This window comes from Serinus canaria, chromosome 1A (assembly GCF_022539315.1).
Source record: "Serinus canaria isolate serCan28SL12 chromosome 1A, serCan2020, whole genome shotgun sequence".
NCBI lineage: Eukaryota > Metazoa > Chordata > Aves > Passeriformes > Fringillidae > Serinus > Serinus canaria.
The window spans coordinates 23,200,043-23,344,221 of NC_066314.1; the positions used below are offsets into that span (position 1 = coordinate 23,200,043).

General features: G+C 39.5%; 2 protein-coding genes and 1 long non-coding RNA gene across 5 annotated transcripts; 1 reads left to right on the forward strand and 2 right to left on the reverse strand.

Annotated features, from left to right (window-relative positions):
* Positions 1-38,062: 38,062 nt before the first annotated feature.
* On the reverse strand, positions 38,063-39,170 carry LOC108961573 (uncharacterized). The gene is made up of 2 exons (XR_001989919.3): positions 39,032-39,170; positions 38,063-38,292 (listed from the first exon to the last, which is right to left on the reverse strand). It is a non-coding gene; the product is annotated as an uncharacterized LOC108961573 (long non-coding RNA).
* Positions 39,171-40,050: 880 nt separating this feature from the next.
* LOC103813686 (ankyrin repeat domain-containing protein 26-like) lies at positions 40,051-87,212 on the forward strand. 2 transcript variants are annotated; one of them, XM_018910184.3, is made up of 37 exons: positions 40,051-40,451; positions 42,191-42,305; positions 42,541-42,714; positions 42,834-42,940; positions 43,475-43,612; positions 44,384-44,535; positions 50,266-50,299; positions 50,378-50,450; positions 51,679-51,739; positions 52,090-53,105; positions 53,644-53,773; positions 55,325-55,386; positions 56,468-56,579; positions 58,096-58,124; positions 58,225-58,291; positions 58,376-58,420; positions 60,246-60,328; positions 63,788-63,996; positions 64,547-64,696; positions 65,660-65,693; positions 65,847-65,985; positions 66,378-66,591; positions 66,882-67,065; positions 67,446-67,592; positions 68,742-69,695; positions 71,254-71,406; positions 72,345-72,520; positions 72,720-72,813; positions 74,022-74,096; positions 75,239-75,373; positions 76,279-76,391; positions 76,809-76,950; positions 77,540-77,821; positions 78,516-78,751; positions 79,490-79,736; positions 84,676-84,721; positions 85,718-87,212. In XM_018910184.3, the coding sequence occupies exons 1-37, from the start codon at positions 40,249-40,251 to the stop codon at positions 85,837-85,839; spliced, it is 6,453 nt and encodes a 2,150-aa protein (XP_018765729.1). In that variant the 5' UTR covers positions 40,051-40,248; the 3' UTR covers positions 85,840-87,212. The 2 variants fall into 2 exon arrangements, with proteins under 2 accessions (XP_018765729.1, XP_030094439.1); XM_030238579.2 differs by having other exon boundaries at positions 50,381-50,450.
* Positions 87,213-93,844: 6,632 nt separating this feature from the next.
* LSM8 (LSM8 homolog, U6 small nuclear RNA associated) lies at positions 93,845-98,191 on the reverse strand. 2 transcript variants are annotated; one of them, XM_050986857.1, is made up of 4 exons: positions 98,079-98,191; positions 97,223-97,263; positions 95,695-95,822; positions 93,845-94,103 (listed from the first exon to the last, which is right to left on the reverse strand). In XM_050986857.1, the coding sequence occupies exons 1-4, from the start codon at positions 98,107-98,109 to the stop codon at positions 94,013-94,015; spliced, it is 291 nt and encodes a 96-aa protein (XP_050842814.1). In that variant the 5' UTR covers positions 98,110-98,191; the 3' UTR covers positions 93,845-94,012. The 2 variants fall into 2 exon arrangements, with proteins under 2 accessions (XP_050842814.1, XP_018765725.2); XM_018910180.3 differs by having other exon boundaries at positions 97,223-97,296; positions 97,992-98,136.
* Positions 98,192-144,179: the final 45,988 nt, after the last annotated feature.

A 144,179-nucleotide genomic window follows, 5' to 3' on the forward strand; every position in this document is an offset into this window, starting at 1 on the left:
ATAGCAGTTATAAAATTTACCCTAGGAAGAAAGTTTTAAAAATTAATACACAGGCTGCTAACTTGGTCGCTGCAAATAAAAAGAATATTCATTTATGCAGGCAAGTTGGACCCTGATGAGGTTGAACACTGTGGCTGAGCAATCAAGGTGCCTTGTGCTTCCAAAAAGGAGTAATTTTCACACCATACTCAGTACAGCTACTCACAGCATTATTTTTAGCTTTGTTTGCAATAATGCATTGGAATACCTGCCCTGAGCTATGTTTGTGACATCGTACAAGGGAGTCTTGGGCAGAATCATTACAAGGCCCAGCTGTGACCTAACAACTTTCTGTCCTCATGTCGCAGGCAAAGCTTAATAAAAATTGCTAACAAATGTTGTTGGAAAACTGCATAAGACCAGATGTAACATGAAGGCACATAAGTTTTCCTTTTGCATTCTTTTCATAGACACACTAAGATAGCCAGGGTATTTCTTTCTGGTTTACAATTTTTTTAATTGCAACACTGGGTGTGCCCAGTCTTGCAATTAAAATTGTGTGAGATTAAAATTTATTTCCCCCAAATGTCTGTGCTAAAATTTCCCCCTCAACACCTCCCTTGACTATGCAGAAGTGTTGCACTGACCTGAAGACCTGTATGGAAAATCGCAAAAGCATCATTGTAGGAAAGAAATGTTGGAAAAGGTAATAAATGGATAATCTTTTTCTCATGAACATTATCTGGTTCCTGTTAACAGCAGAGTTGCATACTGCAAAATATGTTTTGGGGTTTTTTAGACTGAAACAGCCCATTACTAGCAGTTCATTCATTCATTAAGCACTGTGGAAACCATAACTCTACTTGTATGAATTGTCCCCTTATGTATGCTAAATATGGACAACAGCTGCATTTAGCAGATTTCATTGATTGCTCAGTGCTCCTGAAATGTAGGGAAGTGCTGTGTACATTTAGGCCTAAAATATTTTACAGGCCTCTTTTTCGTTATCAGCCAAGGGCAGTTAACCCCCAGAGGAGAGGAGGTAAAATGTTTTTTTAGTTTGCTGTTCTCAGTATCAAACTTGATTGTCTTTAATTCTCCTCTATTCCTTCCTAAAACAAACAACTGGTTGTCTGCTTCCTATTCCCCTGCGGCTCTGCTATTTCAGGCTGCTTGTCTGAATTTCCTTGAAGAATCCACTTTCTTCCAGTCAGACTTCAAAAGAGAATTATCAAGTGGGCATGGCTGTGTAACTAAGGATTACTTTTTCACTTAGCATCCTCCTCATGTTTTTCCACGCACTATTTTTTTTTTCCAAAATCTCAGCTTCCTCTGTGCTTTGAACAAAATCTTAATCTTCTTTCTCTGTCCTATATTTGTCTCCAGTTGTATGGAGACAGAAGTTTGATAGGAGCACACAGCTGTGATGACTACTGAGGGACTGTCTGAGAAAGGAAGAAGTTGGAGATGATGGTTCTTAGCACAAAGACTGTTGTTGGCAGAAGTCTGAGATGAGGTCTTGAGGGAAGCACTTCTGCTAGGAGGAGTGCTTTGGGGAAGAGGACGAGATAATTTAAGGTGGAACTGTAAGAAATGTTAAAAAATGAGAAAGATTAGGAGAGAAGGAGAATATAGTGGTGAAATCACAGCAGGATGAGAAAGAAATGGTAAGTACAATTCAGTTCCTGAAAGAGAGGCATTTAGTGCTATTTGAGGTACTCCATAGTACTTTAGATATCTCTATGGGACTGGCAGCTAAAATACAGAACACAAGTGAGTGTTCCTGGACTTGCAGGGGAACATTTCCAAGGACATTTCAAAAGAAAATAGATCCCTATGAGTATTAGATTGAACTATTACTGGTACATGTAGCAAGACATAGAAATTAGGGAAAAACAAGGACCACTCTATAAAGAAAGCACAAAAAAGTAATCACAGAAAATGGTAAAAGCGAAGTAGAAAAAGGAAAATTTGACAGGTCATATTAAAGAGAGAAAACATGCTGAAGAGTAGAAAGCACAGAAGCAAGGGATCTCTGGGGTAACAGTAAACAAGCAGAAAACTGCAGTGCTGCTTAAAAGCTTCACTAGTGAGCTATTGGCAGACACTCCCTACACAAGTCAGGTTAAACTTCGAAAATATCCACATCCCACAAGGCCTCAAGTTCAACACAGCTCCTATTCTGCAATGTCAGGACCTCATCCATGGGTATATTGCATTAACATGTAGAGTTCCAATGTTACATTTTACTTCAAGGTAATAATTTATTATTTTCTAAATCAAAAGCTAAAACTAAGGACATAAGTAGGTCAGCCATTGAAGCACATACTTTGCTTATGTTTCAATACATCTTTCTTACCAGTTGGTAAGAGTGAGCAAATAAAGGATCATAAAGTTCTTTATCCAGTAGAAGGAGAGGGGAAGGAAGAGGGTGGAAAGGAAGCAGCTTCATCCTCTTGCCTTAGATCAACTGGGCATGATTTCAGGCAGTGTGCTGTTTTTCCAAGCTGGAAGCAAGAATTTAATTGATATGTTCAGATCCAGCTTCAAACTGAACATTTTCCCCCGTAACTTGCATTTGCATATTCAATTTGGATCCTGATTTACTTTGATTAAGAACTTGAAAAAGATGCTATTTAATAACAACTCTGCCTGGATAGACTAGAAAATAAAGAAATATGGCAAATAATTCATCATATTAGTTTTTTTTTTATTGCCAAACATATTTATAGATTTCATTGATTCTTCTATGGGACAAGGAATGTATTCAAGATGGGAGATAAGGGCTTACATTCAGTGGCCCAAAATTGCCCATCTTAGGGTTTTAAGTCTGTACAAAATGTTAACGTACCGGAAGGAAAAAACAGAATTTATTGTAACCCCTAATGTCTCACCAAAATTTTGTAAACATAAATTGTTCTGTATAAGGCTCTTTAGCAGGCAATATACTGCATTAAGAATCAAACTAGCTCTGGCAATGGCTTGACATGCAAACTTGACTTCCTGTGTTCTTGTGTACCTTTATCCATTTTTCTTTCACTGCTAATGAGCCGCAGCACGTAGAAGTGTTTTGTAGTACTCTGACCAAAGGAGAGTCCTAGTTCCTATGAGATTTGTGAATGCACAAATAAAATTATTAAGAAAGGGTATCCAGAGCATCCAACTGTATGATTCTAATTTAGCCTTGGAGCCCACTCTGTTAGTAAACCACAGTTCCTTGGAAGTGCCTATAGCTCTTTACTGCGAGGCAAATGTTACACCTGTTTAGTGAAGTCTGGTGCCTATTGCTCAGCAAGATAACATCCTCTCAATGGAAATGTACCACATGTTTGGAAAGGCCTCATGGGCCTAAAATGAAGCAAAACAAAAGTAAAACACGAAAACTTCAGTTCAGCTGTTGATTCCCTATTGTACTTCTCATAGAAGAGGGAGAGTAAGAAGAAAGATAAAATGTAGTTTCTATTTCAGAACAACTGAGAACCACCCACAGATCACTGCAGCATACAGTCATTTCATACATGTGAATAGAACCATCAGTGCCCAGCCTGGGAACACAGTTCATGTTTTCCCTAAGAAATTAAAGTAACATTAATCCTTGATGAATTGAAGTATCTTCTAAATACCAACCTTTGTAATTTCTTTTAAAAGCACTTTTTACCACCAGACTATAAATGGGACAATATGCCTGTAAGCATGTCACTCTGTAGAGAACAGAAGCTGAATATCTATGACAAAGAACTGTCTAATTAGTCTACATTTTTTTAAACATTTTTGCTGTAACCATTTAAACCATCTTTCTGGAACCACATTTCCCAGTGAAGCAATTGAAATGACAGGATGTGGATCCCTGAATGTAAACCTTCTTCAAAGAAGAATATAAACCTTCCCCAAAATCGGTCCTATTTCTGTTGAGTTATAGAAAAGCATCTTTTCGGTGCCATTTTATATTTGAAGTGCTAGGCATAAAATTACAGAAAGATATATTTAAAGGTTTTTCAGGGCTCCAGAAACAATACTTTTCAACTAATGTACAATAGCTTATTTCAAATAACAAGGCAAATGATTTATTTTATGGTATATGGTAAGTGTCCCTAAACTTAAACAGTTTAAAGCATTGCTGTTGGTTTTTCAGAGGACATAAAGCCCATGCATTAACAGTGGCATGAACAGATTACTGTGAGGTTGAAGAAAAAGGGGTTGAATATTAAAGCTGTCACTCCAGGGGAAGATGGAGGATATTTCTGGATCTTCCTTTTAAATTGTGCTTAGAGCAATAACGCATTCATTATCAGACTCCATGGGTACTTCTACAAGGTAAAACTTTTTCTGTATGTAATGGTACAGAGATTAGGTACTTTCTAAGATACTTTTACATAACTTAGAAAACATAAAGCATATTTCAATAAATATTAGTATCTTTAGCAAAGCTCAGATGAGCTATTTTCCAATACCTCATTATGTATCATGCCTTCTTATTCTAACAGCAATTAGACACCAGGGAGGAAACAGATCTAATACAAGGAAAAACAACTAAATTAGAGATGGAATAGACTTGTTTTGTTCTAGTTATATCCCTGAATATGAATCGGATATTATGTAATCAAGAAACTGTTAAGAACATAGGTGAAAACTCTGCCTAATTATTTATTGGACATTGGTGTTTATAGATTCGCATAACTCAGCTCTTCATGCAGTGCAATTTGTATGCTGTGATTTACAAATCACATCTAGTTAGTTACTGGCTTTTCCAAGGCCAGGGTTCTACAACTTGAAAGTTTAAAAATTAGGAAATTTAGAAACTGGGGAAGTTTTTTTTTTAGAAACTGTGGTAAGTTCACACTAACCACAACTTTCAGCAATGCATCTCTCCACAAAATACTTATTTTCATTCTTAAGACCCAAAGCACTATGATATTTAAAAAGGGGCTACTAATGTATGCTTGCAAAAAGTCTTTATTTAATTTTTTACCTTAGAGAAAGATTAATTGTGATGTTTGGCTTCCCAATATAAAAAGCAGAAATAAAAATCCCTGCTAATTTTAATATGCCTCTGAAGCACAAAACTATTGACTACTCTGAAGTTCACACACTAGAAATAAAAAACCCCAAACCTCTCTTTTACCATCTGAATTGGCAGACACCAGATGTAGCAGGTTTTGTGTTTACTTGCCATTCATTCTTGGAAATCTCTTAACATCAGCCTTCAGGAGTATTTTTGTCACTCTGTGAAGGAAGAATACTGATTTTCTTTTCATATTTAATATACAATAAATAACAGAGATGGTATTACAAATAGAAAAAAAATTCCCTGGGCTTCCTTAAGTTAGTGATTAATTATTTGACTACATGACCTAACATGTACATTTTCCAAAATACTACGTTAATTCTTTCAAAATGCTACGTTAATTCTTTTTGCTACAAAAACCACCCCAACAAATCAATGCCTTTAGATATATTGCTTCTAGGTACCTATATACCTATATCTAAGTTTCATTTTAGCTAGCTTCAAAAATTTCCAAAGATACCCCTTCACTTATACTGCAAGGATTCAGGATAGCCTTAGAATTTTTTTTTTTTTTTGAAAACTACTTATATGAAAGGATTTTTAGTTGTGTGTATATATATATCTTATTACCTATGTGTGTTCTGAAAAATAGAAAAATGAGTGGATTTGGAACTTTAACTATACTTTTCCATGTTACATGGATCATCACATTTCCATAATGAACACACCAGTGACATCACTGAGATCTTACTTTTGTACATGAAAACAGAATCCAGACAAGACTGGACAAATACATCAAACTATAACAGGCCATATTGCTTATTGCATATTGCTTAGGTGTGTGTTTGCCTTTGATTACACTTTGTATGTACTATATGCATCATTTTCAGGCATCTCTGCTATAAAGAACTAGAGTGGTAGACTCTGTGAAGAAACAAATGGACTCTGTAAGACAATATTCTTGGCTATATCAACATCAAAAATTAAGAACCTAACTGGGAAAAAACTTGGCATACTACATCAAATGTTACAAGCAATGTATTAATCAAATATACTAGTCACAAGTTTACTGTGGTGAGCTATGGAAACAGGTCACATTGTACTTTCATGTAATTTTTAGAAGGAAGTCTGAGCATGCCTCCCACTCTCCCTCATTTGTTCTGTCAGCAACACTTGTCCCTTTGGTGTCTAATTGCAAATTTTCTGTATAATGCAATTCTGCTGGTACCCACCCAAGCTCTATTTTATCAAACCAAATTGGTTATTACTGGTCTGAAGTTAAAATTCCTGATTTGGTTCTCAACAGAGATGTTATAAATCCTCAGATAACACTGACTCTTGTAGGTCAAACATGGCCGTTCTGAAAAAACAGTTCATAAACTTGCAGTCCCTGTCAGAGTCTAGTTACTACAAAAAACTCAGAGGAGGAGGCAGCAATAAAAACTGTCATCCCCTCCAAAAGATGGCAAATGGCACAGGGGTGTCAGTATGGGGAAAAGCACAAGCAACATTGCAATCATCTATGTCAATTTGAAGAGAAAATAGTTTACAATTCAATGTTATGTATACAATAAGATAACAATGAAAAAGAAAAATACGACAGAAGAAAAGGTTTTTTCAGTAAATATGAGGATAAAGGTCACAATGAATATAAGAATTGGTAAAGCCATCACTGCAATGCAGTTACAGAAGAGGAAATCAAATAAGAGAAGAAATTGCCTTTTAGAAATGTTTCTATGCTTTTATTACAGAATCAGCACCAACTGAGATTTAAATCTCAGGGGCTTCCTCACATTTATTGCTATGTAAATTGCTAATGTTTCAACTGGAAAAACTCCAGCCCTTAGTGCTGGTGAAGGGGGAGAAAGGCACAACATTTTTTAAAATAGGAACATCTCTATTGTACCAAGCCCTGGAACAAAATCTCACCACTGGGGCCCATGTTAAACTCTTACAGCTACCAACATAATTGAAAAGGTTTATCTTCCTACAAAGAAGACAACTTTCACTGAACTACTGTGAAGCACATGTTTTACCATTTCCTCCAAGTTCCTCTTGGCTGCCATCCAGTAGATCATATATTGCTGCTGTACTGCAATATCCAGTGGGCTTTAAAGCCTTTTCTGCAGGGACTAGTGGCATGTACACTTTTACCATTGCATCATGTCATTAAAAGCGGAATAAATTTTGGTGCACATTGCACTGGCATGTATCTTAGACGGGGAAAACATGTTATTGTAGAATTATTTATGTGATCCATTCAGTTCCTCAGAGATACACCCGGTATTGGCCTCACATAATTACTACAATCTCTAATTTTGCTTCTGGAATACAGGTTGTATTCATGGTTGTAATACACCATGCTAAACATTATGTGGTAGAGGTCTGCAGTAGGAAATACACTTTTGTTCATAAGATGCTCTCGAGATTTGAGGAATCAGTATGGATACAGAGAATTCCTGTTAGCTTCACAAATTTTTGTGGTTCCCTTTTGGTTTTCTGACTCACACTAGACAATAATGAGAAACTGTCTCCACTTACAGTCAAAGAGAAATATGCTTTACAATCACAGAAAGTGATAACATTCAGATTTGAATGTGAAGCCAGTTTAAGCTCAATAACCAAATTTAAAAGAAGACTCTGAAAATTTTAACATGGCTCCGATGATATTAAAATAACAGTGTGTAAGCTCCAAAATAGCTGAAGTCTACTGCATTTATCTACATTCATATCTGACCAAATGTAAGAAAGAAAAAAATTTCTTCCTATGAGGGTGGTGAAACATTGGCATGGGTTTCCCTGAGTAGTGGTAGATATCCCATCCCTGGAAACATTCAAGGTCACGTTGGACAGGGCTTTAAGCAACTGATCTAGTTGAAGATGCCCCTGCTTATTGCAGGGGTGGTGGGACTAGATGACCTTTAAAGGTCCAAGGATGCATCTACTTAAGCATCACTGTAATCAAAATAAAATGAACTCATCAGATGTGTGGGTTTCAGCTGGGATAGAATTACTTTTCTTCTCAGTATCGGGTAAAGTGCTGTGTTTTATATTCAGTATGAGAATAATGTTGATAATACACAGATGTGGGATATTCTACACCACAAAACATCATGCCCAGTCTATAAGCTGGAGGAAGTTGGCTCAGACTTCTCCTTGGGGACAGGCTGGGCATCCATCAGCAGATGGAACAATTGTATTGTTCATCACTTTTTCTAACTTTCTATCTTTTTGTTGTCTCCCTTTTCATTACATCATCATCATTATTGGGGTTTTTGTTAATATTAATATAAATCTTATTTCAATTATTAAACTGTTCTTATCTCAAACCACAGGCTTTACTTTTTTTCCTATTCTCCACCCCATCCCACTGGGGCAGAGGGGATGTGCAGTGGGCTAAGCTAATTGCTGCATGGTACTTAGTTGCTGGCTTGGTTTAAACCATGATGTCAGTTAACTCAGCACTTTTCTCTTGAGGCTGGGAAAGTCAGATTGATCATTGCCATTACTACTTTTAAATCCTTGGGAGGCCCTCCAGTGACAGAAGTACACAAAGTCTGAGGCAGGTAAATGGATTTTCCAACTGAAATCCAAAATATTATTATCAGGTTTTCCAGAAGATGTGATGTTAATCCCAAGGGCAATACAGCGATGGGGACACACTGCTTGATGTTATAAATCCCATATAGTTTTTTATATCTATCCCTTTCATCTCCCTTGTAACATTACCCATCTACATGCAGGGAACTGAATGGAAGGGACTTTTCACCGAGAAGATTTGTGCCTGGAAGGGATTAAAAGTACTTTCTTTGTAATCTCTGTAAACAATGAATGATCTTTCCTGCAACAGCAACTAACTAGGCACTACTGAATCCAGACATTAAGTCATGAACATTTCACAATATTTTCAGAAATGGGCAAGCAGTTGTAGGGGCCAGAAACTTTGCAAGTAAATGACATCACATTGCAGCTTCCATCTCAATTAGTTATCAGATGAATGTACAGAAACACATGCACAATTTTTTCTTTTAAACCATGAGTTATATAAAAAAGGAATAAAGTACTTTTTTCGAAATAAGAATCTGGTCTTTTTTGTACATTTAATTCTCCACTACTTCTCTGAAAAATATTTTTAGTATTGCGCGAAGATATTAGTGTGAAGCTTTATAATGGAAATTGTTGTTTAGTCTGTATCCAACACGGTGGGATACAGACTAAACTGTTGTTTACTGTGTATCCAACACTGTATTACTTTTCACCTTGTAGGGAAATGTTATCTTCAAGCAAAATCATCACTTGGAGTGTGAAATACAAGTACAATAACTGATTCTGCTGTTGTTATTGTGGTTTTAGTAAATTATTATTTCAACTCATAATTTCATTTATTGTCCCTTTCTTACAAATAAGGGGCAGAGGGAAAGGCTTAGTCAGTTAGAGTTTAATTTCCCTGCCGGTGGTAAAACCAGCACACTGAGCTACAAGCTGGCCACAAAATACACTGACAATTTAAAATAAACCTTTGGTAAAATCATGGCTTTAAGAAGAATTCACACTTAATCATAACACTGTAGAGATGACACTATATTTCATTACCTGGAGTTGAGTTCAGGATCTATCTCTCTGTGTTATAATTCACTGGTTTATAGTATTGAACTGAATGTATTTGAAGTACAGACTATGACAGGCAATAATGGAGTGTGTTTAACTACAAACTGTGACAGGCAATAACCACTCTCTGGTTATCAGGGAAGTATTATACTCCTAGAATTTTGAAACACTAGTAAGAGAGATTAACACGAGTCTATAAATCTAGTGAAGACATCTGCATTAGTCTTTCCTCAAATCATAGTGACAAGACAAATTTCAAGCTGTAGCTATCATGAATTTAACTACTGACAACTTTCTTGTTAGAGTGCAGCAAATATTAAATAGTTGGTTACAGGTCGCTTTGGGCACCAGTGAGAGATAGCAGAGAAAATACTCAGGAAAAAGAAATAATGGTAAGAAAAACCCATAAAGCGTCTTAAAATAGCTCTAAGTGTATGAACACCTAATATAATGAAGTCCTTTGTATAGACTTCCACTCAATAATTCAGAATATCATGCACCTTAAAAAACATGAGGAAAAAATAAAGCAGCATTGAAATGCATGAACAGCAACTTTTCTGTATGCCTTTATTAATGAACATGTAATGTTTTAATCTAACAGCAACTTTAGCTTTATAATTGGAAACTTAGTAATTTTGTAGTATTTAAGCTTAAATGCTTTAGAAAGAAACTGCAAAAAGTAATCTAGTTATTCTTTCCATGCTGAGAAATGACTGTGCTGGGATGGGGCTAAAACCAGCCCCAGTGTTTCTTCCTCTTTTGGAAGCAGTCCAAGTAACTTTGAAAAGATCATTTGAATATTTAAATAGCTACTTACCACACCAAGCCTTAAATCTAACCAACAAATGCTAACAAAAATATAAATGCAATAACATTATAAAATACTAAATTTAAAAACTAAATTGACATGAATAAACTCATTTAGATAAGAACTCAGTTTTGCATCTATCATGCTGAAAGAAGCATGCTTTTTTTTTCTTTTTTTTTTTTTGTTCAGTCTAATGCTCTCCCAACTGAGCTATTGAAACATCCAGATCTTGACCTCACTTGCAATGGGACAATGAGCTATTCCAGCAAGATGGTTTTTTTAATCTTTGGAAAATGTAATAAAACATAAAAGGTGTTTGCAGTCCTTTGTGACAGAAAGCATTAGAACAAGGAATGCATGTTACCAAGCACTTCTCAAGTATTACATGCTTCCTTTTTCCAGCTGCCCAGTATTTTGACTAAACTATAAAACAAGTACCAGAAAAAAATAAAATAGAAAATTATACAGGGCTTTATTAAAACTAAGGAAATCCAAGAATTCCTATTTCCTTCTTTTGTCTTGGAATCATGGCTAGGTGATCTAAGTGGTTTTCATGCACATCTTAGTTTTTCTTTACCTTATTAAAGGGTAAGTAACTGATTACATTTATAAAGTCTTTTTAATACATTCTTGTCACTGAGATTGCTTGTTATGACTCATTCAGGTACATTTACTGCATTCTTCCATTTATTGCTACCTGAAATTTTATATGCAAGAAACTCTGCCATGACTGCATTTGCAGTCTTAAGAATTTTTCTTTTCCTTTCATTTACTTTTCTTTCCTTTCTATATTCTTCTCCATCACCTAGTGTCACCCCATTGAGGTTTTATTGCTAGTTGAAAGAACATTTACTTACCTGAAGCAAGCAGCCCTTTTCACAAATACATGTGAAATAATGGCACAGCTATAGAAAACAAGATATATGCATCCAAGTTATACTGTTCCTTGCAAATGCAGTTTGATAACATTAAATTCACAGGAGAAATGTACCCCTCAGGTCAGCATTATTCAGATCAGTACGGATGATTGGATAATTTGGCTTATTCAAAAAGCATTCCTTTATGTGATTTATATCTCACCCATTGAGAAGAAGTAGGTCTTTGGACTGTCTCCTGTAGGGAAGGAAGATGATATTTATGACAGAAAATGGTGAGCTGCCAGTACAGGTCTTGGGTCCACCAGCACATTTTTAGTCCAATCTCTTCAGTGTCTATTTACTATACTTATTGGCTCCTACTGATATACCTTCTAATCTGAGGAACATGTATTCTTAAAATCTTGAAGTCTGAGAAATAGCACTGTTCCTATTCTCACAGGTGGGTGGAATGAGGCACAAGTATTTTAAATCATTTATCAGGATCAAAGAATAAATTCCTGCTCCTCTACAGTTTAAGTCTGAGCTACAAATGCTCTAGTCAACTTAATGACTTCTGAACTCTCAAACTCACTAATGAACAAGCAAAGCAGGGCAGTGCCTGGGTAGCATCAGTCTGATGTGGGCCACATGCATTCCTAATGAGTTCACAAACCACAAACTATGTTACAGCAGAAAAAAATCTTCTCCTCCACAGGTCCCTGGCACATCCATCAGGGCTTCACTGGTGGACAGAAGTTCTAGGGCTGAGACAGGATAAAACCCATTTAAGTACTGAAATCAATGTTGCTGCACAACAATAAAATGGGGTAAGACTACAAAGACTCTGATGCAGAGTGCACATGTCCTGAAACTACACAGGCACCTTCCCCAAAGTCTGGGAAGACACAGGTTCAGCACAAGCTTTTTCTACCTCTTTCATCCTGCTGCAGCTGGTGCAGCAAGCACACAGCTTAGAGCCATTACAGGAAAAAGAAACAAACTGCAGCATGGAAGACAGGGCTGCTGAAGCACAGCTGTGCTTTGGTTACATGGTGCTAGTCCTGATGCCTTTGGGAGGGAAGAAAGGCCTCTTGTGGCCCTGAAAGCCCTCCTGAGACTACTTTTGGGGAAAATAGCCATCATTAGTATAGATAGTAACAAGGACCTCAGACTGAAAAGATGCTTTGTCAGCGACACAAAGTCTCATTATGGCATCTGCTATTGGCTCTGGGAAAAGAAGCCACAGAGCTGTGTACTTAAATCCTCTGAGTCCTCTGTGTTGGAAAAAGGACTTCTACTGCCCTGAATACATAAATCCATCCTCTTTTAACATTGCAAATACATGCTTTCTGGCTCTTTGAGATCCAGACTGTCTCTAATAAAAAGGCTGAGGAATTTAACACTCTTCCTTTTGGCTGTTGAAAGCGCTTGCCCACCACTATCATATATGTCACTTAGAACCTCCTTTAGTAAACTTCCTCAGTGCAGCTTAAATCTAAAACTGATCTAAGGCCACTGGGCTAAATCTGAGCAGAAGTTTTCAGAGGTAGATCAGGGAGCCTTTCCCAGGTGTGAGGTGATCAAGGTTAGCTGAGCCTTCCTGCAATCCCTGGCTCCCAGGAAGAGCAGAGTGTCAAGTGAAGATTCATGGTTAATGTCAATAATTTAGGAGCAAGGGTTTTCAGAAAAGAAGACCTGTGTTGATTGTTCCGTGTGAACAAATGTTCTGGATTTTTTTTTCCTCTTCTCTCACTTAAGCTTCAAAGTAGCCAGTAGCTTTGCTATACATGTCTGTGATGTTTCAGATGTACGAACATTCTGTAATTACAGTATGAAAATCTGTGAAAGGATATTGTTGTCACTTCCTAGCCCCAAAGCTGTTACAAGGGACCAAAATTGCTTGTTTTGTAACTAAAAGACAGTGTTTAATATTAAAATTAGTTTATTCTAAATCTGTTAGCTTCAAAACAGTCCTATTTGTACATAACTTGGTGATCCAAATTCATTCAGGTGCCTGTTTCGGTGTATTACTCTGTATGATTCAGCTGTAGGAATCAGCAAAGCTAAAATCACTGGTGAATTGATCTGCTTCAAGCTCATGCAAATCACCAACATCAAATTTCTCAGTGGCCTAATTTGTGAATCAGCAAGAGTTTTACTGAACCTAGCAACAGCCACTGATGTCTGATTGCATATTAAAGTACTTGCTTTCCTAATTTTTATCACTTTTGATAGATAATAGCTTTGAAATAGCTTTAAAATTTTCCCATCCCTACCATTATCATTTCTTCATTAACAGCAGCCTACCACCTTAAATATATTGTATATAATTGTACAGTATTTAATATTCCCTGACTACTTTCAATTTACAGTATCTCCTTTCCTCCCCCCTCTCACAGAAGAATATTATATTTTGACCCCTTTCTCCCATTTATATCTCCTAAACTGCAGTAGCTGTTGCCTTTTCCCTGCTGTTTAAAACGTCTTCCAAGCCATCCATCAATTTATGTCAGAGTGGCGCAGTGAGGGAAATGCAGCAGGGTTCTGCACCTGCACCAAATCCAGAGTTATGCTGGGCTAGTGAATAAAAGCAGCAAACAAGCTGCAGCATAACAAAAACAATCCAGCAGATTGATTACAGCAATGGATAGTACTAATGTCTTATATTAAATATGTCTGACAGTATCCTCATCTATTTCTCACACACGATGCCAGGATGTACTTAACTTCAGCACAGGCCATGGCAGCCTGCAGCATTATAACAGGGAAAGAAAGTGTCTGATCCAAACAGGGGGGAAGGTAGGGGAGGGGGCAGCCACGCAGCTGTACAGCACAGACAACAATGGAAAAATCTGTTTTGAGTCAGCTGATCCTAATGGAAAGAATAAAGCCTCATCCCTGCCGCTATACCTATGTCTGGTTATTACTTGGATTTCCACAAAAATATCAACATTCCACAAAAATATCAATTTTCCACAAATATCAACCACAGGGCAATGAATTCGTCTGCCCTGTAGTTCATGTACATCTCATGCAATTAACCTGTCATGGCTAAGACAGGTTAATTGCATGAGATATTTACCCATCTTGCAATATTTACCCATCTTCCAAAAGTTGGTACAATGTAATGTATTTGAAGTCATGACATAAGACAACTGAAATGAGAATTGCATTTCTGAAATGTACAGGCTTTTTGCAATGCTTATTTGTATTTACTTAACCTCCAAGCTATTTTGCTCTAATATGATCTATACATTTGAATGCAGGTGAACCCAAGACACTGCCCCAAGCAAAAGAGTGGTGGCAGTACAGGGCCAAGCCATGCAGAGCACAAGCCCCAGTGGGTGACACCAGTGCTGGAGGCATCCACTCAGAAGGGTCTGAAGCTGCAGCATGGCACAGCGCAGACAATCTAGTTTCTGAGGGGGTGTGCTTGCCCTAGATCTCCATTGCTTTGTGAGACAGGGCAGTAGGAGCATTAAGCCATGGAAGCTCTCACTATCCATATTGCTCCTGTCTTCCCAAATACCACATGGCCCTTGTTGCCATCTGGGAAACCACACAGGACACTACCTTAGGGAAGTGCTCTTGTTTGCTTGGTGGTGAACATCCTTTTGTGGGTAAAACACTCTGTCTGTTTTGTAAACTTTTTCTTACTAATATTGTTGTGGTTATTGCAATTTTCAGTAAATTTTTATTCCAATTCATAATGTGTCCTAGTGTTCCTCCATTATCAGAAGGAGAAGGGGAAAGAAAGAAGCTTGAGTGTGTTTAATTTTCCAGCTAGATTTTAAACCACATGATCCTTCTTTAATAAAGCGAATCAATCCTGCAATCCTCCCCAAGTACCCATCTCCTGCACTGCACATGGTCCCTTCCCCACTTTCACTGGAATGCAGGAATAGAAGCAGACCCAGCAAAAGAGGGCCATGTCATTCACCTATGCATATCAACGTAAGAGAAGCTAAAGAAAAGGCTCACCCTGAGGGGCAGCAAAGGTTGGGTCAGCTGTCAGCACTGCAAAGGAAAATCAGAAAAGGAGGACCAAGTGCTAGTAAGAGAGCTAAAATTCTTTCTGCACCACAGTGAAGCACATCTAGACCATATTCTCTTTAAGACTGCCTGGCTTCAGTGAGTTCCTTCATAATCCCATGAAATACAGAAGATGATGCAACATAAGACTTTAATAGAGAAGCACTATCCAAATATAATCCTAATCTCAACAATACAGCACACAAACTGCACACATTTGGAAGGAGTGATACCAGACTTTATCTTGATTAATATTGTTTCCAGGCTGCAACTGAGTAATAATTAAATGCAAAAAATCTGCCTTTGTATACTGCTAGTGTTAATAGTTTACATATAGCAGGAGTAAAGAAGGAATAGATTTATATTATTTGCCTGCCAAATCAGACAAAATTGATCTGTGCAGAAGATTTTATATGTAAAGAAAAACACGTTGCTCACTAGAAGGTAACAACAGACATGTCATTAGAGTATTACAAATAATCTAAGTTGTATCACAGATCAAGTCACTACAGAATTTTGAAGGGTTCATAATATAGACTTGTTCTCCATCTTAGGAAGTTGTCCTGTGGGCACATGTTCCATTTTATGCCATTGTGCTTGAAATAAAAGAGATAGCTAATACTGAGTAGGGTTATTTAACAAGAATCAAAACATTTAACTGCATCAATGTAAGAAGCAGTCTGAATAAAAAAAAATTATTGGAAAATCAACTACTCCTAATATTAGCAAATCCTAAAATGTGTCCATTCTCAAGTAAATTACTCTGTCACCTTAAAAAATCACTTTCTGGAGGGAAACTTCTTAAAATCTCAGATACTGGTCTTGCCTGGCCCCAACTATCTTCCCATGTGCATTTTCCTGACCTCTGTTAAAGCCTTCCTTGAGTCCTCTATCCATCAATTTTTGTGTAAGACATTAAAACACTCTTGGGAGTCATTTGCAAGTTATTGAAGTTGAACAGGTAATCTGAGAACTTCCACTCATATGCCTTCTAAAAAAAGGACTGAAAATCTGAAGAACTCAATTCTGATTAGAATCCTCCTACATTAGCAAAGAACTTGGCATTGCCTTTACTATGCAACCAAATTGCTTACAGCATCAGAAATATTAACATCAAGGTCTTTGTTTTTATCTTACCTGCTTTTCATCACCTGAAAAAATGAAAACCCAACTGAAAAAATAAAATGGAGCACACCAAGAGGAAGACAAAGAAAGCATAAAGTTTTGCTTATTATAGATAAGTAGCTGATATCCAACTGCCCAAAAGAGAGATGGAGAAAGATGTTATGCTTATGTTTTTCTTCTCTTTCTCAAAACCCACCTATCACCTGTGATAAAGTTATAAAACTGCTCTTCTTAATGACTTAAAAGCCAGAAAAAATTCCACTCCCATACACATCATCTGTGATAAAAAGCCTGTATGACTTGTGTCATTTTGTTTTGGCATAAAAAGAAATCATTATGATGAATCATTATGATGAATGTTGGCTTCTGGGTATTTTTGATGATATGATTCTATAAAAGTAGAGTTTCAGTATTGCTGAACATATCCTGTACTAGTTCACCAATTATAAATATTTTAAATCTCTCACTGACATTCTGGAAAAGCCCCACCTCATTAATTAACACTAATGATTATGAGGATCAAATTAGTGACTAATAGATGAATACATAACAAAGCAAGGCAATGTAGCAACAAAAGTCTGTTAATATGTTTGTTCAGAACAGTGTCATTCCTTTTTAATGCAATGATTTATGATGAGAGTAATTAGAACTCTTTCTTTTTTATGGTTATTTTTATTTATTTGAAAAAATACTTTCCCTGTGGCAAATGCCATTTTATTCAACCTGAGACATCATGTAGTAACATCTGAATGCAAGAAAAAAATTTACAGAGAAAAGGTGTAAACCTCCCTATCTCTCTGGCATCCTACCAGAGGTTACACTGCTTTGTTTAAACTAGTGTCAGGCAGAAACACTGAGTCTATCTCCAGATAAACTGGTGCTCCCACAGAGCAGAGGTCAGTGTTACCCAGATTTTTGCTTGGGTCCCATATGCAGTACCCAGCCCATATTTACACAAACCTCTGCTCATGCACATTAGCCTAAAAAATGCTGAGTGCCTTACTTTTAGAGTGTCAGGTTTCCAACCTGGCTGGTTCAAAAAAGCCTTGTGCCATCCATTCTCATGCCAAGAGACAATCAGCAGCCTGGCAACTCTTAATCAAGTCACCAGCAGAGATTAGGGAAGGCCTGCAAGCATCTCCTGCATCCTCTTACTGTAAGTATGTATGTATAGTGATGGCAGGATTTCCTCATATCTATCTTGACCCCATGTACTGTCCATAGGGCTGATCAGGACTCTTTTATACACTCTAAAATTAACAGAGGAGCTAATTTCTCTAAACTGAAAAATTCTAATCTAATTCTTTTTCCATAGAAATTGTTTTAAATCCACTCCTTTTTTTTGTTTAATTCTTTACATGATAGAATTTCAGGAATTCCAGTGCATGATGTGTTACAATAATAATGGTACACCTAAGCCCTAAAGTTCAAACTAAAAGTTAAAATTGTAGAAAACCTGAATTTTCTTAATGTAGCTGTGTTCTACATTTCTCCCTTAGGAGTACCCCTAACATTACCAGCTGGATAGTGAAGGATATATTGGAGCAGGCAACAGCTCCCATCTGACATGAGGTATCTGTTACCTTTCAGATAGTGTATTTATTGGAAATATACCTTCCAGAGGGATTTGAATATGAAGAAAATCTAGAAGAAAGCTCATTTGTATGTAAAAAATGCAAAATGTTAATAAAATGCAAGTTTGTAAAATTTTGCTTTAACACTTCTTTCCAAAATATGATTGATAATCTGCTATGACAGCAAAAAGGCAGAAAAGAGACTATACATAATAAATAGGAAGCCAAAAGCTGCTAATTAAATAAGAATGTTGAGCTCCAGTGATCATTCCATAACTCCCTGTAAAGGAAATGCACCACCTCTAGCAGCTATATTTTATAGAAGCACTCCAAAAAAAAGGAAATTCTGAGTGGAAGCCAAGCCCATGGAGGTCAGGTAGGGGATGTCTACACAGATGGACTTGTTTTGAGCTTCTCTGCCCTATGCCTTATCAATGAGCCATGAACATGTTCATCCCAGGAACCACACAACCATATTTGTTAAATGTAGACCTGTGGGCAGTGGGAACAAACATGGCTGTGTCACTCTACACAGGAATGATGCCCCAGGCTGGCTTGGCTGACATCTTCTGCTAGGGATTTCTCTGCTGGGTGACAGCACTGTGTTAGCAAACGTTGCAGTGCTTTGCCCAGGCTCACAGGTTACCAGTGGTGCTCCCCAGCCTGAGAAAAGAGCTCCTATGGACAGCAAGGCTGTCCACTGTTCACACTGAGATGAAGCAGTGCCCCTGAGCCTAATCCCTCTCTCTTCATTCCAGAGCATTTGCATGGAGTGTAAATAAACTAATTCACCAGGGAAATTATTTTCTGTGTCACTTAATTTTCTTCAGCCTATCCTTCCAGAGGCCTGAAATGGCTGGTATTGAGCAAACAGGCAAAACTAATTAACCTCTCTCACCTTCCAATTGATCAGCTGTGGCCATCCTCCCTTTTATCTGGCTACAAGGAAGAGGTTTGTGGAACAACTTTTCTATAGTTTACCACTGGTCGCTGCATGAGACATTATGAGATCTACTGATGCAGAAAAAACTTATAATTAACTATCTGAGATCATCAAAAAACTGAGCTAAAGGGTCAGAGATGAGATCTCAGCCCTTATCACATGTTTGGGGAAAATTACCAGCTGAGTGACAGAGCCCAGCCTCCTGCTAGCAACAGTCTACTCTAGAAGGATTTAACTTTTGGTCATTATTTTTCACATGGAAATTCTGTTTCCATGCTGCTCCAATGAAACACCTTGAATGAATGTGCAGGTTTGCCTTTCTAGTAACCCAGTTGCAGAGATTTTTAAATATTCACGGGTAATGGGTGATGCAGATCTCAGAATAGCTGTCTGCCTCCAAGCACCTTTTAACATTACCCAATAAAGCAGCTGTAAAAATGGTTCCAAACTTGTGTTACAAATAGTCTTCTCAAGATAAGACAGTTCTCTCCATGAAAAACGCATGGGTCTTTTTGTTCTGGACAAAACCTTCCCCAGATTTTGACCAATGACTTGTGAAAATGGTCAGAAAGTGTCTTACAATAACTATTTTGTTAGAAAGTCAGTGTTCTTCCATGGACTGTTCTGTGTTATGAACAAGACCCCTTTTTGCAATGCTGACATAGGAGTTCTTGTAACTCTTCTGCCCTGTTTTTAGACAGAGAAAAGGCAGAAGAGATTGGAGATCACATCGACTGCTGTGTTTTGAGTGGTGTTTTGTTCAGTGATGTCATACATCTTACAGTCAGTGACAGCCCTGAAGGGATTTTGAGAAAAGGGAAGTGGAGCCTAACAGGGCTTCATGGGTGGCACTGCTTTCTGGAAGCAAAAAGTATGACCACAGCAAGTGAGAAGCTTAGTCATCAGCAGGTGACCAAGGAGATTTTCTTCCCGTGGTTGTATCAGAGGTACTGTCTGCAGATTTTAGGCAGGCCATCTTGGAGAAAGAGAGGATGCTGGTGCTGACTTGGAGGATTTAATATTTAGGCATGTCAACCAATGCCAGTATATAGAGACCTGTTACCCCAATTATCCCAATGAAAACTGGATGGGTAGCTTGTCTCTTAGATCTCGGGGACCAGAGCAATGGCACTGGTTATCCCTGCTGTCTAAATGAATTTTTAGTCTGCTATTGACTGACCCAGACATTTAAGGTCCCTGAGTCCACTGAGTCAAGAACTTTTGAAGCCTACATTCAGCCTGCATCCAATTGCTGTGTGTCTGAGGTGCCTGAGGTTTTAATTCAACAGCAGTCAACCTTGAAGAAGTTTGGCTGCTGTTCCCTTAAAATTCAGAAGAGGTCTGCTCTGTGTGGAAACACAGACACAATGTTCCCCATCTTTACAGTTAAGACTGATCTAAATTATGAACATTTTTCAGGCTGTATGTAGTGGTTTCTTTTAAATATTTTTCTCTTGAGTAGTCCCATATGTAATTTCCTCTCTTACAGTCTTTCTTTACCCTGTTTTTGTCTGCACTCTTCATATCAGTGCACCTGCTAATTTATTTGTGTTGCCACTAAACTGAACATACGAGGAATGAGAGGCCGGTATTGTTAATGTTAAATAATCTGCTGTACAGCTTGTTATCTTGCCATAAACCATTACTCCCAAGATATTCGACAGACACAGAACAGCTAGTAGTTCAGCAGTAGATCACAGACCCTGGGGACCTGTGCAAAAAAAAGGAATCAGGAAGAAATAATTAAATTTGTATACTCTACTGAGCCTATGTGTTGTACTTCTGTAAGAAAGATGTGGCCAGCCAAGTAAAACCCAGGAAACAGAAAGATGCATTAAGAAAATGGTAAATAATATGGAAATCCAGTGGTTCTTCATTAAACATTCTTGTTCATCCACACCTGGAGCTCACCAAGACTTCCAAAAACAATAGAATGCACAATATACAAATAAAAATCTCCAGTGGGGACTGAAGGAATTCAGCTACCTAGCTAGCATTCTGATTGCTAGGGTGGGACACAAAAAAGCCAAAGCCTCTTGCAGACAAAGTGCTAAACAAACAGGTAAGCTGTCCCTAGAGGACAGTGACAGTAATAATGACACTCCTTTTTCTTTTTTCATTGTGGTCAAGCCTAGAGATATATTACTGATTAAGTAGAATCAAAATCTCCGTAACATCTTTCCCTGAGAACAAACCAAAGCAGTCTGGTAAAGAGGTCAGCAATAGCCATCAGGTATCTCTGGGAACAGCACGAGTATTCACTACTGACCCACTCCCTCTATGTTGCACATAGTTGCTAGGTGCAGAGGAGAGCCTTCTGACATGTGATATTACACATATGACAAATGAGGAGCTTCAAATATATCTCTTTGGCTTTTATATAAGAAAATGGAGTTCTTTCTATCCTTCTTTATCCCCTCCTGGAACAAGGAGAAAAATATTCTTTTCTGAATTTGATTCCCTAACTGGAATTAATTACCACAACACTGAATTTCATTTTTGTTCAGTTTTTTAATGTTTGCTTGTATCCTGTATAAACAAAACAAATGAGATTTTTCCTAAGTAGCCTAACACCACAATTCCTCTGAAAATAACAAGGTTTGTATTCCAAAGTTATCTACAATTTTTAAGCAGACTATCAATTGTATTTTGTATACATACTTACTCAACTACATATGTACATATTTATTATGTATATAAAGAAACAAATAGTACAAGGTGTATACAATACACCACTGTAATTTGAAGGTCTCTAATTTCAGGATGTGAAAAGACACATACTTTAATAGCTTCATATCAGGTGCTAGAACAAGACATCAATAAAGACAAACCTAGTTCCAGTTCATACCCTGTTTCAAAAGGGGATGGAAGCTCAGGAAAATGGCCACATACAATCCCTACAAATGTGCACAACTGTACTTCAGTGAAGCAAATTCCTCTAAAGCAACTTGGCATCACTGTTGTGGAGCTGTTTTAATTACCTGCATGTCCAATACAACTGCTACATTTCAGAGACACAGCATCCCTAATGATTATGGAAGGGATTCATGAAACACACATTCCCATCAAAATACAGCTTTTCATTTTAGAGGCTCTATAATCACAGAATTGCAGATTGTTTAGGTTGAAAAAGACCCTTAAGGTTGTCAAGTCCAATTGTTAAGCCAGCACTGCCAAGCCCACCACTGAACAATGTCCCTGAGTGCCACTTCTACACATCTTTTAAATGGTTCCAGGGATGGTGACTCAGCCACTTCCCTAGGCAGCCCCTTCCAATGCTTGACAAATCCTTCTGTGAAGAATTGGTTTTTATTTTTATTATCCAGTATAAACCACCCCTGGTACAACTTGAGGCATTTCCTTTTGTCCTATGACTTGTTACCTGGAATAAGAGACTGACCCCCACCTGGCTACAATTTTCTTTTCAGATTATCATGGAGAGTGATAAGGTGCCCCTGCTGTTTCCTTTTCTCTAGGCTAAACAACCCCAGTTCCCTCAGTCATTCTGTGTAAGACTTTTTACTTCCAGGACACATCCCTAAATCAGCAACCAGGCCTCCATACGATCACATAATGAGCATTTGGTTAATTAACTCACAACTCCATTAAGCTTCAGAAAAGGACTAATTTTGAGCACTCCTGTGGTTTTACTTGATACTGGATACTTCACCCAACCTGACCATTCCATCGAGTCTCCTGACCCTTCACCACAGCAGTACAGTCAGTAGCATGGATGGAGAGTTGCACCTTGCTGCTTGATGGAGGAGTCGTACAACAAACAGTTTTGTATCTTGCCTAAAAAGTAAAATTGCGAAGTAAACAGTACACGAAGACATACGGGCTGCCACTAGATGGCATAAAGTACCCGTGAAAAGCAATAAGGCGTTTCTGAGAGCACAATTAATGGTCTCTTCACTTAGAGGAGCTTACTCCGTCATAGGAAAACAGACGTAGGAAGGCAACAGGGCAGTACAAAAGCCCTGCCTGAGTATATAACTGCTCCTTTCGAAAAGCTGTATTGTATCCCAACACTAATTCTCCACCTCCCATTGCATCAAGCTGTGTTTTAACGCTAGCTAACGACAACAACAACAACAAATACAACAAAAAATACAAATAACAAAGTTTCAGCTGAAGTCCCAAAGGCTGTTCAGGAAGCTTTAAAGACAGTGCACAACAGAGTTCAGAACTCTGGGTGCAAGAGACTATGAAGTTGTGAGGATAGTGAAAGAGGAGGGAACAAGGAAATTCCTGAGCCATTTGAAAGGATTTACTTCAGAAGTCTTGTTGTTGACTTGTGGAGTGATTATGGGACACGCCACATTATATGAACAGAGACTTACATAACACAAAACGACCTCATCTACACTAGGCCTGGGGACAGGCAACACTGAGGGAGTCACTTGAGAAAACACTGGCACCTAACATTAATTACCACAATGATAGTGGTGTAAGTTTTCTTTTCCAAACCTACCGGGAACCAGATCTCCAAACATACTTCCCTCATCTTTACAGCATCATCTCCTTTTAACACTAGACTGGGAAGTGACTCTTACTCTGTGAACACAAACTGAGATGTCCCCGAGGGCTGAATGACTGCAAAGGTCACAGGTTAATAGGGCAGCAAAGATTTGTGCTATACATCCTAACAGGTCTGCTACAAAGGACCATATTACTGGCAAGTTTCATTTATTCTGGCACAGTGCTACAGACAGAGTCCATTCATCCCCTTTTTGCATCTACTAACCTTCTTCACATCAAAATCTCCAGCACTTCTTCAGTTTAAAAGACTTCACAATACCTTGCAAAGCACAATGACTCAAGAAAGAGCAAACTGAAGGTGCCCAGAAAGCAAGTGCAGAACCTCTGGGCCTTCACACTCTCTTGTGACTGGGGCCAACAGGGATGTGTTTTCAAGCATCTTTGCAGCGGGCCGCGTGCTGTCCCTTGGCTGGTGGAGCGGTGGAACAAAAATTCAGCGTTGGCAGCCGGCATAGCAGCAAGTGCCAGAGTTACCATGGTGTAGGGGAATAAAGGGTCTGTTTGGTCTTCAGCAGGGACAAGACAGAGGAGTTGGGGAATTGTTCTGGAACTCTGGCATTGCAGCCTCGGAGCCATCACCTCTCAGATGACTGAGACCTCCGGTGGCCTCCTCCCTCGGACTGGGATCCCACCCCACCCTGAGCTTCATTTAGGGGACGTGAGCTCAGCGGCACCCTGGCCATGCGCTGAGGGAAGAGCCGAGAGCGGATGAGGCGATATTTGCTCGAGTACGTGCCGCAGCCTCCGGCCCGGCCGGAGCAGCCGCGGCCGTGCCCCGGGGCAGCCCGAGGCGAGCCTCACAAGCCGCGGGCCGCCTCCTTCCCGGGCGCCCCTCGAGGCCGCACGCACGGCCCCGCCGTCACCCTCCCGGCGCCTCCTCCGCCCGCGCCGCGGCCTCTGTGACGCCCCCGGTGAATCCCGCGCGTGCCGCCGGCCGTTGTGGCGCCGCAGGTTCCGTAGGTGCCCGGAGCCGGGCTCAGAGCTGCCCAACCCGCTCCGGGAGCCGCAGCGCGACCCTGCCGCCCTCTCGGAGGATCCCGACCGCCGCCACTGCGCGGGGCGACCTTGTGTGCCTTGCACCGAGCGCCTGTTCTGGTTCTTTTCGCTTCCCTCCTTCATCGTCGCCCTGTCCCTCAACCTCGTCCTGTCCTTCATCCCCCATCCACGCCCGGGGCAAGCAGCCCGCCGGGTGCTTCCTGCTGCTGATCGCCCCCAGCGGGGCCATGTCGTCACACGCCCAGCAGAAGAGAGTCGGGCGGCTGTTCGGCAGTAGGCGACAGCAGTGGCCATCCAGCAGCCCGTCTGGGCAGCCCCTCGCCGCCGCTGCCGGTGCCTCCGACCTCAGTGACGAGGTCCAGGGCAGGCTGCACCGCCCGGCTGCCCGCCGCGACCTGGCATGGCTGAGGCCCTGGCGCTGGCGTTTCAAGAGAGTCGGCATCGACCCGCGAGACCAGCTGAGGCGGTCAGTTCTGTGGGCCACGGATGGGACGCCTTGGCGACTTCTGGCAGGCGCTGCCGCGGCATTTTCTGAGCCAAGCTCCACTAGTCCTCAGCAGGCATCTCTTCAGGAAAAGGCAGAACGAGAGTATCAGCATGGTGCGACCAGACCCTCCCCAGCAACTTTAGATGCCACATGGAAGCCCTCGCCCTTAAGGCCGTGTGTGGCATCGCGTTCAAGCTAATGGCTTGAAATGCGAGATTTGTCCCGTCAGCTGGGAGAGTGAACTCTAGAGTATTTTGTGGCTTGGAGCGGCCTGGTTGGCTCAAGTACTGTTGGAAGTGCATGCTGCCGGCCTGCTGCTCTGCCGTTGTCTCTCTGCAGGCTGTTTCACCATTCTCTTCTGCCCTGTAGCTCTTCCAGCATGACTGGTAAATGCAGGTCTGCCCTTGGCTGCTTTCAGAGCTTCAGTACTCTTGTATTTTGTCTGCTGAGGACTGCCAGAACGTGTTGTCTGTGGTGCACTCTCCTCACACCTACCCAGACTCACTGGGAAACTTGCCATTAGAACAGCAGCAAGGTTGCTCTGCAGGAGAGGAGGTTTTAAGAAAAGGACCTTAGTGCTATGAATGGCAGCACTGAGAGAAAGAGAAGAAACTTGTCCAAGGGGACTTCATGGATTCCAGCCACACTTGTTGGATTCCAACCACACATGAAGAGAAAACATCTTGCCATGTAGATGGTCAGGCAGTTGAACAGTTTGCCCCAGGAGTTCATGCATCTGCATCCAGAGGGATTTTGAAGAGTAGTTGAAGGAGCACTAAACACCCATAGTCAAGGCTGCACTGCAGAGGCGGTGGGACTGGAGACATCCTGATGTTCCTTCTAAGCTGCATTGTCCAAGCTTCTATGTACTTGGCTGTCCTTTCACTGTTCTTGTAGGAAAGGGGGAAAGAGTAGACTTGGGAGCAAGAAGGGAAAAAATTATGCCGAATTGAAAGTTTCCTATCAAATTTTGGATGATTTAGGACTGCTCTTGGGGTTACTACAAGCCATGAGGCTGATGTGGATGAAGACAATCTGCACTTGCAGGAGAAGTTGGAGTGGGTTGAAGCGGAGGTATGGAAAGCCTGTTCCTACAGGAATAAACCATGGGATGCTTGATGCTTTCCTGTTCATCATGAAAAAAGACAAAAGAGTATGCTGTGGGCCAGAAGAAGAGAGATCTAAGGAAGTGCTAATTACATTGGGCTTTGATCTTCCTTTGTCCCTCCTGCCTTTGTGCCCCATCATGCTGAGGTAGAGCTACCTCTCTTCAGGGTTTCACCCCTTCCCGGTCAGGGGTATGGAATTCCTCTCTCTGCTCTACATTTGAGGTCTTCCTGGTTTAAGAACACTCCCCAAACAACCCAGTGTAATTCCCAACTCCAGAGCAGGTCTGATGGCATAGTTCACCTGGAGCCTTTGCTGAAACGGTGCTCACCAGGATATAACTGCTGCCATCCCTCCTGGCCCCACCACGATGAGGCAGAGCTGCCATTCCTTGGAAATCCACTGCTTCCTGCTCAGCGGCAGCTGGGCACCTCTCTCAGTGCTGCATTTGAGGTCTCTGCTACATCAGAGAACTCCCCATGCTCCCCTGGCACAATACTGTGCTCCAGAGCAGGTCCACTGGAGCAGTTTTCATCTGACACTTCCAAGACTCTTTCATTCTTTAGGACTAAAAGCGTTTCAGTTCATGCTTTCCTGCAGTAGCAAATAAAGTGAATACAAAGAGCATCACCACAGGTCCCCAGAATAGTCAGAGCATCAGTGTCAGTACTTAGAACCATGCTCTAGGAAATCTGTGGAGGGATGGAAGAGGCCACTGCAGAAGATTAGGAAGTAACACAGCTTGTGTTCCTTTGCTAGTAGAAGCAAAGCTTTGAAGGTACTTGAGATGATTACAGTTCTTTGGGCAGTGGTTATGGGCAGATATCTGCAGCACATGAATCCCTGGACAGCAGCTGAATCCTCTGTATAAAAGCTCACCTGAAGACTGTAGATCCTTTCTGTCATTTTACAGCTGCAGGAGGTGAAAGAAAACTATCTTAGGTCTAAGCATTTTACTCATGAATTGAAGATTGCATTGGATTATAAGGATAGAGAAGAGCTAGCTGCTGTCCAGGAACTGCAGGAGCAGTTGTTGGCATATTTGGAGAACCAGACTACTGTGAAAGGACTGGAAGAACACGTGCAATGGTAAGGGAACAATACAGTGGGATGAGGTTATTGTTGCTTGCAGGGGCTGGGAGGAAACCACAGGACACATACCCTGATTTTGAAGGGCACTATTGCTTTTGATTCTGTTACTTCATACTGTACATTTGGAATTGGAGCTCTCCTTGTAGAATTTTCTTCAATAAGACCTCTATTACTCTTAAAGCCTTGAAATTCAAAATACCAAATTGGAAGCCACCGTCCAGCAACAAAGTGACAGGATTGAAGCCCTGCAGAGAGACCTGCAAGCCACTGCATCAGTAAGCTGCTCATAAATTTCTCTCTTGGAGACTCCTGAGCCTCATTACCTATTTCTGTGGGCTTTCTATTGTGGACTTCTCCTGAAGACCTGAGGGGAGCTCAATGTCTGCATTCTCCTGAATACAAGCTTCCATGAAGCAGCTGAGGACCTGATATTCATAGCAAGGGGCCTTTGAGTGGCCTTTCTAGTCTCGAGTAGAAGCAGTGAAGTTTTCCCTATTTCCCTCTGCAGCATTGGGCTGCTTGGTTAGAAAAGGAGAAGAGAGAGTTCATTTGTTTTTTGGCTACCTGCTGGTGGCCAGCAGCATTTCTTAGTTTGAATTCACTCTGAAGACAGGCATAATTCTGCAACTGAAGAAGTAAAAGCACCCATAATATGCTCAGCGAAAACTTCATGCTTGTGGAACACCATTTTCCTAGGACTCAGTGCCACACCTGCAGCAGAAGTTTGCCAATGCAACCAAGACTCTTTCATTCTTTAGGACTAAAAGCATTTCAGTTCATGCTTTCCTGCAGTAGCAAATAAAGTGAATACAAAGAGCATCACCACAGAGCCCCAGAAGGGTCAGAGCAGCAGTGTCAGTGCTTAGAACCATGCTCTAGGAAATCTGTGGAGGGATGGAAGAGGCCACTGTAGAAGATTAGGAAGTAACACAGCTTGTGTTCATTTGCTAGTAGAAGATTTGAAGGTACTTGAGATGATTACAGTTCTTTGGGCAGTGGTTATGGGCAGATATCTGCAGCATGTGAATCCTTGGGCAGCAGCTGACTGCCCTGTATAAAAGCTCACCTGACAGCTTTCGACTCTTTCTGTCATTTTACAGCTGCGGGAGGTGGAAGACCGAAATTCCAAGTGTTGTGTTCAGAACCTGATGGCTACCTCGGATGAGAAGGAAAGAGAAACAACAGTTTCTGTGGAGGAACTGCAGGACCAGCTTTTGGCATATTTGGAGACTGTAAAACAACTTGAAGAACGCGTGCAACGGTAAGAGAACAACAGTGGGACAAAGTGTCTGGTGCTTGCAGAAGCTGTGTGGAAACCACAGTAGAGCTCTTGTTGCATCAGAGCAAATCATTATGGTTTTGAATGATGCTCTTGATTTTCAATATTTTACTCTGTTTTTTTGGAATTGGTGCTCTGGCAGATTTTTATAGTAAGACCTAGATTTCTTTTTAAGCCTTGAATTTGAAAATACCACTTTGGAAGCCACTGTCCAGCAACAAAGTAACAAAATTGAAGCCCTGCAGAGAGACCTGCAAGCTACTACCTCTGTAAGCTGTTCATACATTTCCCTACTGATGAATCCTGAGGCTAGTTACTTATTTCTATAAGGAAATTTTGTAGTGTGGCTTTCCCAGATAGCCAAGGGGAGCTCAGTTCCTGCATTCCGCTGAATAGAGGCTCCTCAGAAAGCAGCTGAGGACCTACCTGGCTTTCATAGCAAGTGGCCTTTGAGTGTTCTCTATGCTCTGTCCTACAGAGATCGTGCCCTTTCATTAGTAGATTTGAATAGCAGTACTAATTTGGGCTTTGTCCTGAGTGAAAAGACTTATGGTAGTAGCTCCAGGGTTCTGCCTTAACTGCTGATGGTAGTGAGAAGACACAGCTGCCTCTGTGAGCCAGGCTGGGCCCTTGAACTTGGATAAAACTGACAGGTGGGGAGAGTTCTCTTTTTCTTTGTGGTGGTTGAAGGTGCACTCTTTCTTTCAGGCACAGGCAGCCACTCAGGAGTTCATAAAACAAAGCAGAGCCAGTCATCATGACTCACTGACTAGCCAGCTAAAATACAGAATTAGAGATCTTGAATGTGAATTAGACAGGATAAAAGAAACTGAACAGAAGAGTACTTTTCAAAAACAATGTGTACAGGCAGAAGTGGAAAAGTACAAGGAGCTGTATATGAAGGAAGTGAATATTAGCAAATGGCAAGCAAAGGAACTGGAAAGGCAAGTCCATATTTTTTAGAGTGGTATTAAAAGTGACTCTTGTTTCCTCATGCATCTTCCTTCCAAATCACTCTTCTCCACCTGCTTAGCATCACGTGTGGAAGCATGAAATGGCATAATTCTGGTGAAAGACCGTCCCCTTCATCAGCCTTCTCTTCATTTCTCTTTAGAGTTCCAACAGCAACACCACAGTAGCAACACTATGCATGAACAGGATACTTTTCACGTTGATGATGTTGTTTTAACTGGCAGCTTTGTTTGCCAGCCTCTATAATCTCTTCATCCTGTGGACCACACAAAAGATTAATTTCATGTCCATTACTCTTTGAGTATGAATAGGCCCCTCAGAGAACAGATTTCTATTCTGTGAAGGAAATATAGAAATTATCTTTTTTGGCTTCTGTTTAAGCAGTGGCTCTGAGCTTTGAGCTTTCCTTGAGAAGGGAATCCAGCCCAGAGTTGTTACAGAGGCGATGTACATTCCAGAAGAAGCTCTGTAAACACATGGCTTTCACAGAAGGCTTTGAAGGGCTCATGCTGAGCACTCCTAAGTGTTGGTGACTCTGCTCCTTATACCTAGTGTGACGTCCTTGAAAAAGGCCCTCCAAACAAGCTCTGGTCAAATGATGTACTACTTTTGGAGGCTCTTCATCTCAGAAGTCAAATAATAATAGTCAAGGACCTGGAGAGTAACTTTGGGACAATGTTGCTGCCAAAGGTAACTGTTTGTGTGCTTCCAAACATTTCAGAGCTAATGAGAGACTTGAAGAAGCCAATACGAAACTCCTCCGGGAGCACCATAAAAGCAAATCATTAATCACCAGCAGCATCGTCAGCGGAGGTCTGGCTGCAAGTCCAGTTCTGTATTCAACTGCACTGGGACATCTTGGCAACAGTTTAGGACTGGACAGAAGTCTTAGTCTAGGAGGAAGCTTCCTAAGCCAATGTGAGATGATCTTATCATCAAGAAAGAGGTTTGTGGCCTCTGTGGCCAAGGTAAGCATTATGAAATAACATTCTTGACTCCTGATGAAGAGTAGCCATATGAAAGGTTCTCCCTTTTAGCCTGACGTTAGAATCAATTTCTTGTTCCATGCCACATGTCTAATAGGCCAAAGCAACTGCTAATCCTCAGAACACTGCACAGCTGTACATTCTTAGGCTGAAGATTTTTGGTCATCAGGGTTGTAAAAATTTTAAACTCTTAAAACCTCTCTGAGTCTTAACTAGGCAGTACTGTTAGTGGTCTGTGTACCAGAATTTGGAAATGTAGTGCATAGCCCAAGGCAGAGAATGTCTGTTTACTTGCTGCAAGTATTGCAAGATTTTGGGACACAAGGCCACTTGTTATACTTTCAAACTGTCAAGCTTCCATCCTAACAGCTGTGCCAAAGGCTGCTGCAAATGAATGTGGGTGTCTTGATGTAGAAAAGAATAGGGAACTCTGCTAGCTGCCACCAGTGTGAATTGGTGGATTTATGAAACCAGTTTCCCTACATATTGTGAGAAAGGGAATATCAGCTCCCTATGCTCTCTCTCAACTTCTGTTCCTTTTCTGGCTTCATTTTCCAACTGCCTTCTTATATTTTAGTGGTCTTTCTATTGTGAGCTTTTTTCCTTGCCTCATGTACATGTAGGCCATGTTCTTGTCTCACTGAAGACCTTTGAACTTAAGGCTGTTTTTCTTTCTTCAGATCCTTAATCAAAAAATCTTCTCTCTCTTCTCTGCAGCCAAATATATGACAAGGTTTGTAGTCCGTACTGCTTAACCTTGGGTGCTATTGCAAATGTTCTGTCTATTTATGCTGCTAGGTTTGATTCAAACTTACTGATGCATTCACATTGGCCTAAAGCTGGAGACACTTTGAAGTTGCTGGTTTCTCTTGAGTAAAAGAGTGACTTGCTGCCAAGTAGTTCTGTGCTTTATGTCTTTGTGAAGTTATGGCTTCTGTGGTAGTTCAGCTTCTGTAAGATGGCACCATATGTATGGATTTCACCTCTTCTGATGGAACTTGGTTAAACTAGAGGACAAGGCTCTTTACTGCCCTTGCCTATTATGACAGTCAAGAAGTTCTGGGTAGCAACAGCAGTTGTGTGTGCAGTAGCAGTACTGCTCTGGAGTTGAGTTCCTAGACCCTGAGTATCATCTCATGGAGTCTTGGAGGATCCAACTTACTCTGTGCTCAAGAAGCCCCATGGGTAAGTAGTAAGTCAACATCACCTGCTGAAACAGAATTACTGAGATGGTGACTGCTGCAAGTGACCCAGTATGTTGCTGCCTAAGAGCTAAGCAGTGAGAGTTACCTACTCAGGTACCTGCTCAGACCTGTGATGCCTTCTCCAGAGGGCTTGGGGACCAGGAGAATAGTGGAGACACTGTCAGAGTCCTCAAAGATGTATTTTCATTCTTATTCCTTTTCAGAGAAATCCTTGTGTTAGCTTTATTTCTATCTATCTATTTCTATTCCCTCAGGAAGGGATGAGAATAACAACAAGGTTACTAAAATAAATAAGAGGCAAACAAGACCTTTTTTTTCTGTTGATTCATCCGCATGTGTAGCAGAGGGTCCTGTGGACCTTCTGGTCATTGTGAAGGCTTCATAAATTGGGGAAAGTGCTTTCTTCCAATAGCTCAACTACTGTGGCTTTGCTTATTTTAGTCCTGCTTTAGGTCATGTTTTGGTCTAGGCCTGAGATTTCCTGCTTCCTTCCTCTACCCATGTCTTATTTCATGTTCTGGAGGGATCTCTCTTCCCCAGGATTTTACTGTCCACATTTGAAAAAAACTTGCAGCTTGGGGGCAGTTGGTTTTTTGGCACCACTGAGAAGAGTTTGGCTCCATCTCTGTTACTCCACTCCCTGGTAGTTAATACACACAGACAAGGTCGCCTGAGCTTTGTCTACTCCAGGAAAGAAACAGTCACAGCTCTCTCAGCCTTTCCACATAGCTCATGTGGTCCAGAGCCTTCAGCATCTTCTTGGCCATCACAGCCCATCACCTCCATTTGGGATGATATTTTTAGGTTTTATCACATTGTCCGTGGGGTGTAAGAATGTTTCAGGAGTTTTAGCAGTTATATTTGAGTCATATTATGTATATTATGTCTTAACTGTATATTTAATGCATAATTGTAGGCACAACAGGAACTGGATGAAAAAATCACTAAGGAACTGAAAGAAGGTAATGTGTCATTACATTTGTGTTATTAAGGGAAAAGGTGTCTAAGTCTTGACATCTTTCAAGCCATTATTTTAAACTTCCTCTGCTATGCTCAGAGATTTTTTTTCTGCAAGCTCTCCAGTTTAGACTTGAATGTGAAAAATTCCTGCTTCCCAAAATAATGCACAGAATGTTATGCACTTGCCTAGAAAAAAACAAACAAAAAGAAAATTCATCCACTGCTCCACTCAGAAACACTCAGCTTAGAATGAAGCTGCTATTCACTAGAGTTAATCTCCAGCAAAAACATCAGAGAAGTCCCCAGATTTTTAGAGATCTTTCTAGACTTCAGCCATCCCTTTCTTCCCTGTACATGTATTGCATTCAGTACTAAACCATACCATACATATTCTCTGCTCTTAGATCTTGATTTTTCTTGCTATGATTCATGGCTTGTCTTTGTAGCTTAGGTGTTGCAGTCAGTCTTGTTTTGAATAATTAAGAAGAATATGATCAGGGATAAAAGACAACATTTCTTTAGGAAGAGATGGTTCAGTAGTGTTTAGGCAAACATGAGCATAAAACACGCTCTGTAACTTGAGGCCAGGTGTCCAAAGAGGAAATCCACTTGCTTCATGATAGCTGGTCCTCCAGAGTCACTGCTTTGCAGGGACTGCAGCTGTGTAGTTGTAGTGTTGCAATAAAGCATAGTTTTGAACATTTGAGGAAAGCAAAGACTTCAGGTTGAAGAGCTCTGCAGGGGCTGCATTAAGAAGCACTGTTAAGGGCCACTAGAGTCGTGTGGAGTCCCACAAGATGTTCAGTGTGTAACTAGGCACAATGTTTTGGTGATTGGGAATGAGGATGCAGCTGAGCCTCATCCCTAATGGGATACAACTGTGTAGGACAGGTGAGCAGTATTGAAGGCAAAGAACATGGAATGCTGAGGTGTACTGACTGATCACAAAAGGGTACAGAGAGCACACAAGTGTAATGAATGAAAGATGAAGGGTATAAAAGATTGTACTGAAATAAAGTGCTGATGCTTAGAATCTTCTTCAGAGTCAGTAGTTCTTCTACCATCATGTAGCCTCGGGAATGTCTGTCACTAGCTTTAGAAATGTTGTTGACTGATAAGCACATATGCACAAAATGTGTCTCTTCCTATTTGCCCAGTTTGTCTCTTGTTAGGTGTCTTTGGAAATTTTAAAGTCTTGTTAAGATTTGCAGACTCTCAAGTTATGTAAAATCTTCTTACAGTGCCTTATTTCTCCATGTCTGCTGTAGAAGTAACATAAAGAATCTTGTGTCATTTCCCCCCAGCCACTGCTGAACTTGAAACTCGATGTGCTGGATCTTCCAAAATCCTTCATGTGGACCAGAATTCCCTTTGCAGAGCAATAGAGGAGTACCATGATTTTAACCATGTTTTAACCAAAAATTACCTAGTTAAATGAAATGCTGTGGAAAGGCTCTGGACATTTTTTGCTTTTATAGAGCATCTATGGTTTCCCTTCTCCCCAGTTCAGATGTGAAAACCTGTTCATTGCAGTCTGAATATAAAATCTATTAAATGGATGTCAAGCACAGTGCACCCACCTGCTGGGCTTTTTCCTGCATAGTTGGTTTCTTTTGCACTCACAGTAAGAACCACATCTGTTTTTTTCTGACCAGGAGATCGACTGATCTGGATTCTTGAGTTTGACAAAACTGTCAGAAATGTTTCCTCTTACAGTGGCTTCATTATGTTGCATTTTTCATGTTCTGTTTTTTTCAAGTTAAATAAGTTTAAAAGTTAAACCAAAGTTTCCCTTTGTTCTTTCTCATCCTTTCCCTTAATGTGTTTGGAATGCTTCCAGTGTTATTTTCATGCTTAGAGACATGTTCGAGACCTGGAAGTCAAGAAGAAACACCATTCCCATATCTTGCTGGGAAGCAGACATCTATGGAAGTCCATTTCACCAGTCCTCATTTCCTCAAGTTCATGAAGGCAGGCATTAGAACTCTTTGACATCACTCTCCACACATACACCAAAGTACAGTTGGCACAAAGTGCATTAAAATAATGTTCCACCTCCTCTCCAGGCAATCTACCTGAAAGTTACATTTATTAGCAAATGCATGGGTTGTAAATCCGAAATGCCCTTTGGAGGCTAACAGTTTTAATTAAACAGTATATTGCATGAGTTCTTCACATAATTGAGAACGAGACCTCTGCTTGGAGGATGAGAGGAGCAACAGTACTGTAAACTCTAGGTAAAGGCAAATTATGTAAGAAGCAGCAGTAAACTCTGTGATGCCATGTGAGCTGATGAAATCTGGCTGCTTAGTTTGATCAAGGACTATGTGGTATAAGCAAATCACTGCATATCTGTTTTGATTTAACACTGTTTTCTTTTTGTCTGATGCTGGTTTGATTTTAAACACCAAGTATGCATAATTATTTCAGAAAGTCTTGATCTTTCAAGAAATTGAAACTATCTTAAACTTGAAAAAAAGGCTAATAATCAGTATGCGAGGGTCACAGAAAAACCATTTACCAACTGAAACTTTCAGGGGACTTTTCTGGGGACAGTCATGGTTGTCTCTCTCAGTGTCTGTTGAAAACCATGTCTAAGCCTATTCTAAACTAATTTATCAGTATCTCAAACACAGCTGGCATAGACTGTAAGCACAAGAAAATATTTCATCGGACAACAGAGTGAATAATGTCATCATTAACTTTCTGCCTACTCTCATATTTGTTCACTGCTGGAAGGATGAAGGCTCCCATACCTCTCCATCAGAATGTTTCTCACATGTTCTCTGTACTCAAGCACAGCTCTGGGCAGGGCTGATATCTGCACTGCAGACTCAGAATAATTGATGCATTAAGTTCACTGTACAGATGCACCAAACCCAAACATAGGTCTAACCCTACAAAGCATTTTAGCTCAAATTATTTCATTGCCATTACTGGAATCACTGATAGACTCTCCACTGAAGAGGAATGTACAGACTTAATGCAGTTGGATTCTGAACATTCACCACTTTTCAGAATGAGTAAGATTGGAAATTAAGATTGGTTCTGCCATCATTGCTGCCATGAATAAAACTTTCTACTTGATTGTTTGGCATTGTTCTGCCTAATTCAGCCCGGGGTATCCCAAATATCATCTGCCTGGGTAGGCAGTCCAGGACTGTGCTCTCAGGACCTGACATTTTGTGGCTATCCCAGAGCAAGTGGCCCAGGACTGCACTCTTGGGACCAAACAGCACTGCTCAACAATAGCAAAATCACCTCTACACTATCATCATTGTGTTCAGAAAAAATCCAAAACTCAGCCCCACACCAGTCACCGTGAAGAAAATTAACTACCACAGCCAAACCAGCACAATAACACACTGATGTTTTGGCTGTTGCTGAGCAGTGCTTATCAGAAGTCAGGGAGTTTCCCATGTCTCATGTGTCATCTGGTGGAGAGATGCACAAAAAGCTGGGAGGAGTAAGCTAGGACAGCTTACCCAAACTGGCCAAAGGCATATTCCACACCATAAAAACTGGGTCAAGTTAGACAGGATGAGCATCAATCAGTGGGTGGTGAGCAACTGTATTGTGGATCACTTATTTCTTAAGGATTTAATTTTTCCTTTTTTAGAAATTACAATTCTTACCTTTTTGTTTGCATCAACTATTAAACTGTTCTTATCTGAATCCACAAGTCAGGGGGTTTTTGCTACTTTTTCTAATTCTCTTCCCAATCCCACTGGGCTGGGGAGGGGTGGTGGTGTGTATGCAGGGGGTAGTGATCACACAGCTGTGTGGTACCTCAGTTTGGGTCTGGGGTTAAGCCACAGCATTTAGGAATTGGAGTAAGTTCTCAATGCATTGCAGTTCTACTGTCAGCAGACATTTCTTCCTTTCTTATGGTTTATCATTTCCACGTAGTTTAATAAAAAAAAGGAAGACAAAGGTCTTATTTTGTATTTTTCTCAACTAAAATGAACCAAATCTAACAAATCCAATTGCGACCTACTTGACTCCACAATAACACAGAGTTCACTTCCATGATAAGTGTAGTGAACACTTCTGGTAGCCCAGAAAGTGGGAGCCAGTGAATTTATGTGGTTCTGAATATGCTAGTAAGCCTCTTCTGAATCATAGTCTCACAGAAGATTCTGAGTTGGAAGGGACCCACAAAGATGGATCATCAAGTACAACTTTTAAGTGAATGGCCCATAACCTTAGTGGTGTTAGCACCAATCTCATACAGTAACTCTTACTGTATTGAAAAGAAAATAAAATTTCTTGTTCATCACTTAGAGGAAGCCAAAAGAAATCCCTTCTACATTCTGAATGGAAAGCTAGCTGTTAGTCCTACCATGTGCATGGGATATGGTGTGTCAGGCTGGACTCTGGGAGCAAGTAAACTGCCCCTGCCGGACTCAACAACTATCCAGTGACTCTGGAAGGCTCCAGAGGTGGCACACCAGAAGCACCCCCACAGCTGCAGCTCTGCCCTTAGAGCAAAAGCTGCTGAAGTCACTGTCTGCAGGATGTGTTCTAGCTACCCCGTCCCCATCAAAGCCTCAGAGTCAGTATTATACTGAGACATGCAGTATAATATGAAAAGTTGAGATTAAATACTTCCTCCTGAAGAGCACAGAGATGACTCATGTTTATCCCATGTTGCCTCCCAGGCAGCTTTTCTAAGCTGTACCACTTCTATAAATACAGCAGTTGCAAAGCAGGTGTACTAAACCAGATTCTTATCAGCATATTGTTATCAGCCCAAGTCTTTACTGACACTTGTCCCTCCTGGTAGACAAAATACACCAGCTGGTCTAATAGGGGAATCAGCCATATTGGCAAAGGGGAATTTCAGACTGTCATTTTATACCTCAGTACAAAGATTGTGAGCTAAATTATCCAGCTACAGTGAATCATGTTGAAGGAAAGGTGTACCTATAGCAGACTAATCCAAATACCAGTGCTTATGCTTATGCAACATTGAAGTCACACTTAAGCCCTATCTGGAAATCTCCCAGTGGTACAAGTCTCCTTCATTACAAGTCTTGTAATGAAACAAGAATTCAGGAACAGGAATGAAACATTTCATGCAGACAGGAAAAGAAACAGCTGCTATTAGATGATACTGAGAAAACTACAGATAAGCATAGAGAACACTGAACAGAATAGGAAATACCAAAATTAAAAAAAACAAACAAAAAAACCACAAACCTAAATCAAAAAAGGAACTATAAAAATGAAATTGAAAATAGAAATGGATCAAAACTAAAAACATACACTTTGGTATCTTCAACAGCACCCTGAGCCAACACAATTAAAGAAGCAGTATTGATAAAACAGCTGACAGCTGCTTTATTGACAGAGACTAGCTATTTCTTTTGCATCTTTCTTGGCTAGTAAAGAATGAACAGTGCCTGTTGTACTCTATGACCCCATCAGCATCCCCTTATCTTCAAAAGCATGAAACTAAATTTTAGCCCATTCAGCTATCAAAGTCACCAACTGAAACTGACATTGTAATCACAGGGGTTTTTATTGATACCATTCTGAAATATTTGACATAGAATTAGGGCTTCCTGGTCTTAGCTGGGGAGTAACCTGTAAAAACAAAACTATTTGTGGCTGAGCATGTGTCCACTTGAAAAGTTGAGATTAAATACTTCCTCCTGAAGAGCACAGAGATGACTCATGTTTATCCCATGTTGCCATCTTGTAAATAAAAACTTGTTTTTCTTCTAAGATGGCTGGAAGAAAACAAATATATCCAGTTAAAAATGCATTTTGCTCTCCATTTTTCCATTAAATGCTCAGACTGACTATAGAGACACTCTCTAAACGGTTACTAGTAGTTACTTCCTAATACTCATAGAAATTTAGGTTTTGCAACCTGAATCTACTTAGCTGCGGTTTCAGCAAAAGAGTATTTGCATATCTTTTAAAAATTATTGTTATTATTAGTATTTTGGCTCTTCTTTCTAGAGTCAGGTCTGAAAAAAAAAGAACACTGCTTACACACTGAGAATCAACTAATAAAAGTGTCTGTACATCAGTCATCGCAGGACAAGAGAATATTGCCAGAAGCAAACATTTGATAAAGCTGTGAAGATTCTTTCTAGAAAGGAAAGTAAAGATTTTAATATATATACCATACTTAGTGATGAAGGAAAAGAAAATATTTCAAGCGTTGAATCACCTTCCTACGAAGTGGTACTATATTCCTCTCCAGTTGCAATAAATATTTTTACTACTTATCATAGTGAAATGCATACCTCTGTTTCAACTAGGTTTTGTTTGCCATCTGTTTTTCAGAAATTCATATGCAAAAAGTAGTTACTAAAGATAAGAAGAATTGTTTTGGCAAGGTGTTCCATTAGACAAATACCCTAGGGTATACTGTACCATGGCATCACCCCAAAATTATCTGGTATCTGAACTACCCACTGGCATCACTGTAGCAGTACAGTATTAATATTTCAAACTTACCAAATATTTTGCTTTCTCTGCTACAATTTCATACCGGCCGTTTGCATCCATGTTTGTATTCCTCTGTGTCCGTGCCAACTTAGTCCCACTTATCAGAAAGTAACTTTCTGAGTCTGTCATGGACGTTAGGGAAAATTCCCAGTCTGACCATTCACAAAACTCTGACAGTCACACAGCCCAAAGGTGTCACAGGGCCAAAGGCTTCCACTGCTGGAAGCGCAGCCCCGCACGGCGGGAGGCTGCAGCGAGGTGAGGCCGCCTCGCCTGACACATCTCCCCACACCCCGACTCTCACACGGTCACACCAGGTTTCCTTACCGCTCCGACCCCTGTTTCCCATAGCAGAGTCTCAGATATCTCGTTCCATAAAGCAGTTTATTCCTGTGCAGTAACACAGAAACAGCTCGAGGTGGTGCCTCTGAGGAGAGCGCCTACATAAAGAACATCTGGGCTTCTACAGCCTCACCGTCGCCCCCTGAGAGCCACTCTCGCTCTTCCGCCCGAGTCTTCGGCTCTCGTCCCACTCTCCAGGATCAACGACTTCCCTGGCGTCACCGGTCTTCATCTCCTTTGTTACCCAAGAAGCAATTCCAGGCTCCTGCTGTGTCTCTGTTCACCTGAGTAGAGCCACCCATCTTCGCGCTCTTGGACATCCCGAAGGTTGGCAGCTCACGGCCTCTTGTCTCGGGCTCCCACCCAAAGCTTAACCTGCATCTCAGTCGGCAGCTTGCGATCCCAGCTACCAGACCTACGTCTTCCTCAGCATCTGGTCAGGCACGTAAATAGATGATGTCTGAAGTTCTGCTCCATCCCCTTTCCTCTTGTATTAATCCTTGCTGTCTGTTGTTGTCACTCGTTCACCCAAGCCTGATAACAGCACCCACGCAGCACTGAGTGCCCTGGGACATTAATTCCATCCCAGAACTATTCCCTCCCTAACTCCCCGCCTCCCGCGGCCGCGCCTGCGCGGGCCTGTCCGCGCCTGCGCGTAGCTTGCGGTCCGCGGGGCGGTGGGACGGGGCTGCCGGGGCAGTGGGCGCGGGCTCTGCCCTGGTGCGGCCGCCGCGCCCGAGCTTGGCTCCGCAGGAGCCCTATCGAGTCGAGCTCGCTGCCGGGAGCTCCCCTCCCCTGCCCCTGCTTGAGGCACGATACAGCCCGCCGGTGCCTCCCGCCGTCGCTCTCCTTAGACGGGACTGTGCCTCTGTTCCTGCTGCAGAATGAAGAGGATCTTCGGGTTCGGGAGGAAGAGGAAGGGGCAGCCGCCGGCCGGCAGCGCCTCCCTTCCCTGCCCCGCCGGTGCCTACGAGCTTCGGCAGAAGGACCTGGGCAAGCTACACCGCGCGGCCGCCAGCGGCGATCTGGCCCAGGTGCGGCAGGGACTGAGGAAATACGACATCGACGGGCGGGACAAGGCGGAGCGGTAAGGGCGGGAGCCGCGGGGCGGTCTCGGGAGCCCCAGGTGCTGCTGTCTGAGCCCCCGGGAGCTCCTCGGCGCTGGAGCGGACCGGTAGCGGCGCTGTGAGGAGTGGGAGTGCGGGCGCCGCAGCCCAGCGCTGCCCTTGGCTGGCTGTGGGAATCAGGCTCGGGTTGCCAAAAACCCCTTGAATTCGGCCAACTGTCGCCTTACCATTTGACCCGGCTTCCTCAGTGCTGCCCTCATTCCCGGACTCCTATGTCCTTGCCCCGGGACGCGGGGGTGGAAGCGAGCTCTTAGCCTGGCAAAGAGGAGTTGCAAGAGGAGCCTTGTGGCCATTCTCTAGCCAGGGTTTGAAGTCTGAGTGTAATCGCACCCATCTCTTGCATCTCTCAGGGCTCAGCCTGCGGAGTCGGTAGTTGAGCCTGAAGGATGTGCTGCCGCCTCAGCTGAGAGCAGCTTCAAGAAAGGCGGACACTGCAGGAAGGATTTATAACGCAAAATAAACATGTTTATTGATCCTGCACGCATAGTTGCCTTTTTTGAGTGTGATCTGGCAGCCTCAGCCACAGTGTGGTATTAGGTGGCAGTTAGTTTTTTGCTCTCAGGCTTTGATACAGCTCATCAGTACCTTGGACTGGAAAATCTGGTCAGTCACTTGTAGGAGAAGCTGTTGCCTTCTCGCAGGTGTTGTGTTGGGGTTTGCGTCAAGCACAGCAAGCACTTAACAGTTTTACCTTAAGGAGAAGCCCTGGGCTGCAGCTTAGTTCCTAGTGATCTATCATAAGCAAAAGGGAATCACCTTTTCTGAAAAATCCTTTGTGATATTCTGAAGAGGGTCTGGTTTTAGCAGAGTAGCTCAGCTTCCTGGGCTGGACTTCTGGCATCAGTAAAGCTCATGTAGTTTTATTGCCCTGAAAACACCTACTAGATTCGTAGGAGGAAAGACATGAAGGACTTCCTTGGTGATTGTGTCTTTGGGTACGAATAGATTGGTTAATTGACATCAGACCTAAGATGCTGTGTTTTGAAGGACTGCTTTTCCTCCTGGCAAGGCTTTAAATTAAAAAAAAAAGTTCAGTTTTCCTGTGCTGGTTATATATTGTGGGAACACAGTATTGCCTCATTGGAGAGGACTTAATCTGTAGTAGGCTTTTTATCACTATGATAGTTAAACATTACAGGAAAGTCAAAAACTACTTTCCTGTAGTCAGGATCAGAGTGTTCTGCTCTCTGGTTTGCTACATATTGTTAGAGGCACTTTGGGCCACATGTGTTCTTGGTTTTGCTTCAGTAGTAAAAAAGCTAGAGAAAAGGAAAAATTCTCCAAGTGAGGGAAAGCTCTAATATTCTTGCAATTCAGCCCATCTCTAACATCTCCAGTACACTTCTGGCCCGTGAATAATCAAAGAAAAACTTAGAAGTTGATTTGCCATAGTCCTCAGATTCCCTGGCTTTGGTCTCTGTTGCTGTTCCACATGTGAAGTCCCACACTACAGAGGACAACACCTGGGCACAGGAATCTCTGCAGATTCTGTTCTACAATGAAGGAAATGTCTCCTTACTAAGCAGATGCTGTGGAGGGTTTTTGCTAGCTAGTCCCAAGCATTTGGTGTGCAGCTACTGTGCAGCTAATGGAGTGGGTCCTTAAGCTTGAGATTTGCAAAGTGAAACTTGTCATGTCTGTTTATCAAAAAACCTGAAATTATCCCTGTCTGTGCTAATTCAATTTATTTAATTTTTAGGACAGCTCTGCATCTTGCTTGTGCAAATGGCCATGTGGATGTAGTTACGTTTCTAGTAGAAAACAAGTGTAAGCTAAATCTTTTTGACAATGATAATAGATCACCACTGATGAAGGTACGTGGACTATGGTATGTTCTTGCAAGTGAGACTTACTGATTTTGAACTAAATTATGTATTTTCAGTATTCTTTATGTAGACCTTTGTAAAATCATGCATATTGTGGTTGTCGTTGCATGGGCATATATTAGCTAAATTTGAAGGTGCTCTTAATTCCCAGTGTTGGGAAACTGGAGGAATTGCAACAAAGTGAAACTGTAAGTGCTGGAAGTTTTTTGTGTTTTGTTTCCAGGCAGTACAGTGCCAGCAAGAAAAATGTGCGGCTATTCTGCTAGAACATGGTGCTGACCCAAATCTGGCAGATGCTGATGGCAACACTGCCCTTCACCTGGCTGTCCTGTCTGGTAGTACAACTGTAGCAGGGCTGTTACTTCAGCATAATGCCAATATTGATGCCCAAAATAAGGTAAATGTTATATTTGTTAATGAAGTGCTTTCCAAAAGTTGTGTTCACATTTTTCTTAAAGTTTTGTTTAGTTGGGGTTTTTTTTGTTTTTTGATTTTTAACTTTATCTGCCCTTTCAGGAGGGATGTACCCCTCTTATTCTTGCTGTCTCCGAACATCATGAAGAAATAATGGAGTTTCTCCTTAAACAAGGAGCTGATGTGCATGCTCGAGATCAATGTGAAAGGTGAGGGGCTGTCAAAACTTTACATGGTCTCTTTAATATTCTTCAGCTTGGCTTGAGAGAGACATGGGAGTGAGGTTTGAAAAAATACAAAACAAGGAGCCACTCAGAAGCAGTTACTTCTGTGTGACTTGTGAAAGATGGTTGTGTGAAAGATATGACAGCAAGCACCTCAGTGCTTGCTGTCATATCTTGTTCGATGCTTTCCACATTGGGGATTGCTAAATGTTATGGTCTCTGATGGCCTTTCTGGCAGGAAGCCTGCCACTAGCTCAGCAGCATTCCCTCAAATTGAAAAGCCATCTCCTGCATAGTATTAGAGTTTCTACGTGTTGTCTGTGTGAAAGCTTTAAGATTAAATATTTAATTGTTTTGAGACCCTCTCCCATTTTATTGCTTATCTTAATGAAAAATGTTTTTTCTTTTGTTCATTTAAAAGTAATGGAGAGTATGCTTTTTTGAGGGTGAACAGAAAGAAAAATATGTATGGCAACTGTAAGGTAATCTATTTCATATCATATTTCCTGGATCCTTCAGAACCCCACTTATGACTGCTGCTTCTGGTGGAGAGCTTAATGTGATAAAGGTTCTTCTTCGGTATGGTGCTGATGTTTCCCAGAAAGACACTAATGGATGGACAGCTGAGGATTATGCTGTTATTCATGGATATTCTAGGTAAATTTTAAACTGTATCATTAGACTAAGTTGTCAGTTATCAGTGTGGTTTTTGATAATGTTTGATAGCAGCACTAAAGTTTAATAGTGTGCTGAGACTTGTGTTGAAGATATTCTCAGTGATGTCTTCATAGAATCATTCAAATTATAAAAGGCCTCTGAGAATCAACCTAACCCTGCCAAGCCCACCACTAAACCACATCCCTAAAAGCCAAACTACAACATCTTTCAAATACCTCCAGGGCTGGTGACTCAATAGCTTCACTGGTCAGTCTGTTCTAAGTCTGTCTGTGTGACAACCCTTTCCCTGAAGTAGTTTTTCCTAATATCCAGTTTATCCTTCCCCGGCACAACTCATGGTCATGTCCTTCTGTCTTCTGATATGTATCATTCTAGTGTCTAGTGTTAACTTGGAAGTTGAGGAAAATTTTTACCCAGAGTTCTCTATTAGATTTCAAGTTTTATTGCTAAGCTCACTTTTGCTCAGTATAAACTCTAAAATATATCTGTATCCTACCGTTATCCAGAGGTGAAACTTGACAAGTACTAAGCAGGAGTTAATACCTTCGTAGGTTTGAATATGACTGTAGAGTGAACATGACTGTAGTGAATATTGAAGTGTGTAATAGTCATGCAGTAAGTGCATATGAGTGTATAAATCTAAGTGGCTATGGATAGGATAAGAGGTGGCTGTTAACTCTTCTGTTAAATGGTATATGGAAGTATGGGATTATTTTTTATCCAATGCATTTCCTCTCTTTTTCTGTACAGTCTTAGCAAACAACTGGCAGAATATGCAGACTGGGAAAACACAGGAGAAGCTTCTACAGGTGGCGGTGCACGAGGCATCACAGCACTTGGTGTTCCACACAGGGCAGCAGCTGCTGGCTTTACATTGGGTGCTCCTGCTGTGGACAGAGGAGGTAAGACCCTTCACCATGGAGTAGCTCAGGAGGAGAATCAGTGTGGCTTTTTCTTAGTGGGTTGTGTTGTTAGCGCTTACTGTGTTCACCATTGGCTTTAGTGGAGGCATCAGATGGAGTAGCACAAGCTTTGTGAATGTGCTTATTTCATTATAGTTGGAAATGCTGCTTGTCAGACTGTGAAAGCATTTGATTTGCATTCTTGTGTTCACTTCTTAGGGTTGTTGCTTTCTCTCTGTCAGACTGTCCACCTATTTGGGTTTTCCTTGAGAGAGAGAGTACGATAGGGAAGGAGCTAGGCAAAAGTGTTTACTTTTCAAGTGTGTACTTTTACCTAGAGGTGGCAACTCAGATTGTGAAAATCCAATCACAAAAGCAGTGGGTTCCACCTGAGTAGCTGTTCCTCTTTCTGTACTTGGGAAGCAGCAAAGAAATGAGCAGAAAGGTATGTCTTGTTGATTTTCATGAACTTTGTGTCTTCATTTTAATGTTAATAGTTCCATCTGCACTAAGGTCCTTTTTGCATGACCTATTTCTCAAAATCAGTTATAACTGTTTATATGTAGGTGCTGCAGAGACACACTTAGCAAATACTGTATTGGAAAAGTAACTTTGTTGGCATTAACATAGCAGTGTCTGTGAATGCTGTATTGGCTAGAGCATGGTTTGATTTACAATAAAAATAATGCTTTTCTTCTATTTTCAGTAATTTTTATGAATTTTTTTTAGAAAATAATTACCTTGTGATCCAGAAAAATTAAATTGCCTTGTTATTAAAAAAATAAATCCTTCAGTGAGTTTTAAAAATTCAGTCTGTGGTTATGAGCTCAGAGTCCTTGAGGAATCTTAGAAAATGAAAACCTTAGTATAAATGAAATAGTGTGTCTTGCTCTTTACATTTTAAGCCCTACAAGTGGGAGATTTTATTCTTTCCGAATTTGTAAGGGCGGTTCTTTGGTACTCTGTGGCAAATGGGCAGAAGACATTGCTCAAACACAATTCATTATTCCTTGAAATACAGTTTCTTACTCCGGATATTTTTCCTCACTGACCTTTCCTAGATACAGGAATTTAATTTAGAGTCAGGCTTTGTTGCTTTGACTTAGGAACACTTGATTTGACCTAGTCAGAGATTTGGAAAGTTTCTTGGTAGATTGCAGGATTTTTTTCTTTTTTAACGATTTTGGTACAGGTGATTTAATCAAGAAAACATTGCTTTTGCCCAAACAGTGCACACTTTTACTGTCTCTTAGAGATTAGTATCATAAAGAGAATATTTACCTGCATTAATTCTGCAGTCTCTAACCTGCACACAAAAACTACAGGTCCTGTAGCATGCGAGTCCTTCTAATATGCTGCAGTAACAAACTTTGAAGCCTCTGTTAGAGGAGAAGTTGGAATGGTCTCAGGACAACAGAGAAACCTATTTTGGAATTATTTTAGTTTCTGTGGCTCTTCTATAAATTTTTCTGGGATCTTCAGTGTTGTCTTTGCTCCTTTTGCTGATTTTGCACTTGTTGAATATTTTTCAAAATACTCTCCTCTAATGAGCAATTCAGCCTACTTCAAAAGTTGGCTTTTGTTTATATGAATACTTACTGTGTGATGTGTTGTTCCTTTCATGTTTCCGGGTCCCTATGGAAACTGTTGGGTTTCCATCGTAGAGCTCTTTGAAAAGAATTCAGTGATTTCTATCTCCCAAGTTCAGTAATAGCTGTCCTGTATTATCCCTTCAGAATGCTGAGAAATGTAGAAGAGATGAGAAACCATCATGCGGTCCTTTCTTAACTCTTTAAATGTATCTTGTTTTGATACAAGTAATTTTGCCACATTCCTTCCCTGTGGTAAAATCAATAGAAGCAGGACTCCCTTCTGTTCTGAGACAAATGTTGCATCATGAAGGAATTTGGTGTCAGTTAGCTGCAACAACAGAATGAATTCTTGCATTTTACTAAGTGGGATGGTTAGAGCAGAAGCATAGTGATTTATATTCTGAACTTGTGTTCCAAAACACACAGAGATGTACACACACAAACACATATGTGTGATACACCAGTCAGTACACCCATTTTGGTCCAATTGTGGCCTGCTTTATAGCCCTGGCTGCCCTCTTGTCATGTCTAAGTGGTTCAGCGTGGCCAAATTAATATAAGCAGGACTCTTCAAACTGAGGTAGAAGTGGCCTATGTTTGTATCAGGCACCAACTGACACAACTTTTAAGATGAGCTGGTTCAAGGCAACAAGTTACTGGGTTCCTTTTTTAGCCAGGGATAACAAACATGCTAAAACTGTAACTTAAGACAAGTGTGTGTAAATAACATAATGTCTCAAAGTTGCATGCTGGTCTGAGTACAGGGAGCCAAGATTTCCTCCCTGTCTCCAAAGTTTGGTTCTTGACACATACGGGTTTTTGAGATGCTTAGAATAAGGACTTTGGTGTGCTATATGTGTAAGGCACTCTACAACTATGAAGGAATTTACTTTGCATCTCTGCTAGACAAGAAGTAGTCAAGTTGGGGGAAATACAAAATTGTCAGGAGAGTATATTTCTGATAATATGTTTCAGGGTTTCAAAATACTGACATATGGATGTTTTACATGGAGCAGGTACATTAAGTTACTGTATGACCCTGTCCTTTGAGAGCAGAGTTTTTAGACTCTGGTTGGGTTGTTTCCAGCACTTCTAACTGTAGAATAGGCTGATAGTCCCAGTATGTTCTCCCATCGCTGTAGCTGTTTTGATGTACTGCTTGTGTTTTCCAAGTTTCTGGAAATTCCAGTTTATTCTGATGTCATTGTTCCATCTGTCCTTTCCATGCCTTTTCCTAAATGGATATAGAAATTCAACAGTCTTCTAACCAGACATCAAGAACAGGAAAATCAAGGAAAGGTATTTTACACAGTAGCATTTCAAATATGAAACATGTTGTACAGTATACAGATATCAACACATCTATGATGTTTATTATCCTGGAGGCTCCTATTTTGATGGTACTGGTTTTATGAACTCCATTTGAGAGCAGGCTTTGCGTGATTTTTGTTTGTTTGCATGTTTTGCCTTGTTTCTTTATTATTGAATTTAGCGTTTGCTTTGTGTCGTTGGTGATAGTAAATATTTTTTAAAATAAGCCCTTCTTTTATTCTGAAATGGAAATGGGCTTGAATTAAAGTGGAAATAAGCAATCCCCAGAGACTGCTTTTCTAGATCCCATTTCTACTGTAATCAGAGTTGTCTAAGAGGTAACTCATGAACTTTCTCTCTTGCCTTCTAAAGGACAATGTGACTTGTTCTTGATTACTGCTTAAAATCACTATTTACAGAATGACAGAATATTTGGAGTTAGAAGGGACCCACAAAGATCAAGTCCAGCACTTAAGTGACTGGCCCAAACAGGGATTGAACCCACAAACTTGCTATTATTAGCACCATGGTCTACCCAACTGAGCTAATCTGTTCATTGGAAGCAAAATTTCAGAAAACTTACTCAGCTCTTTTGATTACTTAAAACTGTACTAATTGAAAATATAACTGAAGTCACCCATCAGGCGTGATAACTGACTGCTCCACACTGATGGAGATGTTTTTACTCAGCTTGGGAAATCAGCAGGTAGGTTAGACTGCTGGTACTGATTGAGTTAACAGGAACTGTGTTATGTACAAGTAATTAATATTATTTAAATATTGTGTGTTTGCAAAAGGAAACAGTAAAAATTAGAGACTGTGTAGGTATTTTTAACTGTTAGTGTGTCCTTGTTTCAGCTTCTAGGCTTTCTCTACATGACATGCACACTGTATTTCATTGTCCAAAAGTCCTGTGCAGGTCAGGAGATGTACTCATCAACATTTCTACATGTACCCTGTCTTTAGAACAGACAAAATTTCCATGCTATTTTGGTTTAATGCTAGTGGAGGAGATGTCTTCAGGCATATTATATGCCTTTGTTTTCTTTTGCCTTTAATGATTCTGCCAAAGACCTTGGATTGGTTGTTATGATAGTTGACAAGAATTAGTTATCAAGAACTTGAGGAATGCTGAAATAGGTACTATTGGAAGTTGTGTTAATTTTCCCCTTCTGTTTTGGGAATTGAAGAGCCCTTTTAAATGATCTTAGCTGTTGATAGTTGAGAAGGTTCTAGCACTCTTGAAGCTGGATTCCTAGAGGTCAGGTTTCTTTAATGGATCAGTGATGTGCTAGAGTGCACTCTACACAAGTTTGCAAATAGCCCTACATTGGGAGGATCAGTGGATGCACTTAGGGCAGTGCTGTCATTCAGAGGGATTTACTCTGACAGACTGTGTAAATGAACTCTCAAGTCTGTCTAGGAAAATTCAACCAGGGCAAATGCAAAATCTGCGCATGGTAAAGAACAACCCCTTGCTACAAAGCATGCGGGCTGTGCCTGGCAGGAGAGATGCCTTGCTGAGAAAGCCTGATGGGTCTTGGCAGAGTGAGCTGAGAATGAGCCAGCAGCAAGGTGCCCTGGCAGCAGTGTTCTGAGTTGTATTAAGAGCAGCATAGCCAAGAGATTGAGGAAAGTGATTATCCACCTCTACTTGGCACTCTCTGGATTATGTCCAGTGCTCTGGGTGTAATTTGAGCGTCCTGTTCAAGAGAGATTTGTCTTTCAAAAGTGAGCAAGCTCAGTGGAAAGCCATCAGATTCATCAGGGACAGGGATATTTGCCCTTTGAGAGCAGGTTGAAGAAACTGGAATTTTTCCACCTAGAGAATTTGCAAGGGACCTAGCAGCAGCTTCTAGTATATGTGAGAAGACAAAGCCAGGTGCTTCCCCGTGGTACATTGACAGGAAGAAGAGATATAAGAGTCATAAATGGCAACAAAATAGTTTCAAATTGGATGTGGGAACAGTGCAACAGAGAGGTTGTACAGTCTCCCTCCTTGGAAGTGTTTAAGACCAGACTGGATAAAGCCCTGAACAACCTTATCTGACCCCATAACTGAGCTCGCTTTGAGAAGGCTGGCTAAGAGACTTCACAAGGTTCCTTCTGACCCGATTTATCCTATTATCCTACTGCGATAGGATAATAGGAGTTTGTAACACTGATGAAAGCTTGGAGTGTGCTATAGAATGCCCTGGGTTTGCCACTCGTGTCTGCTGAATTCCCTTTTTGATGCAGTGTACAGAAGTGTTGGTGCTCCTTCTACTTGAGATTTAGAGCTTGATTATGCTCTTTGATTTTCATTACCTTTGCAAAACAATCTGTAACTGGGTAGAGCAGCGGATAGTGTAATATTTAGCATAATGTGATACATAATGCTGCATAAAAGAATAAATCTCTGAATCTGACGTGTAAGATGAGTACTTTGGAAGTTCTTAATGTATTGTTAAACCACTACCATTTTGTTAATTGTTTACTAATGTAGGATATTAATGTTATGCTTTTTTTTTTTTTTTTATTTTTTTTTAGTTTAGGTGTGTTTCTATGTTTTTTAAACTTCTAGGTATAAGACTCCAGAAGAGATATAGCTCTGGTCTTTTTATTTCCTTTTTTTTTTTTTTTTTTTTTTTTTCTAATTCAGTATTGTTTAAAGACGTAATTTTGTTTTGGAAATGCAGTCATTTATGCCACCTTGTAGTGAATTTACTACCCAAAGCATCGTTCTGTTATGATGTGTTGTGTTGTCCATGTAAAATGTTTAATTTTCAAATGGTTAATTTTTAGCATGCTAAATTTAATTTCAACATGTTGATTAATGTTTGAACAGCAATAGATGACTTCTCTCAAGGAGACTCAATAAGGTGAGACTTTAAAAATAATAACACTTACCTGAGGAATGACTTGAGAGACACAGTACTCATTTTACTTTGCTTTTAAAGAAGCTCTGAGAAAGAGGGGAGCGATGACAGTTGGCATACCTCTGAGGAAGAGGAACTTGATTTTACCCCCAAGGTATGGTGCATTTACAGGAAAAATATCCTGTGAAAATAAGGGGTTTGAAGGCAAATTTTCTTTGAAACTGAAAGAAACTGCAGCTCCAGCCAATATTGTTTTCTCTTTAAAGTAATTTCTGGCCTGCCGGTCTTCTTTCTGCTGTGAGTTTTTCATAAGGACCTGTACCTGTGACAGAGTATGCAGTAGATTTGTAATTTGAAGCCAAAACGCAGTAGGTGACAAGATAACCACATAGTTTTATATTTTTTTCTGTTCATATGAGTTAGATTTGCAGACTTCAAAATTTTGCAAGTTATTATTATAACCTATCCTTTCTTGTCCAGTCATTGTTCTTTGTTTTCTGTAAATTTGGGGATAGATTCCAAAGTGATTCCAAAGGACATTTATTTATCAATATCTGTAAAAATTCTCATCACCTAGTTCTCCTTTCCTCAGCAGGTTCCTCAGGAGTGCTCAGTGAGCAGATGAGTTACTCAAATGGGTCATCTATTTTCTTCTATAAGATGACATTCAGTACTTGCATGTGATCTCACACTGCATGGTTTTCCTCCTTTTTTTTTTTTTTTTTTTAATCTTTGGGTAGTACTCGTTTTGTTGGTTACAAGCTCTTATGCCTACTGTTTTTACTAATAATCTGTAGAATTATGAACTTCTGAATGATGTCTGGAGCATCATCTGTTGCACTGGCATTGTGCTGTGATGTAGAACCTGAGTGTGGTAGTTCAACCCACTCTGTGATGCTGGAGATGCAAGCATGTTTAGTTTTCACTTGATTTTATTTTCTTGAACTGATTTAAATAGAAATGATACATTTTGCTGTCATGATTTTGAATTTTAGGGGTATTTTTAAAGTGTACTTGCAGGGACTAAATTTATGCATTAAGTATGGGGATATTAATAGTTACCTTGTGCACATTTGCAAGTAAGCATCTTGAAAATGCACTTTTTAAATATAATTGAATTTTACTTAAGTATTACACATATTAGAAGCAGATTTTTAGAACAGTTACGCACATAAACATTTTTGGAAACAATTTGTAGAAGGGTGCCTGCACATGCTTACTGAATTGGATATGACAGGAGTGTTTGTGTAGTTAGAAGTATAGGATGGAGCCAGCACTGTCATAAGGACTGTCTGATTATATTTACTGTTCAAGATTTGATGTAAACAAAGGATTTGTTGTTACTGTTAAAAAAAAAATATTAAATAAATCTTTATTTACAGAAGCTCCAGAAGCCAAACCTGACACTGCTAATGAATGCTTCACAGCAGTTCAGGAAAAACAGTAAGTTAATTTGCAAAAGTTGGATAATATATTGATATATAAAGTAGACTTGCTAAGTAGTTTTTTTTTGTTAGTTTCAGTTGGTTTTTTTTAATTAGTAAATCAGAAAAGTAGCATTTTGTAAACATGGCACTGAATAATTCAGAATAAAATATGTCATTAAAATGAAGATATTAATCACCCCTTAAGCCCCTTTCTTTCATCAAGTTCATCCTCCATCCTGCCCAACCTCTCCATTTCTAGACATTCCCAAATGGCTCCTCTCTTGTACATTAATCTGAGAACACCCCTATTACTGTTTACCTTATTCTTTCTGTTCACATGCATTTTTCTTTTTTTTGTACTTGAAGATAATGGTGGTGGTTCTAGAATTGAAAGTCCTAAGTCACCAAAGAAAAGTCTCAAACAAAGAATCCCGTCAGGTGCAAATGTGAACAAAGGGGACAGTGAAGAATTGTTTAATCAAGATGTCTCAGCTGCAAGCAACCTGGATGAAGAAGAATTGGAGGAGGAGGAGGAGGAGGAGGAAGAGGACGAAAATGACAATGAAGATGGTGATGAAGATTATGAGGAGGAAGAGGAGGAGGAGGAAGATGATGATGAAGATTTTACTGAAGATGAAAAGGAGGAGGAAGAGCTGAAGGATGAAGAAACTCAGTCTAATGAAATACTGGAAGAGGAGAAAACAGAACCTAAAGGGGAAATGAATCAGAAATTAGAGTATCTCAGTAAAGCAAAGTATGAAGGGTATGCTCAATGTGGAACGGGAAATGTCTGTGATGATGGTGAAATAAATAAAGAACATGATGAAAAGGTGGAGGAATCTATTGATACTCCTGTGTCTTTCATAGCTGGGTCTTGTGAAAGGTTTCAGGAAAATAAAACTGCAGTCTCTCCAAAGATCATGAATAATGAAGTATCTTTCAAGCCAGTACCAAAACAAGCTGTCTTTCAAAATCTAAATAATCTGCAAGATGTGCAAGAAAGCTGGAACAGAAAAAGCATGATTGAGGAGACATTTCACAGAAATGCTGACTCCTGTTTTCCAAATTCTGAAGTGACAGACTGGAAAAAAGAGATACCTCAGCCTCTCTTCGATAGTTGTGGTGTTAAAGAGAAAAGGTCAAACTTCAGTGATGGCTTTGAAAGTGGTAATAATTCTTGGTTAGCAGAAAAAACCCCGGGACCTGAAAGGGAAAGACCAACCTCTGTCCTACTTGAACATGTGGATGGTGAAGATACTGAAGAAGAGGAATATGAAGGAGTAGATGATAAAGTCTGTAAACCACTGAAAAAAGAAGGTGAAAAGTTGCACTTAAATAAACAAGAAGAAAATTTGAGAGCAGCATTTCATTCAAGCAGTGAAGTAAGTATCTAAGGATGATTCAGTCACAAGGGTATTTTCTAAGGATCAGATAGGTAAGAAACACATACTAAACCAGATTTCTCTTAATACTTATTTTTCACATATATCCATCTTTTGATCATCCATTTTTGATGTTAGTTTCTTACTTGGAGTCAAAACAGTTTCTTTGCTATGGTATTACATTATAGTATGGAAAAAGAATCAGCAGTAGACTCTGGAATCGGTTAGATTTTTTCTAGGTTCTGTGTTACAGCTTTTATCCGTGACGTATTAGGAAACTTTTTTTTAAATTAAAATTTAGGAAAATTTATGGCACGATAGCTGAAAGTGAGGAAACGAAAAGAATTTTGTATAAGATTGAGAGCAGGAAACTAATGATTTTCCATGGAGCAGAGTAGAAAAAAAAAAGAAATACACTCCGGAATATTGGAATTTAAATGAAGCTGGAGTTAGGCTGACATGAGGAATTGCTTATGGAGGAACAGCAAAGATGATGTTTGTTACTGTTCTTTTCAGCTGTTTGGTTGGTCTCTTTCAGGAAGAATCATCTGAACATGAAGAGAAGGAGGGTGCTGGCAAAAAGCTACAAATTACAGTTGCTGAAGATGTGAAAAATTATGTTTGTAATGATAGGCATGAAGTCCACAAAGCTTCAAAGGACAACTCTGGTGAGAGAAATTACTTTGTAAATCCTGACCCAAGTTCTTCCTCTACCAATATTAATGCATAGAAAATGAACTAAAATAGTGATTGACTCCTACGATAGCAAAATTTTCTCTTTCCTGTGAGTCCGAGTGGGCATTGGCAGAGAAGGAAAGCAGATGGTGTTGTTTTCATTCATTCTTAAAGAACTGAAATTGTAGGTAGCATTGGGTATGAAGCAATGCGATACAAAGCAAGTGCCATTCTTGATTTGTTGCTATGGTCTTCCTGAAGTGATCTGAACAAAATGCACAGATAACAAAGAGAAGGAGAATTAGAATGTCTTGAGTGACAACAGTATTCCCTTTTATCACTAGTACTGTCACATTGAATGGCTGTAATTGCACTTGGCTGAAGCCAGGGAAGGATTTGAGTCAAGCTGAGAGAAAGCTGTTCAGTGCCTCACCTTGTCCAGTTTTAAAATGTAGAAGGTCTTTCCAGCACCACCTGTGTGTGCTTAAAAACATTACCAGCCTAGTCAGAGTAGAGCACTTTGGTACTTATTTGAGGTCTGACAGTAGGATGACAAAGCACCATTTCCATTGTCTGTCTCCAGACAGTAGCTTGTTGTAGTAGATGTTACTAGAGCATGTGTAGCTGCTGCTCAGATGCTGCGCAGGGGGCACTGGCAGAACCTGCTGTATTCTAGTGTTGTGCCTATACCTGCTCATCTGCCTATGTGTGTTTTACCCTAAGTATGTATTTGGCATAGTGTAAGTAGCCAGATTTCAGATTGGAACCAGCAGTTGCCTGTTCTGGGGTGGGTGCCCTCACAGGCATCCAGGTCCTTCCCCCTTCTTTATGTGAATGTGTCCACACAATTGGATTCTGAATCAGTTTTTCCTAATGGAATAGCTTAAAATAGAAATACAATTGTTAAATCTGTCTAGTAACCCCCTGAGACCAAACCTTAAAATTGTCTTAAAATTGTAGGGAAGAGGTTTGAATTTTAACCCCACCAAGACAGAAATGGCTTTTGTGTGTTTGGGTTAAGTGTTTGAGGTGTGAGCCTCGATTTTTAAACGGCAATGCTTAGGTGTCTAGCTTCTGGGGAGGGGCCGGGTAACAGCTTTGTCAGGGAAGATCTTTCCTAGTAGCACAACAAAGGGAGGATTGTTTCTTGGTGACTTTGTGCATGTTAGCATGAGGAGGTTTTGTATAGTGTTTCTGTGGTATCCACTGTACAGTGGAAAGTGATAGCAAATGCCAAATTTTGGAGCTGTAGGCTGGAGAGACCTTAACTCTGTATACAGCAGAACTGCAGGATACTGAAGTATCTTCCTGAATGTTACCCCAGCATGTTGGATATTGCCTGTAGCTTTGTTAGCTCTTGTGCATAGCCATCTTCTGATAGAAAGGAAGCAAAAGGAGCTGGAAGTGTAAAGGAGATAACATGGTGTGTCTGGGTGGGAAGAAACACTTGAAGAAAACTTGTTTCTTAGTTTGTCCTAATCAATGGAACCTGCATCTTTGGATGTACAAACACTCAAGCTTCTCACTTCTTACCTTATTTGTAGGTGCCCTTCCAACAATGGGAGCAGAGCAGGAGGAAGATGCTGAATCTCCCTGGGACTCCGAGGTACTTTTTGTGAAGGACACAAGGGTTTTCACTACAGGAAGTAGAAATAAGATCCAGAATCACTTGAGAGCTTCCCTTTCATTTGGACACTCCTGTTGAAAAGGCTTATTTTCTCTTTTCTTCCTTTTGCTGTATGTTTGTGACTGGGGGCCCTTGAAATAATTCTGCTCTAGGCCAGCTGCTCAGTTAGGGTTGGGATGAAGTTAGGTTGAGCTAATGGCTTGGGTCACAGTATATTCCTGAAACAGTGAAGTTCCTTGCTGCTTAAAATATTCTGACCTTTTCACAGAAGCTGGCAGGATTGTTGCTTTTTCACCATATACTCCTAGTCTGCTGACCTGCTTAGCTGTTGCCCTTGGGGTCTAGAAGCAGGATGGCAAGCTGGTTCTTAACAGATCTCTCTACCCTTTTGTAGGTGTACTCTGGTCCTCTTTAAAATCATGTTCAACAGAGGCACTGCTCATGCTGGCCTTGTTTGCCTTTTTCATTCTTTCTGTCCATGGCAATCAGCAAGGTCTGTAGCTAAGTCACTCTGGTTCTTCTTTTGAGAAAAACAAACTTTTCCCATCCCCTTCTTAAAAATAAAAGGCTTAAACATTGTTAGTTTCAAGGTGATTTTAAGCTCTGCCTTGCTTTGTTCAATCCAAATGGCTCTTGCAATTGGGACCAGCACTGTGTTCATTCACTACCGCAGGATATATGCCTAAGGAATGGCAGTATGAACTTGAATGTCATATACAACTTCAGTAAAAATGTTGGACCACTGCAGACATGTAGTGTTGGTTCACATCCTGTGTCTTGAGTTACCATGTTAATTCTTGTTTGTGGTTGTCCAGTCTGTCAAGGTTTTTCAGTGTGGCAGAATAGTGGCATGAAGTTTTTGCTTAAGATCTGAGAACAACCAAAATTGCTGTGATTTTCCAATACACTGTGTTATGATGGATTCTTGCCAAGGGCCTTAAAACATTTTTGTATCTAGAATATACTTGATACCATGCTACATGAATTGGTTTAGCAGGAACTTTTGGTATAGAAATGAGTTGAAAATGCATTTGTACCAATTCTCATTCATGTGTTTTAGGTTACACAGGCGGATTCTGAAATGCAGAATAAGATACCATGTGGTGTGCTGCTCCCAGCTGCAGAGAGACATGGAACATGCTCCCAGTTTGTTTCAGGGGAAAGCGACAATGGTAACTTCCTGCTGGGCTAATGTTTGTCTGTAAGCATTTATAAGCTAAAGTAAACTTTTATCATGTCTGTCTTAGAAATGCTGTGACGGTATGAATGCAAACCATATCTATGAAGTGGTTATTGTTTGTTAACTAATGCCAGTAATCACAGCACTTGCTGGCTAGTTTGTAAAGGAAGTTCTTTGCATTATTTGTGTTCTTGCAGTGAGTATCTAGTTTTTTGATTCAGGTTCTTGTTTCATAGCGATGACAGTGTATGTCTGTTAGGACTGACTCTTCTCAACATTTAACATTCTTAGATGATAATGCAGCTGAAGACAGCTGTGATCTGGCTTAGCATTTTTGTCACCCCTAGCTTAACCTTTGATAGCATTTTGATAGCTTTATGTTGTGCTTTGCCTAGGAGCTAAAGTAGAACTACAAGTACAGGGATTTTTGCTGAGGATTTCTGCCTGTAGTTTGTGACACTGTCTCTTGAGTGTCTTGAGCAAAACTTTACAAGCTTCCAGGAGTTTCAAATGTAGTTGTTAACTATTTGTCATGGAATTCTGCTTAGACAAGAATTCTGCTAAGACAAGCTTAGCATCAGTGTGAAAAGATGGTGAAAGGTGGTTATGGTAATCTTTCTAAGGTCTTTCCACACTGCTGGACCACCAGGTTTACTGAAATTTAATACTGTTTTTTAATGCTGGTTTTGGTTTTTTTTAATATAAAATATAAATAATTTTGTTTAAATATAAAATTATTGCCATGGAGCCATTCTTAATAATTCTAAGTATTCTTTCATATACTTCTTTAGTGAGAGGACCCAAACCGTAATATTACTTAAGCAGAGGATTTGAGAAGAATAGGTGGGATTTTGTGGGTTTGGAAATGATTTAATGTTGGACAAAATTTAAAAAAATATTTGGAACTATGTTGTAAATGTAGATTAAAACCTGACAACATTTGTTTCTGTTGTTCCCTTGCAGTCTGATGAACACTGCCTTGACTTTACCTTGTTAGACATACATGAGGTTTCTCTGTCTGCATCCATGCTTTCTTAGTCCCATCAATGGAAAAGAAAATCCTCCTCGATATTAAGCACTTGTAGAATAATCACAATCATTACTGTGATTATTTATGATCATTCATTGCAGCAAACCAGCTTTGGCTTTTGAAATAATCCTTTTAGAAAGCAAGATTCAGCTCCTCAAAAGGACTAAATATTTTAATCTTGTTCTGTTAACAAGCATGACCTTACTGCTTCACCTATATTGTCCTAGTTCTGTGACAATAATTTTTAAATCCAAGGTGTATAATGGGAAGTATGCGTTGTCCTTTTCTTGTATGCTAAGACACATGCTGCATGATGAGGTAAACGGAATGTTAGGTATTGTACTCTTGATGAAATAATGCTTGTGATAATGCTAAGTATTAACTAATACTTAGTTGTAGAAACTACTGATGTTGAATGGGGTAAAACGTACCCACAGTTTAAAAAAATAACATTTCCCAAAATATTTTTCACTTCCAGGCTTTTTGGAGAAGCCCAACAATTCACAGGTAAGTATTTGTTCATGTTAGAATGACTACTTATTCTGCTCATTAAATAGTTTGTAGTTATTTTGAATTTGGTGTTTAATTGTTGAATTGTCTTTCACAGCTGAAGACTCCCATATCTGCTTTGGAAATGAACGAAACTTCTCCTGAAAACAGGCAGCAGAAGTCAGGTAATATTTCCTTTAAGTGGTTCTGGATTTAGCTTCATAATCTTTTAGGAGTATTTAATAAGGCATCTGTTTTATGTTTTGCAGATCTATTGCAGGAATTTGATTTAGAAGATGTTGAGGATATTGAAGGTATTCATGACCATCTCTTTGTCAAGTTCTTTCATGGGCAGACACATTGTAATTGGAAATCCTTTTTTAATTTTAAATTAATGGTTCTAAAAAGGTGTTCTGGAAGCAGAAGGACTACTGAAATATGCACCTGTACATGTTTGCTCCCTCCTACAGTCTTCCCTTCCATGATGTTGGTTTCCTCCAGCATGCATATTGTCACCTCCCCTTTTCAGGCAGTCCTGAAGAAGGAGGAACATTGATGCCTTGTGTTTTTCCTGCCTTTTCCCTTGTTCTCTGCCAGTTACACAGAAATTTCAAGATTGATTAAACACTAGGTGAAATAGATCTTATGGGCTCCAAAGATCCTAAAATCTTACTTGAAGACTGATACTTCAAAGTCAGCTTTCAACTCAAGTTGAAAACTTCTCTAATGGGCATGACTAAATTTTATTTGGGTTGCTTTTGATTACAACAGTCTTGATAGTGATAACTTAGGATACCCACTGCAGTAATTTCTGTGGTGCTACCTAGAAATGTTCCTCAACCACCAGCACGTCTGTCTGTTTTTACTGCTGGCTAGAGCCTTCGTCTGCACCAGCAAACAGCTTGGTATTGGGATATCTTATAAGCATGAGTAAAGTCTAAAGCTGCTCTTGCTGAAAAACAAGGAAAAGGGAAAAATGCCTGTGTTCCTTTGTAGAACATTATCCTTAGATAATCCCTAATTATTGCTGTTATTATCTTTAGTATTTATCAGATTATCTGAAATGCATCAGAATTATCAAGAGAGCATCATAACAACCCTGTGAAATAACTGCTGTCAATCCATTAATAACTGTTGTGTAGTGCCTTGTACTGAAATACCAAACAATCAAATCTACAAAAAATCTCAGAAATTTTACCCAGCAGTGAGGTGGGAGGAAATGTTGTTACTTCACACTGGGTAACTTGGAGTCAGAATTGACCTCTGGAGACCTTTGACTGACTGAGGAGCTCAGACTCCAGTTCAGACATAAAGTTGTAACTCTGAGCTTGTATCAAATGTTAAGAACCCTTCCAGGAAGGAAGACTTGCAATGTCTTCCACAAGAACAATGACAGTGAGGTGCTGCTTCTAAATTGTATCTGGGATTATCTGGAGTGCAGTTCTCTGGTGTAACAGAGATTCAGGGTAGGCTGCCAGACTGAGTGAATACATCTGAGAAGTTTGTGACCTGCCCATGTTATATAGAAATTCTGAGAGGGGTAATAGTGGAATCCAGTTTTCAACAGTGTAAGCAAAGTGTTCAGACCATGGATTGTTTCTCAGCATCACACAAGTCTGCCTTTCCATTTCCATCTCTGTCTTCTGCAACAGATAAGGTAGAAGTTTGAAATACTCCGTCCAGATCTAGAGACAGATTTGTTTCATGGATAGAGTAAAGCTGCGACCTTAAAATATTTGAAAGCTATGATTTTTTTTTCACGATTTTTTGTGTACTGCACATATGCACAGAGGGGAATTACAGCTCCTGGAACCATGTAACTATTTACTGTATGGCTCACAAAGTTTCAAAGAGAAAGATCAAGATAATGCACATTTAAGAAACAGGATTGGTTGATTTGTGACCACTTGCAGCAATTTTCAGCAAATTTCCTTTACATGCCCTGTGAGAAAACAATGTACATAGATACATCTTCAATCTGTTTTATGGTAATTTTTGTCTCGAAGAGCTCACAACTTAGAGGCAATGCATTTTTTTGTGTTAAGATTTTTCTCACAAATATGATTCAAGATGCACCCTAAATGTAAATAAGTAGTATTAGGTCATGCTGGTTATCAAAATATAGTTTTCTTACTGTAGGTGAGTACTCGGGATCTACTTTTCGTATGTCATCAGCAGCTGAAAAAGAAGATAAGGATGCCATTGAAAACTATGGAGTGTGGGTATGTAACACCAAAGGTTTTGAATTAAGAGTCTGGAACAGTAAATTGTATTATACTCTGTAAAGCAAAGAATTATATATTATATACATGTAAAGTGAAGGAAACTTACTAGTCAATGAATAATTCTGGAGAATCCTGTAGATAAAGGTTGTATAACAGCCTGAAGTAAAATGGGATGCAGTCTTCTTATGGTGGGGAAAAGTCCTTATTGTTGAATTGGATACTTGCTGTGGCACTAATTTGTTTCCAGCTGGTTTGCTTAGACTTTGTTCAGTGTTCTTCCTTTTGCGCAGTGCTGAGAAACAGAGCAGTCAAATTCTTTTTTTTCCCCTATGCAAAATGCACACTCAAGAAAAGAAGGAAATTTGTCTATAGTGTGCTGATCTATCTGATTAAGTATGCCTGGTCTTCCACTTCATAACAGAAGAAGAAACAAACAAAAAAAAAGTTTAATTTTGTGACCTCAATGCTTTCCATGTCTCTGCAAAATATGTGCTTGTTTGGCCATGTTAGTAAGTGTTTGAAAAGGTTTTATCAGAGGGCATTTTAGAAGGGAATAAGGCAGATATCCTGTTTGTGTTGGGCCTACAACAGGAGAGGGAGAGGGCTAGAGGGGAGTCTAGGAGTCTTCTCCAGCACCTCAAGGCACAGTGGAGCAAATCACTTCTACCCCACACCCAGGTATGATGAAAAAGGAACATGCTTGATATTGACAGGCAGAGCATGGAACTTCGGCCTACTGGAAGTGGTCGTGGTTGGGCAGTGAGGGAACTTGGGGAAGACACATGGGAGCTGGCTGAGGTGCTCCTTCCCTGTCCTGAAAGCAGGAATTTTGGCAGAGAGAGAAGGGCCTGGCTAACGAGAGAGAGGAGTTGAGTGGTCTCAGCCCCTTGGGACTGCGTCTGCAGGCCTGTGTGAAGGCACTGGGAAGCGCATGGGGAAGGAGCATGTGAGGAGCAGGGTGTGGGGTCAGGGACAGGGGGACACTGGGGGCCTTGAGTGAGGCTTGGTATGGTTTCCCATTAGTTTGGGTTCCTGACTTTTGGGATGAGGAAAGGAATGGACAGGTTTCCCTCATAAATGCTTTTCTTTGGATCTTGGAATGAAATTGAACATTTCTGTGCCTTGTGAAGAAATAGGCCCAGTTCTCCATGTTGTGGACAATAAAAATGTTGTCATGTTAATTAGCACTGTATTAGCTTAGCTGGCAGGGTATTGTGAAATGCCAGACAGTATGGAGGAAGGAAGGAAGGAAGGTGAGGAAACATGGGCAATTCCAAAGAAAAATGGTATTAAAGCAGCAAACATGAAAAAAATCAAGTGCTGTCTAACAAAGGCCGCTGGTTACAGAAAGCAGGCAGGCCGAAAGGTGAAAGTAACCTTCATCTAGACAACTCCAATCCTAGAAAAGCTGTTGTCTCTAGTAAGTCCTAGTAGCTAGTAAGTCTTTTATTTTTAAGAAAAAGGTGAGTCAGTGAACCTTTAATTTAGTATCCCTTGACTTATATTATAAAAATTGTTTTCAGAATATCTTGATGCTGTTATTTCTGTTACATGATAGGATGAGTTTGCAATGGAAATTACCTAGATTAACTTCCTTTTTCTTGGTAATCTTTTTGTCTGTACCTGTTTACTTAAGGATAAATATATTTTTGAAACTACCAACTTGATAGAAAAAACAGCACATGAAAATCAGACTGACAAAGCAGGAGTTTCACATCAGGAAGCCCTAAAAAAAAATGAGGAATTTCACAGTGCTGACAAGGAGTTAAATCTAAAACCATGGGAAGAAAGATATGAAAGAATGTGGGTTGAAAATGAGAAAAGGGAATTGAAAACAAATTTCAAAAGCATTACAGCAGAGCTGAAGCAGTTGTTTGGTGAAAATGAAGCTGGGGAAACTGCTTCCCTTGTGGAAGAAATACCAGAAGATGGCTTTGATGAAGAATTGAAGAGTTCTCACATTTTTTCATCTCCTGTGACAGAATCAAGGAATAATTTAGAAAGCCAAGGTGAATTTGGAGATAATAAACTTACACTATGTGGAAAAATACCCAAAAGGGAAATCGTATTTCCAAGTAGTGGTGTTCTTCCTGATCAAAATACGTTAAAGACAAATGTAGAAGATACCTGGAATACAGATGAAGAAGCTGGCACTAAGAATGAAGATAACAGAATGGTGTCTCTAGCTAAAGGAGAGAAAAAGAAAATACCTACTATGGAAACAGAAGAGAATGATAATGGAAATAGTAAAAATGCAGAGGAAGGTCCTGTTTACTCCCTGAGACATGGTTTGAAATCAAGTATTTTGGGTGAAATTTCTAATATTCTTCCTCAAACAAGACCTGTTTGTACAAGTGATGAGAGTGTACATTCTGTAACAGAAATAAAACTTAAAAAGTACTCTGGATTTAATGATGGTATTCCTAAGGGCTGCTGTATCAACAGTAATATAGGGGAAACTGAAAGTCTTTTTATTAGTGCTCAGGAGTCGTGTGATGTGCTGGAAAGGAGTCTTGATGAAGAGCTAAAACGAGATATGGAAAGATTTAAGAGTAAGGTAGGAATGCTGCAAACAGTATTCCTGGCTTTGGAGAAAGAGAAGGTACAGCTGCAAAAAGAGGTAGTTCACCTGCTACTCCTTATTCTTTAGTCTTTCTCCATATCAATGGTCCTGTTCACTTCAGCTATTCATCATTAAATGAAGATGCTTTGTGCAAATTAGTTGTTGTTTGAATGAAAATACAATAGTTATGAATAAAGACAGCAGTGGAGAGTTGCCTTTTCCCCTTTTTCAGAAAACACAGAATGCACTATTGTTCCGGTTTAACAGTATGTGGCATTCAGTTCCAGTGTAAGAAGTTATCACTTCATTGACATAAAAAGAAGTGCACACAATTAAATCAGTTTTGATTCTGAAACAAAGAATGAAAATAGCTTCTGAACAGGGTCTTGACTGAACATCTCATTTGCTGTGATTTCTGCATGGTGATTTCTTCATTGCCCTTCACCTAAATTCCTGTTTCCTGTGAGTGAAGTTGTTTCTACTTGTGGGTTTGGCATCTTTTTCTCTGCTACCCTGCCTACCCTCCATGGAGGAAGCAGTTACCAAGCACACTTCTGTTTGATTTTTTTTTTTATTTCTGTTTTTATAACAAACATTGTACAGTCCATCTAACTCTTTATTCCATCAGTAACGCTTTTGCATTTTTGTTGTTCGTGGTTTAAGATACGCTGTTGTTTTCTTTCTAAGGACCATGTTTCTGTTACATCATGAGTGAATTTGAAGTATTTTCAATGAAAGTACACTTTGTTATGTAATTTTTGTGAAAATACTTGTCTATTTTTTTTTTACTACACTTCTTCAGAGGTAAACTCTGATTTATTCAGTCTTGGATGTTGTGTTTCTCTTTTATGAAAAGACTGATTAATACTTGAAACTTAATTTTCTTTTTTTAGGTTGAGAAGGAAAAAAACAAAGGAAGATGTTTCAATTCACAGACAGTGGCAAAAGAGGAAAATGTTGATAAATTAAATACACCACCACGCAACATTACTAATCAGCAAATGAAAGAAGAGCTTACACTAAGGAAGAATGACTCTTTGAAAATGGAGGATGAAAACACTACAGAAGAAAAAGTCAACAAGAATTTTTCACCTGAGGAGAGGTCAGAAATTATTAAAATGCCAATGAAAGTAGAATCTAAAGACGTGATATCTAATTCATATTTGTAGGATTACCTATGAACCTTTAGGTTTTCTAATATTCTAGTTGAAGCAGTTTCTTTGATGCTGAAAGCAATACTGAATAGGCTGCTGCTTCATAAACATTTAAGAGAAACACTTTTTTTTTTTAAAAAAAAGAGGGAAAAGATATTACCAAATGAATATTTAAAATTTGAAGGAGGCATTGATATTTTTATGAAATCCTAAGCAGAAGGGTTTTTCTGTCTATCCTTCGAAGGAATCTCTGCTCTTAATACTTCCTCTAATATTGATATAAGATACTTCCTGAATCTCGTTCAGGTTCCACATTCCCCCCTCATTCCTAGGGCAAGGTTTTTTAAATACTTTTAAATACTCCACAATCCTTGGAGTTAGTCTGTGTTTTGTCAGAGATATTTTTCATCTCAGTTGTTTCTGGACATCATCTTATGTCTGTTTCAAAAAAATATTTTCTGTAAAGTTACTCAATTTCTTTTTTTCTGTTTAATGTAGTGAACTTGCCCTGAAGCATGACATTACAAAGAACAATAAAGGACAGACTTCAAAGCAGAAGATTAATCAGCAGATGAGCTCTTCCAGTGGGAATAATTTTCAAGTACTAGATGATAGCACTTCCAGTGAAACATCTCAAGAGGAAGGAAGGTACTGAATATAAGAAATGTTATAGCTAAAACTTACTTAATCATAAAAATTGACCTAAAGCTCAAGGTAAGTTTATTGTAAACCTGATGTGCACAATGGTTTTTGTTCCTTCATGTGACAGTATGACTTGCTATCCTTTGTGTTTCAAAACACAGCCTTTTTGCTTTATGTGCTTTGAACATCTTACCAAGTTCATTATAAAGACAATGAGCGCAAGTACTGAAAGATTACCTAAAGGTCAGTGTATATGTCAACATATATTTTTAAAAAGGCAGAAGAGAGACTTATACAAAAACAAAGTTGCTATTTCATCACATGCGTCTTAGGGTTTGAGTATTTTTCTTTTTATGTTTTGTTCTTCATCTATATATCCTCTTGATTTCATGCCTACTCAGACATAAGTGTGAGGGGCAAAATGAAAAACAGAAATTGTCAACAGGGTACAAGCACTGTTCAGCAATAGCTAAACCACTGGTGTGTTGTCAACACTGTTTTGGTCGGAAATGTAACACATAGCATTGTGTGGGCTGCTCTGAAGAAAATTAACTCCACTCCAGTCACCCTAAGTACACTAGAGAATCTAAAATTACGTTCTTTGACCTAAAATTAAGTTCTTTGACCTTAAGGGAAAGTCTAAATACTGAAGAGAAATAAACCTCTAGTATTAAACAGGGAATGCACATAACTATGTATCTGTATATCTCAATGTCTGTAGCTATATGATTCCTTTCACTTTGAGTGAACAGTTATTTCAACTTTTTGCTTAATATCTTGTGAAAAAAATAATCTCCCAATAAGGCTGATATTTTTTTTTCTAGTATTCACCTATGTCTAAAAAAACTCTTATATTAAATTTTATTTTAATTCCCAAATTACTGAAATTACATTTTCAAAACCAACTTTAGATATTGTTCTTAATGCAAGATAAACATTCCAGAACTGAAATACATTTTTGTTTTCCAGACCTGCAGCAAAAGCAGCAAGTGCAAAGAACAAGGTACTGTAAAATTGGTTTTTTGATAAATAGTTTTGTCAGCTTTTAATCATTCAGATGGGACCGATCAGATATGGACTGTGAATGAAAGAATGAGTCATTCATGTATCTGTAATATTACGTAGTTGTATACAGAAAATACTGTACTGTTTGTAGGTCAACATACAAATGGATGTAACTGATGACCTCGATTTTACTCACTCATCTGACACAACATCAGAGGACATCAAATTACCAACATCCACCTACAAAGAGGCTGTGTTGCTCTTGGAACAGCTTACTGTGGATCATACAGGTATGTTCTAAAGTCACTTTTTCCTCAGATCTTACAAGTTTGAAACATGGTTTCTTTATGTGTACTCCTAGATATCCTGGTTCATCACTGACCCATGTGTGTACAGAGCAGCTGTTTTTCCTTTGCCTTTGCCTGAGTGGTGGTTTTGTCTTCTCCTAAGTATATTTTTATGAGGTGCCACCAGCATGGCTGAAAGGCTCAGTTGTGCCCTGCAGTTAGTCCATTGTCTGTCTGGCATGCAGCAACCCCTAGCCTCTTCTCACAGAGAACTCCCACTGCCTTCCTTCAGTCTTTCAACTACCAAAACTTTATCACCTACACCAAATCAAATAATTTACACATTAGAAAGTATTTAGCCTATGTGCAACTTTGTCTTCTCTATCTCAAAATAGGTTCTGCTATTTTACTGAAAATTCAAAACATACTTCTTAAATATGAACAAATAATAGAGCATGAAAAAAATCGGTTTGCAGCGGTCTGGAGAGAAGTAAGAAAACTGGAAAGTGAAAAGGAGGAATCAAAATTAATAGCAGAAGAGACTCAAGATTTGAAATCCATATTGGCTCACCAAGAAGTGGAATGGAAAAGTGATATCCAAAGCCTTAAGTGTGTAATCTTGTGTTCTGATAACATATTACCTTGTAACAGTATATTTACCTAGATAAACTTACAAGTGATAAAACAGTCAATAATTTATTTCCATATACTGTAAATGTGATACCATGGATAATGGAATGATGATAGAATTCTTTAAAAAGTTAAAAATTAGAGTAAAAATATAAAATCTGAAAATATTTAACATTTTATGGTTTGAGTTGTTTCTGCAAATTCATAGTGTAGAATATTTAATTTTTATATCAGTGCTTTAGTTTATCAACTATACTGTTAATTCCCAGGTTTACTTTGAAACAAGAAGAGGAAAAGAGACTCAGAATAGAAACACTATATGAGAAAACAAAAGAAAAACTTAGAAGGAAAGAAGAGCAATGTTGTAAAGAGATGGACGAGAAACAGCAACTTGAGTTACAATCAAGGAATTTAGAAATGGAGTTAGTAACACTGAGAAAGCTCTTCAAACAGGTATATTAGATAATGACTTAAACACTTGTCTTCTTATTTTCTGCTTCTTTTTAATTAGTGTTGTATTCCAGTATGCCTAAAGAAGAGGCACTTTCTTAATGGAAGAGGCATTGGGTAACTATTGCCAGATTTTGTGAACAGCTGGTTTCCAAGTAGTGTATTCCCTTTTTTTTTGTATTTCAAAGCCTAACTTTGAGCTATTTTTCAAAATTATAACAAAATAATAATTAAAATAACTAAATTATTTATAGATGGATTATTGTAACTCTAGCAAATACTAGCAAAAAGCAAAACTTTTTAAAAGTATAAAAGGAGAGTGGGGCAATATTGCTAGCTTTGATTTTTCTGAAGGTGCAAGTAATTTAATTGTGTTATTGTAGGTTGAAGATGAGCGTGATGAAATACAGAGACAGCTCTCTCAGGAAAAGAGTGCCAGAGCCCTGCAAGAAGGCATTTTAAACAACCACCTTTGGAGACAAAAGGAACTAGAAGAAGAAACAAGAAGAACTATAGGAAAAAGTTCAGATGTAAGGAGATTTTTTTTTCTAATTAATTCAATTTCACCATGTTTGTTCTAAAGTTATAATAAAATTATAATTTTTTTCTGCTTCTTGATGGATTATTTTAGAGTGTAATTTTACTGTGCAAATACCTCTTCTGTTTTCCCTTATGTCTTTAGGAATTCTGGAAAGCAGTATCAGTGCTGTATGTACAAGTAGAAAGCTAAAAGAAAACTCTATTTATGCCATTTTTTAAACTGTCTTGTTTTCATTTCCTTGACATTTTATCATCAGTTTTTAAGGTTTCTAGCAGTGAAACATCTAGCTACCTACATCCAGATTGACTAGGAAGGAAGTTGACACTCTATGTTCCCATTACTTAGGGTTTTTTAAATTATTTATTCCCTTATCAAGTGTGAAGTATGAAGTTCTGTTCCACCTCCACGTACTAAAGTTTTATGAAGGAAGATCAGCAAGCAATTAAACTCTCAATACTAGTTAAAATAATTGAAGGAGAATAAGCAATCATGGACACTATTAAAAAAAAAAGTCTTGAAGTTTAATGAATTTACTAAGAATGTGAAATTCTTGGAAGAATTATTTGTTCTTGGCTGTACTGCCCCGTAAATATAGAGTGAATATATTTACGTGGAAAATAATGTGTATAATAAACAGTCACTATACAAGACTCTTGCATTCCAGCGATGATTCAGCTGTATAGCAAACTTTCAGTAATGCCAAAAAAAGTGTCAAGAAGACATTTAAAAGGAAAATACCCTTTTTAGCCTGGTAAACAGAGATTTTACTGTATTGGTAACACAGCTAAATTAATTTTAATGGAATATTTTAAAGGCATGCACACACAAGAAAGCACTGTTATTTTATACCTTTATACCTGAAATATTTTAAATAATTTTATTATTTAGTTGCTGGTTTACAGGAAAAAAGGTATTATTTATTTGACTTGTTTATTTATGGATGTTTTACGCCTTCATTCTATGCCTGCTTTGGACAAATGCACTGGTTCATAGAGTAACTTATGTCTTATCTAAAATTTCATTTTCTTCTCTGCAGTCATGTTGCACTGTTAGAAACATTAAAATGCAGTTTAATGCTGAAGTAGTTTTGTAGATTTATTTCCCACCTGGATATTTATTCATGTTCTCTGTCATTCAGGAATCCGACACTGAGAGAGAAAAGGATCTGTTGTACAAAAATCAGTTACTGCAAGATGAGATTGCCATGCTAAGACTAGAACTTGATCAAATAAGACTTAGGCATCAGGAGGAAGAAGGAAAATATTTAGAGGAAAATGAGACCTTGAAAGAAAAAAATGAAGATCTCCAAAAAGAACTTAAGCTGAATGAGGAAACCTTAACACAAACAGTTTTTCAGTACAATGGACAACTGAACTTACTAAAGACAGAATCTGCAATGCTAACTTCCAAACTTGAGCAGACAAAAGAAAGCAAAGACAGGCTAGAGACAGAAATTGAATCATTTCGTTCCCGCTTGAACACTACTGTTCAAGAGCTTGAACGTCACCAGTCATCAAGAAGTGATGTTGAACGAACGTTTCAGAGAGAACGTGACGAATGGCTTCGCTTGCAAGACAAGCTCCATCATGATCTCTCAGATGTGCGAGAAGCCAACAAGAGCTTGTCTCAGCAGCTGAGTAAAGCTGAAAGCAAAGCTAATAGTCTAGAAAATGAGCTTCACCAGTTAAGACAAACGTTCAGAGAGAAAACATTGCTTTTAGAAATGACACAAAAAGAATTAAGTCAAACCCAGTGTCAGGCAAAGGAATATGATCATGCTCGACAGCTTGAGAAAGACCAAGTAAACAAACTTATAATAAAGCAGGAATCCATGCAGGAGCGATTGGCCCAGCTCCAGAGTGAAAACCATTTGCTCCGTCAGCAACTGGAAGATCTGCAGAACAAGGGGATCATCAAAGAAAAAGTAGTTAATGATGTGCAAGATCGGTTTAATGATATTTTCAACAAACTCAGAGCTGATACTGAGAAGCAAGTTTACCTCGTGGAAGAGAGAAACAAGGAGTTAGATGCCAAGTGTATTGATTTAAGAGAACAAGTCTACAAATATGAGACTGACAAAATAGAGAGAGAGGTAAAATACAGACTTACAGCAATTTAAAGTTTTCCAGTTCTTGAAATTATTTTGTGTTTCTAAAGTGTATCAGATACAAGCCATATGCATGGGACCAGATGATGATGATCTGTTCTGGTTTTTTATGTTTCTCTTGGACTGGAAGGGTTTGGTAAATGGGGTGTTATATCTGAGCTCATATCTGAGCAAAGAGCAAAAAAAGATATCCATGTCTGCTTTGATCAAGAAAGGTGATTGTTCTATAGAACTTCTTTCATCTCTTTTTCTTAGACCATTTTTTGCCCTATAGAATTTGTTTCAGTATTTGATGATTTTTAGTATTGCACTGATGACACAAATAAGAGTGATGTAAAAGGAAGAATGATCCAATATGTGACAGTTGAGAAATGAAGATGCAGATGAGTGAATTGTGTGTGAATGCACTTATATTAAGTTCCTGTAGAGAAAAAACATTGCTTTTCCCTAAGTTGCTATCAAAATTGAAGAATATTTTAGTCTCCAGGTATTACTGTATGAATATTCTGGGGGCTCTAAGAGGTCTACCTAGAGAATGCATCATTATCTGTGATCCTAGGATTAGGTAGGGTATTCTGTAATGACAGTGTTCTAGCCAATTTCAGGTAGAATAATGACTTAAAAATTGCCTTACCTATTTTGTTTAATCTCCCTTACTTTCTAGAAAATAGGAGCTGATAAAAGTCAGTATTTAGACACACTGGTGTTCGGTTTGTCACCTTTAATGATTTGAACAGTGATTTAAAATTACACTTCCTTCTTCCTAACAAGTCCAGAATCTTTGAGTGAGATAAATATAGGCATGTGTGAGATAAATGAAGAATAAAGCAGTTACCAGTTACTGTAAGGTGTGTGTGAGGAGAGAACTCCAGCAATACTGTCAGTCATTTTAACCTGAGAATTGCTGTGTATTCTTCATACCAAAACAACAGGTTCCCTCTGAAAATACTACATCTATATAACAGCATGAACTATCCAGGTTTTAGCAAACCTAATATGTCAGTATAAAGGCAGTTGTTATTCTAAAACATTCTTATTAAGATGGCTGGAAGAGGATGTGATTCAACATATTCTTAGAGTATATCTAAAAAAGAACTTTCAGATATAGGTATTCATTTAATTATATTTGTAAAATATAGGAATAGAACAAAGAATGATGTGATACCAAGTCCTGCCTTTGGTCAACGAAATAGTATTTGCAGTCAGACTATGGCTCTTGCATCTCAAAAGATTTCTTTAGATTATGTTAGTAAAATTCCCATGATTGCAGTGTGTGCTTATGCATGGTTTTAAGAAGAACAATATCTGGATCTTTTTTATGTTTTAGGAAACAAAAATCCTCATTAATAGCTGCTGACAGTTTCGGGGTGCTCAGCTGAGAAAGATGGAGAGGTGATTGTCTGTGCACATGTCTGCTGGTGACAGACAATTTCACTAGAGTTCAATCCAAAGACAAGTCTAACTCTGTAATCAAATAAGTAAAAGTAAAGGCATTTTTCATGTTCTTACAGCTTTATTCGTGCTCATTCAATTGTTTTACTAGGGCATGATCAGACAGCTGCAGCAGGAGCTTGCTGATGCCCTTAAAAAGCAATCTATGTCAGAAGCTTCACTTGAAGTTACTACACGCTACCGCAGTGACCTGGAGGAGGACAAGCTGCGCTTGCAAAAGGACTTGGAAAAGGCTAAAACCAAGGTTCATAATGTCTGTAATTATATGAATAAATCTTAGAGTGGCTGTTAAAAGTAGGATTGGATGTTGTCCTAAAACCCCAGTAAAAAATTAAAAAGGATAGATTTAATGATGTGTGAATCAATTGCATTGTTTTATAATCTCGGTGTCCATGTCTTTGACATGCGGACATTATGCCCTAACTTGGAAAAAAATTTTTATGTGTGAAGGTGCTTTTCACAATAAATTTCTGTCTATAATTATGCCTTTTTACCTTTGGTTTAGCCAAGCAGACTGTCTGATAGTAGCAATATTGGACTGCTGTATTTGGACATTTTTATACTCTTGCTTTCCCCCTGCCCCCACTCCCCCCACACTGCCCAGTCACCAGGTAACACATCAAATTCTGAATGCTTTTATAACTTATTCTGCATGTTTCCCCTTTGGCCCTGCTATAATTTGCCATCCTGAAGTCGCTTTCCTGCTAAGGAAATACAAGCTATTTCTGAGTTAGGGACTACCTTTCAGAGTGTTTTTCCAAGGTATGGACATATAGAGGCCTGGGAGTTCTAAAAGGAAAATAATTTAAAATTTGATCCTTATGAGGGACTTGTGAAGTCACTACAGAGAGATAAACTTCTTAATTCATGTTTTCACAGAGGAGCAAAGGAGTGAATACAAAGAGCATCCTAAGTCACCAAAAGAGTCAGAGAAGCAGTGTCAGTGCTTAGAACTGTGCTCTTGAAAATCCATGGAGGGATGGGAGAGGCTGCTGTAGAAGACTAGGAAGTAACAAAGCTTGTGTTCATGTGCTAGTAGAAGATTTGAAAGTTGAGATGATTACAGTTCTATGGGCAGAGGGCATGGGCAGATATCTGCAGCATGTGAATCGTTGGGCAGCAGCTGACTGCCCTGCATGAAAGCTCACCTGACAACTGTGGACTCTTTCTGTGATTTTGCAGTTGCGGGAGGTGGAAGAAAAGTATCTTCAGTCTGAGCACTGTGTTCGTGATTTGAAGTCTGCCTTGGATGATAAAGAAAGAGAAGCAACAGCTTCTGCCCAGAAACTGCAGGACCAGCTGTTGGCATCTTCTGAGACTAACACTACTATAAAACAACTGGAAGAACATGTGCAACAGTAAGAGAACACAGTGGGGTGAGGTATCTGTCACTTGCAGGGATTGGCTGGAAACCACAGCATAGATAGGTAGCCTTATTGTGTCACAGCAAATTATTAAGATTATGAAGAATGTTCTTGCTTTTTATTATTTTGCACTGTTCTTTTGGAATTGATGCTCTGGCAGATTTCTATAATAAGAACTGTATTTCTTTTTAAGCCTTGAAATTGAAAACACCAAATTGGAAGCCACTGTCCAGCAACAAAGCAACAGAATTGAAGCCTTGCAGAGAGACCTGCAAGCCTCTGCCTCAGTAAGCTGCTCATAAATTTCCCTTTTGGTGTCTCCTGAGCCTAATAACCTATTTCCCTGGGGAAATTTTATGGTGAGGTTTTCCTGGAGAGCCAAGGGGAGCTCAGTGCCTGCATTTTTCCTGAAGAGGCTGCTCAGAAAGCAGCCTGCTCTACTTTCCAGTCATCCAGCTTTGAAAATTTTCCCATGCTATAGCAAGTCAAACATAACACTCTAAAAGGTAAGGAGTTGACAGCAATACACTGGTGTAGCTATTGTCTGCTTTAGACCCTTCATAACATCAGATGCTGCTTTGGGGACTGCCATGTGTTCCATTTAAGGTATTCATCAAGTTTACTGGTGGAAATTCCACAGGGTATATTGATGCCAAGCCCTTTGTACCAGAGATCTGGCTGATATCATCAGACTGAAACAAAAGTTACATGTCCCAGAGCTTTTGCTGTGCAGAATTACTTTTTCTTTGGTTAATTGCTGTGTGTCTGTTCTTGTGAAACAGTGAAGAGGACTGCTTGTGGTATCTGCAAAACTCAGTGTGAGCCTTGGAATTTACTATAGCTTCTACACGGTGGTTAATTTTAGCTTGGATAAGGTGCTAACATCTGTGGCCTGAATTAAGAGATTTTTTGTTGTTGTTGGGTTTTTGTATTGTAGCCACTAAACTAGGGTTCTTGTTATGACTGCAGTTATCAATTATAGCTGAAGGTATTTTGAAAATCACTATATGTGATAGTCAGACTTTGTGATGTACTGATACTGTGACTACCAGTGGGAAGGCAGTGACAAGTCCTTCCACTTTGATTACAGGGCATGATTTTCAAGTGTACTGGGGATGAGAACAGCTACTCCTGCCTGTTTTCACTGAAGATTCTTTATATTCTACATGGTTCTCTCTGTCTCTCTGTCTCTCTGTCTCTCTGTCTCTCTGTCTCTCTGTCTCTCTGTCTCTCTCTCTCTCTCTCTCTCTCTCTCTCTCTCTCTCTCTCTCTCTCTCTCTCTCTATATATATATATATATATATATATATATATATAAATGGCAGAGGTGATGATTGCTAGCAGTTTTACAGTGGCATCAAACTAAGGTCATTCTGATCATTGTTGCTGGGTGTAAATAGGTTAAGAGGTTTTGTGTAATAATTCTGTCAGTGAGGTGTAACTTCAATGTAGAAAGTGATAGTGTGCCTTCTTGCTTCTTGTAATGCTTCTGTAGGTTCATAACCGCCTGGAAGACTTGATAATGAGCATACAGACAGCACAGGCAGCTGCAGAGGATCACCACAAGCAGGTATATGACAGGCTTCTGTGAATGACTGTTTTAGTCTTTGAATATTTTGTATATATGTAATTGATGAAAAGATCATGGGGCAGTGTAAGCACACAGCTATTAAATACCCATCTGGTTTTAGAGCAGGGCACCCTCAAGGGAAAAGGCTGTAAATTTCCTCGTTTTCCTGCTGCTGTGTTTTGTATGTGTTGTGTTGTGCAAGATAGTTGTGTGAATCAGTGTGATTCATCTGATGAATTCTCTTCCCCATGCCACTTGCAGGGAGTGAGCCAGTGGCTGTGAAATGCTTAGCTCTCTACCAGGGTTTAGCCGTAGCAGATGAGTGATAGAGTGCATGTTGTGGACAGCATGGACGTCTGTGGTTGAAAGCTGAGAGAGGAGAGCAGACTTTACAGATCTATATTTTCTTTGTAATTTTGTCAGAGCTGGTCTTGAGGCCATGTCAGTTTTTGTTGTGCGACCCAGTGTTTTACCTCCTCGGTAAGGACTTGAGAAAGTCATACACCCTAAGAATTTTTTTTACTTGAGACTTTGTGTTAAGTGTTTTGTCACTTTCTGTAGCCAGTAAGCATCTCTGTTTTTTCTTTTTTTTGCTTTTGTAATTTTCTTTTTTTTTTTCTTTAAAAAATGCCACTAAAAGCATCTAGTGAACTTCTAGTCTTTATATTGAACTGAATCATCAAGTTGTGTTCAACTCAAGTACATCTGTTAGGCATTGTCACTTTAGATAAAACCATCAATACCATTGTCAACTTCAAAACATTTTCTTGCTCTGAGGAGATGTACAGCTGTCACAGAAGCCATGAGGGTAAGGTATATTCTGTCATGGGCACTAGAAAAGACTGCATTAGAAAGTATGCCATGAACTCTGGAGAACCTTTGGAAGAAAGCTACAGGGTGATTTTGTGTATGTGTCTGTTATTCAACCTCATCTAACCACCCCTATAACACTCATTCTTTTTCCCACCTTCAGTTTATCTTCTTGGTTATGTTTCCCAAGCTGTGTTTTACATCCCACATTCACATTAACGGTAGACATGGGACGGGGAGAGGAGAGAGTTTCCATTTAAGTTACAGCTTTCTGTTCCAGTGTCTTCTTTATGGCCACCTTAGTTTCTTCTTCTGCCATTGTTGTTTTACAGGTGCAAAAGCAGAATGTGCTGGCTCTGACATCAAAGGACTTGCAGAGCATGTGGGAAGAGCAGTTTAAGTCAAGATCTAACCTTGAAGAGCGTGTTGCTCAACTTGACAGGGAAAAGGCAGACCTCTTTGAACAGGTAAATCCAGAAAATTCTCCAGAGACCTAAGCCAGTACCTGAGAGAGACACATTATACTTTTGGTTGAGTTCTTAGATAAAGAGCATATTTTTTATTACCCCTGCCATTCAGATTCTGGATATGTTGTGATTTGTGGATCATCTAGGAAGCAGATGAACGCTATGTGGGTATCTTGTGTATGTTCTGGAGTGATTATCTTTGAAAGAGTTTCCAGTATGGTTTGATTCAGTTGAACACATCAAGCAGGGCTTCAGTTCCCCAGGTCTTTCTTGGCTTCCTTCTGGCCATCTTCTGACCCCATGTTTTCTGGGCAGGGTTGAAGTATTTCATTTTTCCAGTGCAGTGCAGGGAGTAGCACCAGCATGGTTTTCAGGGTAGTGGATGCTTAAAAGCCTTGCAGAAAAATATAGTGCAGGAATTCTGGGGAAATGAACTAGTGCTTGGGAAACCAGAAATGACTGACAGTTGTAATGGGGCAGTCTTTCCCTTTGTCTGTAGAGGAATAAAGGAAGTAAAAAGCAACTAGCACATAAGTAGCCACAAAGAAGGAATGGAAGGAAATAGTATATTGAAAAAATTCCCATAGATCAAATTCCTCTTCCTGCTTATCAATAAAGATCCTATAAAAGCTTTAAAGCATTCTTCCATGATAAGCACACCTAAATAATCCTTACTATCAGTTGAGAACTCTTGAAAGTAGTCCAGCATCTTCTCCACCTTTGTTTCAGTGAAGGCATCTATGTTTGTTCTTCAATATTGGCCCAGTTTGCTGTGAAACCTAACGTGTAACTTGGCTAATGGAGATGGGCTGCAGCTTCTCCATGGAGACCTCTAGAGACACATATTGCATGTAGCTGTTGTTCTTACGTGTTCTGTGTGTCATGTGTCTTTTCTGTTTTGAAAGTGTGAGAGTGAAAGAAAGAAAGTGAAGAAACTGATAGAGTTAAAACGCCCAGTTGAACTCCGTCTGGACCAAGAAATGAGACGAAACTTGGAATTGCAGAAAGATTTTAAGAGGTATGGCTTTTTGATATGGTGAAGAGAGATCCCTGAATAGAAGTGCAGTTTTATTGAACTGTAATGTAAGAATAGGTACACATACTCTGTGAGCAAACTGAAGTCTCGTGTTAGCTCCTGCAAGGTATCTCTGTGTCTGAGCCTATACTTAAAGCTGCAAGAGGAATTGCCAGTCCAGGTTGCCCTGCAGTTCTCTGGGGGTGGGGAAGGTAGTCTTCAATTCATTTTTTCAGCTGAAATTTGGATGTGCCAGGTGATTTGTGGCACAGGAAGAGCAGGTTTTTAATCATAAATTCCTGGTACTTTCAAGTATGTTAAAGATAAAGAAAGCTATTTCTGCATGCCTTACTGGAGAGCAAATGGAAAGGGTTGCTTATTCCTGTGTTTCATTGTTTTCTGAACTGATTTGCTATTTAGGTTGAAGAAACTTCTCAGTAGAGCTACAAAGAAAATAAAGGTGTACGAGGAGAGAGAAATGGAGTCAGAGCTTAATTTGAAGGGAGAAATGAAGAGCAGATATTCTGAAATGGTCAGTGAAGTTGAGAGATTGAGAACAAAGGTGAGCTCTGCTTAATTTTGGGTTCGTTTGGTTGTGGTGTTACTTCTTTTCAAACCTGTGTGAAGCTTTGCCTGTATTTCTTGTCATGTTGATGATTTGCTTTCCTTGGCTGTATTTTTGATTTGATTGGTCTCTCTCAATGGTTTTTCTACTGTTAGAGAAGCAGTTGACTATAACTAATACTGATGTAGTTGTCCTTATGGGTAAAGATGCAATCCTTAAGTATAAAGCAGCATCTGCAGTGGCACCAGAAGGGCAGACTGTCATGCAGAGGAAGGACAAGCCAAGAGTGGCAGCAGGGCTGGCAGGGCTCATGACCTCATGGGCCAAGGAGCTCACCAAGAAGAACCGAACGGGTCCAGTGACAGCAGGCAGGGTCAGCCAAGAGTGCACATCCTCAGGGCGGGCCTTAGGGATGGGCAGTTCTGCTGTCCTACCAGGACGTCATGTCCATGGGTGAGGGGCAGGGCTGAGTGTGCAGGTGATAAATGCAGTCCATGGACAACCCCTTTAGTGATTTTAACAGAATTCACTGCCTTTAGATGCCTCTGAGTTTCGCTTTTTTTTTTTTTTTCCCCTCTACATACAGGTTGCTGAACTTTCCCAGCAGCTGGACATGGAGTCTAAAAAAAGCATGCAGCTAGAAGCCCAAAACCGGGATTTGCGAGAAGAGCTATCTACCCTGCATGGGAACTGTGAAAAACTGGAGAAGAGCAAATGCCAGCTGAAAGAAGAAGTGGCAAAACTCCAGCATCACTTGGAGACTAACATGGTGGATCACAGCCAAATAGAACAGTATAAAAGAGAGGTTGATGAACGAGCAGGCCAAGAAATAAGACAAAAACTACAAGAAGTCAATCTGTTTTTGCAAGTGAGTGACTTTCTGACATGTGTCTGTAGGCACTCTGTAGACTTTGGTTGTGATCACCGTTTTTTAGTGTTTTACTTTGGGTGCCCGATTCTGTGTGTTAGTTCTGCACTTGTGTCTGTGCCACAGGGCAGTGGGAGAAGGGCAGATGGTTGGGCAGGAGTGCTCTTATGGTGTGTAATGTCCCTGAATCAAAAGCTTGCCCAAGGTAGGTTTCCATTTTGCAGTGCTTGGGGTTGTCTCTGTCCACTGGTCTGTTTCTTCTCATTGTTCATGCTTGAAGAGGTGTTGCACCTTCCAGCTGTCACAGCCAGACCTACAGGTCCAGTTTTGTCCTTGTACAGGGGACAGTGCTCAGAAAACAAGTGACTGAAGTTGCAGGTGTGGAGATGGGGAGGACGTGAGGCATCCTGCTAAAGTCTTTGAGGAATCCTGTTCTCCATGCCCTGTCCTACAGAGATAATGCCCTTTCATTAGTAGCTTTGAATAGTGGTACTGATTTGGGCTTCATCCTGACTGAAAAGAATTATTTACCCTGGTGGTAGCTTCAGGGTTCTCCTTAATTGCTGATGGTAGTGAAGAGGTATAGCTGCCTTTCTAAGCCAAGCGGGGCCCATGACCTTGGGCACATGCCATTGACAGGTGGGGAGAGTTATCTTTTACTTCGTGGTGGTTGAAGGTGCACTGTCTCCTTCAGGCACAGGCAGCCTCCCAGGACAGACTAGAACACATCAGAGCAAGTCATCATGCTTCTCTGAGAAACCAGCTAAAAGACAGAATTAGAGATCTTGAATGTGAATTGGACAAGATAAAAAATACTCAACAAGACACTACTTTTCCAAAAGAATGTGTACAGGCAGAAGTGGAAAAGTACAAGGAGCTGTATCTGGAGGAAGTGAAAACTAGGCGATGCCTAGCAAAGAAACTGGAAAGGTAAGTCTCTGCTTTTTTTTGGACTGATAAAAAGAGACTCCTTTTTCCTCATGCATATTTCTTGTTAATTCCTCTTCTGCACCTGGCCAGCATTGAAAGCCTATGATGATATGTTTGTGGGAAAAGTACCTTAAGACCCTTCCCATTTAGCAGGCCTTCATTTCACTTTAGTGTTTCAACAGGAATACAACTGATCATGGCATTAACAGAAGACTTTTCAAGTTGATGTTGTTTTAACTGGCAGCTTTGTTTGCCAGCCTCTATAATCTCTTCATCCTGTGGACCACACAAAAGATTAATTTCATGTCCATTACTCTTTGAGTATGAATAGGCCCCTCAGAGAACAGATTTCTATTCTGTGAAGGAAATATAAAAATTATCTTTTTTGGCTTCTGTTTAAGCAGTGGCTCTGAGCTTTGAGCTTTCCTTGGGAAGGGAATCCAGCCCAGAGTTGTTACAGAGGTGGCATACACACCAGAAGAAGTTCTGTAAACACATGGTTTTCACAGAAGGCTTTGAAGGCCTCATGCTGAGCACTCCTAAGTGTTGGTGACTCTGCTCCTTGTACCTAGTGTGACGTCCTTGAAACAGGCCCTCCAAACAAGCTCTGGTCAAATGATGTACTACTTTTGGAGGCTCTTCATCTTAGAAGTCAAATAATAGTCAAAGACCTGGAGATTAACTTTGGAACAGTGTTGCTACCAAAGGTAACTGTTTGTGTGCTTCCAAACGTTTCAGAGCTAATGAGAGACTTGAAGAAGCCAATGCTAAGCTCCTCCGGGAGCGCCATAAAAGCAAATCATTAATCACCAGCAGCATCGTCAGCGGAGGTCTGGCTGCAAGTCCAGTTCTGTATTCAACTGCACTGGGACATCTTGGCAACAATTTGGGACTGAGCAGAAGTCTCAGTCTAGGAGGAAGCTTCCTCACCCCAGCTGAGAACACATTATCCCCAAGAAACAGGGTTGCAGCCTTTGTGGCCAAGGTAAGCATTATGAAATAACATTCTCAACTCCTGATGAAAAGTAGCCATGTGCAAGGTTCTCCCTTTTAGCCTGAAGTTAGAATCCTTTTTTTGTTCATGCCATATGTCTAATTGGCCAAAGCAATTGCTAATCCTCAGAACAGTGCACAGCTGTATGTTGTAAGGCTGAAGACTTTTGGTCATCAGAGTTGTAAAAATTTTCAAGAGGGTAAAGGCCATAAGATATTTCAGGCAAAGCAGTGAACTGTGCCATGACATTCTTTTACAAGAGAAGCTGTGACAGGGAGTACTGTGGCATAGGGAGCTCCCAGCTAAGTTCATAATGAAATTCCAGTGTTTGGTTTGGCTAACCTGTTTAAAGTGGCTGAGTGACAAATCCAATGAGACATCTCTGAGACACTTTTTTCTTCTTCCTTGATCTTCACTCCCGCAGTTTCTTCACAGAACCTGCATTAGTATGTTAATACCAACAAAAGGATGCTTGAAAAATAGGATTATATGAATGGGATAGCATAACTTTGCTCTTACACTTCATTGCAGAATACATACTATGTATAAGAGACATTTGTTCTTGTAGTTCCTTCCATGTGTTATTTCCTGAAATGGTAAAATTACCTACTCTTTGGCAAGTCTTCACAGTTTTCTGATTTTACAGCAATGCTGCAACCTCTGCAATGCCTCTGGTCCAAGTGTGCCCTGTAATTAGCAGTCACTGTGATAGCACATCCCTCACAGAAGGCTGAACATTATGCCATGAAAACCCCACACCAATAGTTGTAATCAGTGAGAGACCCACTTAACGTGGCCAAGCTTCTTTGTTGAGTCATTGTATTCTGCTGTGAAGGGAATGTGACAAGTATTTCTTCACTTTTAAGTCCATCTCAGTTTGATGGTCCCCCCTCATTGGAAAGAACCATGTGTTTACACAGAACACCTGTTCTACAAAAACAAGCCAAGAGAACAGATGGGACCAAAGCAGCATTGGAAATGCATAGCTGTGGCAGTTACAGAGATGAACCTCTCTGTGTAGCTGTGAACACTCTTTTGAGGGCAGAGGTGGACAAACATGACTGGAAGAACTCATGAAGTCATTAGTACTGTATCATCTGCAGGGGCTATTCTGTATACAAGCACTAAAAAGGAAGGAAAATTCAGGGACCCACTGTGAAAGGGAAATAAAGAAGAGACCAGGAGGGGTAGGGAGCACATAACAAAAGAGGGAAAGAAAGGACAGAGGGATGGGAGCAACACATTTAAAAAAAAGGCAAAAGAGGAAACCATTCCTCTTCTAGGCAAAAAAAACTGCCCTAGTTTACAACAAAAAGCTTAACAGTTGTGGCCATTTTGGAGAAGAATTAGGAAAACAGTGAAGGGAAAGAAAGTGTAAGTACTCAGTGCTTCTTAAAACTCAATTACAGCAACAGTTTTCAGGTAGTGCTTTCCATTTTCATTTTCCAGAAGACATTAAAACTCTGTGAGGATCTCAAAGTTTTGTCAGTATCAAGATAGACACCTTCATGGGTTTGCTGCCTTCCCCTAAGTAGGGAAATTTAATTAGAGAAATTAAATATTTCTCCAGGCTATTTCATGGCTCATTGTTTTATACAGCTGCTAATAAATACAGATGTATAGTTCAAACTTCTTTGTAGGGTTTTTTGAAAAATGCTTCCAAATCCACTTGTGAAAAACATTTGAGCTGACTCCAAGACAAGTCTGCATTAGATCTGAGAATGGTGATACTGTTCCCTCTCAGTGTCCTGACTTCAAGAGTACCCATAGAGTTTCTTTCCAGAGCATGTGTGTCTCATAGCTTTCAGCATACTCTCAAGGAAGTTGTTGAACAGTTACGTATGACTCTTTCCCAGTCTTCAATTACTGGTGTCCAGTATTTTCTTATTAATTTGGGGACTTTCTTCTATACTAAAATTTTTCCTTCCTAGTGCAGTTTTGTTGGTAGGACCTAGTCCCCTGAAATTCTCTCTGCTCTTGATCACAACCTGTGGTTGTTGTCACCAGAGAAGCTGAGGATAATTCACTCTCACTATACAAAGTTTGTCTTCTCAGGATTCTCTTTGAGCTCTAATACTGTATCAAATTCTGAAGTTTTCTTCCTTGAGTAAAGGTGAGACAAACAACTGCTATACCCACAGAAAACATACCTATTTCTTACCATTTCAGCTAGGTTCCTTTAAGAGAAAGATGGAAACTCAGCATGCCAGATGCTCTCTCAGTGAAAGCCGAAGGGTGGTGTCTGGGACTCAGATTTCCTGCTGTGAATTTATCTGCCTTCATACTAAATTGAGCTGCACATTCTGTTGTGATAAGTCTTCCTGAAATCACCAATTAGGGAACAACTGAGACTGTCATGGCATCACCTGTAGCCTCAAGTACCCCAATGTTCACGGTGTTCAGGGAAGACTTATAACCAGGTCTTCCCTCTCTGAGTCATAAATAGGCAGTACTGTTAGTGGTCTGTGTACCAGAATTTGGAAATGTAGTGCATAGCCCAAGGCAGAGAATGTCTGTTTACTTGCTGCAAGTATTGCAAGATTTTGGGACACAAGGCCACTTGTTATACTTACAAACTGTCAAGCTTCCATCCTAACAGCTGTGCCAAAGGCTGCTGCAAATGCATGTGGGTGTCTTGATGTAGAAAAGAATAGGGAACTCTGCTAGCTGCCACCAGTGTGAATTGGTGGATTTATGAAACCAGTTTCCCTACATAATGTGAGAAAGGGAATGTCAGCTCCCTACGCTCTCTCTCAACTTCTGTTCCTTTTCTGGCTTCATTTTCCAACTGCCTTCTTGTATTTTAGTGGTCTTTCTATTGTGAGCTTTTTTCCTTGCCTCATGTACATGTGGGCCATGTTCTTGTCTCACTGAAGACCTTTGAACTTAAGGCTGTTTTTCTTTCTTCAGATCCTTAATCAAAAAATCTTCTCTCTCTTCTCTGCAGCCAAATATATGACAAGGTTTGTAGTCCGTACTGCTTAACCTTGGGTGCTATTGCAAATGTTCTGTCTATTTATGCTGCTAGGTTTGATTCAAACTTACTGATGCATTCACATTGGCCTAAAGCTGGAGACACTTTGAAGCTGCTGGTTTCTCTTGAGTAAAAGAGTGACTTGCTGCCAAGTAGTTCTGTGCTTTATGTCTTTGTGAAGTTACGGCTTCTGTGGTAGTTCAGCTTCTGTAAGATGGCACCATATGTATGGATTTCACCTCTTCTGATGGAACTTGGTTAAACTAGAGGACAAGGCTCTTTACTGCCCTTGCCTGTTAGGACAGTCAAGAAGTTCTGGGTAGCAACAGCAGTTGTGTGTGCAGTAGCAGTACTGCTCTGGAGTTGAGTTCCTAGACCCTGAGTATCATCTCATGGAGTCTTGGAGGATCCAACTTACCCTGTGCTCAAGAAGCCCCATGGGTAAGTAGTAAGTCAACATCACCTGCTGAAACAGAATTACTGAGATGGTGACTGCTGCAAGTGACCCAGTATGTTGCTGCCTAAGAGCTAAGCAGTGAGAGGTACCTACTCAGGACACAGACATTGACTTGAGGAATAGTGGAATTTACTATAATGTAAAATTGCAGTGAATTCTGCAAGGATAGGCTAAGCTAAGCAAAGCATATAATCATTAGCAAAGAATTGTAAAGGACAAGCTACGCATTGTATCTAATGATTACTCCAAAAGAATGCCTAAGTGATAAAGAAAGATACATCACTAGTTACTCCAGTACTTTGCTATAATTCAAGTCTGAGACACTTCAACTGTCAGTGGAAAGTGTCACAGAGAAGGACTGGAGAACCAAGGTAACTGGGAACTCCTGTGGTGCATCCACCTTGCAGGCCACCAGGCTCCCCCAACTTTGCTGTGAAAATAGCCCAGCTTTTATACTGTTAAACAAACAAGCTGACATAATGTGTAATTTCCTTCACCTGTTTGCTTCCTCCCAAAGCCTGGCCAGGGCTCAAGGAGGAATCAAGTCTTTGATCCTATACCCCCCTGGTTAGGCCAGATGTGGCCTCATCTAGTTTCTAGATGTGGAAAGGTTCCTATTGTTGCTCTCCTTATCTCCTTTTCTCCTCCCCTTCCCCTTCCCCTTCCCCCTTCCCCTTCCCCCTAACCCTCCCCCTAACCCTCCCCCTAACCCTCCACCCTCCCCTCCCCTCCCCTCCCCTCCCCTCCCCTCCCCTCCCCTCCCCTCCCCTCCATTAAATGCTGCTGTAACACTCTTCCTTTTTATATGAATATGTTTGTGAAGCTATTTTACTGTATTTAATTGAACTTGATATTTAATAAATACATGTTCTGCCAATAAATGCACACATATAACAATGCTTTAATTAAAATGGGTAATGAGTGGGAATATAGAGATAACATTTGGTTGGAAAGTTCATATAAAGTCAGGCTCTGGGCCTATTGTTGAGGCCTCATTAGGTCCTGTTGTTCAGTCCTTGGTACTTCATGCCTTCTCCAGTGGGGGCAGGATGACAGTGGAGACATTGTCAGTACTCAAATATGCATTTTCATTCAAAGGCCTTTTCCTTCCTTTTCAGAGAAATCCATATGTTGGCTTTATTTCCATGCTTGAAAAAAACTCGAGGCTTGTGGGGAGTTGTTCTTTTGGCACGACTGAGAAGAGTTTGGCTCCATCTCTGTTACTCCACTCCCTGGTAGTTAATACACACAGACAAGGTTGCCTGAGCTTTGTCTACTCCAGGAAAGAAACAGTCACAGCTCTCTCAGCCTTTCCACATAGCTCATGTGGTCCAGGGCCTTCAGCATCTTCTTGGCCATCACAGCCCATCATCTCCATTTGGGATGATATATTTAGGATTTATCACATTGTCCGTGGGGTGTAAGAATGTTTTAGGAGTTTTAGCAGTTATATTTGGGTCATATTATGTGTAAACTTTATATTTGATGTATCATTCTAGGTACGACAGGAACTGGATGAAAAAATCACTAAGGAACTGAAAGAAGGTAATGTGTCATTTGGAGTGTTAAGGGAAAAGGTGTCTATTTCTAACAGCTTTCAAGCCATTATTTTCAACTTCTTCTGTCAAGCACAGAGATTTTATTTCTGCAAGCTCTCTAGTTTAGACTTGAATGTGAAAAATTCCTGCTTCCCAAAATATAGCACAGAAGGTTATGCACTTGCCTAGAAAAAAACAAGCAAAAAGAAAATTCATCCACTGCTCCACTCAGAAACACTCAGCTTAGGATGAAGCTGCTATTCACTAGAGTTAATCTCCAGCAAAAACATCAGAGAAGTCCCCAGATTTTTAGAGATCTTTTTAGACTTCAGCCATCCCTTTCTTCCCTGTACATGGATTGCATTCAGTACTAAACCATACCATATATATTCTCTGCTCTTAGATCCTGATTTTTCTTGCTATGATTCATGGCTTGTCTTTGTAGCTTAGGTGTTGCAGTCAGTCTTGTTTTGAACAATTAAGAAGAATATGATCAGGGATAAAAGACAACATTTCTTTAGGAAGAGATGGTTCAGTAGTGTTTGGGTAAACATGAGCATAAAACATGCTCTGTAACTTGAGGCCAGGTGTCCAAAGAGGAAATCCACTTGCTTCATGATAGCTGGTCCTCCAGAGTCACTGCTTTGCAGGGACTGAAGCTGTGTAGTTGTAGTGTTGCAATAAAGCACAGTTTTGAACATTTGAGGAAAGCAAAAGCTTTAAGAAGCACTGTTAAGGGCCACTAGAGTCATGTGGAGTCCCATGTAGCCTCTGGAATGTCTGTCACTAGCTTTAGAAATTATGTTGACTGATAAGCACATATGCACAAAATGTGTTTCTTCCTTTGTGCCCATCTCTTCCCTTATTAGGTGTCCTTGGAAATTTTAGTCTTGTTCAATATTGCAGACTCTCGAGTTATGCAGACTCTTGACTCTTACAGTGCCTTATTTCTCCCTGTCTGCTGTAGATGTAACATAAGGAATCTCGTCTCTTTTCCCCTCAGCCACTGCTGAACTTGAAACTGGATGTGCTGATTCTTCCAAAAACCTTCATGTGGACCAGGATCCCCTTTGCAGAGCAATAGAGGAGTACCGTGATGTTTTAACCAAAAATTACATGATTTGAATGAAATGCTGTAGAAAGGCTCTGAACACTTTTTGCTTTTATAGAAAGCGCACCTATGGTTTCCCTTCTCCCCAGTTCAGATGTGAAAACTTGTTCATTGCTCAATTAAATGGATGTCAAGAACAGTGCACCCATCTGTTGGGTTTTTTCTGCATAGCTGGTTTCTTTTGCACTCACAGTAAGAACCACATCCATTTTTTCTGTGATTTTTCAAGAGATTTGACTCATCTGGATTCTTGAGCTTGACAAAACTGTCAGAAATGTTTCCTCTTACAGTAGCTTCATTATGTTGCATTATTCGTGGTCTGTGTTTTAACAAAAGCATTCACTTTGTTCTGTTTCGTCCTTTCACTCAATGTGTTTGTAAGTTCTCCAGTGTTATTTTGATGCTTAGGACACCATTTGATGTTCTTTGAGCCCAGATGCAGAATTAGGTTCTGCTAATTAACTTAGAGTGGTGTTCAAGCTAGAGAAAAGGGCACTTTACATTGTTGTCACTTTATGCAACATAAGTTTAAAATGACTGTGAGTGTGTAGTAGTGCCAAGACTTGTTTTATGGTCTTTTTGTATTTTTATTTTGTATCACAGAATGAGTGAGGTTGGAAGGGACCTCTGGAGGCTGTTTGTTCTAGCACTTCTGCTCCAGGGGGACCACCTTTAGGTAGTTTCCCAGATCTGTGTTGGTTTTTTCATTACTTAAAAAATGGAGACTCCAAAGTCTCCATAGGCAACCTGGCCTCATGATCAGTCACTGTCACAATACACTTGAATATCATGAGGGGTATTGAAAGTCAGTACCTCTCATGGTATTGGTCCTGATTTCTGTATTAAAAATTGCTGCGGCTTCAGACTTCTGCAGCTCTTGCTTAAACACTTATGGTACACCTGAAAACACTTTCAGTGGGAGAGGTAGAAAAGGAACATTAATATTATTAATACTCCTTGATACTCTCCAGAACTTGTGTGATAGGATACCCAATCTTTTTGTTGCTGCTAGCAGCTGATGATATGGTGTTTGTAGCACAGATGTGGTGGAAAATGCATAGCAACCATATAAGCAGTTTTGCTTGTTTCAGGGAGTTACCGGTTTTTAATTAAGATGTGTGTTGTCATTTCCCATCTGCAAAAGTCACCAGCAGAGTATAGAACCAAGTCCCAGTTTTGGAAAAGTAAGAATAATTGTACTGAGATGAATCAAGACTTAAAGAATACTAGGGTTTTACCCACTATTTTAAGGACTTGAGTTAACAGATAGTGAGAAAAGCATTAAATGCTGCTGTAACACTCTTCCTTTTTATATGAATATATTTGTGAAGCTATTTTACTGTATTTAATTGGACTTGATATTTAATAAACTTTGCAGTCTAGAAAATGGCTTTGTTTTATTGTTCCTCTTCTTGACACTGCTTACCACCCCTTCCCTGCTCATAGAACTTTCCAGTGCTCACAGATGCACCTTGGCTGTTCCTCTGTAAGAGACTGGCCTGCTACAGATGAATGACTCAAACACTCGACCTTTTGCACTAACTGCCCAGGTGCTGCAAGAGATTGGACTGGCTCAATCAATCAGCTGGGTGCTTGGCTACTGATGCACAGAGTGGCCTCCCCAGTGCAGGTGGGTGTGCACACCTGAGGCTACAAGCTGGGTTTCCAGATAAGGGAAGAGGCTGATAGGAAGCAAATCCTGCAAAGTGGGATAGTTCTCCTTACCATGCCAATATCTTCCCTTACATAGTGGCTCAGCTGTGACAACTCCCTTCTGAAGTACCATAGGATGAAGGTATTTATCTCAGCTGATGGGCCATGATTAATTGTGCTATAGTGGGTAAGAAACAGCTGCAGCACCTTAGAAGATGTCAACGACTCATTGAATGTCCCATGATCCAGTACTGCATCATCCAGGGGAAATACAGGGGCCTTTCCACCTAGCCTCAGCTAATATAAACCCCATGGACCTGGTGTTATGTGGGCTTTCCTCCCCACTTGATGGGTACAGTCTGCAACCACCATAGCAACAGGACTGCAACCGCCAACGAGACAAGAGCACCAACAGGCTCTCATTGGAACCTCTGGGGTGGTGATACTTCTGATGTTTATTCTCTTTCTCAGTCTCCACCTTCTCTCCCTCTCCTCTTCCACTTGTCTTTTTAATAACTCTCTCTACCTCACATTTACTGATAAATAAAAATCCATACTAATGCCTTTGGCATATGGTCTTGCTTGCACCTTTAGTCAGACAGAGGCTTATCTCTAATAATTTTAATAACTGATCAGATCTTAACAGCCAGAGGCCAGGCAAATGTGTCCTGTAGTAGAAGCTTTGTCAGAAGTTTCTCACTTCATTAGTTAAGGCTCAGGTGGCTTATGGCAGACAGCATGGGAACTTCAGTACTTTCAGTACTTTCATAACTAATGCTCTACTGCTTAATGACCCAAGATGGTGGTTTATTGCTCAGGCATTCCTGTGTGTTGAAGAGTGGTTAACAGTAGGGTAGCCTGATAATTCCCTTTTAGCTAAAGGCCATTTTGCTGCCATCTGCACTTTGCTGTTGAAAGTCAGAAAAAAGCATAATTAGAACCAAACTCAAAACTATTGACACACACAGTGTCGTTATAAAACACTGTACATGTCTTGTCCATAAATGAAATGGATCCGTGGAAACATATTAATGTTTGCCTTTCTTACTTCTTTCTTCATTGGCTGGACTTCTGTAAAATGGTGAAATCAGAAGTTGCAGCATAAAACTCAAAATTACTTCATGGATGTTATAAATGATGCAAGAAGTTAAACTAGTCTCTAGACAAATCAGGAAGCTGTACCCTTCAGCCACATAATGATCATCACTTAAATTATAGCAATCACTCTGTTCCATTTCTTATCAGGGACTGTTTCCACTTGGATCCTTACAATTTTAACTGAATGTGAGCTGATGACTTTTCACAGAAGCTGTCATGAAAATCAGAAGCACAATTCCAGAGTGATCCTATGTTATTACAGTTACACAAAATAATCTTAAACCTTTCTTTTCAAAGTCCTTGACCATTTGCACTTCCTAGAGTTAAACTGCACTTACGCCTGACTCTTGCATCCAGGATGAGGTAGCACAACCTGTTGAAGAAACACAGCAAAAAGCAAGGCCACTTCCGTTCAGCATTGATGAGCACACGCGTTCATGGATTTTGCACTTGCTCTTTAATCATGGAAATCATTCTGCACGCTCCTACTGCTAATGATCTCATTGTTAGGAGAAAGGCTGGCCCCAGGCCTATTGACTGTTTACATCCTAATGTGCTGGTTTTTAAATCTGTTTCCAAACTGACTGAGGTTCTATTGTCTGATGTTTCCTCCACAGCAGCACACATTTTCAATCAGCATCAGCTCCTTAGCTATAATCACTTCCTGCCTTGGCTTCTGTTCAGTCTTGTAACTCAGTGCAAACCAGAACAGTACATTAAGTCTGTATGCATGAAATGGTACAGATGAGGTGGTATTTACGTGGCAGTTGGCAAGAAATGGTTTTATTAACTGGAAATGCCACAAACCAAATTTGAAACTATTATAGGTAGCTAGGGGGGGTTAATGCTGCATGTTTTTTCTTGGTCTTTTGCATGCACGCTGCTTTGAATACAAGGTTGACAACCTGTCCCTGTATCCAAGGTCTCTACATCACACACATGTTCATCAGTGTGAACATTGCAGATCCCAGCCATACACCACCTGCAGCTCTGACCAATTTGCAGAAACATGGCAGCATTTATGTGTATACAGATTTCCATCTGCATCATAAACAGAGTTGTAGTCTGAAAATTACACAAGTAAGAATTACCAAAAATGTAAGCACACAAGGCAACAACCATAATTAAAAAGTAAGTTTTTAGGATAGGAAGTTTGCATATAAAATTCCAGTGCCTTAAAATACTTCTGAGTGGAAAATGTTTTCTCACAATTTCTCAGTGTTTCTTATAAGATAAATTATTTACACAGATACAATAACTGTACCTGTGTATAAGAGAATTTCACTACAACGATCACTGCTGTAAAGCCTAACGTTGTTCACATTCAGCAGGTATCCATCCTACTTACTTCTATTTTTTATGCATTAGAGTATTTCAGATCCAACTTTTTCAATTTCTCCACTGAATAATTTCCACTCCCACTTCTATGCACTGTAATCATCACTGCTGGATTCAACACTGAAGATAAAATAAACCTAGAGCATAAAACAAGATGGCAGGAAAGCCATTAAAGAGGTTTTAGCAGACAAAAGCAGTACATGCACATGTGCTTGTCCTCTCTAAAGCAATGAAAGCCTTTCATGTAGAAGTGCAAGGAGCCGGAAAGAAGTTGAGCACTGAGTGAAATTTTCTTGGCATCCGGTGGCACTGTTACTGATGTAAGGCTGAACGGCAGCAGCACATTGTTCCAAGCAAGTTCCACAGCTTCTGGAACGTGCTGCAATGCTCCAGGAAGGAACATTAACAAGCAGATAAGTCCTGCTTTTATGGCTAGTAAGCAGGTTTTGGCAAAAGTCTGAATGTTATTGTGTTTTCAGCTTTGGCTTTCACCTGTGTCAGTGCAGCTTTTATTTCCTTCGGGGAAAATACAACTGATGTAAGAAATATCAGCATTTCTGCCACTACTGTAAGAATTATAGTAAAAAAAATTACAGTAAAAAATACAGAAAAAAAAAGGCCCCTGAAAAGGATCCTAAGGCAAAATATGGCACTCTGAGAGAGGCCATCAGGAACAGGATTCCCAGAACAAATACCTGTCTCTTTACAATCTTCTGTCATGTATTTTTAACCCAGGTGTGGTACAAGCTTTCCCTCCCTCACCTCAACAATCTTGAACTTCTGGCACATCTGGGTTTCATAGTTATTTGTCCATGAACACCTGATACTTGAAGTTATAATGCCTTTTTATTTAAGCAATTGAGAAGTTAAAACTGATTGATATGACACAGTTTTTCTGGCTACTTCAAGTTCCACTTAATCCACTGAATTATTTTCATTATTTTTATCAATAAACTGCAGCTCTATCAATTAGAAAGCAGAAATAAGAATCCATTAGTAAAAATTAGTAGCGTAGCATACACAGGTGCCACAAATGTATCATAGACCAAATATAACTAGCAAACACACCTTGGTGTTCTAACTGGCATAACTCACATTCAGTTTCCAGGTCTCTTCAACTGATGCTTCTTCTTGAGAAGTGCTGTTGTGGTCATGATAATTTAATTCCTAAAGGAGCAACAGCACATAACTTAGTATTTGTCATATTAACAGTTGAATAAATGAAATCCTTTCATACCAATGCATGGAGAACACAACCCTGGTATTTGAGGATAATTTCTATATTAATCTGCAGAGTAGAATTCTTAGCAGATTGCAGCAGCATGTAGCAGGGGCTAATTGGTGGAATTACGTTGCCATGGGTACAAAACACCTACTCAGGCACACAGATCTGGTACATCTGCTACGAAAGTAGTAGTGGCCATGAGATAAATACCATCCACCTGCACTTTTATCTTCAGTTCTAGCAGTGAGTGTGTTATGTGTGGATTGAAGAATAAACACTACCTCCAGGACTAAGGACAACAGGCTATAGTTGATAGGAAAGGTCAAGTTGTACAGAAATTGTCCACTGTGGGATTACAACCTCAAAACAGCATCCATGTTCCTTCAAACCAGTACAGCCAGTAAGTATGTACTTACTGCCTGAAAGCCACGCAGTATTTGAAGCACTTTGATGTGGATTGCAGTTAGAGAAATTGCCCTTGGACCACAGAAGACAGTTTCTGTGTTTCTTCATGCTTCATGTGTTTCTTCATTTCTTCTTTCTTCTTAATTTACTTAATCTCTTCATAAACCAGCTCATTCATTTCACTGGAGCATTTTTCCACTACTAGTCAAGAGCTGTCCTTTCACTCCAAGATCTCAAGTAATCAAACAAAAGGAGGAAGTGACCAACGTATGACAATGCAGGATATTTAATGGCATATGACAATTACCTCCAATTCAGCATTACTTCCTTTTGGCCTTAGTATCACCTTTCTCTGCCCTTCTCCTTTTTGTATAATATGCTTATTACTCTGCAAGGACTCACTGGATTTTACTGAATATCACCGGTTATTTACTGAATATTTAATCTAGGCTCATTGCAGGAAGACCGTTTCAGGAAAAAAGTATTCATCTCAGCAGGGCTCATGCAGTAAATATTGTTTTTACTGAGTGATTTCTCTTCACTATATACTTACAGGTACCTAGTTAGCCACTATAGCTTAGAGTCCCTGAAAGTTCACAAAGATTTAATTGCATCTTAAAATTTTTAGAAGAATTATCAAGTCCTACATTTGATTTTAAGAAATCCCTTCTGACTAGGTCTTCTGGCTTTGATCCCTTCACCATTGCAAATGATTTGTTTGAGGTAGATGGTCTCCAAAATGCATTAGCATTCCATGATTAATCTTCAAACATAATTTCTCAGCTATAAGAAAACATATTTCCATAGTTTCTCCAATGCTACTAGAAGTATTCAATCCATGTGTTGCAACTATAACTCTCCTAACACATCCAACAATAAGTAGTGCATTAAAAATCTGCTCATCCTGACTCCACTCTTTGCTCTGCACTTTTTGCTGAGCTCTAAAATACCTACTTTAATAATCTGCTTTTTCTTTATCAATACAATTCAGTTCCTATTTTCTTTTCTCTTGGGAAGGAATCAGCATTTCAGTAGCAAAAAGATTTTTTCTTGACTGTTTAATGAAACTGATTCTCTTGACATAATCAATTATAGCCAAAGTTAGCACTGACTTCTGGTATTTACAGGAAAACCTAATTTGACTTACTCAATGTTTGCTCAGCAGTTCCTGGAAGAAATGTGGACAGAACACAACACAGTACTAGATCACAAGACGGATAAAGGCAAAAAAAGGTTTGCTGAGCTTCACATGCTCCACCAAGAAAAACCTTAGAAAACAAGGTAGAAGCTACTAGAATTGAGAGACATTTTATGGAAAACATATATCTTCAATGTATTTGCTTCTCAAACAGTGAACTTGCAATGAAAAAAATCCCACTTAATAGTAAAATTAGTATAAAACCCCTTAATATGGATATTAAAATTCCTTTTTTCTGTTTTGACAGCACATTTATATACAGGGGGAAAATACTGGATCTGTGGGACACTGGAGAATAACAAAAACAGCTTTGTTCAAGAGTACAGACTTCATGCTGATATGGCATCAAACACACTATGCTGCAGAGCTTGTCCCACTTAGCTTGGCTGTGGCTAGTGTCTAAGAGCTCTGTATGTGATCATTGTTACTTGGGATCCTTATACTCAATATTAAGGCAAATTTCATTCAAAATAAATCATTTACCTACCAAAAGTATTTCTGTGTCTTTGAAACTATATTCTAAGGCAATGGTTACACATTAGCAAACAAACAATTCTCTTTCTATAGGTCTTATCCAAATTTTGAGCAACACAACAGCCTCTGAAAGGTAAAGAGAGAATGAGTTGGCCTGGAATTTAATGGGCTTCAAATAAATGCATGCATTTGGGTTTTTTGTTCCTGCTCACAAGTCTCCTTCTCCAATTTGTCTGCAAGGATAAAGGCATTACAACTCCTGCACCTCCAGTGGAGTCTTGGGGAACAACAAGGTCTGACACCACAAAAAAAAGTATTATGTGCATAAGTCATTAAGTTGACTTTTAACATTCTTCCTTTCTGCAATACACACATACACAAAAAAAAGTACAAAGATCAGTTTTCTACATAGAGCCACAACTACATTTAGAGATGGTTAAACTGACTGTTACACATTTACCTTCAAATAATCCTGGGTTAACTTGAAAAAACCTTGGTTTGCTTTTAGGAATGAGATCTTATTTTAAGAACAAGGTATATATACAAAGTATCGGGACCATCACTGATACTGACTGCATTTCCCAGTGAAACTATGCAGCATGAAATCCCAAAAGAAATTCAATGAAAGTATCTTTAGCAAAATGTAGAAACTTTAATTTACATGCAAAACTACAACATGTTCATAATACAAAACTGGTGACTAAACAAATTAAACACAATTTGTAAAAATTGTCCACATTGCTAAATAGGTCTGTACAATCAAAGATTTACAAAGTCCCAGTGCATTTTCATCTTTTCAGTGCACAACCGAGTTTAAAGGTTCTGCTCGAATATTCCCCAAGTCAAGAGCAGAATCTGTCTCTTCATCAATTTCACCAATCACAGCACTGCAATTAAAAAAAAAAAATCAGGTTATTATTTGTTGAAATCAAATCACACATTCTAAAAAAGAAGCTGCATTTTATCTTTTAACAAGCCTTACTTCCTGTTGAACTATACCAACTTCTGATTGAAGCTGTTTATTCCATGAAAGCTTCTAGTGATGCACACTGGAATGCTCAAAATACTTTGTATCATGTACTCTTTCTTTCCTTTTATTTTTCAATAGCTTCCCTATTTCATGAGAGTCCCCTATTTTGAAGTTACTGTTACTTAGCTGTTGATTTTTTTTTACTTCTTCCTATAAGGACAGTGAATTTCAGCATGTTGAAGAGTTGCATGGATACATAATTATTACTTGTAATAAATATGTTTGAATTTGTTAAGACTGCAAAAATAATTCTATATCACAGAAGCATATTCTGAATATATTTCAGTAATGTGGCTGTATGATGTCTTTCATCATCCATTTCAACTGTATGATGAAACAGTGAATAGTAAACCATTATTTGCTGTTTTATACACATTTTTACTATCTGAATGAAAAGCTACTGGTAGAGTGGCATACATAGTCCCACCTTTGTACACGTGTCAAATTAGTTTTTCTTAAAAGTTTAAATCAAAAGCGATGAGTATTTGGAATAATCCACTTTCTCAGTGATGGTAGATAAATGTACCTAGATATCAATTTAAGCCTTGGCATTTTGTTGTACAGAAGTATCCATTAGAATTAGAAGATGAAAATTCCTATCCAGGCTCATGTGTTGGTCACTGCAACATACTCTTTTTCCAGCTGTGATAAAAAAATAATCTTACTTTTACCATTGGTTTCACAATGCTGCTGCAAAAGTAATCTTCCAAGCTGGCCCACTTAGCAGGCCTTCTTCCATTTCTATTGTAACCCTCCCATGGGTTTGGACACCAGCTACTTCCCTCTGCACTCAATGAGCTTTCACCCTCATTTTGTAAAGAAATTTTATATCAAATACAAACTCCTACATTTGACACATCACTGCACTGGCTTCAACACTTGCTACACTGTCAAGTCAGAACCTTCAAGGATTTTCCAGATTATAAAGTGCTCTCTCTGAACATCTGCACTAAAGTAAAAAAAGAAAAAAAAAAAAACCAAAAATAAAATTGTTGCAAGTCAACTTTGTATACTAGGTTGCTGACTTTTTGCACAAAAATTCTATCTCATTTTTTAGTGATTATTCTGTCTTGCCCTTCATCATCTCCCAGCCTGTCCTTGTACAAGAGATACTGCAGCCCTGAGATCATCTTCAATCTCAACATTACAAGGCAATCACATCTGTCAAAGAAGTGTAGATGTTTGCTGTTTAATACAGAATCACAGTTGTTTTTTAGGAAGGATCAGGTCCAACCATTAACCTAACACTGCTGAGTCCAGCACTAAGCCATGTCCCTAAGTGTCACTTCTACCCATATTTTTAATACCTTCAGATTTGACAATACTTTCAGTGCTGCCCACAAAGATGTAAGGTGTGTGGGGCTATCACGATTTATACAGATTATGGCTATAAATATCCACACACAAGTCTGTATGGAAGGATTTAAACAAGAACATGAAATACTTACACGTTATCACCTCTCACAATGTATAAGCCCAGCACCACTTGCTCAACTCCTTGTGAAGAACTGAACACTCGTTCATGGCTTTCATCCAAAATCAAGTTTATGGTCTGATCAAAACCTTTGAGTGTTCCCTGAAAAAAAAAAAACACAAAAAAGCGCACTGCCATTGCCCTTAAAAATTTCCTCTTTGCTGTCAAGATATCTTAAACAGAGTGGCAAAATAAAGGTACTGGAGAACAGATATTCTATTCAGGTTTTACTCTGGCTTAAACACAAAAGCTGAAGAATGAAATTTTAAAGCAACAACTTATTTTAGAAAAGCACCCATGTGTTACTGTGTGTTCATGCTAAAAGACACAATAAGCTTAAGCATTATTATTAAAAAAATAAATTTTTCATTTTATCAATTATGTTCTTCTAGAGAACCAATTCTACTATTTCTACACTGGTTTTTTGTATGGACATTTCCAGAAATTAAAAAAAATATTAAATAAAGAACAGAAAAGTTGGATTCTTGTGGTCAACAATATTGAAACCACTCCTAAAAAGCAATTTAAGTGGTATCTCTTTGAAGGAGATTGCCTTCTGTTAAACTAATTATAAAAAAAAAAAAAAAAAATTAAATAATACAGGAATTTGTGGCACTTAAGTACATGTTTGGAAAATTATTAACAAAAATTTACAATCCCTAACTGATTAAGAAATTCAAACTCAAAACAACCCTTCAAACAGCCATAACATGCATTTATATCATTTAACAACAAGTCATATATACCAACTCCATTCAAACCTTTATTGATAGGAAGTATCTGGTAGCACACACACAAAGTTTACCAGACTGACTTCAGCCAAGCAGATTTGGTGAAGCCAACAGATTTCTGCTTTCTCTGTCCAAAGGCTGCACAAAGCTAAATGCAGACAGAGAGACACAATCCTCCTACAAGAATCATACTATTAAGTTGCACTCAAAACACAAAAGAATAAAAGACGGGGGGAAGGGATGCAAGAAAAAAAAGCCTCAGAACACAGAAGCAATAAAACCAAAAATATTATACAGTCTAATATATTAAGTTGGCCTATCCTCAGGTTTTCAGAAGCTGAGGATAGGCCAACTTATAAACAGAAGCTCACAACACTTCTCCAGCAATTCTCCAGCTAATGTTTTTCTACAGCCATAGGGAAGTAATGGTTTTAGCAGGAAAGCTGAAGAGCATATGGAACAAAGTGAACACTTTAGAGAGAAACTAAACTACTGAACAGAATGCACATTTTGGTGTATTCCCACAGCAAAAGCCATTTGACAAAAAGACCAAAGCATCTGCACACACAAATTTATCAATGGAAAAAAGCTGACATGACATGCAAGAAACAGTCTTCATAAAATTATTTTTTTAAGCTTTATGGCAAGTATTCTATACTACATAATTTAGAAGTGCAAATATGTGAGACTATCCTAACAGAGCTTATTTATTGCCACGATAGGAAGTCTTTATGGCGGAAAATAAAATGTTAAAAAAAAAACAAGTCTTACCACAATCATTCTCCCATCAGAAGTAATTACTGCAACAGTACCTGATATTTCATTAAGGAAACATTTAGTCATACCTGGAATAGAACCATTAACATTTTTTGAAGCATTTATATGTAATACAGGTTTTATGAGCCATTTAGAGCCTAAAAAGCCTATCAGCATTTTTTTTAAGCAGCATGGCTGACAGTAACATGTGACAATATATATTTTTCATTAACATCTCCTTGAAAGTCTCTCTTCACCCAACCATGGACAGTCATACACAAACATGAAAAGCCTTAAAAACAGAACACAGATTTGAGCTCATTTCTCTTCCCATTACTAACTGCACTGCCTCAAAATGGAAACAACAGTTTACGTCCTTAAAAAACTTTAAAAAGCTCTGCAGTGGTGATTTCGAGGCTAGATAATCAGATCTTCAGTATGAAGGCTGCATCCCTTCGTACTGAAGATGTGATTATCCCAATTCGATGATCATATATTCATCACCTTGACTAACTCTGGGTTACTAGCTTACTGTTGATGAATAAAAGTGAAAATGTCCATGGGTACAAGAAGCACAAAAAACTAACACCAAAAGCGTTGCAAGAACCCCAGCTTGCAGGTTTTCAGCAAGTGATGCGAAGCTGTTATCTAAACGCATGGTAACAGCCCTTTAAGGGCGCAGGCCCACCGCGACTCCGCTCATCACGGGCAGAGCCCAGCGCGGCAGCACCGGCTGCTGTAGGGGACCCTATTCTCCGCGGGACCTCCGGCCTGCCAGGCCAACCTGCCGAGAGGAGAAACCGACACAGCCAACAGGGACGTGCCCAAGCAGCAGAGCGGGCGCACGACCAGGCCCCGCTGCGGAGGATACGGTTGATGTAGTTCTCCAGCGCGGAGGTCATGGCGGCCGACTCTCTTCGCGGGGCGCCGCCACGTCCGGCGCGCGATGCTGACGTTGTGCCGGCGCGCAGGCGCACCGCCCGGAGCAGGGGCCGGCCGCGAGCGCGGGGAGCGCTAACGCGCTGGGGGCGGGAGGCGGGCAGGAGGTGGGAGAGGGCCGTACCAAGGAGCGATCGCCACAGCCGCGCGGGGGGGCTGTGGCGCATGGCACCGCCTGCAGGGACGCCGGGGTCCGCGGCCGGGGAGGGGCTTTGGTATGGCGTGGGGCGGGAAGGTTTGTCCCTGTAGCCGAGTCCATCTTCAGCGCCTGCCTGCCTCGTGCTGCCATTCTCCTCTCAGTGGCCGCAGGCAAAGAGCTGAGGTCAGGGGGTCATTATCCACGTGGAGACCAGTGACTAGAGGCGTCCCTCTAGGGACCGGTGCTATGGCAACTCCGTTCATCTTTATAGGCGACATGGATAGTGGGATTGAGTTCACTCTCATCAAAATTGCTGATGATACCAAGCTGTGTGGTGCCATTGAAAGGATGCTATCCAGAGGGATATGGATGGGCTTGAGAGACGGTCCCATGTGAATCTCATGAAGTTCAACAAGCCCAAGTGCAAGGTCCTGCACCTGTTCGGGGCAATCCCAGACGCACCTACAGGCTGAGTGGAGAGGTGATTGAGAGCAGCCCTTCAGAGAAAGACTTGGGGGTGATGGTTGATGAAAAACTCAGCATGAGCCGGCAGAGTGCACCTGCAGCCCCCAAGGCCAGCAGTACCCTGGGCTGCATCAAAAGCTGCGGGGGCAGCAAGTCAAGAGAATTGATTGTTCCCCTCTCCTTTTGTGAGACCCTACCTGTGTCACAGGCGCTACCAGCAGAAGGAAGACATGGAACTGTTGAAGCAAGTTCAGAGGAGGGCCATGAAGTTGATAAGAGGACTGGAGCACCTTCCTTATGAAGACAGAGTAACAGTTGGGAATGTTCAGCCTGGAGAAGAGAAGGTTGCATGGAGACCTCATGGCAACCTTCCAGTATCCAAAGGGGTTCTACAGGGAAGCCAGAGAGGGTTCCTTTTTCAGGAACTGTAGTGACAAGACAGTGAGTAATGGGTACAAATTGAAAGAGGGAAATTTAAGTTAGATATTAGGAAGAAATTCTTTACTGTGAGGGTGGTGAGATACTGGAACAGGTTGCCCAGAGAGGCTGTAGATACCCCAGCCCTGGTGGTGTTCAAGGTCAGGCTGGGTGAGGCCTTGAGCAGCCTGGTCTAGTGGAAGGTGTCCCTTCCTGTTGCAGGAGAGGTTGGGATTAGATGATCTTTAAGATCCTTTCCAACCTGTAAATTCATGAGTCTTGCTAGTCTGGGAGCCATGTAATCCTCCCTTGGTTTCCTGTGGGCAGCTGGTGTGAGGAGAGCAGGAAGGAGGCCTGACTGCTGCCCTTCCACATAGCCACCAAGTCCCACACAGCTGCTTGCTCATTTCCCAGTCAGTGGGATGGGGGAAGAAATTGGAAAGACAAAACCTGAAAAACTCTGGGGTTAAGATAAAGACAGTTTAATAGGGAAAGCGAAAGTCATGCACACAAGCAAAGCAAAACAAGGAATGTTTCCCATGGACAGGCAGGTGTTCCACCATCTCCAGGAGAGCAGAGCCCCATTACACGTAATGGTGATTTGGGATGTTAAATGCCATCACTCCAAACATCCCCCCCTTTCTCCTCCTCCCCACTTTATGTACAGAGCTTGATGTCATATGGTACAGAATATACCTCTGGTCAGTTTGGATCACCTGTCCTGGCTGTGTCTCCTCACAACCTCCCAGTTGGGAGGGACAATCTAAACCTCCCAGTTTAGATTGTCCCTGTCAGTAGTCCAACTTCCTTTTATTTCAGTAAAAGAGACAAATTGACAAGAGGTCCAAACTAGGACTTGGTTTCCAGCCTGTTTAACCTGTATTCCCTGCAGGTTTAATTCCTGCAGGGAATACAGTTTCTGGAAAGGAGAATACTATTGTTTGTTCTCTTAGCATGCCAATTGTTTTCTTGCATACTATAGCCATCTGAACCATGGGGAAAGCAAAATTAATTTTTTAAAGGCAAATTAGGCAGAAAAAAAAAAGAAGTGTTCTTTGGCACCTGTGAAGGTACCTACACCAAAGTAGTCTCTGAAGAATTTGTCCAACGGCTCAGCCTTTATCAGAAACATGACAAGAGATGTCAGAGAACAAAATACTTTTGGAATTGAGCATTACATAATTCTCATCCTCTTAAGCTTTTATTATAAGAAGCTTAATTTCCACTAATGGTTAGACCAGCACTGCAATAATTATTCTGTATTTCATGTAAGAGGCTAAAGGTTTTTGTTGGGAGGATTGACATTTTCCTTTTCATACTCTTCTTTCTCTTTGTATAGAGACATTCTCAAAGGCCAAGAGCATGAGATCATTGCGATACAAGGATGTAGGATGAAATCTTAAAATACTTTCAGAACATTGCCACAATACTTGATATCAAGGATCTCTGATCCACCTGTTTATATTACAAGTGTCCCTCAAAACCAGAGAAGGGCTTTTTAAAAAAAACTGTTTTTATTTTACAAAGGAAGAATAAAACCCAAAGAGTAAGGCCAGGCTCCTGAAGTCCGGTGCCCAGGCTTTGCCAAACCAGGTGCTCAAAAGCAGTTAGTATCCTCAGTATAAAGGAACTCTGAAAAGAGAATTCCTGGCTTCATCTACTCTTAGCCTCTTCCTGAAGGCAGGCAGCTCAGCCCTTCTTCTCACAGCCCTAATTGAGGTTCTATCCTCTGTTTGAAGCCACCACTGCTCCTATTCTCTTCTTACAAAACACCCACACACAGAGAGGAAATGGAGAACTCTAATTTAAACCCGTATCTTTTTTTGGGGAAAAAAATATACCTCCTCTTCCCTTCAGGAGCAAGGTTTGGCAGGCTAAATTACAAATTGGGGGCACAGGTTGCGTAATTGTGTGGAAGTTGCGGCCGGTGCGGAGCGTCCGAGGGCAGGCGCGACGCTGTGGCTCGGCCTCGTGCCCAGCAGGGGGCGGCCCGCGCCGCTGCCCGCCTGCCTCGCGCGCAGCCCGTGCGCTGAGGGGAGCGGAGCGGAGGGCGGCGAGCGGCCCTGCGCCTCGGAACCGCCGTGTTCGGCCTCTGCGAGGCACCTCCGCCTCCTTCGCACCGGGAAAATAGTGTTCTACCCGACAGTTAAATGCGTTTCCCGCTAAAGATGACTGTGTTTCCCCAGTGCTTACAAAGCGAGCCTTCTGTGACTAACTCAGACACGGACATTTCACAGGTTCACGCTTGCGTTAGACCAGACACATTTTATTTCTGGTGGCTATGTAACATTGGCAACATTTGGGATCAGAAAACTGTAGCTAGCAACGCTTTGCCCGTTCCTTCTCTTCAGTTGCTGCAGAGCTGCCCTTGGGGGCATACTAATAATAATGCCCATTAAGCTCTCAGATGAAGAAACAAAAGACCCTTTAAAAAAGCTTCCTTTTCTCTTACATTGTTTAGTTATAGCTTACTTGCTAATTACATTTACTCCAGTAATTAAAATCAGTTTATTTCTGCAGTTGATTCTCCAAACGTTAAGGTTGCTATGGCAAGTGATTGCTCCATGTTATGCTTTCTGCAGAATATGTGACCAGCTCATCATGCCCTGTAGTGTCTGTACACATTCCAGCTTCCTTGAAGTCTGCCAGGGCAGGGAGGAAACCCTGCAATGGTGCTTGTAGGTGTGTGTGCAAGCAGCTGTGTGCAGAATTATTTAGCCTAAGGTTGGTAAAATGCCTCAGTAAATGCTTTGTTGCTACTCACAGTATAAGGCTTGTTTTACATCTCTGAAACCATGCTAGCTGCTGCTGGCTGTGCTTTCCTTAGTTACTCAGAAGTAGCCAGGTTTTATAGAGCCTGCCATGCTGAAGGGTGAAATAGCTTTGTGATGCTCTTGTGAGAAGAGGGGCCCTGACTGCTACTGTTGTGCCATGGCATGTCAAACCATGTCCCTGTCAGATCAGATTGAGAAAGATGCAAGACTTATTCCTCCAGCTTCCTTGGAAGCTGAAAATCTAGTATAATCACCTGATGACTGTTGGAATAGGAGCTTTAAAGAATTTAATATAGCAAAATGCCCCAAATTAGTAACATCTGTCAGACTGCTCAACAAGAATTGCATCCCTTGGATGCTGCTCAAGAAAAAAATAGCACCTGAGGTAGGAAATACTGGAGTGGTACATACTGAAGAAGAAGAATCAGGCAGTATGTACTCCACAAGAAAACTAAGCATCCCCAAATCCCACATATTTAATTTACTTAATCCGATAACCTTTCTAATACTTTCTGAGACTCAAAGTTTTAAATCTCTCTGATTTTCACCTACATACCCAGAATATCACTTCATAGAAAGAGCTTAGCCCTTTCGCTTTTCTTTAGTTTATACACACCCAAGCTGGCTAAACATGATTGGTTATGTGTTCAGAAAAAACAGAAATATCCCTTCACCTCCACTTTATTCCTCTGAATCTGTAGAAACTTTAGGACCCATTATCAGCTATGCAAGGATATAGATTTTTTTTTTTTTTCTGGTAGCTAGAGAAGAGTAGCAATCTTGCTTATCTCATGCATGACTAGCTGCAATCTAAGCTATGTTTAATGTGTAATATTATATCAAATGACAGGGGTTTGCAAATAAACAACTGGAAAATGTCATAGAAAGTTAACAGTCTGAAAAGGGTTGGTAGACTGCGAATGTGTTACAATGCACTAGAAACTAATCTGTAGCATGAGGTCTCAAAGTACTTTCTATTTATCTTTAGAAATTCATTAACAAACACCTGATCTGAATTTTGTTATGATAGCAACTGCTGCAATGGAAACCTTGAAAAAAAAAAAATTACTCCAAGTGCATATTTTCCCCAGCAATTTTTGCTAAAGTATGCAAAATACTATAGCAATCTTAATGAGAATATCCCTACTTTATGTGTTAACCATAAAAAATAACTTTGCATGTTTCTGTTGGCAGGAAAACAAGCTCTTTTCTATTTTCCTCCCTTTTTTACTGAAGAAATGGATAACAGCTGTAGAAGTTCAGTACCATTATTCTCTTAGCTAATAATTTTGGGGGATGTTATGAACTATTGGTAGGATAAATGCCATTGGTAATGGGTTGTGTACCTACTACAAAATAACAGAGCAAATGGATTCTTGTTTTCAGTTGTACTAAGCAGAACATAAAGACAATTCTGTTGAACCTAGAATAAATAATAAGCTTCAAGTAACTGACATTTACTAGTATGTCATGGAATCATTTTTACAGTCATAGCTGAAATTGTATTTGCTAAATTGCTTTCATGAAGGAGGCTTTTCCTTCTGATAGATTCCCTACTTCTCAAAGTATAATTCATCTTCCTGTAAAAGCACTGATCCTAATCTTTAGTCTGCATTAAGATGACTAGATCTTCCAGTTTTAATTATAACGTCCTTTATCTTAATACTCTGCAGAGATGCCCATTTGACCCCATTCCACTTCTTTTTTCATATGCTCTGTGGCACATAATCACCATGTAAAAGGAACAGCACACTGTCAAAGGACTCTGTTCAGAGGTGACTTACATCTTGCCTGCTGCCAGATATAATGTGGATTGAACTAAAAAATCAATATATTTCTGCTTTGTAATTTATATAGCATCATTATTTTTTGAAGTAGGTTATCCATTGTAACAAAGAGCAGTCTTTTGGCACCAGGACCTTTGAACCAATTACGAAAGTGGAGGAAGATTATACTGGGCAGATTTTGTCCTGCCCAGAAGCGGTGTTGGAATCCTTGTTGGAAACCCCAAGGAAAAATGATCAACAGGAGCAGAAGATAAATAGGACTACCCACTTTTCTTTAATAGGCACTGTGTTTTTTCTGATAAAAGGCATAAGACCAGAGGGCAACAGGAGGCTGTTTTTCTTCTCGGTAGGCTATGCTATGGAAAGCAAATCTTGAAGAACAAGAAACAGAATTGCACCAACAGAATGAAGAGAGGTGGCACACGAGGATGGCAGATGCTATTCTTTCTTCAGAGCCTTGAGGCAGGCTGTCTGTTTAGTCATTATTTCTAGCCTAGGATTTTACAAGCTGCTACTTCAACTGAGTATTTTCTCTTATTATTTCCATGATCTCCTTGGTAATCACAGCTGGCATCCTTGTTCACTGCCAGAGTACATGCTTGTACTTTTAGGCACTCTCTTGATGTCCTCTGGTTCATGTTTCAGCTGGGACTTGAGACACCTTCTAGTGATGAGTCTTTTTAGCTGCTATTGTTGAGATACTGAAGTTGGTTAATGTATGGGGAGAAAAAGCAGTTTCAGTGAAATATTTGAGCTTTACTTAGGACCTTGCTTGTCCCAGCTGTGGTAGCTCATTATTCACTCAGGTGGGCAACTGATGCCAATGGCAGGCTCAACACTGAAGCCTTTGGTGAGAAAAAAAGAACTCTATATGCTGTACCTTGGACACTGTGCTGAAGCCAGCACAGGGGATCTGGTGGGGAAGGAGGAACTATGAGTGCAGAGATTAATAGATGTGAAAGCAAGTCACAGCAGGAAAAGTCCTTTTGGTTGGCTTTCTGTTTGTACAGTTGGTCTAAATTGGGAAACACCTTTGTAAATAAACAAAAAGAACCAAACCAGGGCTTTGGATCATGACGAGATGGAATTTTGTTGTAACTTCTTGTTTGAAGAAATATTGTCATGGGTAAAACTTTTTGTTTGAGGCATATCAGCTTCATAGCAAGTTGCACAGTGCTTAGGGTTTTTCCATCTTTTAATTGCAGGAAAAAAATTTGTTCTTAGATTACCATGATCACGTGTCTAAGGCCTAATTGTGACTCTGGAGTGATGAGTGGCAGAGATAAACTCTGTGAAATTTCTGGGCTATTTTAATTGGTGCATCTAATGCCTGACCTGAAAGTACTGCTTAGGTTTTGCAGCTCTATAGTGCTGTAATAGCTGAGGGGGGCAATGATAAAAGGCCTTGAGAAGTGTCCTTCTGTTGGGAGTCTTACCTGCTTACCTGGCTCTGGTGTAGTAGGGTTACCATCACTGCACAGTATCTCACATGAGAGAAGAGCAGTGTCTCGGAGAGCACAGTGCTAAACACTGGTAACTTCTGCCTTTTCATTATCATCCACTGTGCTATTGCATTATTGATTAATGGTGTTGAAAGCCATCCATGCCTGTGTCTTATGTTCTTACTGAAAAACACTTAATATATCAGCCACATCTAATTGCATAGCAAGAGGAATGAGTGAAATACAATTCATAAGCACCCCATTTATAGTCATTGACAAAAAAATATATGTCAATGAATATTGAACCCATCCTGAAGGCATAAAATTTCCAAAATAATGGTTTTTAAAAATATTTTACTCAATTTCTGCTGGATATGATGCCGCTATTAATGTTCTGAAGAGTCACATGCTTCATTTATTGTAGAGGCTAAAACTATTCTTTCCATTTAGTTGAGCATTACCATGTCTCAAAATGATTGGTAAATATTATTCTAATCGTGTACTAAGTCTGCAAGTTGAACTACATCGATATTCACTGAAATAGCAGAGTTTCTTTTGAATTCAGTGGTGGAACTATACATAGAAATTAGCTAATTTTTAAATATTGGTATTAAAATTACTCCAGAAGGCATCAGTCAATATTAGGGCTTCTTTATGGTAAACCCTCTACATAGGCCTGTGAGGAGAGAGAAAAATTTTTGGCTACAAGTACTTTGCGTAGTGAATGAGTACTTTGCGAAGAGAAAGTGCAGAGAGAAGAAGATGTTAATGTCTCCATTTTGAAACCCTTAATAACATGACTTAACTTTTGTTCAGCCCAGAAGTGGTTAGACAGATTACGTTAAAGCTCCCTTCCACCTGAAAATAATCTATTCTGTTTTATTTTATAGTATTTTACAGAGAGAATGCAAAGAAAAGTAATTTGCGTAGAGCTGCTCTTTTCCACCCACAGAAAATAACCCTCAGATTTCTGAACTTTGTTCTCGGCAATTTCTAATAGTTTATTTTACAATGCTCTTTTAGTCTTTAAAAAAGGCTCTTCTGCTTCCCCCTCAGCATGTAATTCGATACAGAATATATAAGATCATTCCCCATCTTGCCCCTTCTCATGTCCTTTCCAAAGACTTCAGGATTTTGCTAATCACCTTCATTCTCTTTCAGCCTCAGAAAGACAAGTTTCAGAGTGGAATATGGATGCTACATGTGACGTGAGTAACTATTATCATCTGCCTCACCTACTTGTCTGACTTTAAATAATTACAGACATCTGAAAGAAAGAATGGAAAAACTGTTCATTGCCATTCCTGGTGATACTGGCCTGACATATTAGGGTCTTTATACATCTTTCAAAAATGGTTTGCAATTTTTTTATATCAAGTAAGTGATGGGGCAGGTACCACTCTTAGGAAAGAAAAGGCCACTACAAATTAAATCACAGTATCAAGATAAGGCTGTCACTGTGCAAGTCTCTGCTGCCCTGAAGCTAATGTGCACAATCTGTTTTTGCAAGTGCTTTCATCTTTTTGCTCTTTATTATGAACATATACAGCATGTAAGTGTTTTTAGTATTGACTGACTCTGGTATCCTGTAGTCACGATTGTGGTATTTAAACAGGAGATGATCTGTTCTGCACATGGAAAAGAGGCTGTGTTAAGAGGAAATAATTTTAAAAAGCATTGCTATTTTCTGGCAAGAGGATGTTATGTTTATTTCTCAAAGAACATACTCAGTGTTCATCATGTTCATGTACATACCCGTGATAATTTGAATCTGATTTCTATTCTGTACCTTGGAAGCATTATCACTGTGTTAGAAATGCAAGTATACTATTAAATTGCAAAGTTCTTACATGTATATAGTCTCATCTAGTTCAGATGTTGTATAACATGACTTCCCAATTCCACTCTAGGAGCTGTGATTACTTAGACTAAATGAGCAATGCCACTTGAATAGCACTTCCATAAATAATGGGGATCTTTTTATAAAACTTCATCATATTGTTAATATCCAAAATGCATTTGGTATGGAAAAACAGCACATTGCCATTGGTTGAGAAAATTTTGTTCAAAGAATCTGCCTGGCAGTGATTTTTAAAACACATTTCAAGACTTTCTGAAAGTCTTGAAATACAAACATGACATGATTGTGTTATGAAGATGTGTTTGATGAGGTGAAAGCAATGAAGATTTGAGAGGAGTGAGTACTGGTGTTATCTCCTGAATAAATTAAGAATCAATGAGTTTCTTGATGGAGAGCAAGAGTCAAGGTGAAGATGAGAAGGACAAAACAAAAGAGTAGAGGTGAGAATTAATCCAAACAGGTCCTAAGGCAAGGAGGAAGTGCTTTTTCTCTGGCTGAGATCTTCTTTAGATTTGCTTCCATAGGATATGATGGAATTGCATAAGGATGTAATTCTGAGCTCTGTGGTCAAGGCACTGGTTTGACATAATAAAGGAAGCTCTCTGCATGTGATCTAAAGATACGTAAGTAAAACCAGTCATCTTTTGTTTCTGTTCAGCCATTTTGGTAGCTTCTGTTTCTATTCAGCAGCTTTGAGAACTATAGTGCCCTAGGCATAATTTCCACCAGCAGATGGGTCCTCTGGGGGGGTGATATGGATATCAGGAGATGTGAAAAGTTAGGTAGGATGATTGGACCCTGAAGGAATCTTAACATTCCCTTTCACTTCTTCCTAGTCGTCAACTTCAATAAACCAGTGCACAAAAGCTGTTTGGAAAACAGCCAATTCAAAACAAAACTTTGTGTGTCATTGTAGTTAGATGAATGCTAAGCAACATCTACAATGAAACAAACGGTGGAGAAGCTGTTGAGCCCTTTCAGAAACATTTCATAGAGTTCCATTAAAAAAAAAAGGCAAAATGTCTTTGGTAATAAGTCTAGCCTAGAACATTTCCACAGCAACTTTCCATGATGATTTCAGAGTAATTTATGTCAAAAAATTCAGATATCAGCAGAAACTGTGATTTCTATAGGTATAAAGTGACTCAGTGTGATATCACGGTGATAGAAGTGTGATACCATGGTGAAAAAACACACAGGAACTTCTGTTGTGTGAATAGGTGTGCAGAACAAAAAAACCTCACTGAATGTCAAAGGTGTGATTCTATCAAAGGTAATACCCCATCTAGCCTGAGATGATGACATAAAATTGTGAGGCATCTCTTGACTTAGTAGATCTTTCACAGCTGATGCTTTCTGAAGCTATGTGCCAAACATAGTATCACTGTCTTTCAGTTTATCAAAAATGACAGATGGGGAAGACCTATCACCCTTCCCTGTGTGCTGTGGCCCAAGCTTGTCCTGGAGAAGACAGTGAAATGTGTGCACATTGGCTGTCATGTCACCCCAGGAGGCACAACTCCAAGGCTAGACTGTAATCCTTATCACATGCATATCAGTAATTCCTTTCTCTTCACTGGAGTTTCACTGCTGTTGTAAGGAACATCACCTACAATTCCTGACTGTTGGAAAGCAACCAGAAATTTGATTTCTATAGATGAAAGTATTTTAAAACAGCAGATTAACTAAATCTTTGAATATCAACAGGAAGCTTTATATGAGCCTAAGTCTTACGGCTGTAAACTTTATAATTTTAATGTAGCCTTATTTTTAAAATGGAAATCATTCATGTTACCACTGTGTAGTAATGTTTTACAGGCACTATTAATTCTTATCCAGGATTACAAATATGCCTAAGAATGAAATGGAAGTAGATGTTATGGTATTAATTTATGTATTTTTGGAAAACATCAAAGTCACATAACTTTATGACTAATGATTTCATTTCAATATACAGATTTGCATTTTCATCTTCAAAGAAATCTGCAAACAATGACTAATTAATCCTTGCCGCAGTGCTTTGAAATAGGTAGATAGACGTAATTAATTCCATCTAACCAATTCCTTGCCGAAGGCAATACATTGAATCAAAATTCAAACTAAGATTAGAGGTCATTCTTACTTTTTGGTCATTTCACTAAAGTAGCAGTTCCCAAGTTTCCTTGCTGTGATAGTTTAGATGGACATATGCTTTGGCCTGTGCCAGATCTTCAGTCTCTATCTTCCACCTCTCTGCCAGAGTGCTTTCTGTCTCTCTTCCCCTCAGAAATTACTTCCACTCAAATCAAGCTACATGTGCAATGTCCTGCTTTTCACCTCCAGAATCCTGTACCTGGCTTTTCCTTGCTTATTCATATCCCTCCTTGACCAAGTCCTTGCAACCACAGTCCTCCTCCCACAAGTTTCCTGTCTCCAAGGTGCCGTTGCCCCTCTCTGGTGATCCTTGCTTCTGTGCTTGGCACGTAGCATCCCATAGTGAAATACCATCTCTCTTCCCCTGCCCCTGGCTTCCCCCAGCATCCATGAGGAAGCTCTGCTGGTGTAGCTGCTTTTCCTTCTAGCTGGCTCACTCTTGTGTGGTGAGCAGAGAGATCAAAGGTAAGCCTTGCACCACTAAATAGCACACACTGTTCTCATAGGCCATGGCCCATACCAAGGTGCAGCCTGCAGTTCACATGTCTGTTGTTCTAGGTGGAGGTTCCTGAAAGGTTTGCAGAACATTGTGAGTCACAAAAGCAGTTTTATTGGGTCAAGGACAGGCTTTGACATTCACTTAATATTGATGTCTAAGGAAGTTCATGAGTGTGGAACCAAAGAGAATCTTATGTAGTAAGAAAGAATACTACTTGCCTTGAAAATAGACTAGTGATAATATTGACTGGAGTGAGGCTGGTCTGAGCACCATGGTGACCAGCAGGGATTGCAAAAGGATAATAGTTGTCTGGGGCAGACTGTGATAATCTCCTGATTTGACAGAAGAAACTAATTCTGCATTGCATTCAGTGATGGATGTGGTACAAGAGAGGAAAAAACAATAGAAAAGGGGATTCCTATTTCATCTCATCAAAGATGGGCACAAAACCCTGAGAAAAAGTGCCAGAACCTGGACTTCCTACTGTGGTGATGTTTAAGATCTGGTCAATCTTATTTGGCTATAGCTTTTCTTATCTGGTAGGAAATAAGAGTTAATGTGGTATGTCCTGTAACTTTAGATAATAAAGCCACGTTTGTATTTGTGCTTTGATGTAATATGTCAGACTAGAAAAAGTGTTCACAGTGACTGTAGGCAGTCTGCTCCCCAGCAAATTAATGAAGGAACCAGTATTCCTGCAGGCAGCTGATCTGACTGCCCTCAATTGACATGCCAAACATTTTTGTACCTGTCATTACTTTATAGAAAATGTTATGTCTTCATGTAACTGCGGGAGACAAAAGAAGAGGATACACAGAGGACCTGAAATTCTTCAGCAGCATTGCACAGTAGCTAAGGATATATTCTAAACCTGATGCAATATCGCAAAAACTCTGATTTCTCTCAGTATTCCTAAAAGTGTAATTTTCTATGGGTGAGACTGCACAGCTTCTGCTTGTTCCAGTTCCTTTGGAAAAATGTTTGATGCTCTGCCTCTTACTTTCAGGCTCTCTGCAACTGACAAAAAGGGCAGATAGCTTCCTGAAATGGGCAGCCTGTCTCAAACACAAATTGACTGAGCTACGAGTACATAGAATTTTATGTGGTGCAGAAGGTCAGATAGATAATGGTAATTGTCCTGCTTGGCTTTAGAGAACTGGATTTACTTGGGTATTAAGTCTCTCCATTCAGCATGATTCAAGAGAGTAAAATCCAGATCTCTATAAAACAGGAGTTGTCCATTCAACCAAATGGAGAATGGCTGAGTATAGACATATGGCAAATTCATTTTTTGCAGGCTGTTGATAATCTCAAAGAACATGTAGTAACAGAACAAATCAGCATGATGGTGGAGGTTCCCCCGCCACCCACAATGGGTGATATTTTGGGGCATATAAACAGGATTGAGTTACAATAACGCATCCCTTTCAATCTGAGTAATTTTCACTGAAATCCAAGATGACTGGATGCATCTGGTTCTTTCTGGTTTAAAATAATTATATACTGCAAATACATTATATACTGCAAATACATGTAGGAGAAGGAAAATCACTTAAGGACTTGTCTTGGAGGAAGTAACTTAGTGAAAATATGAATGACTGTCAGTTTCCTGACAGAGTTCAAATGCTAAATGACATGTAGCCTGAGATCACCCAAACTGGATGGCAAAGCTTTATTGTATGATGCTGTTAATGAAATCCTGCTTCTTGACAATTGAATTTTTTTTTCACATCGATTTTGAAGGTTGCTGTTCTGATATTTTCTCTTGCACTTACATGACTCTACAAGTGCATAAGTTATATAAAACAAATGTAGTGGTGAAGATTTGTTGCATAAAATCTTGAAGGAAGTTTTCTTCTAGTTTAGGAGTATATTTTTTTGATTTCTGGATTAAGGACCTGAGAGCAGCTGACAAGCACAAGGCTAAAGCCTCACCCCACTCAAATGTTACCAGGTACTGTAATGAACAGGGTCCTTTAGTATGATGACTGCTGAGATAAATGTGGTGTTCTCTGTCTGTCTTAAATGGAGAGGAGAAAATGAAATGGTGACTTTTCATTATGCAATTTTTTCAGGCAGGTTACTGTGTTTAATCAACTCTTACAGCGTATGCAGATGAACACTTCCCACCCTCTCACCACACATCTGGCACAGAGTAATCACATGTTCTGTGATGTACATAATGGGTACCTCTACCCATAGGAATGCAGCCCTCAAAATTGAAACAAAGGTCTCTAAAGACTTCACTTTGCCAAAGGTTAGATCTGTCTCCACCTCTCAGGCCAGGACATGAGAGACTTCCTGGTGGTGTCTTCTCAGCTTTAAATCACAGCAAAGGCTACGTGGCAAGTAATAAAGTCTGCTGCCCTTTCTGTGCTACAGCAAAGACCAAGCAAGACATTATTCCATTTTGTGTAGGCTTTCTCCTTAAGAGTTACTGAACTCATGGAGCTTTGAGCTCCATCTGACCAAAGTGACTTTTCCAGTGTTCTCCAGGAATTGAGGTAGTCCTACGGTACCAGTTCAGGCAAAAGGTAGCATATTAAGCACTTTTGGTAAAATTCATCTCATTGCAGAGAAGACACATCCATCTGTAGGGTGCCTCTTAAGGTCAGCTATGCATAACCACAGACTTTCACAGATCTCCTTTTTACTTCTCACATGTTAGGCATAGGCTTCTATTCCTTCCTTTTTTCTTTTTTTTAATATATAGTGTCTACATTTGTATGTTCAAGAATATTTGTTATTCAGGGCCTGTAGATAACTGCACGATAGCTTCCTGTCTCTTAGTAGTCATACTGAAGTACTACTACTAGTACTACTTAGTAGCACTTAACTACTACCAGTACTACTTGAGTAGTACTGGTGCTGCAAGGTAGGTCAGAGTATGAGCAAACACTTTGTGATTAAGTCAGTGGCTAGTCTGCCAGGTGGTAAATGCTTATGCTGGGGACTGTTTTTCTCCATTTGTACTATTAGTTCTCATCTTCATTGGGGGACTGGTATTTGGGCCAGTCTTTGAAAATGTTTTAACCATACTCCATTACTTGGAAACAAAAGTGAACTTTCTAACAACTGAAATGTCTTTCACCATGACACATTGTTCATCCATCCATCCATCCATCTATCTATCTATCTATCTATCTATCTATCTATCTATCTATCTATCTATCTATCTATCTATCTATCTATCTATCTATCTCTCTCTATCTCTATCTATATATCTATGTATCTATATCATATATAATATCTGCATGTATACCTTATGCATAAAATAGGTGTGCATGTACATCCACATAAATATAAAGTGCATACACTGGCATTGCCTCCAACAGTAACATACTTCAACTGTGGTCCAGACAAAACTGCATAAGTATTTTAAGGAATTGTTCAATGGATTTAAGTGGCCAGTCTTGAGAATTGCTAAGCATGTATGCTTAGTACACTGTCAATATCAGACTCTTTAATTATCTTAAGTTAAATCTGTAAAAGTGAGAATACCTTATGCCAGTAGACACTTGCAAATTTAGTTTTAGTCCTCACAGACCTGCTAGATTTTGCAGTCAGCAGCTTTGCAGATGAAGCTGTTCAAAGTCCAGATTTTCAGGGAAGCTCTTCCCTCTCTTTAATCAATTATGTGACTTACCTAGTGAATTGAAGGCTTGATTTAGTTATAAAGAAATCATCTGCTCTTGTGCTGGGTTGAGCTGCAGTTATATCAGCTCTCCAAACCTCTTCCTGGTCATTCTATTCCACTGCAAAACCAGGTAGAAACATGTGACAAGGCTTTAGAAAGATATTCAACTCCTAGGTGGCTATAGGCTAGTGTCTTCTGTGCCGAAGAACAACTTGTCTTTTTCTTGATTTTTCCCTCAGCCTGTTTTGTTTTTACCTGCAGAACAGTGCAAGTAGAGACCGTAAAATAATAAGCATGTAACGTACTGCAGAAGCGATGTAAGAAATAAATTAGATCAATGCTGCATCCCTTTTGTTTGCTGTGAATCAGTTTCAGCTCAGCCTGACTAGAAGTTCTTTATTAGTACCTGTCCACCTCTTCACCCATGAGCTTGGGAAGACCTCTGTCTTCTCCACTCTCCTGGAGCTTTTGAATCTAAGCATTGCCTCTATGCATACTGCAAGCAGAGAGTTACCTGCACAAAATCAAAGAGAAATTCCTGCAGTTGAGGTGGTTTTTTTAACTTTTGCTCTCAGTCCTTGCTAAACTACATATTTAGTGATCCAAAAAATCCATAGCCCCTGCCCAGGAAATAAAATGGTAGTGTATTCTTTGCAGGGATGAAGGACATTGAAATACTCGAGAAGTTGAAAAAAATGGGGGTATTGTGTAACAATGAAATAAGTCAAGTTACCTGAGTAGCCTAACCTACAATTTCAAATTTCCGTGTGAAGTTTTCAGAGTTTGTGTTGCAGCTTTATTTTGCCTGCTGTGCTAGGGGAAATTAGAATAGTTAGGCATTTTTATAGCTATTTCCTTCTCCAGCAACAACATAAGTCAATTTATGTTTTTCATAAATTTAAAATACTGTTGTCCATCTGTTTTCTTCATCAGTGGTGGCTTTAAAGAAATACCACTAGAGGGCAAGCTGACAGCTGTAAGCCATCTGAATTTTGTGACTTCAGTCTTCCAGATGCTGGGGTTGATGAGAAATTATTAGCTCCAGTGGTGCTAAAATAAACCTTAAAAATCCATTCACTTCCTCAAATTCTTAAAAACTTCCCCAAAGCACCTAAATATGGAAAAGAAGCTATTTCATTTAAACTAAGATGCTATGAGTGACTGTTAAATGTAATTTAAAATATATATATATATATATCTTGTTGATCAGTTTTACAAAACAAGAATATACAAGCATCACATCACATTAAATTGTCTAGAGTTCTCTAATGTAAATAAATGACAGATCTTAGCAATTCTGTTTTCAGTAAATAAGGGATTTCAACATACAGACAACATATATATATATAAAATACATTTACCTCTACACTAACAGTATAGATGGAGTGCTGATAAACATGAAAAAGCTGAATTTGTTTCATTGTTCCCTAGAGCTCCAAAAAGCACTTTAAAAAGTACCTAATGCAGTCCTACAGCCAGAGGATTAGAGCTTGTTAGATGCCATAAACAAAGCCACAGTGGTCCTGGTCAGTACTTGAATGAGAGGCCTCAGAGGCAAGAAGGGAGTCTGTGGGATGCATGTATTTTTTGCTTTTAATCCTGTTACTCCTTCAGTTTCCCACAGAAGTTCTTGTATTTCAGTTTGTTCTCATCAGAAAACCTTTGTTTCTTTTTCTTCTTGTATTTCAAAAAGAATATTGTGTACAAACAGTTGGAAAAATCCTACATTACCAGCTGGTATTTTATTCTAAACACTGCTTCAAAGGAAATAATAAGCAGTTTATAATAAAGTCTTTAACATTTGGCTGATTATTTAAAGGATGCTGTGGATAACATCTCAGTTGCCAAGTTACTGTGCCCTCAACCTGGAGCCTTTTCCCTCTAATTTTGTCCCACAAGTGTGTGCAGCTGTGATAACACTTTTTTGTTACACTTACACAGTATTCTTTGCTTTACAAGTCCCTAAACAGACTTCATGAGGTGTACAGAATGTTGATATAGTAAAGGAGTTTCCTCCAGCAAGAATTGTGCATTAAGCCTAGGAAAAAAATTGTTCATTAAACAAAATTGTGCACTAAGCCTAGGAAAAAACCAAAACTTTTGGAGGCTTCCTCCTAGTGGTACACCCTAAAACTTTGAGCTCTTCTTGCATGACAGAGTGGGCCTATAATTCCTGCCTGTCCCTATATCAAAATCCTTTATCCAAACCTGGTGTGTCAGGTCCAAAAGTAGACTTTTGTGTCTGATAGGTCCTCAATGGCAGATCCTGTTGGACACAAATCTAGCTGAGAGGTCTGCCCTTCTTCTGCGCAGCTCAGGTCTCAGAGGAGCTCCAGAACTGAGCCTTGAGGGCCAGCCAGTTCCTGCACAGCACAGACATAGCAACAACACCTCCTAGGAGGGTTGCACGAGGCCCCTTTCCAACATAGGTGATATCCATGGGGCTTGGGAAAACAAAAAGATGGACTGTTGAAGTGGGGGTGAAAAGTCAGACACTTTCTTTTAGGACAAAGTAGGTTGTGCAGATGTTATTTGTCCTGTTTGTCCTTTCTCTTGCTGTTGGTCCCTCAGCTAATCTGACTGTTGGTAACAGTGGAGCCATTAGGGGTGCAGGCAAGGGATGCAAACAGAAGCATCATCCTTAATGATCCAAGAGGGGGAAGGGATATGGCACCATTATCAGGCTTGACTCTGCAGTGGATGAAATTTCCCAAGTTATTTGGGGAAGAGTGTTTCTTTAGTTTCTGTGATTTAAGTATTCTTTATAAAAGTTTTCATCACCACTGTTAATCATGCATACTTGAATAGCTGTGTGCCCAGTACATTAGGTGGCTACGTAGGATCATGTTATATAATGGTGATCTTTGTAGCTAGTTGGGTATAAGTAAAGCTAGTCACATTTTCAAAAGAAGCATACACAGACACATGCACACAAATAATCTGTTGAGTTTTTCAGTGGCTTATAATTTAATTTTGCAGGTAATAATTATTTTCTTTTTTTGCCAGTTTATCCATTTATCCTTTATCTGGTGATCTACCTACCGGTAAATAATGCTGATCACTGGAGTTCCTGACAACAATGCACCAGTAGAGATGTTCTCAGGACAGCATTCCAAAAAAAGACAAGGGATAATGAAACTCACAAGACACCTGATTTTATTTCCAAACATAGAATTTTGAGGTTCAGAGAAAATGTTTTGTCTTTCAGGTTTGCATATTTCATAGAAAAATCAATGGAGCATGAAAAACAGACCTTGCAAAATTAACCAAAGCCATAATTTTTTGTGAAAAGACTGCTCCAGTAGAAATATTTTCATCAAGCTGTTAAAATCATGAGCCCTCCTGCTGATATAGTGCTTTGCTCTGAATTTGAAAAATGAGTGTGGATTCTTAGACATTTGCATACATCCTAAAGACATAAGTCAGGCTCCAGCAGAAGTTTGTTTCCATGCAAGATGTCAGTCCCTTGAACTCCACTGAAGGCTTTTACTCCCAGGCAACACCTGGGAGATCTGCTTCCAGCTCTTAACTCTCTTCTTGCCTGATCTCTCTCAGAATGTCAATAAGAAGCTATTTGCACTTCATGACCAAGATGCTCCTGTCAATATTAAGCTATAATTGATCCTCAGCTTCACCATTTATATCAGCAATCAAATAAAGCATACATTATCTTTTTGTAACATTTGCTTGAATTGAGCATCAAACATTTTTTTTATATTAATGATGTCCTTGAAATTCCTTTCATAGTATAAAATAGTTAATTATCAATGACAATCCTGCTGTGGATTTGGACAAAGTATTTCATGCTTCTCTTTCTTATCCCCGTTGTCAAACAGCAAACAAAAACTATGAGTGGTCTCTCTTAGTTCCTGTTGCTTAGGAAGATAGTTACATGTCTTCATTTGTAAATTGCTAGTCTTTTTTAAAAAATGAAATTTCAAAGAGTCTAGGCTGGTTCTTTTAATCTTCCTTTCTTCCTTTCTTTCTGTATTGTCATTAATATGCTCTGTTTAAGAGCTCTATTTCAAATTGGTGGGCTGCCGCTTCTGTGTCTTCTCAGGAGGCCTTCTGAAAGCTAATTAACTCATAATTCAATTTAGAGCAGGACTTTATCAGCAGAAAGTCATAATCAGAGAGGAGGGATGGGGTAATGACTAATGAAGTCTTTTTCCAAGGTCTTTACCAGTCTTCCTTGGTGACCTTAGAAGATTTGTGTAAGTACTCATATTTTCTTTTCCTGTGTTTGTTTTATCTAGAGAAGAATTATTTTGATCGAGGACTGTCGCTGTACATGAGAATGACTTCAAAGTGCTGCTGTTCTGATAGTATTCTTCAAATATGTGTCACGTTGCCTTTGAGTCAGTAATGGGTCTCAGGAGCTTTTCCTAACATAACCAGGTTAGAAGGGTCCTCTGTTACTTAAGGTCTTGCAAGTAAGAAAGTAGAAAGCATGGAAAAGTCTTTCAAAGTCCATAGTAATAAGGTGTCCACTATACCATTTTAATGCAATATAATTGTGATTATTTAATTGTAGCTTATAAATTGCATTTTCATTTATTTTAAGATGTATCTCTCTAGTTAGTGAGACTGAGAAGGAACTTATGTGAATATCAGTGAAGTCCGTGTAATTTTAAAAATAGTTGTTTTGGGAGATAAAATGTAGAACAGGTATACATCCATCCCATGACATTTCCTCTAAGTACACTATTAAAAACACATCTTTATCTAATATCTAGGAATTGCCTAGTTAATACAAAAAAACTGTTAGGGTGCTTTGTCTTCTGTAGCATACTCAGACATACTGAGTTATTTTTACATTGCAAAGCAGCGGGGAGTCTTATTTTAGCACTACCTATTCACCACAGTGCAAGATTTCTGGCATTAATCTGAAAAAGGCTGTTTTATTTTTGCCAGGAATTGAAATGCCTTTGAAAGTCACCAAGCTGACAACTCTGAAGACTGGCATCCTGTTTTTATCTTTTGGATGGGTACAATGCTGGCAGTGACTGCTCAAGCTGTCCTGCATTGTTCTATTGCCATCTACTTCAGGCAGATGTAGAAGGTCCACCCCATAAAAAGGAGAGAGATAACTTTCATGACTTGATATTGAAAAGCAGTAACAGTTCTGCAGGGCTTCTAAATACTATAATCTTTTGTTGGAATGACACTCACACCACATACACCATGTTTATTTACATCTGTCTTGACTGATATGAGTTGAAGATAATTAAGCCCATTGAAATAAGATATTTTCTCCCTAATTTTTGTATAATCAATACAGAGGTGAATTCTGCCAAAGTAAAATTCAGAGCCTAGATTTAGGAGCAGCAAACCTCTAATGTCACTCCACACTCCCCATCAAATTGGAAAAGGTTGAGTGTCCCTACAACAGACTTAGTGCTCAACCCACCAGTCTCCTTACAAGTTCTGAAAGTGATTACCTTTAGGCATTCTCCTAAACTACATGAAAGGAAGTTGTACCGAGATGGAAGCTGATCTCTTTTCCCAAGAAAAAATTGATAGAATAAGAGGAAATGGCCTCAAACTAGAGGAGTTTAGATTAAATATTGGGAAAAAAGTTTCATTAGAAGCACTGAAAAGATTTCACAGCCAGCCCTGGAACAGGCTGCCCAGGGAAGTGGTTGAGTCATCATTTCTGGGGGTATTTCAAAACGTGTAATAGATTGATTTGGAAGGAATCTTTAAAGGTCATCTAGTCCAACCCCCCTGGCCTGAGCAGGACTTCTACTTCTTCTACGAGGTCAGGCTTCCCAGAGCCCCATCCAATTTGACTTTGAATACTTCCAGGGGTGGGGCATCTCCCAGCTCACTGAGCAACCAGTGTTTTACCACCTTATTGTGAAAAAGTTTTACTTATATCAAATTGAATTAACCTTCTTTTAGTTGAAAACCTAAAAGGTTTGTTCCCATCTTTGTTGCAGGCCCACTTCAAGCACCAGAAGGCGGCAATAAGGTTTCCCCAGAGCCTTCTCTTCTCCAGGCTGAACCATACCAACTTTCTCAGCCTCCCCTCATAAGAGGGCTGCTCTATCCCTCTAACATCTTGGTGGCCTTTCTCAGGACTCACCCCGTCAGGTCTGTGTCCTTCCTGTAAAATAGATGTGGTAATTAGGAACGTGGTTTAGTGGTACTTGGAAGTATTACAGTAATGGTTGGATTCTTAAAGCTCTTAAAGATCTTTTCCAAGTGATTCCATGAACCTAGGATTCTAACCCACAAGTTTCCATTTCTCTACCCAGGAAACACCATACAAGATAAAAGTTATGTGGATAATATATGATCTTGAGAATGCACTTTTTCATGTCCAGTTCCCAAAATACTTCAAAAGAGGAATGCCTCAGTACCTTTTTAATATTCTGGAGCAATGTATTTGTATTTCCCTGAATGTTGCTCAGGACACTGATACTAATGAGTCACATATTCTTATAGGATTGGTATATTTTAATTTTGCCTAGATATTCTGGGTTTGTAATACAAGAGAGATAAAATTTCAAAAAAAGTACTCAATTTAAAAACACCCAAATAAATACTAGTTACTATTGTAAATATTTAATAACAGCCTAGCTACAACTGTTAAAGAAAACCATCAATTGATCCTAGGCTTGTATCTGGAAGTCATCTAACTCACAAGCCATAAACACTAATAGTTGTCCCGTCCATATAATCCCTATTAACTAGAATTTGTACTCAGTATCTGCAAATATTGCATTCCTGGGAGATGGTTTATTAATGTTGGACTGTAAAAGAATGGGTGCATTTATTTTTAATCTTTTTGATGATGCCTACAAAGGAGCAACAAGGTACTGGGACTGGGTTTCCACTGAGATTTCTACTTCCTTTGTGACTAGTGACCCTAAACTTTTTCAAGATGGAGGCTGAACCTCATAACCTGCTTTTCCTTTTGTGGAAATGTTAATGCCCCTTTTACAGTCATCTCCTCTCCTATGGTAAACATGGCTTATTTATCATGGCTTGTCTAATCTCCTAGCAAATCTTTACTGTAGTGAGAGGTAAAATGCTCTTCCTACCCTGGCATTCTGTAGACTTTGTCCTGGAGCCATTCTGTACAGAGCACCTTAAATTTACTGTGGACACGTATCAACATGGGATTTGAACAGTGTCTCATTACTATGACTCTAGAGACTAGAGTCTTTGATGATCAGTTTGGGATGTCTAATTTCCAAACTTTGTCCTTAATTGGTACAGTGACACTACTGCATCTGCATACACGTGATCATTCCCTGCCCAGCAAATAGCCCATTCACTGCCTGACACTTTTCTTAGTTAACTAGCTTCAGTTTTAAGCATCCCTTTCAATTTGCTACTACAAAGGTGTATGCAACCAAGGTTATGAAGCTTTCAGAAGTCTGAGTGTTAGATTGAAGCATGTGACACAAGCATCAGACACTCAAGACAGCAGCTGAAAGTTGCAACTCTCATAATTATGTTTCCTTTCTCAAGTAAGAAATATTTATTCCTGTTTAGGATCTGTGTACTCACATTTTTCATAGAAAATGTTTTGCAGGTCTTTGAACTGCAAATTCCTCAGGTCTCCATAGGAACATACATTAAAGGATGAAACTAGATGTTCTTGTGAAGGCTGAAATCTGCAGTATTTGAAAGATTTCGTTCCTAAAAATGTGCCTCTTGATCTATTGTGAATCAGCTCTCTCAGTCTATCCACTCCCTACTTAATCCATGAATAAAAATCCCCAAAATATTTCAAATGTATTAGAGATTTCTTCAACAACACAACAGAGTGGACAGTATTAAGTTATTCTCTTATAACCATTAACTACAGAAACACTGATGTTAAGAAAAATCTTACCTTCAGCTTAGTATTCCCAGCAAGAGTAATGAACGATATTCTGAGTATAAGAATATATTGACCTCATCAGCATTTAAAGCAACTTGTCACCTCAATGAGCTTGGCAGAATAGTCAAGGGATTTTTCTATAAATTATCTCATTTTGTTCCTCTTCCAAGGATTAGCACTTACTGTTCTAGGCCTAAACTCTGGCTTCCTCAGAAGAAAGGTAAGTATAAAGTTTTTGAAAAATATTTAGAACATTATACTTGTTACAAATGAAAAATGTGCCTAGATGCATCTAATCAGGTGAAACATAGTTGTACACAAAATGGTTTTGCATGCTGATGGTGACGCTTCAACATGCTGAATGTCTGGAAAAAAGGAAGAAAAAGCTTTACCTCAGAATACTTTTTGTCAAATGATGGGGATTGAAATATGTATCTCAGATTTTCTCTTTTGGCATGCATTTAGTCAGAAGTCACTGGGTAGCAAAAGATGCTGAGTGACACAGAATCTTAAGGGAAAAGCCCAAATGCTGAAAAGTGGCAGAAGAGAAACCTTCACTTGCAGCATGTTCTGGAGCTTGTAAAAATGCAATCAGAGCCTTCCTTCACTGAGGATAAAAAGATGTCTGAGTAGCATTTCTACTCTGATTATATTTTGCTTCTTAAAAATGCACTAGGACTACTTAATTGCTCCATCTGCCTATATGCAGATTCTAAAACAAAAAGCCTAATGGTTTTTGAATATATTAGCTTTTCACACATCTTTTATGGTTTCTAGTGGAGATTAAAAAAAACCCCAAACCACCTCTGTGAAAAGAGCTGTGATCTCTGTTAAGATCCCCATCCAGAAGTTTTATACTTATTTAATGCCTAAAGAGGGTTGCTGTCTCTCACAATATCATTATTAGAGCCATAGACAAGGAATATATTGCTTTCTTGGAAAGCTTTCTGCAAGAGCATCATACTGTTCAAATTGTAAATAAAGACATAAACAATGTGCAAATAAAAAATATTATTATTTAATGTATCTGGTGGAATATACTATTTTTATTTATACCTGCAAGTAGTAGGCAATGAGGTTCAACTCCCTGTGGGTGGAGACCAAGACAACACACAGGACTAAGATCAGAACCTTAGAAATATTTCATTTCTCCTGCTGTTGTTTTTGGATGACGATAGTATACTTTCCTGATATTTGATGTCTTGCTTTTCTGACTGTAACTCCTTCTTCCATCTTTACCTCCTGGAACATATTTTGAGTCTAACAGGTTGAAACACTATTGCTTCAAATTAAAAGGTGATGCTTTAATCAAAAATCTCTCTTAACAGAATTGTATTTGAGATGATGCATTTTTCTCAGCTTTAATTACACCACGGTTAGTTTGATGTTTTGAAATATGATTCACATCACCTTTTTACCATTAATGTAAGACAGTTTGATAGTTCATCCATCAGCAATTAGAAAATAGAAGGCCAAAGGCCTATATTAACAAGTAAGTAGTGCAAGTATAAAGCAATGTCACCATAGCAACTTGGCTTGCACACAGGATGCTGTATTTAACCTTGGGGAGCTCTTAAAAACTCTCGATTCCTGAAATAAGTGAAGTCTGTGTGAGAGTGGGGCTCTGCCTTCAATGCTATAGCAGTAGATTTATCTTAGAAATGCGCAATTGCTTTGGCCCAAAATAACTTACAAGAAACCAATACTGTATGAGCACTTAAGGACATGCCTCATGGAAATCTTGACTTGCAGTTAGAAATGTGCAAGATTGTTTGCTTTTTTTGGAACTGGGAAGGGGTTAGCAGTAGAGTTTATTGCAGTAAGACAGAAGCATCTTAACAAAAAAATATTTGTAGGAATTACTCTTGGAGTTTTATTTAATTTTTTTTTGCTAGTCTACACACACCCTTCTATCTTCACAGTTACTGAGAGCTGTCAGGTAAAGGGGGGGAAATACTCATGCTTTTGTGTTTCTCTTGTGGGTTAGAATTTTCAAGCTCCTAAACTAGCTATGTAGATGGTATTAATTAATAATGTGAATCTATATGTCTTCAAGTCAGGTAAAAATCATGTGAATTAGCTTCACTAGAGGGTCATGCTGCTAGTAAAACAAGCTCTAGGCAGCCAGTTTTTGAAAAACTGGCATTTCAATAACCTTTGTTAGGAAACACAGGAGTTTTAATAGTGTGAGATCATAGGATCAAAATTAATTCTTAGAAGGCACAAACAGTGGCAGGTTTGAATACTGTGTGGATGCTGCTTCCCCTCAGCAGTCAGGCTGTGATGCTTCACCATTTTCCCATCTAGCTCAAGACTGGCTAAGATGATAAAATATCTGGGTCAAGAGGCCAGTTTTGCTGGAGGGCTTTTTCCCCAACTGCCTTTCAGGGTGCCTAAATCCCATATTATTGAGTTTCACAAACCCCTCTTGAGCTACATTGTATCTACAAGCCCTTGGCATCTCAGTTTCCAGTGGTAAGTTGGCCCAAGTTCTTACATTTCTGCAGAAACAATGAATATTTAACTACACAGTGTCCACCTCATACCTCCTGCTCTGGCAAGACTTGGCTTTTCCTGTCTGTATCTCACCTATAGATAAAAGTGCTCGTGTCTTTATATATAATTCTTTTCTGGGGAGAATCATCTGTTTGGATCAAGGAAATGTGAAGGTCTCTCAGTAGAAGAGATGCCTTTATGGACACTTAAATTCCAAGGGAAGATTTGACAGAATAGTCCCCTTTAGCCTTATAAGAAATTATCAGCAGGTTTACCAATAAACCTGCTGATGTTCATAACTTACAAAAAAAAAAAAGAGCCGCTATTATAGAATTATACCTGAAATGGTGTGGATTTCAACAATATAACTAAGAAATATGCATAGAAACAGTTGTGTTAAATGTTTGGGGTTTTTCTCACACTCTTCTATTACACTCTTGTTCAGGACATGTGCTTGTACCATGTTTTAGTACACTGTCTGAGCAGATAGTTTAAAACCCTGTATTATATTTAAGTGTATTTTACATTATTTCACAACCAGAAACTGTCATGAAAGTAGAAAAGTGCTGAAAAACAATCTGTTAAATAAGGGAACAAAAAGGAGTGTGAATACTTTAAAAATTCCTGCCAAGTATCAAAATCAGGTTACGAGACTAGCTGAAAGTATTTTGTCCACCCCATCAGTTTCCAAGTCAGTAATTTGTAGAAGCTGTAGGTTCTTTTAAGAGTCAGGTCCCATGCCTAGTGAATTCAGATGCCAGAGATTCCCCACTGCAGCAGAAAAGAAAGGTAAACTCTTTTAGGAACGATAAATGTTGAAAATTTCCTGCTTCAAGACAAATATATTTTGGCTCAGCTTTTCAGTAAGGTACTATCCTATTATTTGCTGTGCTGCTTCAGTGACAAACTTCTCAGTGGATGACTGTGATTAGAGACTCTCTGTCTTGGGGCCAGAGACATCCATCTGCCTGTCTGACCATCCTGCTGGGACATGGGCTTCTTGACTAATTCAAAAACCTTAGGCACAGTGGAAAGACTGTTAAGGCATATCCAGTCCCTGACTGTGACTCATGCTATTCATGTTACTCATCCATGTGGGCACTAATGAAGTGACTGTGAGGTTCTGGGAACACAGGGGATGGAGTCCAGGTCACAAGTGATGCTTGCCAATACTCCCATTTGACTGCAGAGGCCTGCCCTGGGTCATATGAGTCATGAATTTGGATGCAGATCTTTACTAATAATGTCAGCGCTGGGCTTCAACTTCCTTAAAAATAACATACTGCTTTTTAAAGGTGGAATGGTGGGAAGAGGGATACTGTGGTAGGGAAACTGTTTGTTAGCAGTGCTCAAGCTGGGAGAAGGACTTTGCTCTAAGGTTAAAAAGATGCAGTCTCAGTATCCAGAGGAGCCAACTGCAGAATTTCAAATACTGTTTGAAATGTTACATGTCATTCATGTCATATTGCAGATACTAGCAAAATGTCTAACCTGGTTCCAGACTGACCTTCAGCTGCAGATCAGACCATGACTTCAGGTTATTTAACATTATTGTTATGAAAAGTTAAAACTGCTTGCAAAACACTCTCTGAATTCAAGGAAGGACATGTAAAACAAATAGTAGTATCTTGTAAATTCAAAGAATTGCAGAATGTTTGAGGCTGGAAGAGACCTTGGGGCGTCTGTAATCCATGCCCCAGCTTGAGTAGAGTCAGCTGCACAAGTTGCTTAGGTCCATTCAGGTTTTGAGTGTCATCAAGCTGAAGACTCCACAAACTTTCTGGGAAACTTGTTAAAGTGTTCGGCCACACTCACAGGAAAAAAAGAGTAAAATTCTTGTGTGTTTGAGTATAATTTCCTACATTTTGGCTTGTTATTATTGCCTGTCAGGAGATGACTGAGAAGGGTCTGGGTCCATCTTCATTACTTTCTCCCAGTGCATGGCTTTTCTGGAAAAGTGGATGCTGGGAAAAGGTGTCAAAACAGACTGTAATGCTAGGCACTTCCACAGCCATGGTTGTGGTTTACCCATATCCAGGTAAAGTGAGTGCTGAACCCCCTCTTTGCGGTTATGGAGTGACTGCCAAAAATAATTTTCAGTAATTCACATTAAGAAAGTGAAACTTCATGAGGAGTCCCATTCTGTAGGGACACAGTTTGTGGTAATTTGGAATGGGGCTGTGGCTGAGCCTCATCCCTAATGGGTACAGCTGTGAGAAGCAGGTGAGCAGCATTGTCAGCAATGAGCCATGGAGTGCCCAGGGACACTGACCCATCACCAAAGGGAACAGAGAGCACTCACAGGTGCAATGTATGAACATGAGGGGCATGAAAGGCTGGGCTAAAGAACAAGAATGGCAGATACTTGCAGCCTTCTGAGGTGGTGTTGCTTTGTATTGGCCAACACCTGAAGCCTTCTGCTGTGGTTCAGTGTTACTCTGTATGGGTTGAAGCTTTCTGAAATTGTACTCATGTATTGTGACCTGTCTCAGCTTCAGCATGTTCTGTGACCTGTGTTGCAACACCATTTCTTCTAAATAATTTTAATTATGATTGAATGATGAAGTTGAAGTAATATGTTTAGAAAATCTACGGTCAATATGAATGGAGAATTTGCTATGACTTTGACAGCATCAAAACTGGAAAATAACGAGTCTGAAAAATCAGACATCCTCTGAAATTAAAAGCAGATTAGCTTCAACAAAGACATGAAAATAGACATGTAACAGAAGTGACTTTACACGGAGAAGGATCTGAGGACTGTGGTGAATCACAAAGTTACTATGAGTAACAACACAGTATTTTTTCCAAGAAAAAGTCTTGGTCAAAAATACAGTCCTAGGAATATTGTATTTAACCCTTGGGAAGTAACTGTTTTGCTCTGCTTGGGAGCCAACTGGATCTCAGACCAGGTGTCCACTTTTAGACACCACATTTAAAAAAAAATGACTTGGGAAAAAATCCACAGTATGGTGCAAGGAATGCTAAAGGATTTGGCAAATATAATCCACAAAGAAAGGTAATCCCATTCCTTTAGGCTACAAAAGGGAATATTAAAAGCAAATGTTTAAATCTTCTAGTATCTGAAAATGATAATTATAAATAGAATAATGGTCACTTGTTACTTAAAACCAGAAAGGAAGGACAAAAAAAGCCTATTGCAACTAAATCTTGTAATTTCTAAATTGCATAATTAGTGCAGTACTTTAAGAATGATTATTTTGACTGTTGAAGTATTTAATACTGAAATATTTAAGAATATGTGTGAATGTGCTTTATTGGATGGGCTTAAGGACAGTTCATATCAACACCTGTTGGGGACAGTGCACAGGATGGACACAGGACAGCATCCTGTTGTCCTTCCCAGATCTACATCTCTGTGGTTTTAGGACAGTGAGTCTCAAAGTAAGTTAACAAGCAAATGTAAATTCTGGCTCCAACAAAGAACACACCTTGGAGGGGAAAGGTTCACATTTATCACAGTCTATAGATAGGATAAGAATAAGCAGGAACAAACGCCCCAGATAGTTTTTCTCAAGTGTCCTGAAAAAATAAAACCTAAATTTTTCCCACACAGACCCCAGACCTAGTGTAAATTAATGTGTCTCCATTTGCTAGAATGTGCATTTTGTGGAAGATGAATGGCATCAAATTTTTGTAGGTAATTAAATTAGAGGTATCAAAGCCATGTTCTGAATCTGGCAACAATTCTTAGAGAGATAGAAATCCAACTCTAATTTACCAGTCTGCAGTGTAAAGACAAGGTTATTAATCTGGTACATTCAGTCTTTATTAGTAAAACTTAATTACACAGCAAAGCTCTTGTGAAGGCAGTGGCTGCTACTACTCTCCCCCAGAAAATGCAGTTGCAGAGCCAAACCAGCTGCATGCGTGCATACAGAAGCAAACCTGCTGCTTTTTGTCAGCCAGAAGATCTGAAATGAACTTTGACTAAACTGAAAGGCACAGGCACCCCTGGGTGTTCCTTAGCTAAAACCTTGCTCTCTTTCCAGTTGGATGAGCTGCACTCCGAGCAGGAAGATCTTTCTCCTAAGTGGAGCAGTCACTGATCTCAGTCAGTGTGAACTGGCACACATTCTTGTGGATGCTGTGTCATTCCTCACTAGAACTAAAACAATCTAGGAATATATTATTTTCTTGAATTTTTAAAGTATAATTCCAAATGGCCTAATATATAGTGCATACCAATCCCATAAAGCATTTTTATTCCTGAATCTTAAAACAGTGTTGCTCTCTTTTGTTAAATTATATAGATTTTGTCCCTAAAAGAAGCCATCCCTAAGTGCCTTTCTCTATAGCAAAGTCATTTCAGGGCAATATGCGGAAATTTCTTTACCCATACAGTGTAATTTCATCAACATCTTTCTAAATAATTTAATAATAACCTTTGTGGAGCAGATTCATTCCTGAGGAAAGACAGCAAAGTCAGTATAAACAGACTTATATGAGTGCCTTCTTTACCACAGATGAATTAATCACCAACTCCGCAGTTGAAAAGTTTGATCCAATACTAAGGCATCTGAGAATGAAAGTACAAACTTATAATAAGACAAAAATACTGTCACTACCTGATAAAACCTATGTTAAAAATACTAGTGTTCTTTCAAACCCAATTAATTCCAGTAATTACACAGTCATTAAAGCAACAATCTAAAGGGGAAAATACCTTCATAGAAGAGTTCATATGAACAGTTATTTAATCTGCTTTTTAGACTATCTAGATGAATGACTTTTTGCCTAATATAGGACATTCTATTATCAGGTCTTTGCAGTCATTCTACTTAATTACTTCTCTGCCAGCATCATTTGTACTTCTAGATCTCTATATAAGGCTGGTTTAGAGGGAGAAATGTTATTCCTGCAGCTCTAGGAGAGGCCTTTTCATCATTCTCTGAGTAGTTTCACACTGTATTTTCCTCACATTATCCAGCATTAAATAGACAACTATTAATTTCCAGGTAGCCTTTTCAGTAGGGTGTCTGAGGGCTGCTGCCACAATCAGATTTGAACATTCAAATTCCATTTTGTCTCCATTATTAACATTTCAGTCCCAAACACAGATCATTAACACCATGTCCATGCTGCTGCTTAGCCAGATATGCTCACATATTCAAAAGGATGTGTTCCTCACACCCACCTTCCCCACTAGGCTGCCTAACAGCCCTGTTATAGACACATTTCTTCACTTCCATTCTCTCAGGAACCCAATGAATATTCATTCCATGCAAAGTGGAACAGTTTGAACAGAAATAATGGGATGCCTCACCCTTGTGCCTTAAAATAGCTGACCTTTTGTGATCAGCATATTCACCTCCAGGTGGGAGATACCAGGTCAGAGTCCCTCAGGCAACAAAAGAAATTTAACCCAAGCTTCCCAAAGCCTTGCTAGGACAGGTGGGTATTATGATCCAAGCTTTTCTTTCCTATATATTTTTGGTTGTCTTGGCTTAACTTATGTCTACATGTAACTCCTGATCCCTTAAATAATATTGGTCATTTATGAAACATATACTACAGTCTCTGTGATGCATGGCTGGACTTCCTCTCTATGGAAACAGTGTGCACAGAGCTGAGATTCCAGCCCTACCTAAACAGGATAGATATGTACTCAGACTGAGAAATGTGAAAGTGGTCACTCTTTACATGGTTTGGATGCTGTCATTAAATAACCTGACATACTGCAATCTCTGGGAGATGCCTCTCTTTCCTCATGCTGTATGGAAGGCAGAGCTTCACAAGCTTTTTAAACTGGACCAACAGCTAACCCTTTGGAAAAGTCTTGCAGTGTTGCCACAACTGTTTTAATTTAAAAATGCCTAGAGATAGTTTATCCTGGAAAGTTTGTTTATCCCTTTTGCTTTCTTCAACTCTCCTTGTGCATGTAACATTATATATACATGCAGAGGAAGATGTGGTTCGGTTTTGGCACTGGTTTTATGCAAAACCTTCTGGTTTTTTGCAGACAACTAAGCCAGAGTTGTGGGTCCTTTATATGCTATGATGGCTATCTGTCCCACTGCCAGAATCTCTGCAGTGTTTCATAACTGTTAGTGAACTTCTTTTCACTGCATTCCTGAAGAAATATTTTGTACTAAAATCCCATTGTCAGAGATGTCTGCTGCTTTTAGAAAGCCACCTAGAAAATCATGTTTCAGAGCACTTTTTAGTGAAGAAACCATTTTATGAAGTTTTTTGCAGTGGGAACCACCCCCACCTGGAGCTGTGAGTATTCACTATGCCTGCAAATTCATCCACAGCTGTTTCATATTAGATATCCAGAAAATGAAGAAATCATAACTTGTGGCCACTTTTTGAAAACAGTGGTTTGGATGACCTTCTCAGCACCGTGCAGAGCTTGAGGAGAGATGCAGGGACACAATCCCAGCTCTGGATACTAATGTTCATATTTGGAATGAAAGACGCAGGTGTTGGGGGGGGGCAATATTTTCCTTGGGTTCATACCCTTCATTTGATATAAGACAACACAGATTGCATGCACTGAATGTGTCAGAATGCCTCTGAAAATACATAGAGTATGATCATTGAAATAAAGACTTCATTGTAACATTTTTTATAAAATCAAAGTACTCTTTAAAAGCAGTACTAGTCCAGGAACAGCTCATCTTGTTCCTTCTGAGTGCTGGCATTTCCGGTCAGTATGGGCAAAAGGAGCTGTGGCTACAGAACCAAATGTTGGCTTATCAACTGATCTGGTAATGTAGCTTGGTTTGTAAAGGTCATGGGGAACTGAGAGATGAGCATGACCATGGATTAGTTTATGTAGCCTAAGCTTAGGAAGTGAAGCAATTATAAAATTAATTAAGTTGAAGGGTTTTTTCCTTTTCTGGGAGGTGTGAGAGTTTACCTTACAAAAGATTTTAATAGAAAAATAGTACCAAGTGCCACTCTAAAGCTTACTTTAGGCTCAATGAGAAGAGCAAGTAGATATTGATAGACAGTGGGAACAGACAAAAACTGTGACTGTTATTATCTGCAGTAGTGGTCTCATGGTAACCTGGGGTTAAACTTGATGATAAACTTAATGGAACTAGGATGGCTTGTCCAGAGGAGCTTGTGTATGTATACACAGCATCTGTATGCACATTGACTTGAAGGCAATGTCAGGAAAGTACCTATAAATAAGACCCAGAGAAGCAAAGCCTGAGACCCTCTGAGGCACTGAGGCAGGAAAGCTTCTACATTTGTTTATTCTGTGGCTGGCAAAGCCAAATTACATTGGGTTTTTTCTCTTCTTTTTCTTTTGTTAAATAATATTGCAAAGCAAATGTCCCTTTTTTCTCCTTCTTCCCCCCATCCCCCCTCTTTTGTTGAGTAAGATTGACTTTTATTTGAATGCTTCATAATTATTTTACCAAAGAAACAGCAATGGAAAAGCAGACTTCAGGCCTGAAACAGTCTTGCAAATGCCTTGGAAAGATATCACCTGAAAGCAGTAGGGGAAGCAGAGATACCAACAGATAAACCTCTGAATTAAATTCGTATGGTTTTTTATTCTTATTATTTCTAGTGATTTTTGTTTCTATTTATGCCCTTTTCTCTCACTTCTTTTAGGAAGTGCACAGCAATATTCATGGAAATTTATTATCAAAATAATAAAATTTGGTTTGAATTTACCTTATACTTCATGACTTTTAAGAAACTATTCAGTCTAGTGTAAAGTATATAAATTTAAATTAAATAGCATAGTTCCTAGAAGATTTAAAAGTCAATCATTTTATTAGACCAGTTGAGATTATTAAATATGCCTAGACTTAATAAAAGCTAATTTTAAATCTTTGTGAGTCAGTGTGGTTTCACTGGCAACTTGACTACATCAAACCTTGACCAAGGAAAATTAATGTTAGAAAAAACCCCATCTTTACAGGTACTACTCAATAAATAGGGGAATCATGTGGTGATTTTATATATCACAGGCTGGTCCTGAGCCTACCAAAATAGAAGTAGCAGAAAATAGTTTCAGTAGAGGTGCTGAAAACAGCTTTAGAGACTTGGTTCTGCTGGTTCTACTTTAATGTCCTTCCCTGAAAATAGTGATTCCTGCAACACAAACTGAAGTGCAGCTAAGCCTCTTGTCCTTGTTTCTAGTGCAACTAACCCAGCAATGCAGAGTAAGAAGATGCTTGCTGGCACAGCAGCTAAATAGAAATGCACAAATATTGTTCAAAAAGCAATTACTTCTGATGCTACATTAGATTATGCAGAAAGAAGTCATGAAAAGTCAAGACCAGGGTGGATGGGGCTCTGAGCTACCCGGTCTAGTGTTTAGGAATAGTGTTTCTTTTCATTAGTGGCCCACAAAAAATGCTGTAGTAATTTTTTGTGAATGTTTGTATAACTTCCATCAATAATTTGTGTTGCTTCTCTTGACATATAGCTGAACAGGACTATGTAGTTGATGCCTTTCACAGCACGACTTTATGAAAGGAAGGCTATGCTTCTGCTGCAGCAGTATTAGCTACCAGTGGGGCCCACAAGAATAGAGGTCAAATCTCTTTAGGAGAGGGAGTTTTTTCTTCATACCTGATTCAACTCATCTCAGACAAACGAAATAAGAAATGTATTTAAATCTGTAACAATAAAACAGTAGCAAACATCAGACATGCAATACTTAGTGTTACTATAGACTGGCTAAAACACAGATAGTATGCTACACTACAGCCATTTTCTGAGAATTCTTACTCAAAGCTTGATCTATATTGCTATCAAGATGAAGGTTTAAGAAATCAAGAAGTCAGAATTGCAGCTGGAAAATTTGGAGGGAAAAGGACAAATACTCCATTTACTCAAATAACAAAAAGTCGCTCTTGCAAATGATTATAATGATTAGTCTGTGAAACATGACAAAGGGATGTGGTACTCACCATCACATCATGGGCATTGCCTTGTTTTGCCATAGGTCATTACATACAGACTGAAAGGAGATGGGGCAGAACTTTTAGTAGCAAAATGTATCCTTTAGATCCTGTACATAGTGCAGAGAACATCCTTTCATTGGCACCACTATTAAAAGGTTCATATGATCTGTGATCCTTCTTGAAGAGTAGCTTTTGTTTACCCAAACAGAAGAGATGACTTCTATGTTTTTTCAATGTTTCCATTGGTGAAGAAGCACCTGGTAATGACTCCGCTAACAAAAACTAAAATGTGCAGACGAAGGTCCAGGACAGTTTTTCTTTGGTTAGCTTTGTGTAGAAACAGATTTCTATGGCACTCTGTAAAGGCAGAGAATGAGTATTTGCTTAAAAGAAAGATGTCTAATTCTGAGTTGGCAGAAATTTTAATTAGGTAGAAGATAAACCTTGTTTTTATTTTGCCTTTTATGTAGCAAATAAATTATTTTTGTAGATTATTTTCCATGGATAATCCCCAGCAGACAATGGTGAAATTTATTTGCAGAAAAACAGAGAAAGACTGAGCTTTCATCTTTCCTCTGAGGATATGCAAGCAGTTCTCATGAGAGATATGGACAAACTGGCAGGGCAAGAGATACTGGGAAACCTAAGCATAAAGGAATATGAAAGATATGGCAGGAGATAGAATTTTTAAGTGGAATGCAAAATTATGCAGAAAATGTGTGAGTTACGTTCTCTCAAAGCTGAAAATCACTCACCCCTTTCAAATGCAAATGTTGTAAAAATGTCTATGTCTTCTCTCTGAAAAGGTAAGAGCACTCACTAATGACACATAATATCAAGCATATTTTAATTCAATCTATTCAGAGTCTGCTAGTCAGGAAATTGATCTAGGCAGCAACAAAAGTCATTGGAGATATTTACAGAGGTTTCAAAAATAGGCTATACATTTTTACCAGAAGTCTGTATCTGAGAAGGTGGAAGCTAGAATTAACTACAATTTCCTTGGTGACAGTAATGGCTGAATGAAAGTTTTCCTATAGCGTGGTAAAGCTGGTGCTGTGGTGCAGCCTTGCAAAAAATTTTTCCTTTAAATCAGTGCACAAGATTATAAATGAAGTATTAGTGTAATCTCTTATGCTGAAATCTTAAGTGAGGTGTTTGGGGATTTGGTTGCATATAAAAGAATTGACTTACACTTTAGGGTGAGCGGATAAATTGGAGTAACCATCTAATTAAAAGATAATTTACAAAAAGTAAAAGTTTAAAAATTCAGTGTCTGACTTTATTTGTAACGTTCTTCAATGAATCACAAGTTTAATTCTCTCTGGCTAGAAAATTATTGAACCCCTCAAGTTTCTGTTGGGATACATTCAGCAGGGTGTCTAAATAGCTAGTGTACAGAATTGTTTGCAACTGTTAAAATGTTCAAGTGAACATTTCTGCTATAAATAGGCAGAAATAAAGTTAAACAGCTTGCTGCCTCCACAAAATTGTATTTTTCCCTATGGTACCTAATGCATGTCAGGAGGATCTTTTGTTATAATAGGGTCTCTACTCCTCATCAGTCAAAAATAATGGGGAAGAACTGGGTTTGGAGACTGCGCTGTGCAAACGAGTCCCTGTCATGTCACAGCTGCACTGCTCCCACTGAGCCAGCCCTCCACCTGCACCCTTTGCTGTCACCTACAGCAAGGATGTCCTCAGGTTTGTCAGAACTCTTGCTGGCAAAAAGATACATGCATGACAGGCTTTTCTGTGATCTTTCTTCTAAAAGGCTTCATCATGTGTGTAAAATTGCTCTGAGTTGACAAAATCTCAATGTCTTAAAAAACTGTCATCAGTTGTAAGAGATCAATGCTAAGAATGTGTGGATCTTGTTCTCTGTAATAGATCTTCTTAGAATAAGAATAATTATAACACATTTTGGTAACACCACATGGGTAGCTGCTTCTACATCTATTTTGCAAGGAACCACAGGCCAGAGGGAGCAGTGGAAGAACATGACACTTTCTCAGGAGCAGTGACACGCTGCCCAGCATTATTCCTCTCAGTCTGCCTCCCTCCCATTGGCCACAAATCCACCAGCTCAGAAATTCTAAAGTCTTATTGAAAACCTGCTGAAGTCAGAACTAGTCCATTTCCTCTGAGAACAAAATGATAGCTTTTAGGACATCAGTAATATTTTTGTGCATTTAAAATTATCACATATTTTACTAAGTATATTTCAGAGGCAGATCACCAAATTGTAGATCTATAACCAAGAAAAGTTAATTGATAATAACACTATGACAAATTTATTTTCTTTTATGCTTTTGGGGAGCTCCTAATATTTGTCTACTGTGTAGTAAGTCAATGTCACAGTGCATGTGTGTAGAATATACAGAAAACTCATGCTGTTTGCCTTCCTCAGTGAGACTGAGTCATGAAAGGAAAGGTTCCTTTCAGCTCTTGCAGTATATTTGTTATTTAACACAATTTTGTATTTTGTTTCATAACAAAAATTGTCTTTAATAGCTTTAAGTGAAGGTGATCTCTGTTTGTGTATGGAAAGGTGTGGAAAACCATTTGGGATGCTGTGACTAATGCTGAGGGAAGCAGTTTTTGTTATTGTGTTTAAAGAGGATTATGCAATAAAATTCTTTGATTTTAGCAATCAGGAAATTTTAAAAGAAGCCATCTGATCATGGCAGCTCTGCATCTCTCTGGAATTATGATATTCAATGGTAAAACAGGAGTTGCTATGGCAATTAAGCATTTTTCAACATTTTTGGGTTTTTTCAGATTTCTTCGGTTATTAATAATTTTCCTGAAACAGTTTGGAAAAATACTGGTATGTTAAAATATCACTTGTTCCTCATAAATAGACTATTTAGATTGTAATCCTTGTTTTTTAAAATTCTATGTCAAATATCCCACTGACTCTTATGGAAACATGGCTTGACCATAAATATTTCAATTTCTGTATTATTTCCTTTGAGTATATGCTTTCTAATCAGAAATATTGAAAATGCCATGGTTTCTGATGCACGAATTCCACCAGGGCTTTTGCAGGCACCTTGTTTGTGGCAGCACAGTTCAGCTAACTTGGGAAGCCCCAGCCCCATCTCATACCTCCTGCCAATGCCATGTTGCCCTTTGAGGCAGCGCAGCACCCAAGCATGGTCATTCCCAGCACGCAGTGCCCAAAAGGCTGTGAAACCAGAGCTTCTTGTAGGAGCAAGACAACTTTGTAGGAAGGAAAAAATAAGAGATCATCATAGAATAATGGAAGAACATGTTTGAAGAGACCTCAAGAGTCATGCAGTCCAACCTTTCTTGTCAAAGGCACAGTCTAGACAAGATGGCTCAGAACTGTGTCTGCTGAATCTTAAAAGTGTCCAATGTTGGGGCATCTACCACTTCCTGGGGAGTGGTGAAAGCCACCCCCAAGCCACCTCTGCCTCAGGGTGCCTTTCTCCCATAACTGACTGGAAGGATGCAATGGAGAAATTCCTCTACATCGAGATCCTGGAGGCAACTCCCAGACTGGAGCTGAAGGCTATGTCACCCATCTCTTCAGCACCCAAAGCGAATGTCTCTGCTCCCAGGGGAGAGCAGAGACCCCAGAGGCTGCCTGGGCATCACCAGGCAGCTCAAAACAAAAGTGAGGAGATTCCTGCCTGTGCTTAGCTCAGACTGTCCTTCTGGATGTCCACCTTTTCAGACATACCAAGTGGCTCAGTCCTGTGAAAAGACAAACTGGGCTGTCTTCCATCTCATTGAGAACATTTGAGTGATTAAAAGTATCTTCAGTCTCCTCTTTACTTGGCAACTGCCCTGATAGCTAAGTTACTGTATAAACAGTGATCAGTCACTGCTGCCACTGCCATTAACAGCCATTGCTGTTGCCATTTCATTAAATTCAGTGTGTGTGCAGATCAGGCCTCCAGATGGGTCTCCTAGGAGGCATGCCTATTTTGTGAATCTTGAGATGGAGATGGAATCTTAGGTGGGAGATCGGATTATATCATATGTTCAGGTCAGGTAAGAGAGTAATACCTCTGGCCATTTGTGCAAACACAGGATTTGGCACCCCAGCAAATTTTCTTTGGGTAAGGCTTAGGTACAGACAGACTTTCAAACATCAGAGTAGGGGTCAGGATTTTTTCTTTTTGAATCATTGTCTAGAACCTTCATATTTTCTGCTTCAGCAGTGCTTTAGATGCCCAAATGTGGGGTTTTTAACTTGTCCTAAAGGAATTATGAGGCTAATTGTCATGTCTGTCATGCCAAATACCTAATGTCTATGTCCTGTATACAGTACTGAAATATTTATGACTTCTGCAGTAAGATGAGACCAGTATAGACAAAGCTTTATATCTTATTTTTACTAATTGGAACTTCTACCTCTTTATTAAGAGCTCAGGGAAAAAAAGCAAATGGTTTGGTGCAAGATCATTCCTCGAGTTGAAAGAAACCTCTTCTCCTTTTCTCTGCTGCAAGATCTGGAGCACATCAGCCTTGAAGAGGCTTCAACCCAACATGATCTTTCCAGGCTGTTTTAATTAACCAAAGACAAAAATTATTCCTTGGCACACTGTTCATTCTAGTCTTGCATTTTCAGTGCCGTGATTTTTAATACAGGGTTCCTGTAGTATTCTGAAATTACTTTTTTCTGAAATAATGTGTACATGTAACTTGGGCATGTACCAGCATAGGTCTTCTCAGCCTCTCCTGTCTTCTCCCTTCTTTAGAATGGTAGTTTACATTACTTTGATGCAGTGTGCCTTACAGTATATTTCCTTTTTGCTTACTCAACAGTCAAGGATCTGTATCTTTAATTACCGACAACTTGAAGGTAATTAATTATAGCCTTCGAGATTCTGTCTCCCAAATGATCACACTTAGTTCAGCTTGTAACAGGAAGAGCATAAAAAAGCATTTTTTCACTGAAATCCTGCAGGAAAAGCTGGCCTCAGAGCTCAAACAAGGAGCTGGCCTCAGTATATTGCTGGGTCTGTCCCCAGTGCTTTGGATTATCTCTTCAGGTGATTGATGAAAACTGTGGTAACCCAAAGTTTCTATGGCAAACACAGCTGTCAGCAGATGACAACTTCAGAGAAAAGAACATCTCATTGTCTCGTCCATGACTGTATGTTAGTGATACAGATTGACTGGCTCGGAGTTCAGGAAGTTCTTGCATTTTTCTGTTTTGGTCTCAATGACTTCTTTTCTTTTCTAGGAAAGTGTGTCTGTCAAAAATGTAGTCTGTAATGGTATTGATTACAGCTGTTGTTCACAGGCATCACTACTTTAGGTGGGATGAAACCAGTGTAAGAAATGTAGCCAAATAATTTGCCAACAATACCAGGTCAACAGTCATTGTTGTCTTGTTTGTCTTCTGCATTTTCAGTGAAGTCATTTATCTCTGGTTAGATAGAGCTCCCCCTGACATACTTAATACAAACCAAAAATCAGCAAACCCCACAAAGATTAGTATGCATTTTCATGGGTTATCTGAAACTGAATTTCAGATGAAATCTGATACAGATTATTATTCAGAATATTCAGAATTATTATACAGAATATAATTCATGTGCTCGAATAATATTCATTTGTGGTCTTTTGAGCTAGCCAGGCTTGCAAAGTGGTCAGACACTAGTGATAACACTGAACACTTCAGTTAACAGAAGTCAGTTCCTGCCAAGGCCTTTCACTGGAAGTCTTCGCTGCAAGCAAGACTTCCAGTCTTAAGTTTGCAAGAATGAAGCAATGCAGATAACGTGTAACAGTGAACAAAAGATCTAGAACAGATTTCTTGCCTGCTTAGACTTGTCAGTAGCTTCTGGAGATTTTTACCAAAGTAGATTGTAATTCTCAAGATAGCTTCCTGAGCTGCACAAAGGATGTAATAAGATGGTTTCTGAATGAGAAGGATTTGCCCAAGCTAGCCGTAAAATTTTCTCAGTATTTCAGTTTCTTGAGCAAGTGTGGCTCAGAGTTTAGACAAATATTTCTCCTTCAGGAAGAATGCAAAGGATGTGCACTCAAATTTTGAGTTCCAGAATCTCAAAAGGACTCAGGTAATTAGATGTGTCTCTGCAGGATGGCTTTGCTACAATGACCACGGCTTAGCACGACTTGGCAGATTGTAACAAGGTCATTTTTTGATAGTATTCCTATCAAAAACGGGTATCAGTAAGCAGAAGGAGGCCATTGCTCTTCGAGCATGTATGCCCAGTTTCCCCAGCCCAATAAACACCTTGGGAATTCTAGAACTCTTTTAAACACTATAGCTTGAGATTTGACCTTGGTCAGCTTTTGATCAAGGACTAAATTTTTATTTCCACAGTAGTCCAGCAACTTTAACTAAGTCTTTGATCTTTACAGATACAGTCCTGATTTTGTACCACAGCTGTTCGCTTACCATTCGTGTGGTTTAGGCACCTTTGCTCAGATCAATAATGTTTGATTGATGGGCAAAGATTGAGATGAGCCAAAACAGGCTTGCAGGAATTTTCTGAGGAAGAATGACAATAGCCCTAATGTGACTGTTAAACATAACACTGAGATGGACACTGAGTGTCCAACGATTCACTTGAGCATCCTTTGCAAATACAAGTACTGCAAGCGATGTGTCATAGGGGCAAAATTAAACCACTCACAACATAGGTTTTCACATAAATATTTTTTAACAAAAACTGATACATGTAAGATTCATCATAGTAGAAACTTCCATGTTAGATGCAGGGATCAGATTGCTGAGGACAAATTGGACAGTTTTAGGAGGTTCACTGTGATCTGGTGACAATGTCTATTATTTAATGATGACACCAAATAAAAACATAATCATTGTCACTTGGCTTAGTGAGACTGTGACAAATCTCTTGCTGCTCTGGGTGCTGCTCTGTTTCTAACCTGCTGTAACTGTCTTCATAGGTGTCACACTAACACCTAGGAGGAGTATTTAAGGAGGAGATAAAATATTTATCAAACTTCCTAACAAAGTATTAAGTATTCTCTTTGCTTCTTCAGATTTTTTTTTGAGGACTGTATAATAATATTTTGGGCTTCTGGGTCAATGGCAGAGAGCTAGTGAGATCCTTTTCTGGCTTTTTTTTACAGTTTTCATGCTCACCCAAACCCCTTAGATTTGATTTTCCACTTGATTCAGTTAGAAGCAACATGAAAAATAAATGGTTCTGGGGTTGTAATTCTATAAGCAGAAACAATGGAGGCTAAGACCCTACTTTTTACTCAACTCTTTCATTGCCAATGTAAAACATACTGTTAGCAGAGCTTCTGCTATTGCCCCATGCTAATACCATCCAACAGGTTTATTGTATTAAAGACACCTTCTGTAGAGCTGCTTGATGTAGTGTATCTTTATTCAGGGGCTGCTTCTTGGAAGAGGAAAGGATTGATGCAAACAGGGGAGGGGTTGGTCTGTAATTTATTTATCTATTTCAAAAGAAAACAAAATCTTTCTACATAACCTCAACAGAGAAGGAAGACTCCACTTAATAAATTAACTAACTCTATTTATATTTCAGTCAAAAAAGGTATACTGAACATGCTGGTGGTGTTACAGAATAAGTTTAGCTTGTGTAGTCTGAACTTTGTGTAGATCTTGTGTGAGACTCTGGCATTTCTTTTCTAGATTTTTAACATCTTCCAGATCATGCTGCTGTAGCATTTAAAAACTCCTGCATCTCATATTTATTATTCTCTATTTCACTCCAGGGTCGATCACTCTCTAAAGAGGCCTTCAGCATTATCCAAAGGACAAGTTGCTTAATGCCTCTTTTCAGTATATGAGTGTATCTCTAACAGTGAAATTTGGTGGATGCTCAGGGATTACTCTTCCCTGGTATAAGGAGTTCCAGGGTGCAGCTGGGTGTTAGTCAGGATGAAAACTAGGAAAGGCTCTTGGGACAGCTGCCCCACTACCATAGGACTAACTGAGAAGGAGCAAGCAGAATCGCAGAATCACAGAATGGCTGGAGTGGGAAGGGACCTCTGGAGTTTAGGATCACCTAGAGCAGGTAAGTGGATGTCTGTGGCTGCTCAGACCTCAGGGCCTGTGGAGATGCAACTAAACACACAAACGTTGGGCTTTCAAATGTCCCAGATACTTTCCTGACCAGAAATATTCAGACAAGTGAATATTATTAATAATATAAATAATAATGTGTGAGTTCCAGAACCTGCTATTTTTTTCACTTGAAGGCCTGACATGTGTTAGAGCAGCAGCCACTCAGCACTCACCAATTTAGGCTGTTTAAAGCTCAGTCTTTCTGAATAATATTACTGTCAATTCACCAGACATAATTTTTGCTGCAGCTACCTTACCTGGCCAGCCACATTATTTTGGGTAAAATTTGCTGCGTAATGCATTGCCTCTGAAGTGTAGGAACATCAGTCAGTGGGAAAAAACAAGGAGAATAGTTTCTGATTAGCTAAAAACTCAGGTTTAAATCATGTCACACCATCTAATGACAGGTAAAAGAGTTGTTGTATCAGAATTACTGATTTTCATGGCTGGTGGTTTTTCATATCAGTGCTTGACTTCTGGAAGGAATAATTGCAAGTAAAGATAGATAGACTATCACTAAATTGTATTTCCAACCCAAGTTTGAGATCTGAACTGAAAATTATAGACAGTCTTAAGTGTTTTTCTCTTTAAAAGTATCAAAATATTTTTATTTAGATATACACTCTGTATCTCTAAATGGGTCTTACTGAAACCGTGAATTTCATCTCAAAAGCTGAGAATAGTGATCTGGAGTTGTACCTGTATCTGTATCTTGAGCTGATTACGACTTACTGTAATTCCTGAAAGGCTAAGGCCTACAGACATAATGTATTTCTAATGGTGACACATATATATGTCACATCAATACTTATAAACAGACACAAAGAATTAGTAAATTGTAGACCAAAAAATCATTTAACAGTTCTGTATTATGAAAGAAAGGTCTCTTTGGATTGTGCCAGACAAAGAAGGGTCAGAAAACCCCAGCTGTGTTTCATGCAGCAGGGCTGCTTGTGAGTAGGTTTAAGAAATAAAAATACATTGAGCTGTTGACGTTGACTCAGCCTTCAGCTAAATTTGAGAAACAGAGATAAATAGAAGATAGTAAAAATAAAACATGTAAATTGAAATACACATGAGGGAAGATATTCCACTCTGCAGGATAGGAGCAGAAGTAAGGGAAACAGGTAGGAGTAGAAAGGGAAGGTCTTATGATGGGAGAGAAGAACAAATGAACCAAAGCTGAAGACTGAAACTTAATTAATCACTGATGTATCAGCACATTAGTCAGAGAGAGGATCAGAAGGTGAGAGAGGAAAACAGGTGAGAAATCATTAAAATAATGACTATGAAATTATAGAGAGATTAAATGGTGAAGCACAGAAGGAGGAAGAGGAAATATGAAGTTGAACTAGAGAAAGGAATAAGAGAATGGCCAGTGCAGGCCAAGGTTGTGAACAAGAACACTGAACTGGGACTACCTTTTCCAGGGTAGCTACCTTTTCCAGGGTAGCTTCTCTTAGCTATATAAAAGTTATGCTGTGAAGATTTTCTGCTTTTGTGAAAGGGGACATCCAGTGCTTAGCTTGTCACACTCTCTTTTTTCTACTTCCATCACTTCCAGAGTTATTGTGTTTGTCCTCTGGAAATCATCCTTCTCCTGTAAGATATTAGGCAGCACACTTTTCTTAGTGCCTGATAAAGAGCTGAAACAAGCTATTTCAGACTAAGGTATTTTTAGTGCCTCACCAGTCACTCCTTTAATAGGCTTTTATGGCTCAGCATGAATTCCCTGCAGGTAGATACTGAAAGCCTAATCCAAAATTGCATGAAGACAACTAAAAGAAGTAACATAATATTTTCAAGCAGATCTACAATTCCTTTGTCCTGAAAGAATGTGATCAGAAGCCTAAGCTAAAAATACATTTGTTCAATGCGCTTATCTTAGCTTATCTTAGCCCTTTGAGAGAAATGAGAAAGTAACAAAAATATTAAAATAGATATAAAATAGCAGAAACAAGAAATATGGGGTATTAGAGCTCTCAGAAGGATGTCAGGCTCTGCTAAATGTATCTCCATTGCTAGATAGTTTATGAATGACCATTTCTTTTCAGGCAGCAAATATAATTATTCTAAAGCTTTAGTCTTAATTTTTGTCTTGGGCCACATTTGGGCAGTTAATAGCATCAGGAAAAAATTCACCTTAAATATTGAAATGTCCAGGTGCAGCTGATCTAATTTAGACAGGAACTACATGACCAGACACATAGTCATCTCCTTTTTCTTCAGCAAACAACTGTTCCATTGAAAATTTCAGAGACTGCTACCAGCTGTGTGATACCTCTTCCAGAACATATCAGGTTCCTAATGAACAAAACTGTTCACCCCAGCTTTGTAACTCAGCAAACCGTGGCCCCTTCACTTGTAAGAAAGTACAGGCGGTTGCAGATCCCTGCTGCAAGAGACCTTACACGCCCTACCACCCACGTCTGCTTTCCGTGGTAGGTTCTTGGCCACTGAACAGCTGGTGGGTTCTGGCACAGTGATGCTCCCTGGAACTAATCAAAGCTCATTTTCCCCTTAAAAGTACATGTGTTAATCCTATCACTCAGCCTCAGTGTATTTAACCTCTCACGTTATGGGGATGATCAAGAGCTTCCTTAAGAAATTTATTTCTGTTGAGAAATGACAGTTTGTTGGAAAATAATTTCTCAAGCCAACTCTTCTGCCAGTTTAACCTTCTCTTTGATTTTATTCAAAGTCTCTGCTTGTTTCTGGTGACCTGGAGGTAGGCTGGGGTTACCAAGTCCCCCAGCTGGTGGTTGCAGGGAAAGGAAACTTGTGTCTGAGCAATAGGTAACTCAAGTTGTCACTGGAGCTGGGGCTCCTGGGCTCTCTTGGCTGGCTGTCTCTGCAAATCTCACCCCAAATGCTGGCCTTCCTGGTGGCAGCAGCCTCTTGGTCACCAGGAGAATAGATTGCTGGTTAGCTGGGTACCTGCTCCCCAGGGTCTCACTATCAGCCCAGTGAAGGAGAGAGCTGCAGTCCCTTGGTTGATCTCTCTTGGTAATCAGCAGGTTTCAGGGTTTCTCCCTCATGCTCTCTCCCATTCCTTTCTGCAGAGGAGGCTTTCAGTTCTTTGGGAGCCTGCCTACATAGCAGGCAGCCAGAGGAACTGGGCAGCCCAGGAAACAAGCTGAAAAAATGCCTACATCCTTCCAAGGCTTTTCCCTCCCACAAAAATGTTCTGATTGTTAGCTTTGTGTCCAAGCTCAGCACAGCTTTGCTTTTCTTTCAAAAACAGAGCAATTTGGAACAAAAGACAGTCTTCTGACCAGCTCTGATTATTTTATTTCCCTTTTTGGGCCATACCTGGATGCTCACCAGGATACCCTGATTGGGGAGCCAGAAGCAATAGGCTCTCATGGAAACTAAGGCCCAGATTTCCATCTCTGGATGGAAAGCGAACCCAATGATCATTAAAATAACCTCTGGATCACAGTGAAAGCTTGGACTAGTGGCTCTATGGCTCTACATAAAAGGAGGCTAAGCTGATCAATACTTGAGGTGTAGCATAAAGCTGTTTTTGACCACACTCTTTTTTAGCTAATCTGATGATGTTTGGACCAGATAAT

Coding starts and splice junctions, on each gene's coding strand:
- LOC103813686 (XM_018910184.3), top strand. CDS start 40,249: ATGAAGAGGATCTTCGGGTTCGGGAGGAAGAGGAAGGGGCAGCCGCCG. Junction 60,329..63,787: donor TTGAAAACTATGGAGTGTGG/GTATGTAACACC, acceptor TTCTTTTTTTAG/GTTGAGAAGGAAAAAAACAA. Junction 64,697..65,659: donor ACATCTCAAGAGGAAGGAAG/GTACTGAATATA, acceptor TTTGTTTTCCAG/ACCTGCAGCAAAAGCAGCAA.
- LSM8 (XM_018910180.3), bottom strand. CDS start 98,109: ATGACCTCCGCGCTGGAGAACTACATCAACCGTATCCTCCGCAGCGGG. Junction 95,823..97,222: donor CTGATGGGAGAATGATTGTG/GTAAGACTTGTT, acceptor TTTTTTTTTCAG/GGAACACTCAAAGGTTTTGA. Junction 94,104..95,694: donor ATTGTGAGAGGTGATAACGT/GTAAGTATTTCA, acceptor TTTTAATTGCAG/TGCTGTGATTGGTGAAATTG.